At 43.6% G+C, this 115,313-nt stretch overlaps 3 protein-coding genes across 9 annotated transcripts; 2 read left to right on the top strand and 1 right to left on the bottom strand.

Annotated features, from left to right (window-relative positions):
* Window positions 1-3,660: 3,660 nt before the first annotated feature.
* ALS2CL (ALS2 C-terminal like) lies at window positions 3,661-100,412 on the top strand. Of its 6 annotated transcripts, none has more exons than XR_008839756.1 (27): window positions 7,835-10,303; window positions 14,090-14,198; window positions 15,276-15,468; window positions 16,653-16,718; window positions 17,422-17,587; window positions 18,651-18,779; window positions 19,673-19,792; window positions 21,392-21,468; window positions 22,024-22,090; window positions 22,553-22,749; window positions 28,016-28,081; window positions 29,317-29,415; window positions 30,401-30,559; window positions 30,796-30,907; window positions 31,233-31,310; window positions 34,006-34,130; window positions 35,906-36,079; window positions 36,608-36,701; window positions 37,530-37,687; window positions 39,145-39,207; window positions 40,398-40,571; window positions 41,901-41,943; window positions 42,164-42,225; window positions 43,472-43,621; window positions 44,849-44,945; window positions 45,193-46,036; window positions 100,397-100,412. XR_008839756.1 is itself a non-coding variant. In XM_056483757.1 (26 exons), exons 2-26 carry the CDS (start codon window positions 14,093-14,095, stop codon window positions 45,253-45,255), a joined length of 2,838 nt encoding a protein of 945 aa, XP_056339732.1. In that variant the 5' UTR covers window positions 3,661-3,911; window positions 14,090-14,092; the 3' UTR covers window positions 45,256-46,871. The 6 variants fall into 6 exon arrangements, 4 of the variants coding, with proteins under 4 accessions (XP_056339732.1, XP_056339731.1, XP_056339730.1 ...); XR_008839755.1 differs by lacking the exon at window positions 100,397-100,412 and adding an exon at window positions 46,704-46,871 and having other exon boundaries at window positions 45,193-46,331; XM_056483757.1 differs by lacking the exons at window positions 7,835-10,303; window positions 100,397-100,412 and adding an exon at window positions 3,661-3,911 and having other exon boundaries at window positions 45,193-46,871.
* JMJD4 (jumonji domain containing 4) lies at window positions 46,631-57,064 on the bottom strand. The gene is made up of 7 exons (XM_056483760.1): window positions 56,949-57,064; window positions 55,312-55,853; window positions 53,846-54,011; window positions 52,593-52,718; window positions 50,731-50,998; window positions 49,292-49,438; window positions 46,631-48,520 (listed from the first exon to the last, which is right to left on the bottom strand). The coding sequence occupies exons 2-7, from the start codon at window positions 55,568-55,570 to the stop codon at window positions 48,209-48,211; spliced, it is 1,278 nt and encodes a 425-aa protein (XP_056339735.1). The 5' UTR covers window positions 55,571-55,853; window positions 56,949-57,064; the 3' UTR covers window positions 46,631-48,208.
* On the top strand, window positions 57,206-74,284 carry SNAP47 (synaptosome associated protein 47). Of its 2 annotated transcripts, none has more exons than XM_056483759.1 (6): window positions 57,206-57,250; window positions 62,712-63,264; window positions 65,461-65,945; window positions 69,463-69,584; window positions 71,631-72,090; window positions 72,436-74,284. In XM_056483759.1, exons 2-5 carry the CDS (start codon window positions 62,771-62,773, stop codon window positions 71,775-71,777), a joined length of 1,248 nt encoding a protein of 415 aa, XP_056339734.1. In that variant the 5' UTR covers window positions 57,206-57,250; window positions 62,712-62,770; the 3' UTR covers window positions 71,778-72,090; window positions 72,436-74,284. The 2 variants fall into 2 exon arrangements, with proteins under 2 accessions (XP_056339734.1, XP_056339733.1); XM_056483758.1 differs by lacking the exon at window positions 57,206-57,250 and adding an exon at window positions 60,701-60,799.
* Window positions 100,413-115,313: the final 14,901 nt, after the last annotated feature.

Below are 115,313 nucleotides of genomic sequence, written 5' to 3'. Positions count from 1 at the left end.
ATTTTTCCTTAAAAAAAAAAAGGGATTCAGGCCAAGCTGGAAGGGGATGTTTAGAATTTCAGGATTTTGATCCCACGTGGATTTTAGGGATGTGTTCCTCCACCTGGATTTTCATGGAATTGTGGAATTCCTGAATTCTTTGGCTTTAAAGCTCATCCCATTCCAATATCCCACTGGATATTCCAGGGATCCACAGCTTTTCTGGGAATTTCATCCCGAAATCCCACAAAACTTTCTCCCCTGATTCCTGAATTTCTGGGATTTTGGGATTCTGGCTGGGGGGAATCCTGGGATTTCAGGCAGGAAAACCCGAGATCCAGGAGGATTCCAGCATTTTTTTGGGAATCCAACAGAATTCCAGGATAAAAACATTCCCAAGGGGAAGGAATATCCCACCAGCTCCAGCTCCATGGATCAGCCTGGGAATATTCCAGGAATTTGGAATGATCCCAATGTGGATTTGGAGGAATTCCAAAGGGCTGGGAACAGATTTTCCGGGAGAAAATCCTTGAGAATAATTTGGGATGTAGGAAGAGCCACACGGTGGCAGCAGCGAGACAGGGAATTCCCGCTTCCCAAATTTCCTCTGGAATTCCAAGATCTTCCCCGAGCTGCTTTTCCAGCGATTTTTTTTTTCTTTTTTTTTTTGGGAATGAGGCTCCTGGATCCAAGATTTTCCTTGTCCCTCTCCCTCCTTCTCTATTTCCCGTTTCCCAGATTTCCCAAATTTGCCGGTTTCCAAAAAATCGGGAGAAAATTCCGGGAGATCTCAAGGAATTCCTGGGATTTTCGTTTTGGGATTAAAAAATTCCCTCTGGAAGCGAGAGGCATAAAATCCGGGATAAATCCTGGATTCCACAGGATCTGGGAATGCTGGGCCCATCCTATCCATGGGAATTCTGGAATTCTTCCCTTTTGGAAAATTCTGTGGGAATCCTGGGATGAGACTCAGAGAATTTTTTTGGGAATGCATTCCATAGGCCCAGAGTATAAATTCTGGGAAGTCTGGGATGGGAATTTTGGATCATTCCCACCATGAGCTGGGAATTCCAGCTCCATCCTTTTATTCCCAGAGATCTGGGAATGGGAACTCCGGAATCTGTCTCAGGATTTTCTGGGAATGCATTCCAGGTGCTCAGAGTATAAACTCCAGGAATTCTGGGTGGGAATTCCAGGTTATTCCCAGTGTCTCATTGGGAATTCCAGCTTCCATCTTTTTATTCCCAGGGTTTTTGGGAATTAAATTTTTTCCTTTCAGAAAATTCTGTGGGAATCTGGGATCTGGTTCTGAGGATTTTTTGGGAATGCATTCCAGGTGCTCAGAGTATAAACTCTGGGAATTCTGGGATGGGAATTCCAGGTGATTCCCAGTGCCTTGCCTATGAATTGGGAATTCCAGCTTCCTTTTTTTTATTCCCAGAACTTTGGGAGTTGAAAGTTGGAAAATTCTGTGGAAATCCCGGGATGAGGTTCAGAGGATTTTCTGGGAATGCATTCCAGGAACTTGGAGTATAAACTTCAGGAATTCTGGGTGGGAATTCCAGGTTATTCCCAGTGTCTCATCCATGAGTTGGGAATTCCAGCTCCATCCTTTTATTCCCAGGGTTTTGGGAATGGAATTCTTTCCTTTCGGAAAATTCTGTGGGAATCCCAGGATGAGGTTCAGAGGATTTTCTGGGAATGCATTCTGTGGGTTTGGAATATAAACTTCAGGAATTCTGGGATTGGAATTCCAGGTTATTCCCAGTGTCTCATTGGGAATTCCAGCTTCCATCTTTCTATTCCCAGGGTTTTTTGGGAATTAAATTTTTTCCTTTCAGAAAATTCTGTGGGAATCTGGGATCTGGTTCTGAGGATTTTCTGGGAATGCATTCCAGGTGCTCAGAGTACAAACTCTGGGAATTCTGGGATGGAAATTCCAGGTGATTCCCAGTGCCTTGCCTATGAATTGGGAATTCCAGCTTCCTTTTTTTTATTCCCAGAACTTTGGGAGTTGAAAGTTGGAAAATTCTGTGGAAATCCCGGGATGAGGTTCAGAGGATTTTCTGGGAATGCATTCCAGGAACTTGGAGTAAAAACTTCAGGAATTCTGGGTGGGAATTCCAGGTTATTCCCAGTGTCTCATCCATGAATTGGGAATTCCAGCTTCCATCTTTTTATTCCCAGGGTTTTTTGGGAATTAAATTTTTTCCTTTCAGAAAATTCTGTGGGAATCTGGGATCTGGTTCTGAGGATTTTCTGGGAATGCATTCCAGGTGCTCAGAGTATAAACTCTGGGAATTCTGGGATGGGAATTCCAGGTCCGTCCTTTTATTCCCAAAGCTTTTATTTTAATTTTTTTTTATTATTATTTTTATTTGTTCTATTTATTAATTTTTTTCTCGCATTTTAAGATTTTCTTTTGCATTTGTTTTATGCATTTAAAGTTTTATTTAAATTTATTTTATTTCATTTGCTTTTTCTTTCTATTTAATTTTTGTTTTTACTTTTATTTTAATTCTTCACTTTTATTTTACTTTTTATTATATTTTAATTCACTTGATTTTATTTTTTATTTCAGCAAGAAAGAAAAACAAAAATTAATTTATTTTAATTTGATTTATTTTACTGTTAAAATTTTTATTCTATCTTACTTTTGTTTTATTTTTATTGTTTACTTTTATATTTTAAAAGATTTTGGTTTTATTTCATTTTTATTTTATTATTTAATTTTAATTTTATTTTATTTCAATTTTCTAATTTTAATTTATTATTTTTTTACTTTATAATTTTTAATTTTACTTATTTTATTTTATTATTTAATTTAGCCTTTATTTTAATTTATTTCATTTTTCTTTTATTTTTCTATCAATTTTATTTTTAAATGTTAATTTATTTTATTTCTAGAGGAATGAAGCTTTGCCATTCCCACATTCCCAAGGGGGAATTTGGGATTTCAGGGCTCTTTTCCTGTGGAATGTGGGATTATCTCCATCCCTCCCTTCCCAAATTTCCAGGAATCACATCCAGGTTTTCTCCACTTTCCTTGGTTTTCCCCCCGAGCAGCAAATCCAAGATCCAAGTAATTCCCTGTTTTTATGGATATTCGGAGATTTCCAGGATCCCAGTTTGTCCCAACTGGGAGAGAACCAGGAAAATCTGGGAAAATCCACAGAAATCTGGGGAAATCCAGGAAAATAATCTGGGAAAATCCAGGAAAATAATCTGGGAAAATCCAGGAAAATTTGGGAAAATCCAGGAAAATAATTCAGGAGAATTTGAGAGGAGCCCAGTTCATCCCAACCAGGAGGGAACTGGGGCTGGGCACTGGGAAAATCTGGGAAAATCCAGGGAAAATCTGGGAAAATCCAGAGAAATCTGGATAAATTTGGGAAAACCCAGGAAAATCTGAGAGGATCCCAGTTCATACCCAGCCAGGGACTGGGTGCTGGGAAAATCCAAGAAAATCTGGGAAAATCCAGGAAAATAATCCAGGAAAATCTGGGAAAAACAAGGAAAATAATCCAGGAAAATAATCCAGGCAAATCCCTTTGGCTGCAGGGAAATCTCTGGAAAAGGAGGAAATTTTTCCCTTCACCTTTCACATTTGAAATTCTCCCTGCGGATTGTGGCCGGGAATTCTCAGTGGGAAAAATCCAGAAGCTTCATCATTCCAGGAGGAAAAATCGGGAATATTGGGGAATTTTGTGGCGTTTCCCTTTAAATCCTCTCCAGGCTCGGATTCCAGCCGCTGGAATTTTCCGCCTGCCAGAGGTTTCCATGCCGACCAGGAATGTTGTGGTGCACCTTGGGAGAAAGGAGAATTCCCAGAATTTCCCTTCCCTCCCTTTGGATTTGAGTCCGGAGAGGAGTTGGAGCCCGGAATTTTCCTCTTCCCATTCCCATGGATCTGGAGTCCGGCTGATCCCGAGGTAAGAGGGAATTTTGTTGGGAGATTCCTCTGGAATTGTCCAGGAATGGATCCTGTGGGATTTGATCCGGTTGGATTTGTGCTGTTGTGGAGATCGGGAGGTTCCGGCTCAGGAATTTTGGGATTTGGGAATTTCTGTGCCGATGTTTTGGAGGGTTCAGAAGGGATCCAAAGGCACGGGGGAATGTGGGAAGCTGGGAATTCCGGAAAATCCTGTTCCGTGGGAATGTGCCTCGTTTCTGAGAGATATTCCCAAAATCGCTGTGTTGGATGGAAAATCAGGAATGGGATGGAACGGTGGGATAGATATTCCCAAATCCATGAGTTCCCCATGGAATGTTGGGAATGGGATAGAAAGGAGGGATAAATATTCCCAAATCCCAGTGTTGAATAGAATTTTGGGAATGAGATATAAGAGTGGGATAAATATTTCCAAATCCCAGAATCCTTGATGGAATGTTGGGAATGGGATAGAACAGTGGGATAAATATTCCCAAATCCCAGAATCCTTGATGGAATGTTGGGAATGGGATAGAACAGTGGGATAAATATTCCCAAATCCCTGAGCTGGATGGAAAATCAGGAATGGGATAGAACAGTGGGATAAATATTTGCAAATGCCAGAGTCCCTGATGGAATGTTGGGAATGGGATAGAAAGGAGGGATAAATATTCCTAAATCCCAGTGTTGGATGGAATGTCGGGAATGGGCCAGAACAGTGGGATAAATATTCCCAAATCCTGGTTCCAATGGAATGTTGGGATTCCCTGGGATGAGGGGATTTGGTCTCTCCGGGTGGTGTCAGAGCTCAAGGAATATTTGGGATATATTTTGGGATGTCCTGGGCAGGAGCAGGGGCTGGATGATCCTGGAGGATCCCGTTTTTTATGGATCATTCCGGAGCTGATGTTCCTCACCTTTGGAAGTGGCTTCCAGCCCAGTGGGACAGATCCAGATTGTCCCAATGGATCTGGGAAAGGTTGGATACAGATCTGGGAAAGGTTGGGTGGGGATGGAAAAGATTGGATGGGGATGGGACAAGTTGGATCCAGATGGGAAAGGTCGGATATGGATCTGGGAAAGGTTGGATTCAGATGGGAAAAGTTGGATACAGATCTGGGAAAGGTTGGATACAGATAGGAAAGGTTGGATATGGATGGGAAAAGTCGGGTAAGGATCTAAGAAAAGTTGGATATGGACAGGAAAGGTTGGATAGGGATGGGAAAGGGTTGGAAACAGATGGGGAAGTTTGGATAGGGATGGGGAAAATTTGGACAAGGATTGGAAAGGCTGGATAGAGATGGGAAAGGTCGGATAAGGATCTGGGAAAGGTCAGATATGGATTGGAAAGGTTGGATTCAGATGGAAAAAGTTGGATACAGATCTGGGAAAGGTTGGATATGGATGGGAAAAGTCAGATAAGGATGGGAAAGGTTGGATAAGGATTGGAAAGACTGGATAAGAATTGGATAGATGGGATACAGGTGGGAAAGGTTGGATAGGGATGGGAAATGTTGGATAAGGATTGGAAAGGTTGGATAAGGATCTGGGAAAGGTTGGATAGGGATGGGAAAGGTTGGATAAAGACAGGAAAGATTGGATAAGGATCTGGGAAAGGTTGGATAAGGATCTGGGAAAGGTTGGATACGGATCTGGGAAAGGTTGGATAAGGATCTGGGAAAGGTTGGATAAGGATCTGGGAAAGGTTGGATACGGATCTGGGAAAGGTTGGATAAGGATCTGGGAAAGGTTGGATAGGGATGGGAAAGGTTGGATAAGGATTGGAAAGATTTGATATAGACAGGAAAGGTTGGATAAGGATCTGGGAAAGGTTGGATACGGATGCAAAGGTCACTCCAAGGCCACCAACTCCATGAGGCCACAGGAAAAATCATCCATGGAATGTTTGGACAACGCCCTCGGAAAAGCTGGAAAAGGCTGAATCCCAACTGGGTCCTGCTGGCCTCCAAAAGGGAAGGGACAAATCCTTGATTCCCATCCAAGGGAATAAAATATTCCTGGTGCCTGTGGGTCGAGCTGGACCAGTTCTGTAACTTCCCAGGGGAATTCCGGCGGCAGCCACGTGGTGGAAGTGCCCCGGGAGCTGCAGCTGAATTCCCACGGAATTCCGGCCTCTCCTGGCACATTCCGGCTTTTCCAGGTCCGTTCCCACCCTTCCCAAAAATCCTCCTGCTCATCCCAAGTGAGTCTGGAGAATGCCTGACATGGAATTTTCTGGAATTAAACACGGAATTCCATCTTGCTTGCCAGTTGAATTTTCTGGATTTAAACATGGAATTCCATCCTGCTTTCCAATTGAATTTTATGGGATTAAACATGGAATTCCCTCCTGGTTTCCAATTGAATTTTCTGGAATTAAACATGGAATTCCATCCTGCTTTCCAACACAATTTCCTGGAATTAAACGTGAATTTCCATCCTGGTTTCCAGCTGAATTTTCTGGAATTAAGCATGAAATTCCATCCTGGTTTCCAAAGGAATTTCCTGGAATAAAACACAGAATTCCATCCTGCTTGCCAGTTGAATTTTCTGGATTTAAACATGGAATTCCATCCTGCTTTCCAACTGAATTTTATGGAATTAAACATGGAATTCCATCCTGGTTTCCCAGAAAATTAAAATCCCGGGATTCTGAGCTTGCAAGGCACAGAATTCCACACTTGGAGCAGATTCCTCCATTTTAGGAATCTCCTGGATAAGTGAATCCCATTTTTTTTACAGCATCAGATCTTAAAAGCAGAGCAGATCCATGGAAATTCCAGGAAATTCTGAGCTCTATGTTCTTTTCCAAAACCTTGGATTGTCCTGGAGCAAAAGGGTGGAAATCCTGTTGGAATTAGCCGGGATTCTGGATCCAGTGATTCCAGAAATTGGGATTTTTTTTTTTTGATTTTTTTTTTCCCCAAATCCCATCTCTGTGCTCTCGATGTGCATCAGAAACTCTTGGAATGTTTAGAGGGAAAAATGCTGCAGGAATTTCAAATGAAAATCCTTATGGAGGAGAGGATTTGGGAATTTTGGGATTGGATTTAGGATTTTTTAGGAGGAGGGGAAATTATTAAAGGTGGCTGAAGTGCAGCAAAAAACTCTGGGACGCCCTGAGAGAAGGATTCGGGAATTTTTGGAGTTGGATTTAGGATTTTTTTAGGAAGAGAGGAGAGAATTCCTGGGGCTGAGATGTTTGGGATCTCCTGACCGATGGGTTTGGGAATTTTGGGGTCGGGTTTAGGGTTTTTTAGAAGGAAAGGAAAGAGTTAAATGTGGCTGAGCTGCACAGAGAACTCCGGGAGCTCCTGACCGAGGGATTTGTGGGTTTGGGGCTGGTTTTAGGATTTTTTTTAAGAGAAGGGGAAGAGTTAAAAGCTGTGGTGCAGCAGAGAACTCTGGGAGCTCCTGAGGGACGGATTTGGGAATTTTCGGGCTGGATTTAGGATTTTTTAGGAGGAAGGGAAAGAATTCCTGGGGCTGAGGTGTCTGGGATCTCCTCAGAGGATTTAGGAATTTTGGGGCCGGGTTTAGGATTTTTTAGGAGGAAGAGAAATGCTTAAATGTGGCTGGGGTGTCTGGGATCTCCTCGCCAAAGGATTTGGGAATTTTGAGGTTGGATTTAGGATTTTTTAGAAGGGGAAAGAGTTAAAGGTGGCTGAGCTGCACAGAGAACTCTGGGAGATGCTGACCGAGGATTTTGGGAATTCTGGGGTCGCGTTTAGGGTTTTTAAGAGGAGGGAAAAAATTCCTGGTGACTGAGGTGCAGCAAAGAACTCTAGGACTTGTTGAGAAAAGGATTTGGGAATTTTTGGGGTTGGATTTAAGATTTTTTTAGAAGAAAAGGAAAGAGTTAAAGGTGGCTGAGCTGCACAGAGAACTCCGGGAGCTCCTGGCCGAGGGATTTGCTGTTTTGGGGTTGGATTTAGGATTTTTTAGGAGGAAAGGAAATGGTTAAAGGTGGCTGAAGCGTCTGGGATCTCCTGACAGATGGATTTGGGAATTTTGGGGTCGGGTTTAGGATCTTTAGGAGGAGCAGAAAGAGTTAAAGGTGGCTGAGGTGTCTGGGATCTCCTGAGGGATTATTTGGGATTTTAAAGGGTTGGATTTAGGATTTTTTTTAGAAGGAAAGGAAAGAGTTAAAGGTTGAAATAGAGCAGAGAATTCTGGGATCTCCTGACCGATGGATTTGGGAATTTTGGGGTCGTTTTTAGGGTTTTTTGTGAGGAAGGGAAATGATTTTAAAGGTGGCTGAGGTGTCTGGAATATCCTGACTGATGGATCTGAGAATTTTAGGTTTGGATTTAGGATTTTTTAGGAGGAAGGGAAAGAGTTAAAGGTGGCTGAGCTGCAGAGAAATCCGGGACCCCCGAGAGAAGGATTTGGGAATTTTGGGGTTATTTTTAGGGTTTTTTAGGAGGAGCAGAAAGAGTTAAAGGTGGCTGAAGCATCTGGGATCTCCTGACTGCTGGATTTGGGAATTTTAGGGCTGGATTTAGGATTTTTTAGGAGGAAAGAAAATAATTCCTGGTGGCTGAAGTGCAGCAAAGAACTCCGGGAGCCGCTGAGAAAAGGATTTGGGATTTTTCAGGGTTGGATTTAGGATTTTTTAGGAGGAAGGGAAAGAGTTAAAAGTGGCTGAGCTTCACAGAGAACTCCGGGACCTCCCGACCGATGGATTTGGGAATTTTGGGGTCGGGTTTAGGTTTTTTAGGAGCAGGGAAAATAATTCCTGGTGGCGGATTTGCAGCAGAGAAATTTGGGACCCGGAGAGAAAAGGATTTGGGAATTTTTGAGGATGTATTTAGGATTTTTTTAAGAAGAGGGTAGACAGTTTCTGGGGCAGAGATGTCGGGGATCTCCTGACTGATGGATTCAGGAATTTTGGGGTTTGATTTAGGATTTTTAGGAGGAGGGGGAAGAGTTAAAGGGGGCTGAGCTGCCAGAAAATTTGGGGAGATTCCGACCGCTGGATTTGGGAATTTTGGGGCTGTTTTTAGGATTTTTTTAGAAGGAAGGGAAAGAGTTAAAGGCTGAGGATCAGCAGAGAACTCTGGGAGCTCCTTAGAGACGGATTTGGGAATTTTGGGGTTGAATTTAGGGGTTTTTTTTAGGAAGAGAATTCCCGGGGATGAGGTATCTAGGATCTCCTGGCCGAGGGATTTGGGAATTTTGGGGTCGGATTTAGGATTTTTTAGGAGAGGGGAAAGAATTTCTGATGGCTGAGCTGCACAGAACTCCGGAATCTCCTGACCGAGGGATTTGTGAATTTTGGGGTCAGGTTTGGGATTTTTTAGGAGGGAGGGAAAGAGTTGAAGGTGGCTGAGCTGCACAGAGAACTTTGGGATCTCCTGACTGAGGGATTTGCCAATTTTGAGGTTTTTTTTAGGATCTTTTAGGAGGGGCAGAAAGAGTTAAAGGTGGCAGAAAACTCCGGGATCTCCTGAGGGACGGATTTGGGAATTTTGGGGTTGGATTTAGGATTTTTTAGGAGAAGAAGAGAGAGTTCCTGGGGCTGAGATGTCTGCGATCTCCTGAGGGGCGGATTTGGGAATTTTGGGGTCGATTTTAGGATTTTTTTTTTAAGAGGAAGGGAAAGAGTTAAAGGCGACTAAAATGCACAGAGAACTTGGGGAGCTCCCGAGGGACGGATTTGGGAATTCTGGGGATGGATTTAGGATTTTTTTAGGAGGGATGGAAACGGTTAAAGTTGGCTGAGGTGCAGCAGGGAGCTCTGGGGCCCCCTGAGAGAAGGATTCGGGAAGTTTGGGGTTTTTTTTGGGGTTTTAGGAGGAAGTGAAACAGCTTGTGCTTCATCACGTGCCGTCCATCCCTCCCTGCCGGCAGGGAAAAAAAAAAACAAAAAAACTTTTCCAAGGATTTCCTGGAATCTTCAGCAAGTGGGAGGGAGCCAGCCAGGAGGAGGGGGAGGAAAAAAAAATTCCAAATTTATTTATTTTTTTTTTTGTGGGAACAGAGAGGGGCTGGAAAAGCGCCGGGAGCTGCGAAACTGCTCCCCAAAAAAAACTCCTCCTTGACCTTTTTCCCTTTCACTTCCCGAAATTTTCAACTTCCCCAAAATCCGGCGTGACAAAATCCGGGATGACAAAATCCGGGATTATTAAAAAAAAAAAAAAAAAAAAAAAAAAAGAAAAACAAAGAAAAGGGGAAGGGGAAGAGGAGGAGCAGGAATTTGGGAAGCCCAAGTTTTGGGATTTTGTAATCCCGGCTCCCGTGGGTGGTTGGGATTTGGGGCTCTGCCTCCAAATGTGGGAGGGAGAGATGGGAGGGAAAAGTTCCAGCCTTGAGAACACCGAGAATTCCCGGATTTCTGCGTTTCCCGAAGTTTTTTCCAGCCAGGAATTTTCCTGCGCTGCCTCATGCCAGGTAGGTCGCTCCATAATCCATCAAAATTTGGGATTTCCTGGTTGGTTTTGGGGGATCAGAACTTGATTTGCTCTGCAGGAAATTTGGGAATGCTTTCCCCAGGTAGAAGGGGAAATTCCGGAACGGATTTTCCCACAAAACCTCCGCTTTCCCCTAAGGAATTTCCATTTGTTTTTTAGGAATTTCACTCCGGGCAAAATTCAAACCCTGTCCTTGCTCCCACCGCGGCTTTTCCAGGAATATTCCCGGTGCTGCTGCAGCAGGGAGGGATTTTCCAGCCTCCCCTGGAATTCCAGGGCGGATGAAACAAAGCTGGAAAAGCCGCGGGGGTGCCAAGAGATCCAGAGTTAAAGCCGGGCTGATAAACTCGGTTTAGCAGGTTTCTGTCCGGTGAGAGGTGATCCCAAAAAAACCAAACCAAAAACCTTCCAGGAGCTTTGGAATTCCGGGAAAAGTTTGGATTCAAGGCTCGGTTTGGAGGGAAAAGTGGCGTTTTGGAGGAGTTTTAAAAATAATGAAGAGTTCAAGGCAGAGGAGGGGCTGGGTTTAAACTGGGGTTTAATTTGGGTTTAGTTTGGGGCTGGGTTTAAACTGGGGTTTGATTTGGGTTTAGTTTGGGGCTGGGTTTAAACTGGGGTTTAATTTGGGTTTTATTTGGGGCTGGGTTTAAACTTGGGTTTGGTTTGGGTTTAGTTTGGGGCTGGGTTTGAACTTGAATTTGATTTGGGTTTAAACGTGGGTTTAGTTTGGGGCTGGGTTTAAACTGGGGTTTGATTTGGGTTTAGTTTGGGGCTGGGTTTGAACAGAGGTTTGATTTGGGTTTAGTTTGGGGCTGGGTTTGAACTTGAATTTGATTTGGGTTTAAACGTGGGTTTGGTTTGAGGCTGGGTTAAAACTGCGGCTTAATTTGGGTTTAATTTGAGTTTAATTTAGGATTAAACTTGGGTTTAGTTTGGGTTTGGTTTGGGCTGGGTTTTAACTTTGGTTTAATTTGGGGCTGGGTTTGAAATTTGGTTTAAACTTTGGTTTAGTTTGAGGCTGGGTTTAAATTGGGTTTATTTAGGCCTGGCCTAAAGCTGAGGCTGTTTAAGGAAAATACTTTTGGCCCTGGAATTCCTGGAATGTGCAGCTGTTTCCTGGCAGCTTTATTCCCAAAGGGCAGAAAAATTTTTGGGAATGTGGGCAGGATTGTCACAAAAATCCGGCCCTGAGTGGATTTTGGAGGCCAAAAAATCTGCAAATTCCAGAGAAATTCGGGAAGAAGAGGAAATAAAGTTGGGAATTTGGAGATTCCTGATCCCAGAGTTGGGGTTTTTTGGGAGTAAGAGTGGAATAAACCTTGGGAAGCTCCTGGGTTTAGGTTTGGTTGCTAAAACCAGCTCTGGTTAATTCCAGCCTAGCTGAGCCACAGGCCCGACCTGTTTGGGAATGTTGACATTCCATTGGCGTTGGAAAAGCACCTTGGGCTTCCCGAGCTGGAATTTCCTTGGGAAAGGCTTTGGGCAGGAAAGTGCTGGGGAATTTCTTCTGGGAATTGGGGGAATTTCTTCTGGGAATGGGGGGAATTTCCTTTGGGAATTGTGGGAATTATCTGTGGGAATTGTGGGAATTATCTGTGGGAATTGTTGGAATTTCCACTAGGAATTGGCAGAATTTTTTTCCAGGAATTGTGGCAATATCCTCTGGGAATTAGGGAAATATCCTCTGGAAGATGTGGGAATTCCCTCTGGGAATTGTGGGGATTTCCTTTGGGAATTGTGGTAATTTTCTTGGGAATTGGGAGAATTTTTTGTGCTAGTTGTGGGAATTTCCTCTGGGAATTGGGGATATTTCCTTCGGGGATTGTGGGAATTTTCTCTGGGAATTTGGGGGAATTTCCTCCAGGAACTGGGGGAATTTTCTTTGGGAAATGGGGGAAATTTCCTCTGGGAATTCTGCTCCTTGGAATGCTGAGCAGGAGTTGGAAGTGCTGGACATTCCTGGTTTTTGTCCTGCCTTCAGATTTGTTTTCCCAGAGCATCCAAAGGGTTGGATGGGACAGGAGGAGCTTCCTGGTTCTCCCAGATTTTTGGGAAAGACCTTGGGAAAAAAATTGGTGGAAAAAAATTTGCAGTTCTTGATCTTGGATTGGAACTGGAAATGATTCCAGGGAAAATTCCAGAATTTTTCCAAGTGCCCACAGGGGCTCTAGGAGAGCTGGAGAAGGATTTGGAATGAGGGATGGAATGCCAGGAAAACAGGGAATGCATCCCACTCTCAGAGTGGGATATTTGGGATATTGGGATGGAATTCCTGGCTGGGATGGAATTCCCAGAGAATTCCATGACTGCTGCATCCCTGGAAATATCCAAGACCAGATTGGAGCAAACTTTTCCTCACATTCCCGATTTTTCTCCCACCGGAATTAGGTTCAATTTCTCCAAGTGCTCCATGATTCCCTCCCCATTCCTTGAATTCCCAATTTTGCTTCCCAGCACTGCAGGAATCTTGGAATTTTGTGGTTTTCCCGCTTCCTGTGCTCTCAGCTGATTCTTCACAGGGAATTTTCCATTCCTGGTGTTTTTCCGTGCTCTGAGCTCGTTTCCTGCTCGCTGATTTTTCCAGAGAACCATGGGAATGAGGAAGTTCCAGAACTGCTGGGAAAGGAGCGATCCCAAAGTGCTGCTCCTGGGAAAAGGGGATTTTTGGGATTGGAATCCCAGGAAGAGCAGCTGGGCCTGAATTCCAGTGAGAGGGATGGGAATGAGAGTGGTGGGAAGAGATTTCTCCTTCATCCTTTGGATTTCAGGGATTTAATTCCCTCTGGAATTAATTTGGATTACCACAAGGAATTCCAGATTTTTCCAGACGTTTTTGGCCCTGAGACCATCAGGAATTTGGGAATGAATTGTATGGGAAGGGATGAGAGAGGAGAGATTTCTCGTTCATCCTTTGGATTTCAGGGATTTAATTCCCTCTGGAATTAATCTGGATTACCATGAGGAATTCCAGATTTTCCAGATGTTTTACAGCACCGAGATCATTGGGAATTTGGGAATGTGCGGGATGGGAGTGAGAGGGGTGGGAAGAAATTTCTCCTTCATCCTTTGGAATTCTGGGATTTGCTCCTGGGAGAACCCCTCTGAAATAAATTAGGATTATCCCGAGGAATTTCATGTGTTTCCAGATGTTTTCAGCCCTGAGATTATTGGGAATTCGGGAAAAAAGGGCTGGAAATGAGTGGGATGGGAATGAGAGGGGCGGGAATGGATTTCTCCTTCATCCCTTGGAATTCTGGGATTTACTCCTGGGAGAACCCCTCTGGAATAAATTAGGATTACTATGAGGAATTCCAGGCTTTTCCAGATGTTTTACGGTGCCGAGATCATCGGGAATTTGGGAATGAGCAGGATGGGATTGAGAGGATGGGATGAGATATTGCCTTCATCCTTTGGATTTCCAGGATTTTCTCCTGGGAAAACTCTGGAATGAATCAGGATTACCACAAGGAATTCCAGGCCTTGCCAGACATTTTGTGTCGGGACTTTGGGAAAATTTGGGAAAATTTGGCTTGGTTGTCTCCACCTGAGCTGTTTCCTTTCTGTTCCTTTCCCAACTTTCTCCAGGGATTTTCGGGATTTACCCCACCTGGGAATGCTGCCAAGGGCAGGGAACCTTTGCTGAAACCTCAGGAGAGAAATCCAAAGAAAAGCTTTGGAGATGGAATCCGATGGCTGCTCTGTTTTCCAGGGATTTGATTCATTCCTGGTGTTTTCCAGGGATTTGATTTATTCTGCTGTTTTCCAGGCCATGTCCACAGCTGGAATTTTGGGATCGCTGCTCCAAGTGGAGGAAAACTTCTCCTCCTGCCTGGCCCGGATTGACGCCCTCATCCTCAAACCTCTGCTCCAGGCAGGTAAATCCCGGGAATTTTTCTCTGGAATTCCCATCTGGAGTCAATCAAAGAAGGAATTCCTGCTGGGAAGAGTTTCCTTGGAGGAAATGTTTTGTAGGAATGTGTTACCTAAAATAAGGGACAGGGAACAAGCCCAGGGTTGTGTTCTGGAGGTTTTTAGGGATGAATCCATGTTTTCTGCTGGATCAGCATTCCCAATCCCACGTTTCCAGCATGGAAATGGAAAATTAATCCCACAAATCCCAAAAATTTGGCCCTGCTCCCATTCCAGGCTCATCCCAGCAGGAAAAATTTGTGGGAACAGGTTTGGAGCTCCAGGGAAATGCCAAATCCAGGGAAATCCCTGACTTGGCCACGTGGGGCCTTTCCTTTTGGGAAATTCCTTTTGGGATGACTCTAAGGAAAATGGGAATGGTTCCCTGGGAAAAGGGTGGGAATTTTCTCTCTGGAGCACGGGGATGAGCATCCAGAGAGTTTGGGATGGAGTTTATCCCATTCCAGCAAAATAATCTCCCTGAACTCCGAAATTCTTGGAATTTCCCCTTTTTCAGTTTCATTTTTCCCTTTTTTTGTTCTCTCTGTATTTCCCCAAATTACTTATTTATTCCAGCAAATCCAGCTCCATGGACTCCAAAAAGTCCTGGAATTTCCCCTTTTTCAGATCCATTTTTCCCTTTCTTTTTCTCTCTATTTTCCCAAATTATTTGGTTTATCCCATTCCAGAAAAAATGGCTACTTGGACTCAGAGAATTCCTTGGAATTTCCCCATTTTCCCATCAATTTTTCCAATATTTTTTCTCTCTATTTTCCCAGAGAATTTATTCCAGCCAAAACAGCTCCATGAACACTGAAATTCCTGGAATTTCCCCTTTTTCTGATGCATTTTTCCTATTTTTTTTCCTTCCCGCTTTCCCCAATTTTTAAATTCCTTTATTCCAAAACAACTCCACGTACTCAGAAAATTCCTGGAATTTCCACTTTTTCCCTTTTGAGGATTTATCAGACACAGACAACACATTCCACAAAATTCTTTGGGAATCCCAAACTTTCCCATTTTTCCCGATTTTCCCCTGCCAGAGCCCCACGATCCCAAGGAAAAGGAGAACTTCCAGCTCTTGGTGCTCCTCAACGATCGTTTCCAAGCCCTCTGGAATTTCACAGAAGAGAATTCCCGGAACCTGAGGGGAAAACGCGGCAGCTCCGACTCCGGCTGCATCCAGGATTTTTACATCCTCTGGAAAGGAGATCTTTTCCTGAGCCTCTACATCCAGTGAGTGCTGGAATATTTGGGATTGGAGCGATCCCATTGGGATAATTCCGAAGAGGGGAGTGGGAATATCGGGGGAAAGTGGGATGAGAGGCCACAGAGGGGAAATGTCCTTGGAAAAGTGCATTGGATGTGGATTTTCCATGATTTTGTGCTTTTGGGTTGGGATCTGAGATCCCAGTGGGAATAAAAGTTTATGGAGAACTGAAGATCCAAAATAATCTTCAATTCCTGGTTTTTTATTCTCCGTAAAAGTGGGCAAAGCTTTTCCAGTTTGGATTTTCCTGTTCGGGTGTTCCACTTTGGATTTTCCACTTTGGATTTTCCATCTGGGATTTTCCATCTGGGATTTTCCAGTTTGGATTTTCCACTTTGGGTTTTCCACTTTGGGTTTTCCAGTTTGGATTTTCCAGTTTGGATTTTCTATCTGGGATTTTCCAGTTTGGGTTTTCCAGTTTGGGTTTTCCAGTTTGGGTTTTCCAGTTTGGGTTTTCCAACTGGGATTGTTCCAGAGGATTTTATCCTGAGATTTTATTCCAACTTTTAATGTTTAATGTAGTTTAATGTGGGATTTGCATGGAAATTGCGGGATTTGCATGGAAATTGTGGGGGTTGCATGGGGAATGTGGGATTTGCATGGGGAATGTGGGATTTGCATGGGAAATTGGGATTTGCTGGGAAAATTTGCTGGGAGAAAATGTAGGATTTGCTTGGAATTTTTGGTCCTGGAAAATGCAGCTCTTGGAAGAAAATCTTGGCAAATATGAAATGGAAAAAGAAAATTATGAGTTTTCCTTGGAAAAATAAAGCTCAGAGCTGGAGTGTGACAGCTCCACCGTTTATATCCCAGAATTCCCAAATTTTCTCAATTCTGATGGGAATTCTGTGGTGAGGAGTCCGTGAATGAACAGCTCTGAAATTGCAGGGAGGAATTTCATTCCATAGAATCTGATGGAAATGGATCCTGGTCTTACCAAGTCTGCCTTGTCCAAGTCTGGAATTGAGACTGGGAAGGAATTCCAAGATCCAGTCCAACCTTTGATCCCAACCCATCAAATATCCCGACCTGCATTTTTCCAGAGGTGCTTTTGTGGATTAAAGGAACTTCCCAACAATTTGGGATCTGTAAACTCATCCCAAATTTCTCTCTCAAGCTCCTCTCGTGTATCCTTGGAATTTTTTTCCAGGTATTTCGTCACCTTCGCCAACTTTGTCGTGGTCCAGGGCTTCGAGCAGGCCACCAAGAGCAAGAGGTCAGCAGCTGGAAAATCCTTGGGAATCTTGGGAATCCTTGGGATATGGGGACATCGAGCAGCTCCGAGCACCAAAGAATCCCAGAATTCTGGAATGGTTTGGAAAAAACCCTCCAAAAATCCTCTCATTCCATACTGGGACAGCTCCCAGGTTGCTCCAAGCCTTGGCCAACCTTGGACAATTCCAGGATTGGATTTTCCTGGTTCCAAACTCTTTCTGGAGTTGGAAACTTGGGATTTGGGGACCTAGGGAAAAGATGGAATTGGAGAGAGGAATCTGGCTGGGAATTGCCACTTCTCCCAGATTTTTATGGAGGCAGGGAATGAAAACATGGATTTATAAGGAGCACATTCCCAAGCACGTTATTCCCTGGTTTTCCATGGCTCCCGCTATCCCAGGCTGCTCCAAACCCTGGCCAACCTTGGACAATTCCAGGGATTCCCTCTTTCCATCCACAGGCAGCTCCTTCTGGAGTTGGAAACTTGGGATTTAGGGGTTTAGGGAAGGGGTTGGTATCTGGAAATTCCCACTAATCCCAGATTTTTATGGAAGCAACAACTGAAAATTTGAATTTATAAGGAGCACATTCCTTGATTTTTTTCATGGATTTTTCCATCCCCATTACACAGAAAGTTTGGAAAACAGAGGAGTGGGAATTCTGGGATTGTTAATGGCATTTTCTCATAATTCCCAATTTTCCAGTGAGGCCTGGAAGCTCCACAAGGTGGTGCTGAAGGAATTCCTGCGGGATTTCACCTCGGAGAGCTCCCTGGCGCCCGCCCTGCACGCCGCCCTCCACAAACCCTTCCGGGATCACATCCAGAGCTACCTCCAGCTCCTGTCCCAGCTCCAGGGGCAGCTCCAGGAGGTGGGAATTCCCCTGGAGTGGCTCTTTTTGGTCGGTTTTGTGGGAAGAAATATTCCCTAAAATCCCATCTGGATATCACCAAGCTCAGGATGGACGCGTCGCTAAATATTCCCTAAAATACAACCTGGATCTCCTATGCTGAATATTCCCAAAAATCCAGCCTGGACATTGATAAATACTCCCTAAAGTTCAATCTGGATCTCCTTTGCTAAATATTCCCTGAAAATCCAGCCTGGACATTGATAAATATTCCCTAAAGTCCTGCCTGGAACTCGTTCAGGCCAGGATGGACATGTTGCTAAATATTCATGAAAATCCAGTCTGGACATTGATACATATTCCCTAAAATCTAACCTGGACATTGATAAATATTCCCAAAAATCCAGCCTGGATCTCTCTTATGGACATGTTACTAAATATTCCTGAAAATCCAGCCTGGACATTGATTAATGTTCCCTAAAATCCAGCCTGGACCTCCATTGCTAAATATTCCCTAAAATCCAGCCTGGACATTGATAAATACTCCTGAAAATCCAGCCTGGAACTCCTTTGTTCCAGAATAGACACATTGCTAAATATTTCCTAAAATCCATCCTGGATCTCTTTTGTTAAATATTCCCCAAAATCCAACCTGGACATTGATAAATATTCCCTAAAATCCACCCTGGATCTTCCTCATTCCAGGAGGGACACGATGCTAAATATTCCTGAAAATCCAGCCTGGACATTGATTAATGTTCCCTAAAATCCAGCCTGGAGCTCCTTTGCTAAATATTCCCTAAAATCCAACCTGGACATTGATAAATATTCCTGAAAATCCAGCCTGGAACTCCTTTGTTCCAGAATAGACACACTGCTAAATATTTCCTAAAATCCATCCTGGATCTCTTTTGTTAAATATTCCCCAAAATCCAACCTGGACATTGATAAATATTCCCTAAAATCCACCCTGGATCTTCCTCATTCCAGGAGGGACATGATGCTAAATATTCCTGAAAATCCAGCCTGGACCTCTCTTGACCCAAATGTGAAGCGTTCCTGAAGCTTTTCTGTCTTTTTCCAGGGATCTGAGCAGGATGTGGTGGCTGCTGTCATCCGGGAATTCGGGAAGCTGGAATCTTTCATCAGCCAGGTCCTGGATGAAGCCTGCTTTACCAAGGAGCTCTGGAAATCCTTGGGCTACAAATTCACCGTGAGTCCAGAGGGAACTGGGGATGGATCAGGAATTTGGGATGAATCGGGAATTTGGGATGGATTGGGAATTTGATAAGGATTAGGAATTTGATATGGATTGAGAATTTGATGAGGGTAAGGAATTTGGTACGGGTTGGGAATTTGCTGTGGATGAGGAATTTGATAAGGATAAGAAACCTGAAGTGGGTCAGGAATTTGATATTTTGGGGGCTCAAAGAGGAATTTGTGTCTCAAGTGTGTCACTGTCACTGGAACCCCGAGTGAAAGGGAATTTGATTTGGATTGGGAATTTGAGGTTGGAATTCAACAGAGCAGGGTTGAGTGGAAAAAGTGGAAAAGTTGGAGAAACTCCCTGGGGGTTTAAAGAAGAATTTGTTTCCCAAGCCTGTCACTGTCACTGGAATCCTGAGCTAGAGGGAATTTGATATGGATTGTGAGTTTGATATGGATCAGGAATTTTATACGGATTTGATATGGATTAAGGATTTGAGGCTGGAATTCCATGGAGCAGAGCTGGGTGGAAGAATTGGAGAAAATCCTTGGGGGTTTTAATGTTGTGTCCCAAGTGTGTCACTGTCACTGGAACCCCAAGTCAGAGGGAATTTGATTTTGATTGGGAATATGAAGTGGATGGGGAATTTGATATGGATGGGGAATTCGGCATGGATCTGGAATTTGATGTGTAATTGATACGGATTAAGGATTTGAGGCTGGAATTCAACAGAGCAGAGCTGGGTGGAGAAAGTGGAAAAGTTGGAGAAACTCCCTGGAGGCTCAAGGAGGAATTTGTGTCCCAAATGCGTCACTGTCACTGGAACCAGAAGTCAGCTGCTCCCTGCAGGGATTCCTGCCTGGAATTCCATGTGCTCTCCCAATCCTGGCTTTTTCCAGGACGTGCTGTGTGTCCCTGAGAGGAGGCTCCTGGAGGACAGCAGGAACCTGCCCATCTCCTCTGGCAGCGCCCGCTCCGAGCGGCTCCTGCTCTTCGACGACGTCCTGGTGCTCATCCAGGTCAGTCCGGGATCCTCCGGAGGAAATGGGGAGGGAACACGGATAAACAACACTGAAACTCCAGGGGAATGGCAGAAATGACAGGAATTCCCAGAGGAATGGCAGGAAAATTCCCATTTTTTTGTTGTTGAAAATGCGACAGAGTTTGGTTGTTGGGAAGAGTTGGGAAAACTTTATCTCGGATCCATCCGTGTGTGGAAAATAAAGGAAAATCTGGGAAGGAGTAGAGGAGATCCACAGAAGATTTTCCCAGGAAATGTGGTTTATCCAACCACCACAGGCACCTTTTGAGTGATCCAAACCCTTTTCTACAGGGAATTGTAGCCCTTGGTTATTCCAAGGGATCTGATGGATCAATGATGAGATTCCATGGGCTCCCACACATTGATTTTATTGGGATAAACAAGGTTTTGTTGGGATAAACAAGGTTTTGTTGGGATAAACAGTATTTTCCATGTTTGTGGCACAGCTGTAGATGTTGGAGGAGGTTTTGGGGCTATTTTGGGAATTTTGGCGTTTGGGGATGTGTTCCCATGAGAGAATTGCAGCTTGGATTGCTCCAGCTGATCTGCCTTGGGAATGGTGAGGATCCAGCCTTGGGAATGGGGTGGAGATTCCCTGCTCCACCTGGACACTTTGGAATTCTCATCCTGCTGATAGAATTCCCTAAAAACTCTGGGAAGAGCCACCTGTGCCATGGAATGTGGTTTATCTGCCCTGTTTTGGATGAGTTGGATCACGGCCTCACACCGGTGGCTGGGATGGGAACACGGGATCAGAAAATCCATGGAATTATCTCCATGTTCAATCCATGATTCCCATCTGTGTCTCACCTGCTGCTGCTGAACTTTATGGAGGTTTGGGAATTCCAACTGGATTGGGATTGACCTGGTTGGGAATCTTGATATCCATTCTTTGTCTGGTTTCCCAAATCTGGGAAAACACTGGGGAGTTCCTTGGAAAACTCCATCCTGCCAGGCAGCAGCTCCATGTGAAAACCTGGATGTGAGGCAGGGAAAGGAGGTGGAAAATTTCAGGTTTCCTTTTATTCCAACCATTGGAATTTGTTCTGTTTGGGTGCTGCTGATCCCAAAAGTGACTCTTTAAATTTGGGATTTCTGGGATATTTTTGGTGGTGCCACCTGAAGTCCAAATCCTAAATAAATTCAGGAATGGATTTGGTGGAAAGGGAACTTAAATATGATCCATTCCCACCCCATTCCATGGTTCCCACCATCCCAGGTTGCTCCAAGCCCTGTCCAACCTTTCCTTGGATACTTCCAGGGATGGGGCAGCCACAAAACTCTGGGAATATTGGCTGGAATGATTTGGGAATGTTGCCGTGGGATAGGGAAGGAATTCCTGTGGGGATCAAGGTCACGTGGAAGGTTCTACTCCTGGATGTGGCCATGGAATTTTGGAAGAGCTTTAGGAGTGTTCAGACAAGAACTTCCCAACTTCTCCTGTAGTTTTTCCATCTCCAACGTCTCTCATCCCAATGTAGGATGGATGGACGAAAAAATTGGGAATTTGTGCTGCCAGTCCAGCTCTGCCATTCCATGGATGTTTCCAGCAATAACAGAACCATTTTTTTTCCAGGGAAACAGCTTCCAGAGTTTTGATCTCAAGCTGGTGTGGGTGGATGAAAACTGTGGAGAGAAATCAGCTCCAGGATTGTGAGTAAGAATTTCCCACTGGGAGCTAAAAAAAAAAACGTAAAAAAAACATAAAAAGAAAAGAATAAAAACGTTCAGGTTGATGGGAAAATGATCCAAAGCTTTTGATCCATCTCCTTTCTGAGCAGTGGGATTGGGTTATGGATAATGGGGTCTCAAAAGCTTGGAATTTGCTGCCGGATTGAAATCCCAGAATTTTTGAGGTTCTCTGGGATCATCAAATCCAACCTGTGTCCCATCCCCACCTTGCTCCCAGCCCAGAATTCCTCAGACACCTCCAGGGATGGAGACTCCAAATCTCTGTGGGCAATTCCAATGCTTTCCATGTTTTCCATGAAAAAATTCCTGCTGAAGTCCAACCTGACCCTCCCTTGGCACAACTTGAGGCCATTCCCTCTCATCCCATTCATTGCCAATGAATCCCAAAATTATTTAATCCAGCCCTGGCAAACTTGAGATCTCTCCAGAAAAACCACCTGGAAAAGCACCAGAAGGGGGATGGGAAGATCTGATGGATTGGGAATTGTGTTTTCCATTCTTTTTTTGTCCTCCCAGGTACAACCTGCGCATCACAACCCCGGAAGAGACGTTCGTCCTCTCCGCCAAGGACCCCCAGATGAAGGTCAGGATTTTCCCACCTCTTTATTATTTAAAGCAGGATAGCAATCCAGGCTGGGGTTGGGTTGGTATTTTTCACTCCTTTTCTAAGAAAATCCTGGATTTTTGACCCCTTTTCAAAAAAAAAATCCTGGCCAGAGGTGGCTCAGAGTTGATGGCGGGTGAGGAATGTTGGTGGGAACCATCCGTTTCTTCCTGCTTTTCCTGAAGTTTCTCTTTTTCAAATCAACTTGAATTTATTTTTTTTTTTAAATATCCAAGCAGAAATTTTTCCAGCTTTTTAACACCCAAGTGGGAATTCCTCCCTCACATCTGCTGTGTCTTAGTCCAACATCCACCCTCCAGGAGAGCTGAAGCTGCAGATGGGCTCTGATGGGAACCCAGCGGCTCCTCGCTGCTCTCCTGGGGCTGTCTCCAGTTGATTTCCCCGGGCTGGGGGCTGATTCCCGGTTTTCCGTGCCCGCAGGCCGTGTGGAGGTGGAAGCTGGAGCAGGCTGTGCGCCAGGCCCTGAACGGGAAGCGGGATTTTCCTCTCTGGGGCCGCAGCGGGGAGGGCAGCGAGGCGCCGAGCCGCCGCTTCTTCACCTACGTGTTCCGCACCGAGGGGCGGCTCCGGGGGGCCACCTACGAGGGAGAGTGGCTCTGGGGGAAGCCCCATGGCAAGTAAGGAACTTCTGGGCCCCTTTTCCAAGTGGGAATGAGGTTGGAAGTGCTGCTTTGGTGTTTTCGTAAAGATGGGGAAAGATGTCCAAGGTCAACCCAAACTTCTCCAGGTCACTAAACCAAATCATGAACAAGTGACTCTGGAGGAAGCCCCATGGCAAGTAAGGAACTTTTTGGGCCCCTTTTCCAAGTAGGAATGAGGTTGGAAGTGCCTTTTGGATCCCTTTTCCAAGTGGGTATAAGGTTGGAAGTGCTGGTTTGGTGTTTCCATGAGGGTTGGGAAAGATCTCCAAGGTCAACCCAAACTTCTCCAGGTCACTCAACCACATAATGAACAGTGGCACTGGTGGAAACCTCATGGCAAGTAAGGAACTTTTTGGGCCACTTTTCCAAGTAAGAATAAGGTTGGAAGTGCCTTTTGGGCCCCTTTTCCAAGCGGGAATGAGGTTGGAAGTGCTGGCTTGGAATTTCCGTAAAGGTTGGGAAAGATCTCCAAGGTCAACCCAAACTTCTCCAGGTCACTCAACCACATAATGAACAGTGGCACTGGTGGAAGCCTCATGGCAAATAAGGAACTTTTTGGGCCCCTTTTCCAAGTGGGAATAAGGTTGGAGATGCTGGCTTGGAATTTCTGTGAAGGTTGGGAAAAATCTCCAAGGTCAACCCAAACTTCTCCAGGTCACTCAACCAAATCATGAACAAGTGACTCTGGAGGAAGCCCCATGGCAAGTAAGGAACTTTTTGGGCCCCTTTTCCAAGTAGGAATGAGGTTGGAAGTGCCTTTTGAATCCCTTTTCCAAGTGGGTATAAGGTTGGAAGTGCTGGTTTGGTGTTTCCATGAGGGTTGGGAAAGATCTCCAAGGTCAAGCCAAACTTCTCCAGGTCACTCAACCACATAATGAACAGTGGCACTGGTGGAAGTCCCATGACAAGTAAAGAACCTTTTGTGCCCCTTTTCCAAGTGGGAATAAGGCTGGAAGTCCTGGTTTGGCGTTTCTGTAAAGATGGGGAAAGATCTCCCAAGGTCAAGCCAAACTTCTCCAGGTCACTAAACTAAATCATGAACAAGTGGTTCTGTGGGAAGCCCCATGGCAAGTAAGGAACCCTTTGGGCCCCTTTTCCAATTGGGAATAAGGTTGGAGATGCTGGCTTGGAATTTTCGTGAAGGTTGGGAAAGGTCTCCAAGATCAACCCAAACTTCTCCAGGTCACTCAGCCAAATCTTGAATGAGTGGTACTGGAGGAAGCCCCATGGCAAGTTAGAAACCTTCTGACCCACTTTTCAAGTAGCAGTGAGGTTGGAAGGGCCTTTTGTGCCCCTTTTCCAAGTAGGAATGAGGTTGGAAGTCCTGGTTTGGCGTTTCCGTAAAGATGCGGAAAGATCTCCAAGTTCAACCCAAACTTCTTCGGGTCACTAAACCAAATCATGAACAAGTGGCTCTGGGGGAAACCCCATGGCAAGTAAGGAACCCTTTGGGCCCCTTTTCCAAGTAGGAATGAGGTTGGAGGTGCTGGCTTGGAATTTCCGTGAAGGTTGGGAAAGATCTCCAAGATCAACCCAAACTTCTCCAGGTCACTCAACCACATAATGAACAGTGGCAATGTGGGAAGCCTCATGGCAAATAAGGAGCATTCTGGGCCCCTTTTCCAAGTGGGAATGAGGTTGGAAATGCTGGTTTGGTGTTTCCATGAAAGTTGGGAAAGATCTCCAAGGTCAACCCAAACTTCTCCAGGTCACTCATCCCCATCATGACTGAGTGGCTCTGTGGGAAGCCCCATGGCAAGTAAGGAACTTTTTGGGCCACTTTTCCAAGTAGGAATAAGGTTGGAAGTGCTGGCTTGGAATTTCCCTGAAGGTTGGGAAAGATCTCCAAGATCAACCCAAACTTCTGGTCACTCAACCACATAATGAACAGTGGCAATGTGGGAAGCCTCATGGCAAATAAGGAACTTTTTGGGCGCCTTTTCCAAGTAGGAATAAGGCTGGAAGTGCTGGTTTGGTGTTTCCATGAAGGTTGGGAAAGATCTCCAAGGTCAACCCAAACTTCTCCAGGTCACTCATGAAGGGGCTGCTCCTTTTCTGGTCAGGCTCTGAGGGCCACCTGTGAGGGCTCTGGAAGAAGCCCCATGGCAAGTAGGAAACCATTTAGGCCACTTTTCCAAGTGGGAATGAAGTTGGAAGTGCTGGTTTGGAATTTCCATGAAGGTTGGGAAAGATCTCCAAGGTCACTGAACCACCTCTGCTCCTTTTTTGGGCACTTCCAGGGTAGGGCTAATGCCAGAATTTGATTCTTCATGAGGTTGTGGAGGTGAATCCAGGCTCTGGTGCTCTAATTCGTGCCTCACTCATTCCCAGAGGGAATTCTGGCCTTGAGGGCAAGTTTAGCAAAGCCTGAGTCCTAAAATTTGGGATTTATTGTGGATATCTCATCCATGGTTTATGGATTAAATCCTAAAGGCTGCCCTAAAAATGTGGTGTTGATCACGCTGAGCCTCTACTTTGGATTTAGGCTTGGCCTAAAATCAAGATCTCAGCCTTGAGGTATGAAAATCTCACCCTCATGAGGCAGAAAATCCCCACTAAAAACCTTTTGTGGAGAACAATTTTATTCTCTGCTATCAAAACCTCTTTGGACTTTATCCAAACTTGAATCATCCAAACTTTTATTCCAGGAATTAAGGAAAGCTTAAATACAACAGGAGCTCAAATGAGAACATGGGAGCTGTTCAGTAAATCTGAGTTTAAGTGAGGGAATGTCTGTAAATCAAAGATCCCAACCAGAATTTTTTGGATATGGGATAAAGAAGAGTCTGGGGTTTTTTTGGGAAGAGGCCTGAAATATGACCAAGGTCCTCAGGCACCAAAACATTTGGAAATTTTCTTATCCATGAGTTTGACACAGTTAGGTCTGAAAGCAAAAATGATGGAGAGAGCCTTAGAATAGTGAAAGAATCCAGAACAGAAATGGCTTGGAAGGGATTTGAACCCAGTTCCAGCCCCAAATCCAAAACTGAATCCTGAATATTCCATGGAGGAGTTAAAGGAGCATTTAGGGCAGGAGACCTTTGGATCATTCCCACCTTCACTCCATCAAAACCATCTCCTGGTTTTTGTCCTCTCCTACCTTAGGACTGGAAAATCTGGATTAATCCAAACCTCTCCTACCTCCCATGGAGTGACTTGGGTCAGGCATGCCAGGAAATTTGTGGCAGAATTAAGGGACTTCACATGTTCAATTCCTTGGATTTGAGTTCCCTTCCCACTCCTGGAATTCCTGTTGCTGGGATTTTGTTGCTGAGAGGTTCCAGAGCAGCATCCTGGCCTCGGTGGCAGCTCTGGGATTTCTGAGGGAGGAGAGCTGTGGGAGTGGGAATTTGGGTTCTCTGGTGTTGTCCACTGGCTCTCCTGGAATTCCAGGTGACCTGGGGTGGGGGAAGGCCAGACTCCCACTCAGATGTGCCTTAAACATCCCCGTGCCTGGAGCAGACGTGGCATTATGGGATATCCTGAGTGGGAAGGGCTCACAGGGATCAGGTCCAACTCCAAGCCCTGCACAGACATCCCAACAACCCCACCCTGGAGCAGCCTTGGGAATGTGCCCATTCCCTGGGGAATATCCAGTGCCCAGCACCCTCTGGGGGAAGAACTTTTCCCTAAAATCCAACCTAAGCCTGACCCAGCTCCAGCTGTTCCCTCATCCCCTTTGGCTGCTCCCTTTTTCCATTCCCCTGCACAAAGCCAAAGGAAATTCATTAAAAAAATTGAAATTTCCAACAGTTCCAGAGCAATCCTCTGGAAAACCTGGAAAAGAGCCACTCTCGTGGAGGTGTTTGAAACAACAGCCTTGGTGAAAGTCAAACAACCCCGTCATGGTTTTGGTGTTGCACCATCTCCTGTCAGACAGACCCAGAGGATGTTTGGATGAAACATTGGGATGCAATTCCTGGCTGGGAGGGTGGGGAGGGGCTGGGATGGAATTCCCAGAGGAGCTGTGGCTGCCCCTGGATCCCTGGAGGTATTTGAGGCCAAGCTGGACATTCAGAACAGCCTGGGACAGTGGGAGGTGTCCCTGGCATGGGGTTGGAACTGGATGTTCTTTAGGATCCCATCCAACCCCCAAAAATTCCAGGATTCCATGATTTTGAATGGTTCCAGTTGGGGTTTTGAGGCAAAGCAGATAAACTCAGCATCAGCCCACAGGAAAAATATTCCAACATTCCCACAGGGATTCCAAAGCTTTGGGCCTCCACCTCCAAAAAGAGCTCAGAATTCCTCAAATCCCCAATATTCCAGGCTGCTGTCATTCCCTCAACCTAATTCCCAGCTTTTCTTCCAGGTTCAAGATCCTTTTAAACTCAGTGTGGGAAGGAATTCCTGGCTGGGAGGGTGGGCAGGGGCTGGGATGGAATTCCCAGAGATTTCTGGCTGCCCCTGGATCCAGGACACTTGGAGCAGCCTGGGACAGCGGGAGGTGTCCCTGCCATGGGATGAGATGATCCTTTAGGCCCTTCCCACCCAAACCATTCCAGGATTGTGGAATTCCGTTGTGTCGGGCTGGGGAATGTGCAGGGATCCGATTGTCCGGGGTGAGGATGGAATCCAGGCTGTCCCTGGTGCGGGAGGATGGGGCAGGGGAGGGATGGAGGGAAATGGCTGCGGGCCTTGGCACGGCCAGGCAGGAATTTCTCCATCATGGACCATTCCCGGCTCTCCTGGCTCTGCTGGCACCTCCTGGAATCGCTTTTCCAGCCCCCACAAACCGTGGAATCCACGATCCCTCGGGCTGATGCTCCTCTGTGTTTTCCCAGCGCCTGACCCGCTGGAATTGCAGCTGTGGTGTCGCCGTGTCCACGGGGCCGTGCCAGGCTGGAACTCCCGTTGGATTAATCCCTGTAATTAACTCTGGATCACGGGAAAGCTCCTAAAGGCACGAGCCAGCACCTCCACAAAATACTTTTGGGATTAGGGGATGGAATGGGCTCTTCCCACTCATTGCAGAGCAGGAAAACACGATGGGATTAAATCCTCCTGCTGAAAACCGAGGCCTGGAGGTGCCTTTTGTGTCTTTGTCCTCCGAGGAATTTTTGGGATCTTTGCCATCAAATCTGGGGATGGTTTGGGTTGGGAAGAACTTTGGGGAAGATCCAATTCCAGCCCTTTACCACGGGCAGCTTGCCCTGGGCTCAAAGCTCCATCTAAGCTGGCCTAAATATTGAGGAATATTGGATCTGGGAATGTTGTGATGAGAGAATTCCTTGGATTGCAGGGGGACGCTGAAGTGGCGCGATGGACGCAACCACGTCGGGGATTTCCAGGAGGGCCTGGAGCACGGGTAAGCCTTGGAAAACGGGATATTCCCTGCTCTTAAAATCAGCTGGAATGGTTCCTTCCAGAGGTTGGAACCTGGAGAGAAGGCATTGACAGTGACTGCCCCCAGGGGCTGGAATCTGATCCCAGATCCCTAAACCCGTGGGATTTATTCCTAGGAAGTGTCTTACAGTTATTTTTAGATCCTTTTATAAATATCACTAAAATTAGGAGTTTTTACAGAAAAAGCACGATCCCACGAAATTCAAATTGGTTTTTAAACTTCATCCACTACAAAGGAGTCGCCATTTGCCATTCTGAATTTTTCCATGCAGACATTTCCATCCAGCTAGAATCTAATCCCAGATCCCCAAAATCCATGGGAATTTACTCCTAAAAGTTATTTTTAGATCCCTTGAAAACCTCACTTAAATGAGGAGTTTTTACAATAAAATCCCGATCCCACAAAATTCAAATTGGTTTTTAAACTTCATCCACTACAATGGAGCCACCATTTTCCATGCTGGATTTTTCCATGCTGGATTTTTTTCCATGCTGGATTTTTCCATGCTGACCTTTTCTGTGCTGGATTTTTCCATGCTAGATTTTTCCATGCTGACCTCTTCTGTGCTGTCCTTTTCCATTCTGGATTTTTCCATACTGAATTTTTCCATACTGGCCTTTTCCATGCTGGATTTTTTCCATGCTGAATTTTTCCATACTGGCCTTTTCCATGCTGGATTTTTCCATGCTGACCTTGTCCATGCTGACCTTCTCCATTCTGGATTTTTCCATACTGGCCTTTTCCATGCTGGATTTTCCATGCTCAGTTTTTCCATGCTGGATTTTTTCATGCTGGAATTTTTCATGCTGGAATTTTTCATGCTGACCTTTTCCATTCTGGCCTTTTCCATGCTGGATTTTTCCATGCTGACCTTTTCCGTGCTGGATTTTTTTATCATGCTGGATTTTTCCATGCTGGTCTTTTCCATACTGACCTTTTCCGTGCTGGATTTTCCATGCTCAGTTTTTCCATGCTGGATTTTTTCGTGCTGGATTTTTCCATGCTGACCTTTTCCATACTGGATTTTTCCATGCTGACCTTTTTCCATGCTGATCTTTTCCACGCTGACCTTTTCCACACTGGATTTTTCTACGCTGGATTTTTCCACGCTGACCTTTTCCATACTGGATTTTTCCACGCTGACCTTTTCCATGCTGGATTTTTCCGTGCTGACCTTCTCCCTGTGTCCCTGGCAGGTTTGGGATCTGCCTGGTCCCGCGGCGCTCCGAGGACCGCTACGACTGCTACAAGTGCCACTGGCACCAGGGCAAGATGCAGGGCTATGGAATCTGTGAGTAAGTAAAGTCCAGGGTGGATTCCAGGGAAAAGGGGGTGGTTCCAGGGATTTAAAGATGGAAATGCTCCCTGAAATCTTTGGAACCTGGTCTGGAAATGCTTTGTGGGCATTTAGAATTCCAGAATTGTTTTGGAGCTTAAGGATGATCCCACTCCCATCCATTCCGTGGAAGACTTCCCACTATCCCAGGGTGTTCCAAGCCCCAATGTCCAACCTGGCCTTGGACATTCCAGGGATCCAGGAACAGCCACAACTTCTCTGGGAATTCCATCCTAGCCAGGAATTCCCAATTCCCAATATCCCATCCATCCCTGCCCTCTGGCAGTGAAGCCATTCCCTGTGTCCTGTCCCTCCACATCTTTCCCCAGCCCCTCTCCAGATCTCCTGGAGCCCCTTCAGGCCCTGCAAGGGACTCCAAGGTTTCCCTGGAATTTTCTTTTCTGAGGTCACCCCAAATGCTTTGGTCCCTGGGAACACTGGGCTGCCCCTGGTTCCTGCTCATCCCTATCCCTGATTTCTCCATGCCAAGAGGGACAGACCCAACATTCCAACTGGGATCAGCCTGCCTCCAGCCTGGATCTTCTGCTCTGTATTTAAACCTGGAGCTTCTCTTCCCAGAGGGGCCAGTCCAGGGAAGGGCTGGTGGCCACCACAACCAGCTGGATCCAAGCCTGGACTCCTCCCTGTGGATCCAATTTTCCAGCCTGGATTCACCAGAGCTCCCTGTGCCCAGGCTGGTGAGAGGTCAAGGCCTCTCCCAGGACAATTCCAAGCCCATGTGTTGAGTCCTTGGGTAATTTGGGAAGCTCTGGAATGTCCAGTTTGGGTGGTGCACATTCCCAACAGCAAACAAGGATCAATATTTGGAATATTTTGAGATGGATGAGCCTGATCTACTTGCTTCCCTGATTTTCTACTCCAGTAGAAATATTCCAAATCAAATCAAATATTCCCAGGCTGGAATTCCATCCCTCTTCCTGCAGGTATGGGAGTGACCTGGTCTACAAGGGCTACTTCAAGGACAACGTGCGCCAAGGGTTCGGGATCCTGGAGAACTTCTCAGCAGAGCATCCCTTCAAATACACAGGACAGTGGGAAAACGACAAAAAAAATGGATATGGAGTCTGGGAAGACAAGGAGAGGTAAAGACAGGGTGGATCAGAGGTGGGGGACAGCTTTGGGTTTGATGGGATAAATCCTGGAGATGTGGGATGGAAGGCTTGAATTCCTTGGAAAACATTCCTGGAGCTCAGTTTGTGTGGGACATCCAGGCTGGGGAGTTGTGTCAGGAAAAAACGCCCTCAGCAGGACAAATCCAATGGATTGAGAGCTGGGAAAACAGGGAAAATCCAAGCTTTGGCTTTCCCTTGCCTTGCAGAGGGGAGAGGTACATCGGGATGTGGCTGGATGACCAGAGGCACGGAGAGGGCGTCGTGGTGGCGCAGTCAGGGCTCTGCTACCAGAGGACATTCCATGCGGATAAAATGGTGGTGAGTCCAAGATTTCCGTGGAATCTGGAGATCCCTGGCATGGGGAGTTCACCACCGAGGGTGAGGTTGAGGTTTCATTCCCTAATTCATCCTGGAGTGTTCTATTTTCTTTATTATTATTATTTTTTTTGTTGTTGCTCCAAGTTTCCTCACCTCCTTCTCCGTGGGTTTTTCCTGGAGCTTCTCCCAAACCTTGAAAGGAAATGTTGGGCTTCAAAAAATAAAAAATTTGCGGAATCTGCATCCCATCAATTTTTCTGGGATGAATTGGAGCATTGGTGGGAAGTTCATGCCAGGAATTCCCGACTTTTCTTTTCATCCCAAGGGTTCAGGAATTCTGCTCCTGGAAGACGACTCCGTCTACGAAGGGAACTTCACAGAAGATCTGGTATTTGTTGGAAAGGTGGGAATTTCCTCTCCCTCCTCCAGGAATTTCCAATGGATTCATCTCCTTCCTGCTTCGCTTCCCCCAACTTCCTTAAAAAAAACCCCCATTTGCCGAATTTTTGGGATTTTTCTCCCAGAAGTAAAGCTGCACCTGGGAGATGCTGGAAATTCTGGGAAGAATTTGGGATTTTAATGGTTTTCATTTACTTCAGGTTTTGGTTTGTTTGAGGTTTTTTTGGTTGAGGTTTTGGGGGTTTTTATTGGGTTTTATGAGACATTTTTGGTTTTTTTGGGGGGTCGGGAGGTTTTATTGGGTTTTAAGTGACATTTTTTTTTTGGTTGAGTTTTTAAGGTTTTTTATTGGGTTTTATGAGACATTTCTGATTGGGTTTTTTGGCTTTTTTTCCTCAATTTTTATGAGTTTTATTGGATTTTATGGGATATTTTTGGTTGAGTTTTGGGGGTTTTGGGTTTTTTTGCTGGGGTTTTATGGGACACTTTTGGTTGAATCTTTGGGATTTTTATATTGGGCTTTATGGGACATTTCTGATTGAGTTCTTGGAGTTTTATTGGGTTTTACAGGACACTTTTGGTTGAGTTTTTTTGGGGGATTTTTTTTTTCTTCATTTTTATGTTTTTATTGGCTTTTTCTGGGGGCGGGGTTTGGCTGTGCTTTGCAGCTGCACCCAAAATCCTTTTTTATTTTTTAAACCAGGAACATTTCAGCCTTTGGGGCCACAGGAAATGTTGCAAAACCCCCGGAGCTGCTGTAACAAACAGCAGAAATTTGGGATTTCGCAATCCAGGCCCTGCCCTGACACGTCCAAGGTTTTGTGGTTGGATTTGCACAGAAATTTCTGCTCCAAAGTGTTGAGAAAATCCTCAGGGCGGGGAAAACGAGTTTTCCAGCACGTCCCAGAAATCTGGGATGAGCCCAGCAGGAATTCTGGGATACTGCATAATTAACGCTCGTTAATTAATGCAAATGAGATTTGGCAGTGGAGGAAGAATTTGTCATCATCTTCCTCCTCCAGAGGCCATTCCATGAAGATAAAACTGGGGGGAATCCAAGATTTCCGTGGGATCTGGAAATCCCTGGGATGTGGAAAATCTGGAAATCCTTGGGAAACTCCAGGAGGGATTAATTCCAGTGCTGGGATATTTTTCCCAAATTTTGGACAATTTTCCCAAATTGTCCAAAATTCTGATTTAGATTTAGTGGTGGGTCCAGAAAATTCCGGAATGTGCTTCCTGCTTTTCTGGCTGGAATTCCACAAGCCAGACTCGGGATATTAATTTGGATTGAATTTTGGGGGTATTAATAATTAATAGAGAATTGAATTATAAATAGGGAATTGAATAATACAATTTAATAATAGAGCATTTAATAATAATTCTAGAATTTAATACTAGAAAATGTAATAAGAAATTTAATAGTAAATCAATAATAGGGAATTGATACAAGAGAAAATTTAATAACAGAGAATTTATATAATAAAGAGAGAATTTATTTATGGAGAATTTGATAATATATAGAAAATGTAATAATAGAGAATTTAATGATGGAGAATGTAATAATATATAGAAAATTTAATAACATAATATATATCATAAATAGACAACTTAATAATTGAAAATTGATATAATAGAAAATTTGATAACAAAGAGAAAATTTAATAAGAGAATTTAATACTAAATAGAGAAATTAATGGTAGATAATTTAACAATAGAGAATTTAATAATAAATAGAGAATTTAAGAAGAGAGAATTTAACAATGGATAATTTAATACTAAATAAAAAATTTAAGAATAGAGAATTTAACAATAGATTATTTAATCACAGATAATTTAATACTAAATAGAAAATATAGAAAATTTAATAATAGAGAATTTAACAACAGATAATTTAATAACAGAGACTTTAATACTAGAGAAATAGAAAATGTCAAAATAGAAAATTTAATAATAGAAAATTTAAGAATAGAGAATTTAAGAATAGAAAATTTAAGAATATAGATTTAAAAAGTAGAGAATTTAATACTAAATAGAGAATTTAATACTGAATAGAGAATTTAGAATAGAGAATTTAAGGACTGAAAATTTAAGAACAGGGAATTTCATAGAGAGCCGATGCAGAGAAATGCCAGGAGGGAATTCCTGAGATGCCAGGAGGGAATTCCTCAGATGCCAGGAGGGAATTCCCGAAATGCCAGGAGGGAATTCCCGAAATGCCAGGTGGGAATTCCTGAAATGCCAGGAGGGAGTTCCCGAGATGCCAGGAGGGAATTCCCGAAATGCCAGGAGGGAATTCCCAAAATGCCAGGAGGGAATTCCCGAGATGCCGGGAGGGAATTCCTGAAATGCCAGGAGGGAATTCCCGAAATGCCAGGAGGGAATTCCCGAAATGCCGGGAGGGAATTCCTCAGATGCCAGGAGGGAATTCCTCAGATGCCAGGAGGGAATTCCCGAAATGCCGGGAGGGAATTCCCGAGATGCCGGGAGGGAATTACCAAAATGCCAGGAGGGAATTCCCGAAATGCCAGGTGGGAATTCCTGAAATGCCAGGAGGGAATTCCCGAGATGCCAGGAGGGAATTCCCGAGATGCCAGGAAGGAATTCCTGAAATGCCAGGAGGGAATTCCCGAGATGCCAGGAGGGAATTCCCGAAATGCCGGGAGGGAATTCCCGAATCCCGGATTTGCTCTCCGCAGGGGAAGCTCTCCTTGGCCAACGGCTTCGTGCTGGAGGGGACGTTCAGCGCGCGCGGCGGCCGCGGGCTGCGCACCCAGGGCGTGCTCAACACAACCCCTGAGCCCGAGGAGCCGCGCCCCGCAGCGTGAGTGTCCTGGTCTGGGGTCTGCCAGGAAAGGCAAAGCTTCTCTTGGAAATGGGGAATGTGAACACCCTCCCTCCTAATTATTGTAATTTTGAAATTAAGGGGCTCTCAGGTAAAGATGTGGGAATTAGGAATAACAGTTCTTTACTAGGAAAATTAAAATAGAAATGCAGTATTACACAGAACAATCCCAGCCCTGCCAGAGTCAGAATCCAAGCTGACACCCGTCAGTCAGTCAGGGTGTTGGCACAGTCCCATTCAATGGTGGCTGCATCCTCCTGCAGGGGCAGATGTGGTTCAGCTGGAGCAGTGCTCCTGGAGAAGGTGCAGTTTCCTCTGAAGCTCCAGGGATGATGTGGAAAGGTCTGGCTTTCCTCTGGAATCCAGTGGAAAGAAGGTTCCTTGGTGTCCCAATCTCAGTTTTTATCTGGGTAGGAAAGGCTTGGCTCCTCCCCTGGCTGGAGCATCTCCCATGGGATGATGGAATTTTATCAGTCATGCCCTGGGACTCACTGGCCATGAACAGGAGATATCTCCTGGAGGGAGGATGGGCTGTGGGAAGATAAAGATGATTGCCCAGCTGGTTTAAAGATGGCCCATGAGCAGATAATGTGTGCCAGGAGATCAGGGTCACTGCCCCAGCTGGGTTAACAGATGGGACAGAATTCACATTTCTGGTCACATCCTGCACTGCAGCCCAGGACGCTGAGCTGTGGGATCCGCCCGAATTCCGCATCCCACGGCAGCTCCGGAGCCATCCCGGCTTCGGTTCCTGCCTGGGAATTCATCCAGGCTGGATTGATGGGAAATGGGGCCCGTGGGGTTCATTCTGTGTGGGAGTGAGGGATGGGGATTCCTGGAAAATCCTGGGATTTTCATGGAGTTCATTCCATGTGGGGATGAGGGATGGATGTTTCCCAGAAATCATAGGGTTAATTCCATGTAGGAATGAAGGAATGGATGTTTTAGTGCCATCCTGGGATTTTCATGGAGTTAATTCCATAGGGAAGCAGGAATGGATGTTTTTCTGAATTTTGTGGGACTGTCAAGGAGTTAATTCCATGTGGGAATGAGGGAACGGATAGTTCCCTGAAATCCTGGTGTTAAATCCATGTGGCAAGTGGGAATGGATGTTTTCCTGAAATCCTGGGATTTTCATGGAATTAATTCCATGTAGGAATGAGGGAAAGGACATTTTGATGCCATCCAGCCCAAATTCCCCCCAAATTCCAGGTCTCTTCACAAATCCCAGTCCAATTCCATCTTTTTTCCCCTCTAGAACATTCCCAGGCCCTCAGAGCATCCATGGGACAGAAATTCCATTTTCCAGAGCAGGAAAGCTCCTGGGAATGGTGCTCAATTCTTATCCAGCTTTTCTCCAGGAATTCTGAGCAGATAATCTGTAATTAGGAATATCGAGGAATACCCAGGAGTGCATGGAGCAGGAAGACCAGGATTAATTAAAAAATTCCAGATTAATTCTGTCCCTGGGAATTCCATCCCAGCCAGGAATTCCTTTCCAAAATTCCATTTAAATCTCAATTTTTCCAATAGGAAACCATTCCCTGTTTTCCTGTCCCTCCATCCCTTATCCCAAGTCCCTCTCCAGCTCTCCTGGAGCCCCTCTAGTCCCTGGAATTTTCCCTTTTCCAGGAAAGCATTCCCACTTTCCCAGCTTGTTTCTATCAAATCCCAGAGAATTTTCCCATTTTTGAGGGAGAAATCCACAAGAATTTGGGAAGAACGTGGAAAAATCCCAATCTTGTGTTTTCCAGCCAGCTGGGCCTCAAGGAATTCCCAGTGGAGATGAGATGGACGGGAATCTTCGAGCAATTCCTGGAATTCCTCCAGTCCGGATGCAAGGAGGAAATGGAGGAATCTTTCACAGGATTCCACATCCAATCCAGCAAGGAGCTGAGGAAATCCCAGGAATATCTGTTCTGCCAAAGGTATGGAGGGAATCCCAGGAATTCCTGAGGAAATCCAGAGAATTCCTGTTGTGCCAGAGGTATGGAGGGAATCCCAGGAATTCCTGAGAAAATCCAGAGAATTTCTGTTCTGTCAATGAGGAAATTGCAGGAATCCCTGAGAAAATCTTAGGAATTCCTGTTCTGCCAAAGGTAAAGAGGGAATCCTAGAAATCCCAGAGGAAAACCTGGGAATTCTAGTTTCTGCCAAAGAAGAAATCCTGGGAATCCCTGAGGAAATCCTGGGAATCCCTGAGGAAATCCTGGGAATCCCTGAGGAAATCCTGGGAATTCCTGTTCTGCCAGAGCTACTGCAGACCCTCATTCCCACTCAGCAATGTGATGCAATTCCAAGAATTTTCCCATTTCACACCTCAGGTGAAATTTTTGCTGCTGAGGTTCATCCACACCCATGAAAATTCTGTTTGAATTATTTTAATGTCCCTTTGGAATCTGCCAGTCTGGATTTATCCATAGCTGGTTTTCCTTCCTCACTTCCCATTTTTCCAGAGGCACTGAGGAGATCTCCTGGAAAACTGAGGATATCCTGGAAGAGCTCATCCAGCATCAGGATCTCCAGTCACTCCAGAGTTACTTGGAGAAGGTAAAGATAGAAATTTTTTATTAAAGTTATCAATATCCAAATTTAATGATAAATAATTTAATAACAAATAATTTAATAGTCAAGAATTTAAGAATCCATAATTTAATAGTACATAATTTATGGAATAAATAATGTAATAATAGATAGTTAATAAAGGATTTAATGATAGACAATTGAATAATAAAAAATAAAATAATAGAGAATAGATATAATAAAGAATTTAATAATAGACAATTAATAGAGAATTTAATAATAAAAATATAGTAATAGGGAATCGAATAATAAAAAATTGAACAATAAATAGAGAATTTAATAATGGAGAATAATAATAAATAGAGAATTTGATAAAAAATAGATAATTTATTAATAGAGAATTTATACAATAAATAGAAATGTAATGATCGAGAATTAATGATAGAGAATTTAATAATAAATAATTTAATAATTAATAGAGAACATAATAGAAAATTTAATAATAAAGTGTTGGTATAAGGAATAGAGAATTTAATAATAGAGAATTTATTAGTAAATAGAGAATTTTATAATAACGATAAAAATATAATTTAATAATAAAGAATTTAATAAGAAATAGAGAATTTATATTAAAAACAGAGAATTTATAGAAGAGAAATTTTAGTAATAAAGAATTTTTATAATAAATAGGAAGGTTGTTTTTCCCTCCTCCACTTTTCCCAGCGAATCCCATCCTGAAAAAGGGAGCAGGAAACATCCAAAATATCCCAAATTCCTGCTGGGAATTCCAGGAGAAATCCAGATGCCCTTTTGGAATTTCCCTCTCCTCCTGATCCATAAAATGGGATTTTCCAGGCACTGAAATCCTCCCTGCATCCCTTGGGAAAGCTGCTGCGGGCTCTGAGCGTGGCGTTCCAGGCCACGTATTCCGGGATCGGAGCCAACCGGCACCTGCTGGGAATGGCACAGGAGGAGGTCAAGTTCTACTCCAAGAAAATTTGGGAATTCTACCAGTGAGTCCAGCATGGAGCTTTTCCATGGGGTGGGAGCATGGGGTGGATCTTTGGGATCGTGGGATTAGGGGCCGTGCCTCTGTATTCCTTTTTTCTTGGGAGTTCTCTGGAATTCTTGGGAGTTCTTGGGAGTTCTTTGGAATTCTTGGGAGTTCCTGGGAGTTCTTGGGAGTTCTTTGGGATTCTTGAGAGTTCTTTGGAATTCTTGGGAGTTCTTTGGGATTCCTGGGAATTACTGGGGATTCTTGAGAGATCTTTGAATTTCTTGGGATTTCTTGAGAATTCTTAGGAATTCTTTAAAATTCTTTGGAATTCTTGGGAGTTCTTGGGAGTTCTTGAGAATTCTTTGGAATTCTTGGGAGTTCTTTGGAGTTCTTGGGAGTTCTTTGGAATTCTTGGGAGTTCTTGGGAATTCTTGAGAGATCTTTGAATTTCTTGGGAGTTCTTGAGAATTCATAGGAATTCTTTAAAATTCTTTGGAATTCTTGGGAGTTACCGGGAATTCCTGGGAGTTCTTGGGAATTCTTTAAAATTCTTTGGAATTCTTGGGAGTTACTGGGAATTCCTGGGAGTTCTTTGGAATTCTTGGGAGTTCTTTGAAATTCTTGGGACTTCTTGGGAGTTCTTTGGAGATCGTTGGAATTCTTGAGACTTCTTTGGAATTCTTGGGAGTTCTTGGAAATTCTTGAGAATTCTTTGGAATTCATGGGAGTTCTTGAGAATTCATAGGAATGCTTTGGAATTCTTGGGAGTTCTTGGGAGTTCTTCAGAATTCATAGGAATTCTTTAAAATTCTTTGGAATTCTTGGGAGTTCTTGGGAGTTCTTTGGCGTTCTTTGGAATTCTTGGGAATTCTTGAGAGATCTTTGAAATTCTTGGGAGTTCTTGAGAATTCTTAGGAATTCTTGAGAGTTCTTGGGAATTCTTGGGAGAGTTGCTTCCTCGAGGTGACAGTTGATGAGAGCACAAATCCATGGGGTTGGAAATCTGGGATCATGGAATGGTTTGGGTTGGAAATCTCATCCACTTCCAACCCCTTCCCACCATCCCAGCTGCTGCAAGCCCCATCCAGCCTCTCCTTGGGCACTTCCAGGGATCCAGGGGCAGCCACAGATTTTCTGGGAATTCTATCCCAGCCAGGAATTCCTTCCCAATATCCAACTGAAACCATTCCAGGATTCTCTGGAAAATCAGGACAAATCCCAGCTGCTTTTCCAGAGTGGGATCATCCTTCAGTGCTCATGGATGGATCAAGGAATTGGGACCACTCTGCTCCTTGGAATCCATGGAAATTCTGGAATTCTCAGCCATTCCTGGTGCTTGTGCTGCTCAGGGAGAAACCCCTCCAACACTGGAACAGCTCTGCCAGAATTCCAGGGATTTTCACTGGATCTCCCAAAAATTATCCTTAAAAATCCCCCAGGGAATGAACTAATCCCTGTTTTTTGCTTTTCCAGGGGTTTGCTCAGGCTGGCCCTGGAGCAGAAGGGCCAAGTGCCCTCGGAGGAAGTGGATCCCAGGTTGGTGGCACCTCCAGAGGTTCCGTGTTCAGCTTTCGGGATTTATGAGGGATCTCTGAAATTCAGGAAGTTCTGAGCGTGTGTTTGTGTCCTTGAGCCAGGCTCAGTGCTCAGACTTGTCTGCTTGAGCCAGGCTTAGTGCCCAGATTTTGTGTTTGTCTGAGCCTGGACTGGGCTCAGAGTGCCGAGTTTTCCATAGTTTTCCATGGAGCATGGAACCAGCTCCTTCTCCTCATGTTCTGGAGGAGAAAACGGTGCCAGAGGAGGTGGAAAATATGGAATAAAAACTGGGAATAATTGCAGGAAACCAGATTTAGGATTTTGGGATAGAGAAGCCAAATTTTGGTTCCACTGGCTCTGCTTGCTCCGGGTTTTCCCGCTAATTTTTCCTCAGCCACTCCCACAAAACCAGGAGAGGAAAAAGGCTTGAAGTTAATTTATTTGGTCTTGGTGGTCAAGTTATTCCATGGGAATATTTTGGAAAAACCAGCTGGGAATTGGGCTCTGGTGCTCCAGGTTTTTCCCAGTGACTCTGAAGATGTCCTGCAGCTCCAGGTTTTTTTTTCCCAGTGAATCTTCTGGAGTTCTCCTGGTGCTCCAGGATTTTTTTCCCATTGACTCTGGATATCTCCTGGAGCTCCAGGTTTTTATTCCCAGTGAATTTTCTGGGGTTCTCCTGGTGCTCCAGGATTTTTTTCCCAGTGACTCTGGATATCTCCTGGAGCTCCAGGTTTTTTTCCCCAGTGAATTTCCTGGAGTTCTCCTGGTGCTCCAGGATTTTTTTCCTAGTGACTCTGGCTATCTCGTGGAGCTCCAGGTTTTTTTTTTTTTTCCCAGTGAATTTCCTGGAGATCTCCTGATTCTCCAGGATATTTTTCTGAGTGACTCTGGAGTTCTTCTGGAGCTCCAGGTATTTTTTTCCCAATGAATTTCCTGGAGTTCTCCTGGTGCTCCAGGATTTTTTTTCCCAGTGACTCTGGATATCTCCTGGAGCTCCAGGTTTTTCCCAGTGAATTTCCTGGAGATCTCTTGCATCATCTTGTGGCCACCACAACCCAACCGTGCCAAGCTCAGAAGAGCAAAAAACAAGAACACCTCAGAAGCGCCTCTTCCACGGGATGCTGGGTGGGTTTGGGAATATCCACATGGATTCCCCTGGAAAATCCCATTTTTTTTTCCCTCTTTTCCAGTCTCCAGAAGGGCTCCAGCCTGGTCCTGCCGCTGATCCTGCCCACCTTCTATCCCGAGCTCTCCATGCTCTACATGCTCCAGCACCAGCGTGAGGACGAGCTCTACTGCCAGGGAATCGTGGAGCTCAGCCTCTTCTCGGATATCCAGCTCCTGGAATTCCTGGATGTGCAGAAGTAAGCGGGAATTTTCCGTCCCCAGTGAAAATTCCGGAAATGTTGAGTCGCCGTTGGATTCGTCATTGGTTTTTCCCCAGTTTTTCACTGGAGTTTCTCCCCAGTTTTTCACTGGAGTTTCTCCCCAGGTTGCTGGAGGAATTCCTGCTCTGGAATGTTTGGTTGGAAGGAGAATTTTTAATTTTTTTTTTTTTTAATTTTTAATTGAAATCTGTTTTAGTTGAAAGCAGCTTAATGCAAAGGTGCTGTTATTCCTACTTATCCTCATTTTTGGTGGGAAATTCCCAAATTCTTTGCTCCAAATCATCCTGATTTTACAAATATCTATAAACTTACAAATTTGGAAGATTTCCAAATCCTTTGCTGCAAATCATCCCAAATTTAGAAATGTCTATAGATATATAAATGTGGAAAGTTCCCAACTTCTTTGCTCCAAATCATCTGGAATTTAGAAATTGCTTGGAAAAGGAATGTTTGTTCCCTGTTAAAATGTGGGAATAATGATGGAAAAGATGGGAGAAGTGGAGGCAGATGTTTCCCTCATCCATTCCTGCTCCTGGATCCACTTCTAGAAAGCAGATTGGGAATTTTCCTCTGGGATTTCAGGAGAACAGCAGATCCAGAGTCTCAGTTGGATTCCATCCAAAAGAAATGAGAGGAATTGGATGGAAAAGTGCCAAAGTTTCTCATGGATTATCCCAGGATCATCCCTGAGGAATGCAAACTCTGATGGGAGCTCTCAGTGAAGTGGATCCATGGGATGGAGCTTAGGGAAGTGAATCCATGGGATTGGAGATCCCAGGGAAGTGGATCCTTGGGATTGGAGATCCCAGGGAAGTGGATCCATGGGATTGCAGATCCCAGGGAAGTGGATCCATGGGATTGCAGATCCCAGGGAAGTGGATCCTTGGGATTGGAGATCCCAGGGAAGTGAATCCATGGGATTTGAGATCCCAGGGAAGTGGATCCTTGGGATTTGAGATCCCAGGGAAGTGGATCCATGGGATTGGAGATCCCAGGAAAGTGGATCCTTGGGATTGCAGATCCCAGGGAAGTGGATCCATGGGATGGAGCTTAGGGAAGTGAATCCATGGGATTTGAGATCCCAGGGAAGTGGATCCTTGGGATTGGAGATCCCAGGGAAGTGGATCCTTGGGATTTGAGATCCCAGGGAAGTGGATCCATGGGATTGGAGATCCCAGGGAAGTGGATCCATGGGATTGGAGATCCCAGGGAAGTGGATCCATGGGATGGAGCTCCCATGAGGAGATGGAAGAACCACTGCATTCCAGATGTAATCCATCCTAAATCCCAATTTTCCCTTTCCAGGCACCTGTGGCCTCTCAAAGATCTCACCCTGACCTCCAACCAGGTGAGGAAAACCCTCGGAGCCAGCTGGGAATGGGGCATGGAATTGTGCTTGGATGAGGGTGGAGCTTCTCCGAATCAATCCCAGGAATCCAAGCTCCATGATCCGTTCCAATCCAGAGTTGCTGCCTGTGGATTTCCTCGGATTTCCTTCCCAGTTTTTGTGGGATGGCTCTGGAATTTCTGTCACTGGAATTCCAAAGGTATCCCTGTCTCTTTTCCAGAGGCGCTCCCTGGTCAAGGATAAATGTTTCCTGTCTGCCACCGAGTGTCTGCAGAAGCTCATGTGAGTGCCTGCCCGCCTCTTCCCAGGGATTTTTTTGGGAAATGCCAGGAATTTTTACCTGTTTCAAAAGCACTCCAGCGCCATTCCAATAATTTCTTAAGGAAAAGTTGTTTGGGATGTTCTTTCTGTTTCCAAGTGAATTCCATGGAATTTTTTCCTCCGTAACTCCCATGAAGACAGCGATGATTAAATCCGGCAATTCCCTGCTCAGCACCTTCCACTTCCCAAAGATATTCCTTAGGAAGGAATTCCTGGCTGGGAATGTGGGGAGGGGCTGGGATGGAATTCCCAAAGACTTCAGGCTGCCCCTGGATCCCTGGAAGTGTCCAAGGCCAGGCAGGATCACCCTGGGATAGTGGGAAGTGTCCTTGGCCATGGAATGGGATGATCCTTAAATCCCTCCCCACCCAAACCATTCCATGTTTTCTCCCTATGGAAAATGGGACTGGAACACCTCCTCCAGTCAAACCTAAATTGGGATTGGAATTAGGATTATTCCATTGATATGTTGGATTTGGGATCCTTTCGTATCCACTGGCTTTTGTGGGAACATTCCCACTCCTTCAAGTTTCCTTCGCCCAGCTCTGCCTTGGAGACCCCAGGAATGTCCCATTCCATGTTGGAGATCCCAGGAATGTCCCATTCCATACTGGAGAACCCAGGAGTGTCCCATTCCATGTTGGAGATCCCAGGAATGTCCCATTCCATACTGGGGATCCCAGGAATGTCCCATTCCATACTGGAGAACCCAGGAATGTCCCATTCCATGTTGGAGACCCAAGGAATGTCCCATTCCATGTTGGACACACCAGGAAATTCCCATTCCATGTTGGAGATCCCAGGAGTGTCCCATTCCATGTTGGACACACCAGGAATGTCCCATTCCATGTTGGAGACACCAGGAGTGTCTCATTCCATGTTGGAGACACCAGGAATTTCCCATTCCATGTTGGAGATCCTAGGAATGTCCCATTCCATACTGGGGATCCCAGGAATGTCCCATTCCATGTTGGAGACACCAGGAGTGTCTCAATCCATGTTGGAGATCCCAGGAATTTCCCATTCCATGTTGGAGATCCCAGGAATTTCCCATTCCACCCTGGAATACCTCCTGGCCCAACCTCGCTGCCTCCTCGTTCCTCCACCCTTTGGAGCCAATCCATGAACTCCAAATCTCCTGAAATCCCTAAATTTTTTATTTTTTTTTTTTAAATCCCACTTTCCCATGGCTCTTTTATCCCAACAGCACCACGGTGGATCCCAGGGAAAAGCTGGAAATCCTCCGGAAAACCTACGAGGAGCTGGAGCACACGGTGTCCCGGCTGCTGGAGAAGGAATTCCGGCTGCCCATGGACGATCTCCTGCCCCTCCTCATGTTCGTCGTGTCCCGAGCCAAGTGAGTGGAATTTTTTTCCCTCTGGAATATTTCCAGGTGGGAAAATTCCAATGAAAACCTTTGGCATTTGGGGTTGGATGTGGTATTTTTATCCAGAGGTGTGGTTGGGTTTTTGGGATATGAAGCGCCGATGGAATTCCGGAGTGTGCGTGTCTTATCCTAAAGGATATTTCATGGAAAATGGGATTCCTTTTATCCTGGAATTCCAGAGTGTCTGTGTCTTATCCCAGAGGATATTTTATGGAAAATGGGATTCCTTTTATCCCAGAATTCCAGAGTGTCTGTGTCTTATCCCAGAGGATATTTTATGGAAAACGGGGTTCCTTTTATCCCAGAATTCCAGAGTGTCTGTGTCTTATCCTAAAGGATATTTCATGGAAAATGGTTTCCTTTTATCCCAGAATTCCAGAGTGTTTATGTCTTATCCCAGAGGATATTTCATGGAAAATGGTTTCCTTTTATCCCAGAATTCCAGAGTGTTTATGTCTTATCCCAGAGGATATGACAGGGTTTTCATGGAAATGAGATTATTTTTGTTCCAGAATTCCAGAGTGTCCATCTCTTATCCCATAAGGAGGTTCCAGGGTTTTCATGGAAATGAGATTCCTTTTATCCTGGAGTTCCAGAGTGTCCGTGCCTTATCCCAAAGGATATTTCATGGAAAGTCAGATTCCTTTTATCCCAGAATTCTGGCGTGCCCAGCTCTTATCCCAGAGAAAATTGGGATAGTGGGAGGTCCCTGCCCATGGATCATCTTGAAGGACCTTTCCAACCCCAAATACTCTGGAATTCCGGGATTCTGGAATTCCAGGATTCCTACAGGAATTTCCCATTCTCAGCAGGGACTGGGATTCAGCTGGGAGATGAGAAATCCAAAATTCCATCCAGCAATTGGAATTTCCTGTGGATGGATCCGGAATTTCCTTGGGATGGAGCATTTGAAGTTGTGGCTGCTCCATTCCTGGAAGTGTTCCCAGTTGGAAGCACTTGGAAAATTTGGGATAATGGGAGATCCCTGCTCATGGATCATCCTGAAGGAGCTTTCCAGCCTCAAACCCTCTGGAATTCTGGGATTCTGGAATTCTGAGATCCCAGGTTCACCTCCAGCAGATCAGGATGTACCAGGAATCAGCTCTGGAATTCCAGAGTTTCCCTCCTCTCCAAAATTCCAACCCCCCCCACATGCCCAGAGATTTTTCCCAGATTTTGGGATTGTTTTTTCCCTAGGATCCAACACCTGGGAGCTGAAATCCATCTGATCCGGGATTTGATGGATCCCACCAACCAGGGCGGAATGTTGGACTTCCTGCTGACGGCCCTGGAGGTAAGGGAATCTTTTCCAGGAATTCCAGCACAGCCTGAGCAGCAAAATTCCAGCTTTTCCAGAGTGGAATTTTTGGGAATTTATTCCCTTGCCAGGCTGGGAAAAAATCTTTATCTTTAATTTCAGACAGATTAAATTCTGTTGGAATTATCCTCGGGATCAGCAGGGATTCTCTGGCTGCAGGAGTTTGGGATTGATCCCAGAATTCCCAATTTTTTCCCTAATTTTTGCTCTGTTTCCTCCCCAGTCGTGCTATGAACACATCCAGAGGATCCGGCTGCATCCAAAGGAAGGTTCCCACAGCTCCTGATCCATAGGGAAAATCCTCCTTTTCCCAAACTTTCTGGACCAAATCCAACTGGAAAAAGTGGGAATTGCATCCCTGGCTGCCTTTAAAGGGAAGAATTCCTCCCCAGCCGAGGTTTTCCTGATCCCAAACACACTGGAAAGGCTGGAATTTCCATCTCCAATCTTTGGGAATTTTTTTTCCAAGCAGAGAAGGTTTTTTAAATTTTTTTTTAGAGTTTTATCTCCTTTTCCCACAAAAATTCCCAGGAAAAGAAAAAAAAAATCTCCTTTTCCTTTTCTGAGTGAGTTTTTTTTTTTTTTTTTTTTGCACTGGAGAATTCCCAGAAAAAGAAAGAATTTTTTTGGGAAACACCAATTTTGGATGGGATTTCTTGGAATGGGACAGAGAGCTCATCCCAAAGCTCCTCAGAATTCCTGGAATGAGAGGAGATTTTTCCCACCACTCCTTTTCCTACTTTTCCCAACTCAGGACTTTTCCCATTGCATTTGGAAGCTGCTATTCCCGAATTTCCTGATTTTTCCCATGCTCCAATGTTTTTATTTCTCCTTGGGAGAACTCAGGGGTGATCCCACACTGCTTTGGAATTCCAGGGGCTTGGAAAAAGCTCAGATTTATCCTGGATTTTGGGAAATTCTGGGAAAACAAACAGAAAACATGGAATAGAAACTCCAATCCCAGCTGGATTTGTGCCCTGAGCTGGAATTTCCCTTTGGAATAAGAATCTTTGGGATATTCCCAATGGATATTTGGGATGCTGTTCCCAGCATTCCAAAATTTTTTAGTAATAGGCCCAAAAAAAATCTCATTTTTGACAGGTTTTTATCCCATTTTTAAAATTTTTCTTGGGATTTTTTTTCCCCTATCCAGGAAAACAAAACTTCTCAGGCTTTTTTCCTGCTGCTTTTTCCAAGTTTTCCTAGTTTTTTAAATTAAGGGAAGTGAATCCTTGATATTTTTGGGGATGAAAAACTGGAAGTCCAAGGCTTTCAAAGAATGGGATTTTTATCTTTTTTCCCTTGGGATTTTTAAATTTTTCTCAGGAATTGTTTTTCCCAAGAATTTTTTTCCTTATCCAGGTGACTCCCAGAAAACCCTCCAGGTTTTCTCCTCTCATTTTCCCCAAATTTTATCCTTTAATATATAACAGATTAATTACAATAATTAATATATTAACTAGAGAATCCCACGGGAAGTTTGCCAAGAATTTTTATTTAAATAAAACTCTTGGAATTTTGAAGAAATTCCAGGCTCCACGTGCTCCTTATTCCAATGTTTTTGTTTTCAGAAATTTGGGAATTTTCTAAATGAAGAAAAAATAGATCCATGATATTTTTGGGAATGAAAAATTTGAAGTCCAAATCTTTCAAAAAATGGGATTTTATTTCCCTTGGGATTTTTTCATTTTTCTCAGGAATTGTTTTTCCCAATAATTTTTTTTCCTTATCCAGGTGACTCCCAGAAAACAAAACCCCCCAGGCTTTTTCCCCCCATATTTCCCAAATTTTATCCTTTAATAAATAACAGATTAATTACAATAATTAATATATTAACGAGAGAATTCCATGGGAAGTTTGCCAGGAATTTTTATTTAAATAAAACTCTTGTAATTTTGAAGATTCCAGGCTCCATGCACTCTTTATTCCAATCTTTGCTGTCTTCAGGAATCTGGGAATTTTCTAAATACAGGAAAAGCAGCTCCTTGATATTTTTTAGGAATGAAGAAAAAAATGCAAATTTCCTCTAGGAAAAGGACATGCAAAGTGCAGGGGGGGTAAAAATTCCAAGGAATTCTCTGGAAAACGAGGCGGATTTTCAGCTGGACTTCATAAAATTTCCCAAAATTCCAAGTTTTTCTTGGCTTTTATTTCAGGAAGAATTCAAGTGAGGCCTGAAGGTAACAGTGTGCAGCCATTTGTGCTTCCAGTTTTTGGTTTTTTTTTCCAAGGAAAAGCAGGAGGGGGATGTTCCAGTGGGAATATTCGGTGGCATTCCGGGTGGGAATTGTGCTGTGGAACCATGCAGGGAATGCTGGATCCCATTTTTCCTGGAGGGAATGCTGGGCCTTGGGATGGAGCATGGAATTGTGGGAGCACATTCCCGTTCCTGCTTTTTATTGGGATGAGTCAAGGCTCAAAGTTTAATTAATGAAATTTATCCTGAGCTTCTCAGCTTTGGAAATCCTGCTTTGGAAGACATGGAATCAACATTCCCAAATCCAGTCTCCAGCTCCAGGAATTCCATGGAATTCACCAACTGGAATTCTGGCACTAAAGTGGAATTCCAAACTGGAATTTAAGCACAGGGAACTTGCTTCATTCCACTTGCAGACTTGATTTATAGGGAATTTTTTCCCTGAGTAATGCTCAGAATCCTAAGGAAGTTTGGGATTTTCCTTTGGCTGGGATTTTTTCTCTAATTCCTTCAAACCGCACAGAACTTGGGAATGTTCTCCCTCCTTCCCAAATGTTCTCCCTCTCCTGCTGGAGTAAAGCTCTTCTCCAAGTCAGTTTCCTCCAAACCCTTTGGAAAAAAGCTTGGAACAGCAGGAATTCAGAGCAGGGCCGTGTCAATGGCTGATTCCAGGTGCTGGCTCCAGCTCAGGCTTCCATGGAAGCGTCACCAGCTGGAATTCCCTAAAAAGAGGATGGAGAAGCTGAGCTGCACCTGGAAGAGGAGAGGTTTAACAAAGCTGAGCTTAAGCACAGGGAACTTGCTTCATTCCACTTCCAGACTTGATCCATAGGGAATTTTTTCCCTGAGTAATGCTCAGAATCCTAAGGAAGTTTGGGATTTTCCTTTGGCTGGAATTTTTTCTCTAATTCCTTCAAACCGCACAGAACTTGGGAATGTTCTCCCTCCTTCCCAAATGTTCTCCCTCCTCCTCCTGATGTAAAGCTCTTATCCAGGTCCATTTCCTCCAACCCTTTGGAAAAAAGCTTGGAAAAGCAGGAATTCAGAGCAGGGCCGTGTCAATGGCTGATTCCAGGTGCTGGAGCAGAGCCTCTGGAGAAGGAGAGAGGGAGCTCAGGTCCAGCTTGCGGAAATCCTCGTTAGCGCTTAACGAGCTCAGCACCTTCACCGTCCTCTTGAGGTCGAAGACGGCGTGCAGCATTCCCAGGGTGGAAATGGCAGCTTTGGAATTGTTCTGGGATGAGGATTCCTCATCCAGGCCCTTCTCCAAGATGGAGATCCGGTTTTCCGCGATGACTTTGAGGAAGTTGTAGAATTCCTTGTAGTCGATGCCCGTGCAGGATTTCATGATCAGCTAAAGGGGGAAAATGGAATTTGAATGGGAATGACAGCAGGAAAAATCCCCCAAATTGATTTTATGAAGTTATGAATTCTCTGGGATCATAAATAATTCTGTTTAATTTTGTTTTTTTTACTCAGAATTGCCTCTGGATCCAAAGGCCTAAGGTTGTTTTTCCCGAATATTGTGGAAATTTTGCCAAATATTAATTAATTTTTGGAAGGAAATCAACCCAAGGAGAGGGAACAGCTTCCAGAAATAAACTTGGAATTTATCTCATCTAGAAGATTCTGGAAGGAATCCCACCCATTCTTTTCCTCATGGAATTTTGGTTGGATTATGGAGTTTTGGGTTCTTTCCCAGCTCCAGGGACAGGGCAGCCACAGATTGTCTGGGAATTCCATCCCAGCCAGGAATTCCTTCCCAAATTAAGTGGGAAGCCATTCCCTGTGTCCTGTCATTCCCTGCCTTATCTCAAATCCCTCTCCAGCTTTTCTGGAGATTCTTTAGGCTCTGAAAGTGGCTCTGAGGTCTCTTCCCTGGAATTTTCCCTTCTCCAGGTGAACATCCCCAGATCTCTTGATCCTGAAGTTTTCCAGCTTTCCAACCAACATTCCATCCTGGACACAGCCAACAAACCGAAGCGATTCCCAAACTTTTATCGGGAATATTTCCCAACAAAACAAACCTGTCCCCAACTCCTTCTTCCTTACAAACCACAGCAATTCCACCATGAAAATCTCCAACAATCCCAGAATTCCTGGATAATCTGGGATTGGGGTGTACCTGGCATTGGAGGTGCCAGTCATCCATGGGTTCTTTCCACTGGCTGATTTCCCGCTGGACGGCCGCCAGCTCATCCTGCAGGAAGCACCACATGACGGCCACGTTGCAGCCGTTGACCCAGTTGTGGTTGATGGAAATGGTGTCTTCCTGAGGGAAAAAATTTGGGATAGCCCATGGATAATTAATGATTAGCCACTAATTAATTTTTAGGAATAGTATTACGGAATCTGCTGTTCTAAAATTCCCATTCCTGAGAAGGGAAATGCTTCCCTGGCATCAAAATCCTGGAAAGTTCCGTCTTTAGAAGCCCAAAATGTCCCAAATTCCCAAAATGCTGTTGATCCAGTTGTGGTTGATGGAAATGGTGTCTTCCTGAGGGAAAAAATTTGGGATAACCCATGGATAATTAATGATTAGCCACTAATTAATTTTTAGGAGTAATAGTACGGAATCTGCTGTTCCAAAATTCCCATTCCTGAGAAGGGAAATGCTTCCCTGGCATCAAAATCCTGGAAATTTCTGTCTTTAGAAGCCCAAAATGTCCCAAATTCCCAAAATGCTGTTGACCCAGTTGTGGTTGATGGAAATGGTGTCTTCCTGAAGGAAAAATTTGGGATAACCCACGGATAATTAATGATTACTCACTAATTAATTTTTTAGGAATAATATTATGGAATTTGCTGTTCCAAAATTCTCATTCCTGAGAATGGAAAGATTTCCCAGGTATCAAAATCAGGGAAAATTTATTTTTCCATGTCTGAACAACCCAAAATACCCCTCATTCCTGAAATCCAGAAGGCAGGAATTTTGGAATGGAATCCTATGGAATCATTTGTTGATTGGCCGTGATTCAATTCAAATTCCCAGGATTAACAATCCCACCCTAGGTCTGGCTCATCCAGGATCCCATTCCTGACAAAAGAGCAGGAAAAGAGGATGCAGGCAATTTTTTCCATGGAATACTCTGAAATTCCAGTGCCCCAAGGAGCTTTTGATGGTTTTAGCATCCCAGAATTCCAGAATGGTTTGGGGTGGAAGGGATCTTAGGGATCATCCCGTTCTATGGGCAGGGACACTTCCCACTATCCCAGGGTGCTCCAGGCTGGAATTCCTCCTTCCTGGGAAGGACTTCCATCCTTTCCTCTTTCTTTCTCCTGGGATCTTCCTCCTCTTCACCCTAATTCTATGCCATGGAATTCCTAGAAAGGACTTTAAGGATCATCCCATTCCCACTATCCCAGGCTGCTCCAAGCCTCATCCTTGGACACTTCCAGGGTCTCTACAAAGACCATTCCAAGACCTCCATTCCTTCCCAACATTTCCCAGGAGAATGAATCAAATCCCAATCCCGAAATCCCCATTTCCATCCCAACAAAACCTTTGGGATCCCCCCCTGGTGACGCCCCAAGAGCGATTCCCAGCGGGATCCACTCCCTCACCAGGTTATAAACCTGGTGGTGCCATCCGCTGGGAATGAAGACGATCTCTCCGGCTTCCTGGATAATTTCCAGAGGGGGTTGGCTCTGGCTGTAGCGCGGATAAACCCTCTTATCCCGAAGATCCGGAGCTGTCACATCAAAAGGGAGATTCCCGTGGCAATCCTTGAGGAATTCCTCCTGTCCTGCGGGATACAGGAGCCATTTCTTCCTGCCGCACACGTTGGCCGACCAGCTGTAAGAGCGGAAGACGTCGGCGTGGAACGGAGTCCTGGCAAAAATCAGGGATGGGCGGGAATCAATCCCCAAAAATTCCAACAGGGATTCGAGTTGTTGAAGAGCCGAGGTGCTGATCCCAGAATTTCCCATGGAATTTCGGTTGGATGATGGAGTTTTGGCTTTCTAAAGCCACCGTATCCGTGCTGATCCTGAAATTCCTCATGGAATTTCGGTTGGATTATGAGGTTTTGGCTATTAACTGGATACTGCTCCCAAATTTTTCATGGAATTTTGGCTGGATTAAAGACTTTTGGCAATTAAAGGGCCATTAAATGGATACTGATCCCAAAATTCCTCAAGGAATTTAAGTTGGATTATGAAGTTTCAGCTATTAATTGCATACTGCTCCCAAAATTCCTCATGGAATTTAGGTTGGATTATGAAGTTTTAGCTATTAACTGGATACTGCTCCCAAAATTTCTCATGGAATTTTGGTTGGATGATAGAATTTTGGCTATTAAAAAGGCATTAAAGGGATATTGATCCCAGAATTCCTCATGGAATTTTGGTTGGATTATGAAGTTTTGGCTGTTAACTGGATACTGCTCCCAAAATTTCTCATGGAATTTTGGCTATTAAAAAGGCATTAAAGGGATACTGATCCCAGAATTCCTCATGGAATTTAGGTTGGATTATGAAGTTTTGGCTGTTAACTGGATACATGGAATTTTGGCTGGATTATCGACTTTTGGCTGTTAAAAAGCCATTATATGATATCAATCCCAAAATTCCTCATGGAATTTAGGTTGGATTATGAAGTTTTGGCTGTTAACTGGATACATGGAATTTTGGCTGGATTATCGACTTTTGGCTGTTAAAAAGCCATTATATGATACCAATCCCAAAATTCCTCATGGAATTTTGGATGGATGATGGAATTTTGGCTATTAAAAAGCCATTATATGATACCAGTCAGTCCCAAAATTCCTCATGGAATTTTGGTTGGATTATTAACTTTTGACTATTAAAAGGCCTCTGTATCCATACCAATCCCAAAATTCCTCATGGAATTTTGACTGGATGATGGAGTTTTGGAGATTAAAAGGCCATTATATGGATACTGATCCCAAAATTCCTCATGGGATTTTGGTTGGCTTATGGAAGTTTATCTGCTAAAAAGCCAGGATATCCATCCTGATCCCACCCATCCTTTTCCTCATGGAATTTTGATTGGATTATGGAGTTTGAGTCATTAAAGAGCCACTGTATCCCAAAATTCCTCATGGAATTCTGACTGGATAATGAAGAGTTTTATATTCTCTGTGCTTCTCCTCTAATTTATTCAAACAAATTCCTTGAAATTCTGATAAAAATATCCCAAATCCAACTTTAGAACCAACACTGGGCTGGAATTTTCCCCTGGAACACTCTGGAGTTATCCCTGCCATTCCAGGCTCCTGCACATTCCCAAGGGAATTTCTCCTCTCATCTCCCAGATAAATTTTTTTTTTGTGTTTGGGCTCCCTCCCATCCGGAGCCAACCAGGACACCGGGGAGACTTGCCTGGTTATCCTGAGGGATAACAGGATCATTTCCTGTGATATTCAGCTGGAAAAAGAAGGAATTCTGGGGGATGAGAGCCTTACCAGGATCCCTTGGGTCCCATGTAGACAAACCGAAAATCATCCACGGCCACGGCATCCCAATATTCATTGAGCCAATCCGAGGAAAAATACACGGGAGTGGTGTAAACATCCTGCTCTGGGAAAGCTCTGGAAAATAAAAACACTTGGAAAAGCAGCTTGGGAAAATGGGGTGCACCCCCAAATCCAGTGGGAAGAGCAAGATGGATCCTTTAGGATGGAATTCCAGTGGTTTGGGAACAGCTCATCCCAACTTTTTGCCATCCCAGGTTGTTCCAAGATGGGCTTGGACACCTCCAAGGATTCAGGGCAGCCACGGCTTCTCTGGGAATTCCATCCCAGCCCCTCCCCATTCCCACAAGGAAAATTCCTTCCCAAGGTTCTTTTCCTGCTGGAGAAGGAAGGGCAGAGCTGGAAAAGATCCCAAATCCAACATATCAATGGAATAATCCTAATTCCAATCCCAATTTAGGTTTGACTGGAGGAGGTGTTCCAGTCCCATTTTCCATAGGGAGAAAACATGGAATGGTTTGGGTGGGGAGGGATTTAAGGATCATCCCATTCCATGGCCAAGGACACTTCCCACTATCCCAGGGTGATCCTGCCTGGCCTTGGACACTTCCAGGGATCCAGGGGCAGCCAGAAATCTCTGGGAATTCCATCCCAGCCCCTCCCCACATTCCCAGCCAGGAATTCCTTCCCACATTGAGTTTAAATGGATCTTGAGCCTGGAATAAAAGCTGGGAATTAGGTTGAGGGAATGACAGCAGCTTGGAATATTGGGGATTTGAGGAATTCTGAGCTCTTTTTGGAGCTGGAGGCCAAAGCTTTGGAATCCCTCCAGGATCCCTCCTGGAATGTTGGAATATTTTTCCTGTGGGCCAATGCTGAACTCGTCTGCTTTGCCTCAAAACCCCAATTGGAACCATTCAAAATCATGGAATCTTGGAATTTTTAGGGCTGGATGGGATCCTAAAGAACATCCAGTTCTAAACCCGTGCCAAGGACACCTCCCACTATCCCAGGCTGCTCCAAGCTGGCACTGGGCACTTCCAGGGATGGAGCAGCTTCTCTGGAATTCCATCCCAGCCAGGAATTCCTTTAATTAAGCACAAAGCCATTCCCTGTGTCCTGTCATTCCAAATCCCTCTCCAGCTCTCCCTTGAGGCCCTGGAAGGGGCTCTGAGGATTCCTTGGATCCTTCCCTTCTCCAGGGGAACATTCCCAGTGCTGGAGCTTTGGGAATGAGCCCTGACCTGCTCAGGTGCCAGTCCTTGAGGTAGAGGCAGCCGCGGGAGGAGCGATAGCCGTTCCTGATGTATTCCCGCCAATATTCCACAAATTCCTTGAAGGGCAGCTGCTCCTTGGGGTTGGAATTGTATTCCTTGACATCACAGTTGGCAACGGGCACCACGGCTTCTCCTGGAATCACAAATCCCTCAGGAATTCTCCTCAGGAATGGGGAGGACTCATGGAATCATCTCCCCCTTAATCTCATCCCCGCTGAATTCCAGATTTCAAATATTCCAAAGGAACCATCCCAATCTCAAAACCGTAATTCCAGCGAAACACAATCCAGGAATTTCAAATTCCTCAGGAATTTCTCCTCAGGAATGAGGACTCATCAAATCAACTCCCTCAAGCTCATCCCTGCAGAATTCTGGGTTTCAAATATTCCAAAGGAACCATCCCAATCCCAAAATATTGTTGCAGGGAAACACAATCCAGGAATTTCAAATTCCTTGGGAATTCTCCTCAGGAATGAGGAGGACTCATGGAATCACCTCCCCCTCAAGCTCATCCCCACAGAATTGGAATTTTGGTATTTTTTGTGTTTTTATCCTGAAAATTCAATCCTGCACCCTTTAGGATTTGGAAGAATTAAATTATCCAACATTTTTAATTGAATTATAAATATTATTTATTTAATAATAATATAATACTTATTAATTTAATAATATTTAGTTGAAATATAAATAAGAAATAAAATTTGGGAATAAATTTTAGCTTGGAATCTGCAAACCAGACCGTGAATAAGTGAGAAAAATTCCATGTATTATTTTAGGCAAAAATCTTGGAATTTCAGTTTTTTTAGTGACTTTATCCTGAAAATTCAGTCCTAAAAAAGCTGCATCCTTTAGGATTTGGAATAATTAAATTATCCAACATCTTTAATTGACCTATAAATAATATTTCTTTAATAATAATAATACTTACTAATTTAATAATATTTAGTTGATTCAGGATTCCAAATATTTAGGATTTGGAATAATAAAATTTTCTAAGATTTTTAATTGATTTAAATATAAATAAGAAATAAAATTTGGGAATACATTTCAGCTTGGAATCTGCAAAAAAGACTGTGAATAAATGAGGAAAATTCTATGTCTTAATTTAGGCAAAAAGCTTGGAATTTCAGTTTTTTTAGTGCTTTTATCCTGAAAATTCAATCATAAAAAACTGCATCTTTAGGATTTGGAATAATCAAATTATCCAAGATATTTAAGTGATTTAAATATAAATAAGAAATAAAATTTGGGAATAAATTTCAGCTTGGAATCTGCAAACCAGACCGTGAATAAATGAGAAAAATTCCATGTATTAATTCAGGCAAAAATCTTGGAATTTCAGTTTTTTTAGTGATTTTATCCCAAAAATTCAATGCTAAAAAGCTGCATCCTTTAGGATTTGGAATCAGGCAGGAGAAAATTCCAGGACTTACCAAACTTCTGCAGGAGATGCTCAAAATTGGGTTTCCCATCCCGTGTCACCCAGGTTTTCCTGCTGCCCCAATCCTCGGTGAACTTGGCTGAGAAAATGCAGGGATGGTTGGGAATGAGATAATCCCGAAAAAAATCCGAATAAGTGAAGGAATCAGCTTTGTCAATAAAATCCACGTGGCCCCCGGGAAGAGCACCTGGAGCAGAATTCCCAAAATCCCGGAAAAAAGCCGTGGAACAGGCAAAGGTTGCTCTGTCCATGCAGGCTGGAAAAAAAATTCCTGGCTGAGCCAAGAAAGTTTGGAGCAGGTGTTATCCCAAAAAAAAAAAAAAAAAAACCCAAAAAAGCAAACCTACTAAAAAATGGGATTTGAGGCTTTAAAGGTGTGGAAAATCATGGGAAAATTGAGGGGAAATCACAGGAAAATTGAGGGAAAAGGAGGAGTGGTGCAGGAATGTTGGGATAATTGGGATTTTCCATGGTTTTTAAAGCTGGGAAATCACCCTCTGGATGCTTTTCTGTCTTGCCAGAGCTGGTTCTGTCCTAAAAGAGCAGGAAAAGAAAATTTCAGTGGGATATTCCCAAAAAAATTAATTAATTGCAGGCGTGGAAGGAAAGAAATTAATGGGATCATCCCTTTGTTCCGAGGTCTGGCACCTCCCACATTCCCGCAGAGCTTTTCCCAAGGATTTGGAGCAATCACAGGATGAAAATAGGACAAAAAAAAAAAAAAAAAAAAAAAAAAGGAGGTAAAGGAAAGACTGAGCAGAGAGGAAATAAAGCAAAGAGGCTGCAGGGATGGGATGTGGGAGACACTGAGGGAAAAGGGGATTTAGGGAATTCCAGGAGGGAATTCCCCCCTCACGGAGCTTAAAGGGAATACTGGAATTATGGGATATCCTTGAGGGAATTCCTTCCTTAGAAATCTCCAAGGGAACAGCAGGATTATGGGATTTTCATTAAAAAATTATGAAAATTATGGAGCTTCCTCAAGGAGCTCCAAGGAAATATTATAATTAAGGGATTTCAATGAGGAAATTCCTCCCTCAGAGATCTCCAAGGGAATATTGGAATTAAGGGACATCCATGAGGGAATTCCTCCCTCAGAGATATCCAAAGGAATACTGGAATTAAGGGATTTCCATGAGGGAGTTCCTCCCTCAGATATATCCAAGGAAATATTGTAATTAAAGAATTTCCATGAGGGAATTTCTCCCTTAGAGATCTCCAAGGGAATATTGGAATTAAGGGATTTCCATGAGGGAATTCCTTCCTTAGAAATCTCCAACTGAATATTATAATTAAGGGAAATCCATGAAGGAATTCCTCTCTCAGAGATCTTCAAGGGAATACTGGAATTAAGGGATTTCCATGAGGGAATTCCTCTCTCAGAGATCTCCAAGGGAATACTGGAATTAAGGGATTTCCATGAGGGAATTCCTCTCTCAGAGATATCCAAGGGAATATTGGAATTAAGGGAAATCCATGAGGGAATTCCCGTCAGGGAGGTCCCCGGTGGGTGGGGGGGGGGAGGACCCGGACCCCACAGCGCGTCGCACACGCCATCCCCCACTCGCTCTCCCGTCCCACCCGCGCTTCCCGCAGGAACCGGGAGCATCCCGAGAGAGCCACACTCACCCCCGTGCCCTGCGGGGCAGCCCCTGCTGCGAATGGCGGCGGTGGCGGCGACAGTGAGGGGCTATGGCGGGCGGCACCGGAACCTCTGCATCGGGCGGGTGGGGGCCGGGGGGAGCGAAAAGCGGAGCGCAGCGGCGCGGGGCTCAGCCAATGGGAACGTTCAGCTGCGCGGGGCTCAGCCAATGGGAAAGCGCAGCCGCGCGGGGCTCAGCCAATGGGAACGCGCAGCCGCGCGGGGCTCAGCCAATAGGAACGCGCGGAGGGCGCAGGCGCGGAGCGGGGCCGGTGCCGCACTGAGGGAGGTGCGTGAGGGGCTGGGGGGGCTCGGACGGACCCGGGGGGGGCTGGAAATGGGGCTGAGGGGTCACAAATTGGGGCTTGGCGGGGCTTTGGGCAGGGAATGGAGGGGCTCTGATCCATGGCTGCGGTGGTCTCGGAGCGGGATCGGTGGGGTTTGAACCGGGGTCTGGTGGGGGGGATGGGATCTGACCAGGGGTGGAATGGGCTCGAACCGGGGCTGGGGTGGGTTCGGTGTTGGGGCCTGGGCTGGGCTCGGCTCGATCCGGGGCTGGGGTGGGTTTGGTGTTGGGGCCTGGGATGGGGGGGAACCGGGGCTGGGGTGGTTCCGAACCGGGCACCGACGTCGGGTCCGGGCCAGGGCTTCGAACCGGCCCTTGGGAGGACTTGGACCCCCGAGAACGGGGGGCTCCGATCCATGGCCGCGGTGATCTCGGACCGGGGCCGGGAGAGCTCCGAGCCGCGGTCCCGAGCGGGGTCTGGGGAGGTTCCGAACCGGCTCCGAGCTGGGCCCGGCCGGGGTTTGGCAGGACTTGGGGCTGAGCTCCGGGAATGAGGTTTGGGGGGCTCGGAAATGGAGCCCAAGGGGGAGAATTCAGTCCTGGGCTGAGTTGGCTCCGCAGCGAACCCGAGTCAAGGCTCGACCCGGGGGCTGGGTGGGAAGCGGAGCAGGGAATTTATGGATAGGGAAGGGATGGTGTGGGTGAAGGGATTTTGGGGATCTCCAATAAATTCCTGGATAACAGCGAGCTGTGTGGAAGTGTGGCCATGGAGGGGTTGGAGAATTCCTGGGGGAGCTGGGAATGTTCATCCCTGAGCAAAGGGGGATCAGGAGGGACCTTGTGGCTCTGCACAGCTCCCTGACAGGAGAGAGCTGGGAATTTGGGATCTGCTCCCAGGGAACAGGCACAGGGTTAGGTTGGATTTTGGGAAAATTCCTTCTTGGAAATGCATCAAAAAGAGCTGTCCAGGGAGGTTTGGAGTGCCCATCCCTGGATGTCCAAGGAATTCCTGGATGTGGCACTCAGGGATCAGGCACAGCTTGAACTCGATGATCCTGGAGATCTTTCCCATCCTCAGGGATTTTAGGATTCCCTGGATGCAAAATCTGCTTTTCCCAGCTCCATCCCTCCTGCACAGCCTCCAGCCCCTCCCTCAGCCCTGCCCAAACTCTCCAGCTGAATTTAGAAACTCCAGAAGAGGATTTTCCTGGTTTAGTTCCAAACTCCTCAGGATTTTTGGGAATTAATTAACTCCCAGTTCCAGCACATCTGAAGAAGGCTCAGATTGGACACCAGCAGGAATTTCCTCATGGAAAGGGTGGTGAGGCCTTGGAATTTCCCAGGGAGGTTTGGAGTGTCCATCCTGGAGGTGCCCAAGGAATTCCTGCATGTGGCACTCAGGGATCAGGCACAGCTTGGATTTGATGGCTTTGGAGAGCTTTTCCAAGCTTAGTGCTTCTGGAATTCCTTGGTTCTGGAATTCTGAAGTTCTGGAGGAGCCTGGTTGTGCAGTGAAAGGGGTTTGGGTGTTTTCCTGTGGCTTTCCCAAGTGGGATTGGGAAAAATGGGGAATTTTCTGGGATTAGGGAAAGATCCTTCCAGTGCCTGAAGGGAGAGGGATTTGGGGCAGGACACAGGGTATGGTTTCCTGCTGAGAAAGAGGAGATTTGGGTCGGATATTGGGAAGGAATTCCTGGCTGGGATGGAATTCCCAGAGAAGCTGGGGCTGCCCTGGATCCCTGGAAATGTCCCTGGGAGAGGGAGGTGTCACTGCCCATGGAATGGGATGATCCTTAAGGTCCTTCCCAACCCAAAAAATTCTCTGGAATTTACTGGGGTGAGAAGGAGAAAAACTGGGAAAAAGGAAGAAAAAAGGATGGAAATCCTTGGCAGGAGGGAGGAATTTCAGCTTGTGAGGAAACAGAGGTGAGGCTTGGGAATGATGTTGGGAAAGAAAGAAATGAGGTCAGGCCTGGATATTTAATGTTCTGGAGAATCCTAAATTTAGAATTTGTGGATTTAATAATCCTGGCATTGAGTCTTAATTAAAAAAGAGGGAGAGTGACAGGATTAGATTTATAAACTCATTTATTGAAGGTTGGTGGCTCCCAGGAGTTGGAAGCATTTCCCAGATTTCTTTCTGGGAATAAACCAGCCTGTGGAATTCTCAGCTGTGCAGGAGGAGAGATTAAAAAAAAACAAGAAAAAGTGCAGGAATGTTCTGGCCATCATTCCCAAGGGCAGGTGGGAAAAACTTGGGAATTCAGTGGTGATGGGAGCATCACCCAGGGCTGCTGCCAGCTCCTCATCCCTAATTAATGAATTAGTAACGCTCCCAGTTAATTGGGTGAGCTCACCAAAGGTGAATCAGCTCCTTTTTATGGAAGCAGCCACTGGATGATGCAAGGAAAGAATTCCTGCAAAATCCCCATGATGCTGCTGGATGGAATTCCAGGATTTTGGAGCAGATGTGGCCAAAAAATCTGATTATTTCCTTAAAAAATAGTGTGTATAATGGGAGAGTCCAGATTGATCTGGGAACAAATTGAGGGAACAATTTGGGAAGAAATAAAAGGAATTTCTTGTGGAATCATTGCAGGATTGTGGCATTCCCAATTTTCCAAACCTATTCCTGGATTTCCAAAGAAGCAATTTGGGGTTTTTTGTTTTATTTTGCTGCCACTCCTGATTTTTCTCTGGATGTCAAATCCACATCTCCCTGTTCCTAATCCAGGACTTGCTGTGGATGGAATTCCAGGATTTTGGGGCAGATGTGGCCAAAATTCCAATTATTTTCTGAAAAAAAAAAGTGGATAATGAGAGAATCCAGATCTGATCTGGGAACAAATTGTGAGGGAACATTTTGGGAAGAAATGGAAGGAATTTCTTGTGGAATATTTGGGATAGTGGAAGTTGTCCCTGCCCATGGCAGCTGGAACTGGATGATCCTTAAAAATCCCTTCCCAAACCATTCCCTGATTTTATCCCAAAATCCAGGATAGTTCTGGATTCCAATTTCCAATTGAAAATTCCAATTTCCAGAATCCAGGATATTTCTGACAATTGGTTTTCCAAGAATTCTGACCATTCCCTTTCTTTAATGTTGAGAAAAATCCTTTTCTCTTTAAATTGGAAATTGAAATTTCTTCTCTGAGAGTGAAGAATTCTCCAGATCTGTTGCTAATTAAAATACTGTATTAAAAAAAAAGACTGGAATTCATTCCCAACTGAATTTTTCCATGGAAAATTTGCCCTCAGGCACAGCAAGGAGCTGAGTAAAGGCTCAGGTGAGTCAGGAATCACAAGACCAGAGGCACATCCAGGTATAAAAACCCTGGGAAGTGACAGCTCTGCTTGGATTTCTTCCTTATGGAATAAAAATCCTGGATTTTTGAAAGGAATTTTCACTTTGGGAATAGCCTCCATTGTATTTTTCTTCAAGTTTTTTTTTTTTTTAACTAACTTGGAAGAGAAAAAAAAAAAACCCAGAGAAAAAAATTCCACCCTGAGGGGGAAAAATGCTTGCTGAGAATTCCATGGATGCAAATCCAGGTAAGAAACTTGGGATAAGGCTCAGGAATTTATTTTAATTTATAATTAGATAAAAAACCTTGATTTTTTAAAGGAATTTTTATTTTAAGAACAACCTCAGTTGTATTTTCCTTTGGAATTTTTTCTTTGGTGAAAACTTGGTATAAAAATCCTGAGGGAAAATTTTTTCTCTAAATATTCCATGGATTCAAAATCAGGTAAGAAACTTGGGATAAGGCTCAGGAAGGGCTGGTTTTAATTTATTATTAATGAGTATTATTTATTATTTACTATTATTTATTTATTGCTATTAAGTATAGATTCTTGATTTTTAAAGGAATTTTAATTTTGGTTGTATTTTCCTTTAGAATTTTTTTCTTTGGGATAAAAACACAGGGAAAAAAATTCTTCCCTGAGTATTCTGTAGATAAAGATCAGGAAGAGTTTATTTTAATTTATAATTAGATGTCAATCCTTGATTTTTAAGAATTTTTATTTTGGGAGCAGCCTCAGTTGTATTTTCCTTTGGAATTTTTTTCTTGCTGAAAACTTGGCTCCTTTAAATCTGATTTTTGTGGGATTTTCTCCAGGGTTGTGAATTTATTGGATAAAAAGAGGTGAAGAATTTTCACTTGAAATTCCAATTTTTTGTTAATTTATGGCTGATTTTTTTCCCCATTTCATCTCTGAAATAATAATGAGAAAAAGTTACTAAAAATCCATGGAAATAAGGGATAAATAAATATAATAAATATTGGGATATATCATCAACTAATTCTTAATTATATTGGAATTTTGAGTGTATTTAATTAAAATAAATAATTAAAATTATTTATCTCAAAATTATTTATTAAAATAATTAATAATGGAAAAAATCCCTGAAATTGGACTTTTTAAGGAATTAATGAAGCAGCAACCTGGGAGATCTCAGTGTGGGATCAGGAATTCAGAATTCCTGAAGAAGGATTTTTTTTGTTTTCATGGGAATTTCTCAACTAATCCATGAAATCCCAAAACCTTGGAGATGATGATGGAGCAATGAAATCCCAGTGATGTCATCAGCATTCCCAAAAAATTTGGGATGTAACCAGGAAACTGCAGCAGTGAGGGAAATATTCCAGGAAAATTCCAACCCTTGGCTCCAAAAAAACTGGAATTTTGGAGAGAAGCCATTCCAGGGGTGGAATTGCCCATCCCAAAATCTGATTTGAGGGGTTTTATTTTGGGATTTTTCCACCAGAATTCCAGGTTCTGCTTGGACTTGTAATTTTTGGGATCATGTAGGAAAGTCTCTCTGGAAACCTGGAGGAGAGGTCTGAGGGTGTGATAATTCCTGGGGAATACTGGCAATTTTTGGGGAATACTGGCAATTTTTGGGGAATACTGGGATTTCCTAGGAATATTGGGATTTCCTGGGAAATATTGACAATTCCTGGAGAAATCCTGAAATGTGCTTAGCATGCCTTGGTATTGATTTGCCAGAGGGGAAGGGGATGGAGCAGGGATTTATTAAGAAGGATGAACTGGAATTTTGGGATATCCTGGAATTTCCTTAGTACTTGCTGACTTATGTGAAGCTGAGATGAGCTGGGAATGGCAATATTCCAATATATGAATGGAATTATTGGGAAAATACATGGCCAGTGATGTTGACAGTCCTTTCCAGAGGAAATCTTGAATTCTGGGATATCCTGAAATTTCCTTAGAACTTGTTGATCTATGTGAAGCTGAGATGAGCTGGGATTGGAAATATTCCAATAAATGAGTGGAATTATTAAGGAAATACATGACCAGTGATGCTGATGGGCTTTTCCATAGCCCAAATATTCCTGTGGTTCAAAATTCCAGAAAAATTTTGAGAAGAGCTGGGATCCATCCATGGCTGGCATGAATTCCTGTGTGTTCATTAAGAATTCCTGTTTTTTTTTTTTAGTGTCTCCCACTGGTTTGGAGAGGGATTCCCTGGGAGAGGAGTTTGGGAAGAGCGAGCTGATGAACGAGGACATCAGGATACATTCCTGGCCCTGCTCCTACTACCTGGACAGCAGCAAGCAATGGATCCCTGGGAAGCTCTCCCTGACTCCCCTTTCCATCCAGTTCAGAGCTGACAAAACAGGAGAGCTGCTGGTGGATTTCCATCTTTCTGGGATCAGCGAGATCAAGAAGGAATCTTCCCATTTAATCTTCAGCTCCCTCACCATCCTGGAGAAGGGCACCAAGCACTGGTTCAGCTCCCTGCAGCCCAACAGGAATGTGGTGTTCAACATCCTGGAGCATTTCTGGAGGGAGCAGCTGGTGTCCAGGCAGGAGGCTGGAGCAGGAGCAGCCTTGGAATCCAGCAAGGGCAAGGAATTAACAGGGATGTTGGAGGGGTCCCAGAAGCGCCTGGAGGACACGGCCAAGGTGCTGCATTCCCAGGGGGAGCAGTTTGATAACATCATGAGGGGGCTGCACAAGATCGAGGGGGACATGGATGTGGCTGACAGGTATGGCATGGGAACGTTCCCAGGGCTGGGAATGGTCTGCTGGGCTTGGAATTTTTGTGGGAATTTTATCTGAGCAGCTCTGTGAGGAAAGGATGAGGCAGTTGGGAATGTTCAGCATGGAGAAGATCCCCTTGCAGGGGCTCCAGGAGAGCTGGAGAGGGACTGGGGACAAGGGATGGAGGGACAGGACACAGGGAATGGCTTCACTGCTTAGATGGGATTTTTGGAAGGGATTCCTGGCTGGGATGGAATTCCCAGAGCAGCTGTGGCTGCCCCTGGATCCCTGGAATGTCCAAGGGCAGGTTGGAGCAGCCTGGGGCAGTGGGAGATCCCTGCCCAAGGAATGGGATCCTCCTTAGGATCCCTTCCATCCAAGCCTTTGGTTCCCATGGGCTCAGAAAATTTGGGAATTCAGCTCTGGGAATTCAGGAGTGCCACAACCTCCTTCCTCCCATCCATGCCCTGCTCCAGGGGAGTAAAAATTGGGATAAATGGGGCTGAGCAGTGTTTGTGTCCATCCTGGGAAATCCAGAGCTCTGCCTGCTCCTTTCCCACCTTTTTTCTTTCCCACCCTTTTTTCCCCCCACTTTTTTCTCCACTATTTTTGTTTCCTTCTGTTCTTTCCCTTCCCTTTTTTTCCTTTCCCACCCTTTTCTCCCCCCAACTTCCTGGAAAACCTTTGCCTTGATTTTCTAGCAATATCCCCAAGCCTTTAAAAAACTTTGGATTTAATAGGAAAGAAGCTGAAATTGGGAATTTTGGATAAACTCATGATGGGATTGGAATATGCCAGTATTCCAGCAGCTGGGAAAATCAGGAATTGTCAGGACTGGGAACAGCCAGGGGCTCCTTGGGAATATTTTTGCCAAGTGTTTCTTTATCTTTGACCTCTGTGGATAAAATTCCAGCAGCTATGAGGGGAATGCAGGCTCTGGAGTGTAAGGAGAGGAAAGGAATGGGAAAGGACTTGGAGTGTGGGAAGGGACTTGGAATTCCATGGATTCAAGGGCAGCCAGCCCTTACCCAGCTCAGAGCTCCAGCAGAAAATTCCAGAGGGCTCTTCCCAGTTTTTATTGAATTTAAGGAGCAGGGAATTCTTGGGAGTTTTAATGGACTTTAAAACAGGGAATTAAAACAGAATTAAATTGGGATTTTAAGGATGAGTAGTGTTGGTTCTCTATTGGGAAATAAAACAGGAATATTTTCCTTGTCCTTGGAGCAGGAGCTGAACTTGAAATTCCAGCCCCTGGTTCCCTTCCCTGTTTGCTGGGAATGTTTTCCTTAGGGACCTGCAGCAACACTGATGGGAAGGTGGAGCTTGGACATTTCTGGGAAGTTTCTGCTGGATTTTGGAGCCTCAACCTGGAATTTTTAGTGTTTTATCTGGGAATTTGGGTGTGGAGCAAAAGAAAAAGTGAGGGGGTGAAGGAAAAGGAGCAAGAAAAGGCCTTGGAAGTGGTGATGGATGGGCAGGAGTGGGAATATTGAGGAGCAGACATGTGGGAATGGACCTGGAAAAATCCACTTCAGTTCCTTCTCTCCCAGCTGGAATTCTGGGAGTTTCCCCAATGGATTCTGAGAGGGTGGAGTTTGAACTGGTTGGATCCTGAGAGTTTTCCCAGTGGATTCTGAGGAGAAAGTAGGATTGTAACTGGTTGGATTCTGGGAGTTTTCTCAATGGATTCCAAGGAGAAGGTGGAGTTTGAACTGGTTGGATCTGGGAGTTTTCCCCATGGATTCCAAGGAGAAGGTGGAGTTTGAACTGGTTAAATCCTGGGAATTTTCCCAGTGGATTCTGAGGAAAAGGTGGAGTTTGAGCTGATTAGATCCTGAGAGTTTTCCCAATGGATTCTGAAGAGGAGGTGAGATTTGAACTGTCTGAGTACTGGGAGATTTCCCAATGGATTCTGAGGAGAAGATGGAGTTTGAACTGGTTGGATCCTGGGAATTTTCCCAATGGATTCTGAGGAGAAGGTGGAGTTTGAACTGGTTGAATCCTGGGAATTTTCCCAATGGATTCTGAGGAGAAGGTGGAGTTTGAACTGGCTGGATCCTGGGAAACTGAGGATGGGTTTGAGGAGGAAATAACAGGCTGGATTTGGGATTAAGGAATTTCCATATCTGTGAGAATTTTCTTGGAGCTGCTGGAATACTCAGAGCTTTTCCCTCTCCCAAACCCTCCCTTCCCTCTTCCAGGCTGTTGACAGAGCTGGAATCTCCCTCCTGGTGGCCCTTCAGCACCAAACTCTGGAAAACCCCTCTGGAATGGAAACCGAAGGAAACCGCGGCAGCGCCGGATCCCAAGAACCAGGAGGAAATCCTGGAGGAAATCCCCGTGCTCATCACCCAGAGGGCGGATTCCAGCTGCAAGCCGGGCAGGCTGACTCTGCTGCCCTCAGGGCTGGAGATCAGGGACTGCAGCTCGCAGCTGCTGCAGCGCTTCGGGAGGCGGGAGGTGGACGAGATCCGGGTGCACAGCCCCTACGAGATCAGCGTGCGGCAGAGGTTCATCGGCAAACCCGACACCTCCTTCCGCCTGCTGGCGGCGCGCATGCCCCGGGCCCTGCCCCTGCTGCAGCTGCACTTCAGCGCCAAAATCCAGTTCCTGGAGGGTGCTCTTGGCTTTGCTGGAGGCAGGAAATCTCCCCAGGAGGATTTGGGAGCGTCCATCTGGCAGGCAGGTGGGTGGCAGGGAATTCCAGAGGTTTCCAGGTGTTTTTCCAGGGAGTATTTCAGATGCAGATTGTCCCTGGTGAGGAGAAATCCAAGGAATCAGCTCCAGGTGGCTTCAGAGCCTTTGGCACTGCTGGTTTTCCTGGAGTTAATTCCCAGCTGGAAAGGAATTTGCAATATTTAATAGCCAATACCCTATAATTAATATCCAACCTCCAGATTTAATATCCAGTATTTAATATCCAATATCCTATATCCAGTATTTAATATCCCATATCCAACATCCAATATTCAGTATCCAATATCACATATTCAGTGTCTAATCCTATCCTATGTCAGTATCCTATATCCTATATCAGTGTCCTCTCCAATCCTATATCAAATATCCCATATTTAATAAATAGCCCATATCTGATATCCCTTATCCAATATTTAATAATCAATATCCCATATCTGATATCACATATCTAATAATTATTATCCAGTAACCCATATTTAATATCCCACATCCACTATCCCATATTTAATAGATATCCCATATCCAGTGTCCCATATCCAATATTTAATAATCAATATCCTATATCCTATGTCCTATATCCAGTAATTAATATCCAGTATCCCATCATCAACATTTAATAAGCAAATCAAGTATCTCATATCCAATATTTAATATCCCACATCCAATATCCCATATCCAGTATCATATATTTAATAAATATCCCATATCCAGTGTCCCATATCCAGTTTCCTATATCCAATATTTAATAAATATCCCATATTTAATATTCAGTATCCCATATCCAATAATTAATAATCAATATCCCATATTTAATAGCCCATATCCAGTAATTGATAACCAACATCCAGTATCCCATATCCAGTATCCCATAGTTAATATCCAATATCCCACATCCCATATTAAATTTCCAATATCCAATATTTAATAATCAATATCCCATATTTAATATTCCATATCCAATAATTAATAGTCAATATCCCATATTTAATATCCTATATCCCCAACATCCAATATCCTATATCCAATATCCCATATGCCATATTTATATTAAACCTTTAATTCCCTCAAATCCTGAAAATTTACCCCAAATAACCCAGGAAATCTTTAATCAAAACATGGGATAAAAACCTGATTTTTTCCAGATTAAAAAACCAGGATTTTGATATTAGACAAATCCAGGTGTTGAAATTTCAGAGATTTTGGAATCATTTGAAGAAAACTTTTAGAAATTGAAAATTCCCAACAAGAAAATTGACATTCCATACTATAAATCCTAAAATTCCAGCATGGGTTGGTTTTTTTAACCCAGCCTTGGGAATTTTGGAATTTATTCCTCCCAACATCCCTGAATCCTTTTTTTTTTTTTTTTTTTTTTTTCCTGATTTTTAATCCCAAAGGAGCAAACCAAAGATGGATTCAGTGCCAGAAAAACAACTTGGAAAATTGGAATAAATTAATAAATCCACCCACTACCCTGCTGGAATTCCATATCCTGTTATTGAGGAATATTCCAGCTTGGAAAAGCTGCTTTATTTTTTTTAGGAAGTGAATTTTGGCCTCTGGAATTCCAGCACAACAACTCCGAGGAAAAACAACCTGCTGGCTTCCTGTTATTCCACCAAATTCCAAATCCTGATGGAATTCCAGAAAATAATTGGATTTTGCTGGATTTTGCTCTCCTTCCCTGTTGAATTTGGAAAAGCTTGGGAAGCAGAGGGGAGGTGATGGAAATCCTGACTTTTCCAGGTTTTTTTTTGTTTGTGTTTTCCTTGGATTTGTTGCTGTTCCCATTCTGCCACAAGGTGGCACTCACAGACTGTGTCAGATCCTTTGGGATTTTTCCATGGAAAACTGATTTTTTTCCATTTTTCTCAAATCAGGAGGTAAAAAATCTTTTTTTTTTTTTTTTTTTTTTTTTTTTTTTCTCTGTTCCTGTTTCTCTGTTTTCCAATAAGGAATTGATCCAGGGATTTTTAGGATAAATATCCCTGCAGGGCATGGGAATCTCTCAGAAAATTCTGAATTTTCCCTCAAAATTGTCACAATCCCACCTGGATTCTTTGTTTACACCAATTCTGCCCTCAGTTTATGCATAAATTTATCAAATTAAATTCCAAAAAAAGTCAATTTTGGCTCCATTCCACGTAGAAAAGGAATTTAGGGATTATCTGCAATTATTTTTAGCAGCTTTGCACTTTTTCCTGACTTTTTTTTTTTAATTTATTTATTTTTTTTTAAATAAATGTTGAAATTTTGGAACAACCTTTATCCAATTTTATCCCAAAAATAGCTGAGAATTTCCCAGGATGAAAAACCTGGATTCAAATCCTGAATTCTACCTGCAGAGGAATCATTTAGGGCAATTTAATCCTGGTATTCCCAGATTTTTATCCCTGGAGAGGATGAATTTTCCTTTCTTATCCCTGTGAACAAATTCCCTGATTATTTTGATTTCCTAGGAATTCCTGGGAAAAGTGGATGGTTTTTTTGTCTTTGATTTAAATAATCCCAAATATTCCTGACTTAGTTCTATCCCTAAAAAATTTCTGGGAATTCCAGCTCTCCTTCCTCATCCCTTTTTTTTTTTTTTGTTTGCTGGCTCTTTGACATTCCCATATTTTCTTCCTTATTCCAGGAATTATTCCTGTCCTGTGGGATGAATGGGGTGGGAAGGATGATTAATTGATTTTCATGGAATAATTAACAGCTGGATGTTGATGACCATTGGGAAATTTGTCATTCCCACTTTTCCTGAGGAAAATTGGGATTTTTTCCAATTTCCAATTCTGAATTCCCAATAAACAGTGCCTGGTTTGTCCCCTTTGGAAAACAAGAATAAGGAATAACTTCCTTGTTTTCAACTTGGATGGAAGCAGAATCCAGGGATGCTCAGATCATTGGATAATCCCAAGGATTCAGAATTTTTAGGAATTCTTGAGAGGGATTTAGGGTTTGGTGCTTCTGGGGCAGCTTTTCCCAGGGAAGGGTGGTTGGGATATTGGGAAGGAATTCCTGGCTGGGCTGGAATTCCCAGAGAAGCTGATCCAAGGAGAGTTTGGAGCAGCCTGGGATAGTGGGAGGTGTGGAATGGGATCATCCTTAAGGTGCATCCCAACCCAAATCCTGGGATAATCCTGAATTTTTTGGGAATGTGCTGCTCTGATGAATCCCCACATTCCAAATATTCCCATTTCCCTGGAATAAAAAAATCCTCTCCTGGCAACTTGGCCACATCCAGGAGAGAAATTGTAAGGAATACACTTCGAATATTCCCAGAAAAACAGAATTTAATGAGAAAAATTGGATTTTGAGCCCTCCCAACTTCCTTTGACCCCAAAATTCCACAAGAATTCCATGAGCGCCAATTCTCCAACTGACCTTGAACATTTCCAAGGATCCAGAAGCTTCTCTGGGAATGCTGAAGCCTCCCCTCCTTTCCAGGCAGGAATTTTTCCTTAATATCCAAGCAGGGGCAAAGCTGGCTGAGCATGGAATTTCTCTGGCAGCCAGTGGATTCCTGGGAGCGACGGCAAATCCCGAAATTCCGGCGGGAAGCGGCGAAGGGGCGGACGAGGAACAGGCACAGCTGCAAAAAATTTCCCAGGAAGAAGCCAAGGAGCTCAGACAGGTAAAAATCAAAATAAAATTTCTGGATAAACAATCATTGAATTCATTAAATTCCTGATTTTATTCGTTGTTTTCATCAAATATTCCTCCGAATTAATTTCCGTGGGAATATTTGAAATATTCCTCAACCCAGGGGTGAAAATTCTCAGAGGATTTTTAATTTGGGTTTTAATTTTTTTTTTTTTAATCCAAATCAAGGATGGATTGATTGATTGGAATGTGACCTCTGGAAAATGCTGATTTGAACAATTTGAAAGTTTTCCAGCTTTTTTTTGGATTTTTTCTCTGGTGTCTTATTCCAGAAAAATCCACAAAATATTCCCTAAACACACAGAGGGAATTTTGAGTTAGGAATAAATGTGGAATTCAGGAAAGGAATGAATTTTCCCTGAGAATTCACTGGAAAAAATCAATATTTCAAGGAATCAGGTCAGGTAATTTTCCTAAAATGGCTTTTTAAGGAATTTCTCTCACAGAACTTTAAGGGAAAAATTCCTCTTTTGATTTTTTTTTTTCCCTCTGACATCTTATTTTTTCTGAATTCTTTGCTAATTCAGTTGCCTGCAGTTTTCCAGCTGTTTTATTGTATTATATGGTATTTTATTTTAATTTTATTTTGTTTCCATTTTTAAAATTAATTTTTTAAAATTTATTTTATTTCATTATTATTTTGTTATTTTATCTTAATTTCTATTTATTTTTATTTTTTATGTTATTTATGTTATTGTATTGTATGGTATTTTATTTTTATTTAATTTTTAAATTTGTTTTTTATTATTATTTTTTATTTGATTTGATTTTTGTTTTACCTTATTTTGATTTTATTTTTGATGTTATTTTATTTTAAAATAGTTTTTAATTTTTAATTTTCTTTCCTTTCAAAATTTAAAAAAATTATTTTACTTGCTTTTTAAATTTTAGTTTATTTTATTTTAACTCATTTTTTTATCTTTATTTTGTTACTTTATGTTTATTTATATTTTATTTGTATTTTAATTTTTTATGTTATTTATATTTTATTATTTACGTTATCTTATTTTTGAAATTTAATTTTTATTTTTAAAGTATTTCTCTTCACATTTTTATTTTATGTTATGTTATTTTATGTTTATTTTTATTTATTTTTGTTTTATTTTTTATTTTTATTTTATTTATTTTATTTTTAATTTAATTTAATTGTATTTTTTATTTTTATTTATTTTATTTTATTTTATTTTTATTTCTATTTATTTATTTTATTTATTTGATTTTAATTTATTTTATTTTATTTTTTTTTTATTTTTTATTTTTATTTTATTTTAATTTTCATTTTTATTTTATTTTTAATTTAATTTTATTTTTAATTTAATTTAATTTTATTTTTTATTTTTATTTTATTTTTTATTTTATTTTATTTTTTATTTAATTTTATTTTATTTTTTATTTTTATTTATTTTATTTTATTTTATTTTTATTTCTATTTATTTATTTTATTTTATTTATTTGATTTTAATTTATTTTATTTTATTTTTATTTTATTTTTTATTTTTTATTTTTATTTTATTTTAATTTTCATTTTTATTTTATTTTATTTTTAATTTAATTTTATTTTTAATTTAATTTAATTTTATTTTTTATTTTTATTTTATTTTTTATTTTATTTTATTTTAATTTTCATTTTTATTTTATTTTATTTTTAATTTAATTTTATTTTATTTTTTATTTTTATTTATTTTATTTTATTTTTATTTCTATTTATTTATTTTATTTTATTTATTTGATTTTAATTTATTTTATTTTATTTTATTTTATTTTTTGATAATGGGCAGGTTATCCTGCCAGAGGACAGGGCTGGATGGGATATTGGGCAGGAATTCCTGGCTGGGCTGGAATTCCCAGAGCAGCTGTGGCTGCCCCTGATCCCTGGGATGTCCCAGGCCAGGCTGGGTGGAGCAGCCTGGGACGGTGGGAGGTGTCCCTGCCATGGGCTGGGACCATCCCTGGGGTCCTTCCAGCCCCAGTTCAGGAGTGTGGGACATAAACCCCTGAGCCATCCCCTGCCCCACAGATCCTGCAGAAGCTGAAGGGGCTGGCGCTGGAGACGGAGGCGGAGCTGGAGCGGCAGGACGAGGCCCTGGAGTCCATCGGCAGCTCCGCGGATCGCGCCACGCTCACCATCGAGCGGCACAACCGGCGCATGCGGCGCCTGACGTAACGCCGGGCTGGCCCAGAGACACCGGGAGGGATGGGAGGAGGCGTGGAAATGGCAGCGCTGGGGGCAGCTCCCGTGAGGGCTGGAGGGGTTCCAGGACTTGGATTGATGGTTGGATTCATGGTTGGATGGTTGGATCATGGTTGGATCATGGTTGGATCTTAGGTGGTTGGATCATAGTTGGATGGTTAGATTGATGGTTGGACCTTGGATTGATGGTTGGACCTTGGATTGATGGTTGGACCTTGGATGAGGTTTGGATCTTGGATGGGGTTTGGATCTTGGATGGTTGGATCATGGTTGGATCTTGGATGAGGTTTGGATCTTTGATGGGGGTTGGATCATGGTTGGATCTTGGATGAGGTTTGGATCATGGTTGGATCTTGGATGGGGTTTGGATCTTGGATGGGGTTTGGATCTTGGATGGTTGGATCATGGTTGGATCTTGGATGAGGTTTGGATCATGGTTGGATCTTGGATGGGGTTTGGATCTTGGATGAGGTTTGGATCTTGGATGGTTGGATCAGGTTGGATCTTGGATGAGGTGGTGGATCTTTGGATCTTGGATGAGGTTTGGATCTTGGATGAGGTTTGGATCTTGGATGAGGTTTGGATCTTGGATGGGGTTTGGATCTTGGATGAGGTTTGGATCTTGGATGAGGTTTGGATCTTGGTCATGGTTGGGTCTTGGATGGTTGAATCTTGGATAGTTGGATCTCGGCTCATGCTTGGATCTTGGTTCATGCTTGGATCTTGGTTCATGCTTGGATTTTGGATGAAGTTTGGATCTTGGATGGTTGGAGCTTGAATCATAATTGGATCTTGGATGAGATTTGGATCACAGTTGGACCTTGAACGATGGTTGGACTTTGGAAGAGGTTTGGCTCTTGGATGGTTGGATCTTGGAACGTGGTTGGACCTTGAATGAGGTTTGGACCTTGATTGATGGTTGGATCTTGGATCATAATTGGATCTACGATGAGGTTTGGATGCAGTTGTACCTTGGATCATGGTTGGACCTTGAATGATGGTTGAACCTTGGATGAGGTTTGGATCTTGGTTCATGGTTGGATCTTGGAACGTGGTTGGATCTTGGATGGTTTGATCTTGGTTCACGCTTGGATTTTGGATGAATTTTGGATCTTGGATGGTTGGATATTGGAATGTGGTAGGATCTTGGATGGTTGGATCTTGGTGGTTGGATCTTGGTTCATGGTTGGATTTTGGATGGTTGAATTTTGGATGAGCTTTGGATCTTGGATAATGTTTGGATCTTAGATCATGGCTGGACCTTGGATGAGCTTTGGAACCTTTTTTTGATGGAAAGATCCAAATTTCCAATCAGGATGAAACAGAACTGGTGGATTCTCCACTGCAAAACCCTGTAAATAGGAAGGGATGTGACAAAACCTGACTTAATTTAATTAATTCATTAATTCATTAATTCATTAATTAATGTGCTTTTTCATGTTGCTGCTTTCCAGCCCATGAATTCCCTCTCCAGTTCTTTCCCTAAAATCCTTTGGAGCTGATCCTGGTTTTTTTATTTATTTGCACTTTGTGGTGATGAAACATTTCAAGGCTTTTCCAGAATTCCTAAAAAAAAAGGGAATATTTCAATTAAAGTCTGAAGTTTACACTTGGCTCTGTTGAGAGCAGATTCCCCTTCCTAAATTATTGATATTCCATAGGAAAAATTCCCATTTCATCAATCCCAACCTTTTCCAGCTGTTTTACCTCCAAGGAGCTGTTATAAAATATATTTTTTTTTATTTTTTTTTTTTTTCAATTTTAATTTAAATACTTTTAGTGTTGTTTTCAAATCTGACACTACCAGTGCAATATTTTTCAACAGTGAACCTTCAAATCCTTGGATTCAGTGGGAATTTTTCCCATTTTTTTGGAATCCAGCTGAATTTTGGGAGAAAAAGACACCAAACCACGTCGAGGGTGTTGCCTGCAAGGTTTGTATTCCTTCATCTTAGTTAGGACTGGAATAAAAATTATTCCAGGTTTTTCCTGGCATGCACTTTATTGGAAAATCCAGTGATAATTTCATATCCATCAGTTTTTTTCCTGGGAATAAAATCCTCTTGGAGCTTCTCCTGTTGTTTCCCAGCCCCAAATCGCTGCTGCTTTACTCAGAGGGGAAAAGAAACTTCCCACACCTCATTTTTCCATGGATTTCCAAGTGGATTTTGCACCAAATCCGTGTTTGTTGAGGCTGGGATGGGATCTGGGAGTGGGATGAGCCCACCCCAGAATTCCCAAAAGGAAATCTTTTGGATTGGAGCATTTTTTTGGGTGTTCTTTGTGCCATATTTTTTTATTGTCGTGGGGTTTTAGCACTGACTCATTATTTTGTGGGTTGTGTTGAGTCCAACATATCCCAAAAAACTTGGAATATTCCTTGGAAAACCCATCCTGGAGCTGTACATTGGCTGAATTCCATGTGCCAGAAGGATTTTTCCACCTGTAATTCCTTCTTATTAAATCTCTTGGAATTGTGATTTTCCTCTCCTGTCTTCACTTGGCTGGGAATTTGTGGGAAAAATGAAAAATCCATCCCTGTTTTCCTGTGGAATGGGATTTCATGGATCCTCTGGAGGGTTGGGTTTTAGGATGGGTTTATTTGGGATTAAAAATATGGAAAATATTCCCTGCTGGAGGGTGGCCCTGGATGAGCTTTAAGCTTCCAAGCCAAACCATTCCAGAATTCCATGATCTTTGGTGAGGCTGGGAAGAGTGGCTGATATTCCAGAGGGGCCTGAAAATCCTGGAAAAATGGGATCCTCATGGATTTAACAAGAAGAAATCCTGCCCTGGGGAGGAGCAATCCTGGGAATTGGGAACACCCAGCTGGAAAACAGGAGGTGCTGCTGGTTGGAATTCCCAAATGGGTTGGGTTGGAAGGGATTTTTTAGGATCACCCAAGGACACTTCCCAAAATCCCTGTTTGCTCCAAGCCCTTTTTTCCATGAGAGGGGGATTGGAATGGGATGATCCTTAAAATCCCTTCCATCCCAAACCATTCTGGGATTTTCTGGGATTCTTTGTGCTGTATCCTGATTCCTTTTGTTGGCTGGAAAACCCAAACTCTGTTGGAATCCCACACCTGTGGATACAGGTGTAGAAATTCCACAGGGGAATCCCAAAATTCCCATGTGCTGAGAGATTCCAAGTGGGAATTCAGTGTCCCAAGTGACAAACGTGGCAGCAGAACCCAAAATTGAGATTCCAGACACCTCAGGGATGGCTCCCTCTGGAAGAACCTGGATCATCAAAGGAACCTGGAGATTCCTGGATTTGGGAATTCTTCCTTATCCAATCCTCTCCAGAGCCTTTCCAGCTCCTGGAGTTGAGTCAAGCTTGGAAAACTCATCCCAAAAAAGAGAGGAAACATCTTGGGAGTGCTGCTGTTGTATCCCAGAGAGTGAAATTCCACAGTCCCAGTGCCAGCCATGCTCTGTGTCCTTGGGGCTCCTGCTTCCACACTTTTTATGGATTGCTGCTTCCAAGCACAGCAAATTCCCAGAGTGAGAAAAATCCTGTTCCAGGTTGGGTTTGGCTCCTCCAGGGCCCTTTGGCCTCGTTTTTCTGCTTTATTACAGCAAATGCCCACGGGATGTTTTTTGGGAGAGCCATTAGGGAAAGGAGGGATGAAGAGGGGGCAGGAAAAAAAAAAGGGAAAAACTCCTGAAATGCATCCCACCTTTCCTTAAAAAAAAAAAAAAAAAAAAAAAAAGTTGGGAAAACTTAAGCTCATAAACACCCCTGGAGAATGGGGTGAGGTTTTTCCCCCTCTCTCCTTGGCTGTAACCACAGTTGGGGATTTTTTTTTTTTTTTTTTTTTTAATCCTGGAAATAATGGGGAAAAAAAATCCAGTTCCAATTTACAAGGAAATACCTTGGGCCAAATTCCTTAAAAAAAAAAATCAAGAAGGAAAGGGAAGGAAGGCTGGTGGGGGGAATATGGATATGGCTGGATCAGCTGGATGGGGAATGGGAGTGTGGATTTGGAATTCAGATTCTGCTGTTCATCCTGTTTGTGGGAGAGCAGAATTCCAGGATGGATTGGGTGGGAAGGGACCTTAAGGATGATCCCATTCCATGGGCAGGGACCTCCCACTATCCCAGAGTGCTCCAAGTGTCCAGCCTGGCCTTGGACATTCCAGGGATCCAGGGGCAGCCACAGCTGCTCTGGGAATTCCCAATATCCATCCATCCCTGCCCTCTGGCACTGGGAGCCATTCCCTGTGTCCTGTCCCTCCATCCCTTGTCCAAAGTCTCTCTCCATCTTTCCTGCAGCTCCTCCAGGTCCTGGAAGGTCACACTGAGGTCACCCCAGAGCTTCTCCTCTCCAGCTGAACATTCCCAGCTCTCCCAGCCTTTCCTGCTCCATCCCTGGGATCATCCTGGAGCCTCCTCTGGATCTCTCCAGCAGCTCCAGCTCCTCCCTGTGCTGGATCCAGGCTGGATCAGGCCTCACCTGAGCAGGAGCAGAATTCCCCCTTCCCTGGATCTCCCAGCCACATTTCTTTTGGATCCTCATTTTTCCAACAAAACTTGCCTCAAACCCTCCTAGGATAGCGTTTAATATTAAGTTTGATTTTTTTTTTTTTTAATTTCTCTCTGGTTTAGGACTTTTAGACTTTGTGCTTTCTGATGTTTCTCCATGGAGAGCATCATGGGCACCTCTAATTTTTTCCACCAGGATCTGGGGTCCACATCTTCGTGGGATTTCAGGAATTCCATCCCTGTAGCACTGAGATCCTCCAGTCCCTTCAGGCTCATCCCATCTTGCAATCAGCCAGATCAAGTTTTATCACTCTCTGAGCACAGGACCGTGTTCCAGGTGCTGCCTGAACTCCCCCCACACTTTTTGGGCTCCCAGGAAAGTGCATATCCCAACAGAAAACAGGAGGAAAACTCAGCCAATTCCCAGCTCCTCCAGTGCCAAGGAGTTTGGCACTAAGCAGCTTTTTGCTGCCTGGTGTCTGGCAGTGCTGGGTCTTATTTTCAACAAACCCTGTTAAAGGATTACAAGGGCCTTGTTAAAATAATGCCCTTGGAGCTTATTCCTTATTGGAAGGAAAACAAGGATAAACAGAAAGGCTTCTCTCATCCCCAGGGTTATTGCTTGGAGTGCTTTGAAAGGAGAAAAAAGGAGGAAAACTGGCAGGAATTAGGGAATATATAAACACACACACACTTGTCTGGGAATATAAAGTGAGTTTTGTTTCATTTCTGCTTTACAGCCCTCGAAAAAAAAAATAATTAACAGCTCCCCCCGCTACTTAATCTAATTAATGCTGATGTTTGGCCATTGCATGAAAAGTTTTACCTCAGAGAAATAATCAATTAAAAGGGAAAAGGGAAAGGAAGCCATTCCAAAGGGGAGTTGCTATATTTGCCTTTTTAATGGAGTTTAATAAATGGGAATTAGAAATCCAGGGAGTTCTGCATGGGCCGGAACAACGACAGCAAAATGGGAAATTTTAAACAGAGTTTGCCACAAAGTGCTCACGTTTTCCAAATAAAAGGTGGAAAGGCTGGAAGGCCCCATGGGGAGCTCTGGGGGTCCTTCAGCTGCATCCAGAGGGGGCAAACAGGGAAGATCCCAATTGTGCTGATCCCTGAAATTTCCTGTGCTTGCAGGGGATCAGATCCCCCCCGTCCTGCTGCAGGGGAGGAATTTGGGAGCTGAGCAGGGATCTCTGGGATGTCACCCCAACACAGCAGCTCAGATTGGATGGCTGAGTGGGAAATGTCATTCCTGGTGGGATGGGGAATATCCCAGAATTCCAGGTTTGTGTTGGAAGAGCCCTCAGGGATCATCCTGCTCCAAGCAGGGACACCTCCCACTGTCCCAGGTACTCCAAGCCCTGTCCAGCCTGGCCTTGGACACTCCAGGGATCCAGGGGCAGCCACAGCTGCTCTGGGAATTCCATCCCAACATCCCATCCATCCCGGCCCTCTGGCAGTGGGAACCATTCCCTGTGTCCTGTCCCTCCACAATCCTCTCCCAGTCATCTTTGGGATCATTGTTTTATCCCAATCCCTCTCCAGCCTTGGGAGCACCCAGGAGGAGTCACTGGAATTCCATTTCCCAGGCCAGTCCCTGGCGTGGATTTCTCTCCCAAATCCATCTCTGACCATGGAATTTCCACACTGGGCCAGCCCCAAGTCCCTCCTTGTGTCCCTGCTGGTTTCTGGAAGCAGGACTGGAACGGGGCAGTGTCCATTGCACTTTTCCCAAATAATCCATGTCCAGAGCTGGGAGAGCTGGAGATGGATCTGATTCTGGAATCCTGCTGGTTTCAGGCATCCATGGATTCTCTGGCAGGGAATTTGTGCTGGATACTCCAGTTTCTGATTCCATTTGAGCCTCTCTGCCTCTTCCACTGAAACCAGGAATTGTCTTTTCCCTGGATTTGATAACCCTCCATCATCTCCCCTCAATCCATCCTCAATACTTCCATTGTTAATGATTCCTCCCATCCTTTTTTTTTTTTTTTTTTTTTTTTTTGGGTTGTTTTTGTTTTTTGCCTTTATCCCAAAGGATTTTTCCACCTTTATTGTGGTTTTCAGGCCTTGTTTGGCTTTGGGAGCTGCTGTGACCAGAACTGTTTGGCAGCAATATCCTGACAGGAAAGGGGATGTTTTCCTCATCCCATTCCAATGTCGGCACCACACGCTCACACCTGCACTGGCCCCTATTCCCAAAATTCCAGCCTGCTTTAATCAGATTAATGGAGCAGGCAGAAAGCCTCAACCTTTAATTAAATTTAATTAAATGAAAATGTTACACCCCTACCCAGTCCCTTGTTTTCTTTGCTTGTACACAAGCCTGAATCCCCTGCAGGCAGCAGCAACAAATTCCCAAAGATTTTCCAGGAATGCTTTGTGGAGGTGGTTGTTGACCAGGAGGAGGGCAGTGCCATGGATTGTTCTCACAGTTTACTGGGATTGAGCTGGGGCTGGGTGTCTGGGAACATTCCTTGGCACAAACAATTTGCTAAAATTGGTGCAGCCATCCAGGCTGAGGGTGGAAAAGATCCGGCTGCTCCTCGGATCCATCGTTTGGTGAGTGAGAGCAGCACAACTGTTCTTTCCTTCAGATTCCCTAGGGATGCCTCAGGGAGCCTTTGGTGAGGGGGAAAAGGCTGATTATGTCCCAGATCACCAATATTTGAGATTTCATCTGATTGTAAAGTCTGGGGCAGCCAGAGGAGACTTTAATCTGCCCAGGGAATCCTGGAATGGTTTGGGTTGGAAGAGACCTTAAATCCCATCCATTCCCACCTCCTGCCTGGGCTGAGACACCTCCCACTATCCCAGGGGATCCAGCCTGGCCTTGGACACTGCCAGGGATCCAGGGACAGCCCCAGCTGCTCTGGGAATTCCATCCCAGCCAGGAATTCCTTCCCAAAATCCCATCCATCCCTGCTCTCCTTCAGAGTGGAGCCATTCCCCAGCAGAAGATCTGAACTGGGAATCTGGGACTCATGGACAGAGCAACACCAGCTGTTCCCAGGATTTACAGGAATTCCCATCCAAACATTCTCTTTTTCATTTTGAAGCCATTCCCTGTGTCCTGTCCCTCCATCCCCTGTTCCCAGTCCCTCTCCAGCTCTCCTGGAGCCCTTCAGGCCCTGCCAGGGGCTCTGAGCTCTCCCAGGTGAACATTCCCAGCTTCCTCAGGAATTCTCCAGGCCTTTCCCAACTCTATTCCCTTCCCTGGACACTCTGGTGGAAACTGGAGCTTCTGCTCCTTCCCATCTCTCCCATTCCTTCTCCTCAAGGAGAAGAACCACGCTGTGTTTGCTGAAAATCTCCAGTTCCACCTCTCCATGTCCTGGGATTCCGTTTGGTTTATCCTTTAAACTCTTCAGATTGTCTGAAAACCATCAGAATTTTTAGCAACAAAATTCCAAGATTTTGGACTTTGGTGGCAACATTCCCAAAACTTCCATGGTGGTTGCACCAGCTGGGAATACATTTCTGACTCCCAAAGAAATCTGAGGTTTTCCTCAGATTCTGAGAGCTGGAATTTTATTTTCCCAGGAAAGGAACGAAGTGAAACATAAATATTCCAAAACTTTTTTTTTTTTTTTGGTAGCCTTTGCTTATCTGGGAAGATGTGGTGCCAGGGATTTCTGTGGGAATGCTGATGCTCTCACACGTGCTTGGAAAGGCTTTGTGGAACAAAGATAAAGGGAAAATCAAATAAATCGAGGATAGATTCCTTCTGAGGAGGATTTCAGAACCTTCCACCCCGTGCCACCCACGTGTCCCATGAAACGAGAACTTTTAGTCTAATTTTCCACTTTTTTGTCTCATCTTCCTCTGCCAAAATTGAAGGAAATTTTCTTTCTGCTTTTGCCCTATTTTTGCTAATTTTTTGCTTTTTTATTTTTTAAAATTTCTATAAATCAGGTTAAACTTCAAGAGTTTTTATGGATGACTTCAGGAATGTCCTTCCCAATTTTTTGTTCTAAGGCAGCTGAAGCAAAACGTGCTGGGGAAGGGTTTGGGTTAGATTCAGTCCCTGGTGACTGGGGGAGAGTGGTCAGGAACTGGAAGGGGGCACATTCCCAAGGCTGCTGGAGCTCTGGGAATGTTTGGACAAGGCTCTCAGGGTGGGATTTTTGGGATGTCTGTGCAGGGCCAGCACTGGGACTGGATGATCCCTGTGGGTCCCTCCATCTCAGGATATTCCATGCTCCCATAATTCCACGACAATCACGTTCCCATTCCGTTTCCAAATCCCAATTCCTGGCACAGCCACGCTGGGATTCCTCTGAGGGCAGCCAGGTTGAGCTCTGCTCCAAAGGGGTTTTTTTTAGGGAATATTCTCATGGAAAGGGTTGTCCAGCCCTGCACAGCTGCCCAGGGCAGTGGTGGGATCCCCATTCCTGGCAGGATTGAGGATCCATGTGGATGTGGCACTTGGGGACTTGGTGGTGGCCTGGCCAGTGCTGGATGATTGGACCCAAAAAAGGTTTTTCCAACCTCAACTTTTCCATGTTTTGGCTTGGTTCCATCAGCCATTCTCATGGCTTTGTAACATTTTTAGGGAAACTCGCCAATCTTCTGGGATGAATGCGAAAGAACATCCAGGAAATTTTATTCCAGAAGAAAGGATGGAATGCCCAAACCCTCCTTGTTAAGGCAGAATATAACAAGGTTTGAACAAGGTTTGTGTGGAATTGGGAATGAAGGGGTGGATTCAGGATTGCCAAAGAATGGGGAGGTTAAAAAAAAAACAAACTAAAGGAGAGAAAAGATTTTGAACTTGGAATTTTTTTGTTGCCGCATTGCAAGAAACGGAATTTTAGTGGAATTTATCCACTCACAAATCTCATCCTTGCAGTACCTGATGCTCCTGTCTCCAAATCCCAAATCCTGGCTGCTTTCTCAGCAGGAAAGATTCCAGTGTTGGCACTGGCAGTGTCCAAAAAGGGAAAGCGTGGCTTGTTCTCCAAGGAGGAAATAATGGTGCAACTCCTGGAATGTGAAAACATCCAAAACTTTATAAAAGAGGATTAAAACTCTGAGAGAAAAAGCCTTGAGCTTTGCAGGAAGCAAAACAATTCCAATGGGAGCCAGGAAGGAGCATGAAAAAAAAAATTATCTATTTATCCTGCAAACAGAGGGAGCTTGGAAATCATCAAAACTTCACAAAAGCATTCCTGTCCATGGGAATATTCTGGGAATATTAAAAAAAAACCAAAAAACAAACAAAAACAAAAACAAAAAAAAACCAGAGCAAAAAAGAGGGTTTATTACTCCTTGAAAAAAATGTAGAAATTTAAAGTTTATCAAGACTGACCCTCTGTGTCTGGGGTTTTCATGGAAAATAATTCACTCTGTTTGGTAGGGAATATGGATAAAGTGGAAAAGGCAAATGGAAATCCCAGTGTCCAACCCAGTGGATAGATTGGAAAACTCATCTTTAAGCTGCTCCTAAGTGAGCCAAGCTTAGCTGCATAAATTAACCCAATTAATTTGATCTGAAATTAGCTTTTAAAAGAGGGATTTTCAAGAATTAAAATAGATTTAAGCCCAAATAGCTTGGGGAGAGTGGGATGTCTCCGTGAACAATTCCCAACTCCTGGTTGCTTCCTAGTTTTCATCCCTGAGCAGTTTAATTTAACATTAGGAAAATATTAATTAATATTAGGGGGAAAAAAAGCATATTTTAATTAATTTTCATGATCCATCCTCTCCCAGAGAAGATGAGCAGCCCTAATTTGAAGTCAGGGAGGTTGAGGCTGGATCACCAAGACCTGGGATGGGAATCATTGCACATGGAGATCATTCCAGACTTGGATTTCCTACCTGGATCACCACAGACCTGGAATTTGAATCATTGCCCATGAAAATCATTCCAGGCATGGATGACCAACATCTGGAAAGGGAATCATTGCACATGGAGACCAAAGTCCCAGCCAAGGATTTCCTACCTGGATCACCAAGACCTGGAATGGGATCACTTCATGGAGAAGTCATTCCAGACTTGGATTTCCTGCCTGGATGACCAAGACCTGGAATCATTGCACATGGAGACTGTCCCAGCCAAGGATTTGACACCTGGATCACCACACACCTGGAAGGAGATCACTGTATATGGAGAAGTCATTCCAACCTTTGTATTTCACACCTGGGTCACCACAGACCTGGAACAGGAATCATTGCACATGGAGACCATCCCAACCAAGGATTTCCTGCCTGGATGACCAAGATCTGGAAAGGAAATTTTGCACACAAAGGTCATTCCAGACATGGATTTCACACCTGGGTCACCACAGACCTGGAAGGGAATCACTGCACATGAAAGTTATTCCAGCCTTGGATTTCCTGCCTGGATGACCAAGACCTGGAATGGGAATCATTGCACATGGAGGTCATTCCAAACATGGGTTTGATACCTGGATCAGACCTGGAACAGGAATCATTGCACATGGAGACCACCCCAACCAAGGATTTCCTGCCTGGATGACCAAGATCTGGAAAGGGAATCATTGCACATGGAGGTCATTCCAGACATGGATTTGACACCTGGATCACCACAAACCTGGAATGGGAATCATTGCACATGGAGGTCATTCCAAGCATGGGTTTGACACCTGGATCTTCACATACCTGGAAGGAGATCACTGCATGGAGAGGTCATTCCAGACTTGGATTTCACACCTGGGTCACCACAGACCAGGAAAGGGAATCATTGCACATGGAGGTCATTCCAAGCATGGGTTTGATACCTGGATCAGACATGGAACAGGAATCACTGTATATGGAGACTGTCCCAGCCAAGGATTTCACACCTGGATGACCAAGATCTGGAAAGGGAATGCACACAAAGGTCATTCCAGACATGGATTTGACACCTGGATCACCACAAACCTGGAATGGGAATCATTACATAGAGAAGTCATTCCAGCCTTGGATTTCACACCTGGATCTTCACAGACCTGGAAGAGGATCACTGCATGGAGAGTTCAATCCAGACTTGGATTTCCTACCTGGATGACCAAGACTTGGAATGGGAATCATTGCACACAAAGGTCATTCCAGACATGGGTTTCACACCTGGATCATCACATACCTGGAATGGGAATCATTGCATGGAGAGGTCAATCCAAACTTGGATTTCACACCTGGGTCACCACAGACCAGGAAAAGGAATCATTGCACATGAAAGTTATTCCAGCCTTGGATTTCCTGCCTGGATGACCAAGATCTGGAAAAGGAATCATTACACATGGAGGTCATTCCAGACATGGATTTCACACTTGGATCACCACAAACCTGGAATGGGAATCATTGCACATGGAGGTCATTCCAAACCTGGATCTTCACATACCTGGAAGGGAATCACTGCATGGAGAGGTCATTCCAGACATGGATTTCCTACCTGGATCACCCCAGGCCAGCCCAGTACTGTGGTTCCTTATGAACATCCCATCTCCTCTCTGGAACACTTGGAATATCCAGGAAGGAAAGGAAACAGCTGTGGGCACGTTCAGGGATTGGAGATACAAAACTCCAGGCTCTGCTCTGGGAGGTGCAAATCCCTGGAATTCTGTGCTGTTCCTCAAGGTTCCCACCAACACTCTTCAGACAGGAATCTGAATTTTCTGCCCTCATATTCCTGCACATAATTCCCATTTCATGAGGCTCAGGTCTTCCAGGGTGGATGAATCCCCCTCTTCCCAGGCTGCTGGCTGGATCCCCCTGGCATTCCCAGGAATGCTGAGATTTACAGCTCCCATTACCTTCCAGAGGAGTTAAAGGCCGTGCACATCATCAGAACCTGCTCCCAGTTTGTGGCTGTGGCCCTGCAGCCCCACTAATGATCCCAGAAAATCTCTGGGAATGTTCCCATTCACCTGGACTCGCTGCTCTCCCTGGGAGTTTGGGGAATAAAAATCCTTTCTTGCATCTGGCTTTAATTACCTTTAATTTTAATTAACTTCTGGGAGTTTCATATCAATAATGTGGAAAAATCAGCTTTTCATGGAGGTTTTTTTTCCATACAGGGAAAAACTGCATTCCATTTATCCCATCCCATCACCTGCAACCTCTGAGGGGCTTTGCCCAATGCCACTGGAATTCCCTGTGCTCCTGGAGGGATCATGGAGATGATCCTGGGCTGTTCCAAATCCTCTTGGATCAACTGCAAAGTCCTCCCTGTCTCTGATTTTTGATTCCAGTTCCTCATTCAGCCAAAAATCCCAGTTGGATTTAAGGATCTCGATGGATTGCAGAGCTGGAGGGAACAGATGGAATTAGGAATCTCCAGGGAGATCTGTGCCTGTAAAAAAAGAGGGAGAGGAATTTTTTACACAGGCAGGTGGTGACAGGAAAAATGGGGATGGTTTTAAATTAAAAGAAGGAAGATTTAGGTGGGAAGTTAGGAGGAAATTCCTCCCTGTGAGGCCCTGGAGAAGCTGTGGCTGCTCTGGATCCCTGGAAGTGTCCAAGGCTGGGTTGGAGCAGCCTGGGACAGTGGAAGGTGTCAGGGCTGGAATGAGATGATCCTTCCAACCCAAACCATCCTGGGATTTGGTAATTCTGGGATAAGGAGTGAAATCCCTGAGTCAGGGAATATTCTGGAACCACCACTCGCACTTGACGCCACAAATAAAATGGGGAAATGAAAAAGGAAAAGCTTTGAGTTTGTGTCCAAAAAGGGACAATGAAACATCAAATTTGGGATCTTAAAACCCTTGAAGTGAGAAAATCATCCAAGTCATGCCTGGAAATTTACACAGCACTTGGAATTTTCTCCTCATTATATTAGAGAGAAAAAAATCTGGTGGTTCTGGAGGGTCAGGGACACTTGGATTCCCAAATATCCTTCAGGCACTTGGGAATGTTGAATTGAGGATTTGAAGGATCTTTTCCAAACTAAATTATCCTAAAATTCCATGATTTTGGTGGTTGATCCTGAAAAAGGCAAATCCATATAGAAGCTGAGTCTCTCCTAAAATCCCTGCTTAGGGATCCTCTGCAGGACAACTAATATTCCTAAATATCTGCCCAGTAATCCAGGAGATGGATCTAAACTGCAAATGCTGCTCCTGCTCAGCCTGATCCATGGGAATGTCCCCAGAGTTTGGAAAGGACAATTCCCAATCATTGGGGTGGTCAATGATCCCACACAAATCCCACAGCACTATCCCAGATCTGGCTGTCCTGGAGACTGGAACTGGGGAAAATCCTATGGGATATGTGGGATTATTGCCCAAAACCACCAGGAAAAAGGCTGGAATATTAGGGAAGAACAGGAAGGAGGAGCTGGAGGATGATGCAGAACTGGATAATTTAAGGGAGCGTCACTGAACTTAAAAATCCAGGAGTGTGAGGCAGACTATGAAATTAACTGGTGGAAGAAAATAGGAAAAAACAATCTTAGGAAAACATCTCCAGAAAATTCCTTGGAAAGGTTTCATGGCCAGTGCTGAGGGTTTGCTGCCCAGAATTTATTTTTTTTTCCAGATTCAGCTGCTGGTGCTGATTCCCAGAAGGGGTCAGTGTTTCCCAAGGATTTGTGTGGAATTACCCCAGCTCCTCCAAAGGCCAGTGCAATGCCTGGATGGATAAAAGTTGGGAATAGCAGGAGCAGCCTCAGGTGACATCGAGCTCATTGCAAGTGGGAACTCACCTGGAGCATTTCACAAATAATTGATCTCATATTCCTGGATGTGGGAATTAATCTTGGAACGAGAGGGGGATGAGATGGGAATTGTGCTTGGAAATCCCAGAATGTGGGAATTAGCCTTGGAGCAAGTGGGGGGGGTGAAATGGGAATATTGTGCTCAGGAATTCCAGGATTTGGGAATTAGCTCTGCCTTGGAGCAAGAGGGGAATGAGATGGGGATATTGTGTTCAGGAATTCCAAAATGTGGGAATTAGCTCTGCCTTGGAGTGAGAAGGTGAGATGAGATGGGAATATTGTGCTCAGAAAATATAAAATTGGGAATTAGCTCTGCCTTGGAGCAAGCAGGGGATGAGATGGGAATATTGTGCTCAGGAAGCATAAAATGTGGGAATTAGAACTGCCTTGGAGTGAGAATGTGGGATGAGATGGGAATATCATGCTCAGGAATTCCAAAATGTTGGAATTAGCTCTGCTTTGGAGCAGGCAGGGGATGGGATGGGATGGGATGGGATGGGATGGGATGGGAATACTGTGCTCAGGAATTCCAAAGTGTTTGAATTAGCTTTGCCTTGGAGTGAGAAGTGGGGGATGAGATGGGAATATCATGCTCAAGAATTCCAAAAAGTGAGAATTAGCACTCCCTTGGAGTGAGAAGGGGGGGTGAGATGGGAATATTATCCTCAGAAAAGTGCTCAACATTCCCACTTTCTTTCCCTAAATATCCTCTCAGGAGGAGATTTCCTGTAGCAGGAAAACCCTTTTCTTTGCTTTGAAGTTCTGGAAAAGTCCAACTCTGGCAGCAAAGGTGGATCTCAGGAGAGTCTCGTGGGCCCTCCAGAGCAGCTGTGGAATTATTGAATCTGAGTGATGCCTCAAGGCCAGGGAAAGTGGGAGCATCCTGCTTCTCCAGCTGTGAAAACACCAGCACCTTCCACCGGCACCAGCAGCACTTTTCCCTATCCCATTCCTGAATTTCTCTCCCAAATCCCATAGGGATCCATCCCTCTGGATTTATATTTTTACAGCCTATTATGTAAATATATAAGATTATATTTATATAAATTTATAATATAAAATTTCTTCATATAAATATATAAATATAAAACCAAAATATTTTTATTTTTTCATACTGGGATCAACTTTAAAAATTCCTGTCTTGATTCCTGAAATTTGGGGAGACCCTGAAACCTTCTCCCTGTAATTCCATCCCTCCTCATTTCCACTGGTGTCTTATCCAAACTTGAGCTTGAAATCCCTGGAAAACTCTGGTGGAGGAAAGGCACTGGTGATTCTGGTGGATGGAATGATTGGAAAATGCATGAAATCCATATGGAAATCCTTGGATTGCTACAGTGAGGGGAAGATCCTAAAAAGAAGAACCTAAAAAGAAGATCCAAGGTAAGAAACAAAGAAGGGAAAGGAGGAAAATGGGGACACAGGTGACATCCCAGGAATATTTTAGTTGCTCACAACGAGGATAAACTTTTTCCTGGTGAAATGAACTATAAATAATTGGATAAATAACAATTAAAAAGCCATTTTAAAAATGATATTTCCTGTTTAAACCCTGAGATTAAATATTTCACCTCATAAAAAACCAATGCTTCCTCCTGCATCTCCAGAATCCGTTGACTCTGGACTTGGTGCAGGACACAGCCCAGAATTCCAGCTGGAGGCATTCCCAGAGCAGGATCCCACCTAATTACTTCTATGGATTGGTATCCCTGGAAAACCCAACCCAAAATTGTTCAGAATCCTTCAAACCAGGGCAAAATGTTCCCTTGGGACATTTACAAAAAGCCAGGAGGGAAAGATTTCCTTTCATTTAAATGCTGTTCCCTATTCTCTGTCCATCAAGGAAAAAAAAAAAACCTTTCAAATTCTGTTGGTTCTTCCTCGTTATCCAGGCAGATTTCAGTCACAAGGACAATTCCTTGGATTTAAAAAAAAAAAAATTTAGGAGTTTCTGGGAATTCCATGAGGAAATCTCAATGATTTTTGGCTCTGGTTTGGCCATTTTCTTGTTCCATTTCTCTGTGTGTATCAGAGGACAGAAATAAATATTTTTCAGAATATTCCTATGGATATTTTTCCATACTATTCCTAAATATATTTTCCATAATACTCCTAAGTATATTTTCCATTATATTCCAAAATGTATTTTCTCTATGTGCAACTGTCAGGATCAGAATTCCAGCAGGGAATTGATTGGATTAAATAAAGACATTTACATTTTCCTAATAATCTGGTTTTTTCCATGTCAGTGGAGCCTCAGGATGAGTGGAATCCATGGATACAACCCATCCATCCTAAAATCCAATCCTAAGGTTGGAAAAGCTCCAAGATCATCCAAGTCTTTTCTTGTCCATCAAATCCAGGAGAAAGGGATTGGGTGGATTTTTGGAGTTTTTCTCAAACAGTTGTTTTTAATAAGGGTTTGGTTTTGTGGTCAAGTTAAACCATGGGGGGGTTTGTTCCCCTTCCAGAACCTTCTCCATGTCCCCACTGTTCCCAGGTTTTGGGATAAGGAGCAGGAGTTGGAAGGAACTTCAAGCTCATCCCATTCCACCCCTGCCATGACACCTCCCACCATCCCAGGCTGCTCCAAGTTCCTTCCAGCCTGGCCTTGGACATTCCAGGGATCCAGGGGCAGCCACAGCTGCTCTGGGAATTCCCAATTCCCAATATCCCATCCATCCCTCTGGCAGTGGGAGCCATTCCCTGTGTCCTGTCCCTCCATCCCTTGTCCCCAGTCCCTCTCCAGCTCTCCTGGATCCCTTCAGGCCCTGCAAGGGGCTCTGAGCTCTCCCTGGAGTCTTTTCCAGTTTGGACAATCCCAAATTTCCCAGCCTTTCACACGTGTTCCCATTCCTTTTCCATTCTTCTTCCCAGGGTTTGTGCTCTACCCCTCCCACAGGAGCTGGTGTCTCTCTCCCCTTTGGATGCCCCTTGAAAAGAGGATTTTTAGCTCCTTTTCTCCTTTTTCCCCCTCACCCCCAATTTGCAATTTTCACTTCCCAACACCAAGATCAAGTCACTCTTTCCTTCTCCTCCTTCCTGAAGAAATTAATTAATTAATAATTAATTAATTTAAACACCATCAGCTTCCCCTTTTCCCCTTCCCCCATCCCGCTCTCCCTTTCCCCCCACCCCAACTCCTGGAATATAAATCACTGGCTGTGGTCTGCAGCTCAGCTGGAAAAACCAACAACCCGGGTCTATAATGTCACCAGCATCTCATTTAGGGGATTTATGGGGTCTGGCCTTGAGCACTTGCTGCTTTACAGCCTGTGAGTTCACTCCTGCAGGAATTCCCTGGGGATTCCAGCTCCTGATCCTTGACTCTGGCTGTCCGACTGATCTCAGGAGCTTTTCCAAAGATACATCCCCATCCCTTGGGAAATGGGATCTTGGTTTTGTTTCCATCTCTGATTGGTCCTAAAGAGGATCACAGCACATTCCTGCAGTTGGGAAGGGCTTGGAATTGGGATGTGCTGGATGCAGGAGGCAAATGGAATCGTTATCCAAGGCAGACTTGTTCACACACTGAGTGGGAAGAACGTGGCTGCCTCTTCCTCTGGGCTCCCTCTGAGTTTTCTGATTTTCCTTCAGTTTTCTTCTTTTCCTTTGAGTCTTTCCCAGTGCCTGGAATTGCCAAGGAGAAGGGAATCACCAGGTTGTCACTCCCTGCACAGTTTTCCCTGGACAAAGGAAGGATGAGAGGAATTTCCTTCTCCAGGTGGTGGCAAACATCCCTCAGCTGAACCCTGCTGGCCCCAGTGGCCTGGTGACAAAATTCCAGGAGCCACTTGTCCCTGGAAGAGCCAACCCTGGGGAGCAGCAGCTCCAACCATCCATTACCAGCCTGGAGGAACAGGATCCAAACTCCTTGGAGACAATCCGTGCATCCCAGCCAGAATCCAGGTCCCACATTTTGTTACAAACTGTGCTGGATTTAGGTTGGGTTTTTGGGAAAGGCTCTTCCCCCAGTGGGTGCTGGGCACTGCCCAGGCTCCCCAGGGAAAGGGGACATTCCCAAGGCTGCTCCAGGAGCGTTTGGATAATGGTCCCAGGGATGCCCAGGGTGGAATTTTTGGGATGATCCTTCTGGGTCCCTTCCCACTCAAGATATTCCATGATTCTCTGACAGGCCTCAAACACATGGGAATGAGGCCACTGACAGGAATTTTCAGGCTTTTCCCAAAGACAACAGGTATTTCCCTTTAGCTCCAGATTTTGGGAAAGGTTCTTTCCCCAGAGGGTGCTGGGCACTGCCCAGGCTCCCCAGGAATGGGCACAGCCCCAAGGCTCCTCCAAGAGTGTTTGGATAACACTCCCAGGGATGCCCAGGGTGGGATTTTTGGGGTGTTCTGGATGATCTTGTGGGTCCCTTCCCACTCAGGATATTCCATGACAGACCTCAAGCACATGGGAATGAGATCACTGGCAGGAATTCCATGTTTATCTTTCCCAAAGACAGCAGACACTTCCCTTTATCTCCAGGTAGATCCACACCCAGCTGGGACCTGGCCAAAATCCTGGGATAGCACCTTCCCAATCCAGTGAAGAGCAGCAGGGATCCCAGAGTGACTTTTCCTGCAGCCAGTGTCCAAATTCCTCTGACATTTGGAGCAGGGACACCTGGGTGGCTTTGGAGGGGCTCACTCAAACTGGCAGTGCTGGGAATCAAATTTCCTGGTTGGAAACTGATCCTGTCTGGGGGAATGTTCTGGAAAGGCATCTCCATGATCTTGGAATGTGGGAGTGACACCAAGATTGGGTTTGGTAGCACAAGAACAAGTTTTTCCATGTTCTCAGCCACCTTCTCCATGTTCTCAGCCATCCTTGGTCACAGGTTGGGCTCCATGATCCTGGAAGTCTTTTCCAGCTGCAATGATCCCATGATCCATGATTCTGTGATCTCCTCCATGTTCTCATCCATCTTCTCCAGGTTCTCATCCACCTTTTCCATGTTCTCATCCACCTTCTCCATGTTCTCAGCCATCTTTATCACAGGCTGAACTCGATGATCCTGAAGGTCTTTTCCAACCAAAATGATCCTGTGATTTCCTCAAACTCCTCATTCACCTTCTCCACGTTCTCATCCATCTTCAGTCACAGGTTGGATTCCATGATCCTGGAAGTCTTTTCCAGCTGAAATGATCCCATAATCCATGATTCTGTGATCTCCATGTTCTCATCCATCTTTTCCATGTTCTCATCCACCTTCTCCATGTTCTCATCCATCCTTGGTCACAGGTTGGACTCCATGATCCTGGAAGTCTTTTCCAGCTGAAATGATCCCATGATCCATGATTCTGTGATCTGCTCCATGTTCTCATCCACCTTCTCCATGTTCTCAGCCATCTTTATCACAGGCTGAACTCGATGATCCTGAAGGTCTTTTCCAACCAAAATGATCCTGTGATTTCCTCAAATTCCTCATTCAACTTCTCCATGTTCTCATCCATCTTCAGTCACAGGTTGGATTCCATCATCCTGGAAGACTTTTCCAGCTGAAATGATCCCATAATCCATGATTCTGTGATCTCCATGTTCTCATCCATCTTCAGTCACAGGTTGGATTCCATCAACCTGGAAGTATTTTCCACCTGAAATGATCCTGTGAATCTGCTTTTTTTTCATGAGGATTTTAAAATTTTCCTTTGTCTTGTTCCTGTTTTGGGGAGGGGGGTTATCAACGAATCATGGAATCATGGAATCATGGAATCATGGAATGGGTTGGGTTGGGTTGGAAGGGATTTAAGGATCATTTAGTTCCTGGAATCGCTGGAAGTGTCCAAGGCCAGGTTGGAACAATTTGGGATAGGGAAATCCCTGTTCATGGAATGGGAAAAGATGATCCTTAAGGTCTCTTCCAACCCCAACCATTCTGGAATTCTGGGATTCTACAATAAATTGTTGATCCTTCCTTGTGCTTAATAGAGAGACCTCCAGGAGATGAATATTCCCAAATCCACCTCAGAAGATCACGGGATCGTGGGATGAACCAGCTGTCACTATCAGACCTTACAGCATTCCTGGGATTGATTTTCTTAAGGAAAATTGCTTTCCTCCATGGAACTCTGGGATTGTGTCCATCCCCTGGATCGTCCTGGGAGCTCACTGGGAATACTCACCCCTGCTCTGGGATAGGAAACCCCTTTCTAGTGACCTCTTCTGGGATTTCTGCCCAGAATTTTGGGATTCTGGTTCTCATCCGCTGCACATCCCAAATCAGATCCCACATCGTTGGCTTCCTTTTAAAAACATCCCCGAAATTTGGAGCTTAATTACGCAGCTGTAAATTACACTCTGAGAGTTCTGCTCCTGAAAAACAGAGCAATTCCATCTCCCAACACCACCACCCCCACTCTTGGAATGAATCCTGTGGAATATAAACAGCAGGAAGCCAAGGAATCAGGGGGATGTGAAACAGTGGGATTTTTGTTGTGTGACACTGAGGTGTGAGGAGGACGAATCAGGAGCTGATCCAGCTCCACTTCCAGCCCCTTCCTTCATCTCATTCCCTTCAGATGTTTCCCCTGCACACAATCCAGCAAGGGAAGAATTCCACTCTTTGGGATTTTCCATGGGAAAAGGGAAATCAAAGAAATTAACAACCTGGAGGGTGGGTTTTAATTAAAACTGGTTTTAGCAGAATGTGTCTCTGCCTATGGAATGGGATGATCCTAAAGTTTTTCCAGCCCAAATCATCCTGGAATTCTGTTCACACTTATTCATTTCTAAGCTTAATTTAAAATTAATTAAAAATTAGGCTTAGTTTAATTTAAAATTAAGCAAAAATGAGCTTTTTGTGCACAGAAAATGCTTCAGCTCACTTCCAGCTGGGCATCCTGAGCTTCACTTCCAATGGCATGGAAAAGCAACTGGAATATCAGGTAGAACTCCTGGATCTTTGTCTTCATAAATCCTGGGGGTGATTCAGCTACAAAAAGTTCACCAAGTTGTTGAAAATATTAATTGCAAGATTCATATTCCCAATTTCTTCCACTAAAATGTCCATGTTTGGAAGAACCTTTATTTTTAACCTCCTTTCCTATTTTTAAAGCAATCTGCAGATCCTGATTTGTCCCACCAGTGATGATTTATAAAAAAAAATAATTGAAGCATTTTGAAGCATTTTTGTTGTTTGGTTTTTGTTTTGTTTTCTTTTTTCTTTTTGTTTTGTTAGGGTTTTTTTGGTTTTTTGTTTGTTTGTTTTTGGGAGTGTTTTTTGGTCCTTTTTTACATTTTTTGTGGTTTGGAATATAACTGGAAAAGAAGAATGAGGATCAGAGAGGAAGAAGAAAAAGCAAAAAAAACAGGAAGGGATATTTCCAATGGATTTTGCCTTGGTAAAATATTAAGTGATTAAACAGAAACTTAATAATTTAAAACAACTGAACATAAGGAATGGAGATTCATCCTGATGTCTCCCAAGTTTCCTTTACAACTGATAAACACCAGAGCTAAAGGAATATGGATGTGCTGGCTGGAATTTTTCCTGGGAAATCTCTAATCCAACCTTCCACTCAGAGCAGGGAGAGGTAGAGGAATGTTGGAATTTTCACTGGGTCAGTCAAGATCCAGAACAAAAGCCAAGTTGGATGAGGCTTGGAGCAACCTGGGATAGAGGAAGGTTCCTTTCCATGGAATTAGATGATTTGAAGATCCCTTCCACCCCAAAGCATTCCATGGTCCTATAAAAACATTCCCATTATGTATTTCTCTTATTTGTTAAAAAATAGATTTTTTAAATTATTACTTTCCCTCTCACAGGAAGAGATGCATTCCCAACTCAAAACCTCAGAATCCCAATCCCCAATTTCCCACTGGGAGCCAGTTGTGATGGAACATTCCCCCAAAACTCCAGGGCAGAATGGAATTTGTTAACCAAGAAATAAATAACAAATATGAGAAAAACTGGCTGGCAGCAGCCAAAGAGAGGCAACATCCACACATCCCTGATTCCCTGCTCCCAAATTATGTATTTCTCTTAATTAAAAAATAGATATTTTTAATTATTATTTTTTCTGTCACAGGAAGAGGTGCATTCCCAACTCAAAACCCCAGAATCCCAATCCCCAATTTCCCATTGGGAGCCAGTTGTGATGGAACATTCCCCCAAAACTCCAGGCCAGGATGGAATTTGTTAAGAAATAAATAACAAAGATGAGCAAAACTGACGGGCAGCAGCCAAAAAGAGGCAACATCCACACATCCCTGATTCCCTGCTCCCAAATTCCTGTGCCCGCCTTTCCCAGGCTTTTTCTCTTCCCCTTTCATGCGGCTGGGAAGGGCAGGGCGGGATTAGGGATCCCTCAGTCTGTGTCTGATGCCTCGCTGGAGGCTGATAACATTCCCTGCTGACAGCAGAGGGATGATTGGCACGGATATAAAGGAGGGAAGTGTCCGGGAAGGAATTTTTTCCATGCCTTGGTCACCGGCGGCCTCAAAGCCTCCATTGTTGCCGGTAGCCAGGTGAACAATTCGTGCCTCTGAAGGAGGGAGATAGGGATCTGCCATCCCTCTGGAGAGCCATCCCCGCCTCCGGGACCCCTCCAACCTGCTGGAATGGCTTCAGAGGCCGTCGGATGTCAGCAGGGATGTGGAGCCTCCCGGAATTTCCTCAGCTCCGGCTCCGCGCCGCGTTCGGCTGCGCAGGTGTTGGATAAAGACACCGATATTCCCAAAAATCCCTCCAGGTAGAAGTTTCTCTGGGGAATTCCTCATTGTGAGGATTTTTTTTTTCTTTATCCATCCATGCCAGGTGAAGAGTTTTAGGGATGCAATTCCCTGGATAATTATCCAGGTTTGTCCTGACTCAGGCAGAATGAATCCAAGGCCAAACTGGAAAACCAGAATAATCCTTGTGGTGCTCCAGAAAAATTCCCACCTTGGACAGGTTCCACTTTCCATCAGGATGAAAAATCTCCTTGGGGGTCTTACAAGCTTGGAATGATTTAATAAAATACTCCCTCAAATTTATGGAGCTGTGTCAGGGAAGGTTTAGGTTGGATTTAGGAATAGATGGCACTGCCCAGGCTCCCCAGGGAACCGGCACATTCCCAAGGCTGCCAGAGCTCAGGAATGTTTGGACATCACTCCCAGGATGCCCAAGGTGGGATTTTGGGGTGTCTGTGCAGGATCAGGAGCTGCACTGGATGATCCTTGTGGGTCACTCAGGATATTCCATAATTCCTTATTTTTTTTCTAATGCAGAACATGAGATTCAAGTAAAATTCCCACTCTTGGTTCCAGCTGTGTTCCCGTCCTGGGGATTGGAACGAGCTGATCTTTGAGATCCCTTCCAACCAAACCATTCCAGGACTCCATAATTCTCTTCCCAAATCCCTCAGGAGCTGGGAGATGCTGCTCCCTGTGTGTTTGGAGGCTTTGGGAACACAGCTCAGCAGAGCTTCTGCTGGGCTCAGTTTATTTTCACCCACTGAGATCTGATCCTTGATATTTTTCAAAGGAATAAATGGGATTTTGGGACTCCAGGAGTGGCACCTTCATGGGATTTTGGGGGAGTTGCCATCTCCCTCCCAAGGCAAGCAACTTCAAAAAAAAAAGGGGGAAAAAAAAAAGTGGGAGAAAAGGAAAAAGAACCCATTAAAGTGAGTTTTGAACCCTTTAAGTGAGTTTTAAACCCAGAACAAACATTTGAATGTCAGACTTCATCCCACTTCAAAAAGTGGAGGAGGATGTAGTTTGCCTTTGCTTTATCCATCTGTAGCTTTATCCCAGCATGGAAAAGCAGGATATTCATCCCAGTGGGAGATCAGAGAGGGATCAGCAAACCCTTCTGCTGCTGTGTGGAGCTCCCTGAGTCGTGGGAGTTGTTTTTTCCCCCGGTGAGGATTTATGGCCGGTGATTCACGGAGCGAGGCCGTGTTTGTTTTCCTTTTCCGACGATATTCCAGGAAACATGACATAGCTGTTATTGCAAGGATTCCTTGTTGTTTTTTTTTTTTTTTTTTTTTTTTTTTTTTTTTTTTTTTTTTTTTTTTTCCAGGTTTGCAAATCCAACCAGGAGATAACAAGGAATTTCCACTTGGGGAAAGGAATTTGGGGGTGTGTGTGTTGTCCCCTCTGGAATGGTTTAGCACATTCCCAGTGTTTGCATGCTGCAGGATCCAGAAGGATTTGCATCCATTTATAGCCATGTGCTCCATCCTCAGGAGGGAAAAATGGGAAAATCCTGCCTGGGTGGGGGGGGTCCAGCTCCAAGGTCATGGAATCATGGAATGAGTTGGGATAGAAGAGATTTTAATCATCCCATTCCATGGGCAGGAACAGCTTCCACTATCCCAGGTTGCTCCGTGGACTATTCCAGGATGGGGCAGCCACAGCTTCTCTGGGAATTCCATCACCCTCCCAGCCAGGAATTCCTTCCCAAAATCCCATCCAAACCTCCTCTTTGACAGTTTGAATCCATTCCCTTGTGTCCTGTCCCTCCATCTTTTGGAAATATTCTCTTTCCATCTTTCCTGTCTCCTCCATCAATAAAAAACACAGTGAGGTCACCCCAAAGCTTCTCTTCTCCAGGCTGGAAGAAATCCACAGGAAGTCCAAGTTTTCCAACATTGCTGCCCAGAATCCAATGGTTTTAGGGAAAACTCTGCCTGAGGAGGGGAATTATAATCCTTGCACTCGGAATGACCAATTTTCCAACGGATAATGGGGTGGAATTGTATTTGTGGGTTGGTAGGACAGCACTGGGAAGAAGTTGGATGGGCTTGGAGCAACCTGATCTCCATGGAGATGTCCCTGCCCTGTGACCCTTCAGGTCTGTTCTGATCCAAACCATTCCAGGATTCCACAAAGATCAAAAGCTGGGTTATGACATCATAGTTCCACCAAAATTCTGAGGATGAAAACCATGGAAATTGCTGGAATATTGAACATGAACCACGACCAAAGACAGGCAGTGGGAACCAGGATCATTCCACGTTCCAACAGGCATGGAGGATGTTTTCCCAAGGTTTTTTCCCCCTTCCCAGTTCTCATCCAAACCCTGGCATTTTCTGGAGACCAGGAATTCGTGGAGCACTCTCTGATTTTGCTGGTTTTGGCCAGCATTGAGCTGCCCCCGTCGGGTCTATCAGCATCTCAAGGAAATTGTAAGTGCTTAACAAAGAAAATCTGAATTGTTCCAAATGTGGGATATTTTGGGCAGCCTTTGAATCCCAAAAATCTAATTCCAACTCTTTTATTCCTTCATTTTAGGGAACAAACCCTTGTAACAAAGTTTTCTTGGAAACACCACCAAAACTGATGCTTTTAATTAAAAAAAAATAATAACAAAAACAAATTAAAAGACCAATTGCAATTGAGAGGGTTTTTTTTTTTTGGGTTCAATTTTCCTACTGGAAAGTTGGAAAAGGTTATGGAAATAAACATTTCTTTTTGCCTGTGCCTAAGCATTTTTATTCCAAGGAATAAATGTATTCCCTGGATTAGGAAAACAAAAATATGAGGGCAAAGCAGCTTTGCTTTCAAAGGTGGAATTAGAAGTTGGTTCAAGCAGATCCACCTGGATCCCTGGAATATTTGGAGGAAGGTTCTGGATCTTGGAGTGGGAGTTCTGCCTTTAAATAGGAAATATTTTGTGTCCCACCAGGCAGAGATTTATTCCCATGGCTTTTAAATCCTCTCAGAGGTGAGGACTCCATCACTGCCCTGGGATGGAAAATCCTTTCCATGAAGGAATCATTCCCAATATCCAACCTAAATCTCCTCTGGAAAAACTTGAGGCTGTTTCCTCTCATTCTGTTCCTTTTTCCTTGGGAAAAGATCCCAATTCCCACCTGGATCCACTCTCCTGTCTGGGAATTTTGGAGAGTGAGAAGGTCCCCCCTGATCCATTGCTGCAATTGAAACTCCTACACTGATCAGGATTGCTGGAGATAAAATTCCTGCCAGCTCAGGTGGGAAAAACTGGGATTTAAGGAAAAAAATCCCCCTCTCATGGATGAGAAAATGAAGCCAGAAAGGAAATCCTAAATCCCTGTGCTCTCCTCTTCAGGAATATTTTTCTTATATAAGATTTTTCTTATTCCCTTCAAATATTTCTTATCATAAATTCCTTTTAGTAAATTAGTTATCCACTTCCAACCTGACCCATCCTGGGTCTCTCTGTATGAGATGGGAATCCAAATTTCTGCCCAAATTAAGTGAAAATGGGGATTGACACAAGTTTTCTGCAATTTATGGAATATTTTAAGCCTGGATTATCCAACTGGCAGAGTTCCTGCTACTTGATCAATTGCTGCAACTGAAAGTCTTGTCTTGACCAGGATTGCTGGAGATGAAATTCCTGCCAGCTCCAGTGGGAAAAACTGGGATTTAAGGAAAAAAATCCCCCTCTCATGGATAAGAAAATGAAGCCACAAAGTAAATCCTAAATCTCTGTGCTCTCCTCTTCAGGGATATTTTTCTGCTTCCCAGACATTTCTTATTCCCTTCAAATATTTATTATCATAAATTCCTTATCATGAATTCCAACCTGATCCATGTTGGGTCACTCTGTGTGGGAATCCAAATTTCTGCCCAAATCAAGCAAAAATGGGGATTAAACCCAAGTTTTCTGTAGTTTATGGAATATTTTAAACCTGTTTTTAAACCAGTTTGATCATCTAACTGGCAATGTCAGAGCTCCTGCTAGTGCTGCTCTGGGAGAAATTCAGAGTTAATTGCAATTAAAAGATGAGATTGTGCTAAATTTGTGCATCCTGCATTTCCTCACTGCTCCATTCCAGATGGAATTCCCTTCCTGGAAAAGGAATCCTTGGTGTAAAAGCCTCAAAATCCTTCAGTTTCCAGGAGATTTCCAGCCTTGGAAAGTCTCAAAATCCTTCAGTTTCCAGGAGATTTCCAGCCTTGGAAAGTCTCAAAATCCTTCAGTTTCCAGGAGATTTCCAGCCTTGGAAAGTCTCAAAATCCTTCAGTTTCCAGGAGATTTCCAGCCTTGGAGCATGGATTGACAGCTGGGATCACATTCCTCACATTCCCAGTGTTTCATTAATTATTCATTAATTAATGAATATTAATTATTCATTAATTAATGGTTCAGGCTGGACTTCCAAAGGCTCCACAGCACAGCAGATTTACCATTCCAGCATGGAGCAATCCTGCTGGACGGCTGGAATTCCTTCCAGGAGCTGTAAAGCTCCACGTGTGGGTTATTTTAATGAGGATTCCCCTCAGGGCTGTCCAGACAGCAAATCCCATCAGCCATGGAAATTCAACTCCTGACCTGAGGCTCCAAATCCATTCCCAGCCTTATAAAATCCACCTGGATGAGGTGGGAATGGCTGGAAATTGTGGAATGCACAGGTAGAAAAGTCCCTTTTTTATTTCCCAGCTCTGATTTCTCTCTGATTTCTCCTCACGAGTCCCAGGGTGGAGTTAAACCCACTCTCATTCCCTGAGCCAATAAATTTCCAGACAAACCACTCATTTTTCCCCCTTTTTTTTTTTTTTTTTTTTTGGTGGTTCCTTCAGTTCTCTTGGAGTCGCTGCAGGGCAGATGTGGGGTTGGTGAATAAATAAAAATTCACTGGGGATATGGGAAAGCCTAAAAATCTGGGGATAAGCAAATAAATCCCAATTGATTTGGAGGGCAGGTGATTTCTGAGCCAGAATCCCAGGATGGATTGGGCTGGGAGGGATTTAGGGATCAGCAAATTCCATCCCTGCCATGGGCTGGGACATGTCCCACCATCCCAGGGTGATCCAACCTGGTCTTGGACATTTCCAGGGATCAGGGGCAGCCACAGCTGCTCTGGGAATTCCATCCCAGCCAGGAATTCCTTCCCAAAATCCCATCTATTCCTACCCTCAGGCATTTCCAAGCCATGACAAATTCTTCTGCTCTTGTTTATCCCCCCCACACCCTCAAAGACATGAAGATGATTCCAGTGGTTCCTGATTTTTTTTTGTGGGATAAGGAATGAGGAAGTGGCTGGATCCAGTGAATATCTTTCAATCAGATTTCCATAAAATCCACGTGCAGAGAAAATAATCCTAATATTAGAACAGAGCTGGTGGTGAAACTTCCTTTTGGTTAGGGAGAACTTCTGGTTTTATAAATTTCCCTCTCAGAACTTGACCATTTTTTAGCAACCCAGGAATCTGTGGGAAATTCAGGATGGGAGACTGATTTGGGGCTTTAAGGTCTCTAAAAATCCAAGAAAAATCAAGGAATATGAATGTTAAAGGAAGAGGTGGTTAAAGTTTAATTAAAATCTTTAATTAAAGCTGTTTTGCCTTTTCTGTAGGGCAGGAGGAATAGGAATGTTAAAGGAAGAGGCATTTAAATTTCAATTAACATCTTTAATTAAAGATATTTTGCCTTTTCTGCAGGCAGGAGTCGGGATTTAGCCTGGAATTTGGCAAAACCTGGGAGCTGCTGGGATGAGGGAAGCTGGAATCTCGCTGTCAGGTTCCCTCATTTTTGTTATCCCAAGGTTTCCCCAGGGGCTGTGGAAGGAATTCCTTCTGTCAGGAAGTGCTGGAGCTGCAAAGGAAACTCCTAATCCAGGAGTTCAAAGCCTGCAGGAGGAAATCCAATCCTTCCTGCAGGGAATTTCCAGGGAAGAGTGGTTGACCACAAGAAAATAAAAGCTCTGATGGGAAGCTGAGTGAGGAGGAGCCTTGGGATGATGAAATTCCAGCAGTTTTTGGGACATTCTCCAGCCATGGGAATTCTGCAGGGAAGGGAAGGGGAGAGGGATAATCTGAGGATTTGGGGAATTCAAAGACAAAAAACTTTGATTTTTCTCACTCTTCTTGCACTTTAGGGACAAAAATCTCGTAGGAATGAATTAAAAAATTAGGGAAATTTGTTTATCCTTGGATAATATCAATTTCTGGGAATCTGAATTTCCTCTGGATTTTCCCACATGAGTGGGAAGTCAGATGGCTTCAAACCTGCAGCTCATCCCATCAGGAGAATTTCAGGATTCACTGACAATTCCAAGAGATTCTGATGGATTTCCTCTAAGCATTTCCCAGCACAGACAGAGCTCAGCTCTGGGAATTCAAATGGATCAGAATTTCCTTAAAACCAAATTATTTGAACTCTCCTGGATGTGTTTTCCTTGATTTTCCACCTCCCAGGATTGGACCAACCTCCACATGGATTCTCTCAGGCTTGTTGTGCTGTATTGAGGTTTAAAAAAAAAAAACTTAAAAAATTAAAAAAAATCTTAAAAAATTATTTGGGAAAGAGGAGGGAATTCCTTTAATGTTCAATCCATGTTGAGTTTAAGGAAAAGCTAAGGAAAGCTAAACCAGAGGAAAGTGAAAAACAACCCAGAATTGACCAAAAAATGCAACAGGGCAAAGAAAATCTCGAGCCAAGTCACAAGAAGTTGAATTTTGAGGAATTCTCCTGGATTTGTCCAAGGAAGGGCCTGGACAGGGATGGAAAATTCTTGTACTTCCAGTGTGCTCAGAAACTCAGCTGGAAAATCCTGTGAGGAAAAGCTCCATCAGGATCTCCACATTCCCAAGAAAATGTTCAACACATCCGATTCTCCCAAAATAACGAAGCCAAAAAATTCCTAAACAATATTCCCAAATTCTCCAGCAGCCAAGGGCTGAGTTCATCCACCCAAAGTTTTGAGGATCCTTCTATGAACAGAATAATAATAATAATAATAATAATAATAATAATAATAATAATAATAATAATAATAGTCACCACCATTATAATAATTATATTTAGCATTTTCTCCTTACTCTAACAAACAATAAATATTAAAATATCCACAAAACCTTAAAGATAAAAAGCTCTGGGAATGAAAACCTGGAAAGGAGGAAGTGATGTCCCAGTTTCAGGATCTGGATAATCAAGGAAATTATCCTTGGGAATATTTGTGTCTTTAGTTGTCAGGACACCTCCAGCTCTGGTAATTCCTGATTCTTTGCCCTTGTTGTGCTGCTTTTTCAATCAATCAATCAATCAATCAATCAATTAGAATTGTTAATTATAGCCACATAATTACTTGTAGATTTATATATATGTATGTGGATATAATTAATTATATATATATATATAAATATATATTATATAATTATATATTATATAATATATATAATATATATAATATATATAATATATATAATATATAATATATATAATATATAATATATATAATATATTATATATTTTTATATATATATATACACACACACACACACACACACATATATATATATATATATATATATATATGGATATAATTAAATAAACTTATTAATTGTGCTAATTCTCTCCCCCTATAATTGAAGGGGAAGGTGGCCCTGCCCAAACAGAGCTTTGTATCCTTGAGGAATATTCCTTAAAATCCCTCCCAGCCCAGACCATCCCTGGATTCTATAATTCTATAGGTTTAATCTCAATTTTATCTGTATAAAGACATCCAAGTCTTGATATCTGACGTGAATTTTTAAACCTTACATAAATTCTTTCTTTTCCAACTTTGTATTTCCACGATGCTAAATTGTTGCTTGAAGTCCCCAGGAGAAATAACCAGGATGAAATTTCCTATTTAAATCACATTCCCCCACTCCATATTTTGAATTTAATGGGTTTTTTTTGTAGCTTCTTCGAGCCACCCCCACCCCAGTATAAACCACTTGAACTGGGGTGGAATTCCAGCCCAGCCCAGCAAAATTTTTAGCACCCTCCCCTTCCCAATGAATTTTAATCCCAGTTATCCACACGGGGAAAATCAAAGCTGTTGTTTCATACCTCCCCCGAATTTTTATCCCAAGAGGGTGGGAAATGCAGGATTTTATCCCAGCCCTGAGCAAACCAGACCCACAGAGCCCAGAGTATTTAATCCTGCCAAATTAAATCCCACTTTACTTAATTAGGTGCTGCTCCAGGTGTTTGGTGACCAGGTTTTTTTTTTTAAGGTTACCCCTCCAAGCTGAGAAAAAAAATTAAAAAAATAAAAATAGAGAGACTCCTCCCCTGCCTTATCCCATCTCCAGGTTTATGAGCTCCACTCCACCAGGAGATGAATGAGCTCCCAGTCCCCTTGGCATCCTAAATTTTATGGGGTAAAACATGACCTAATTCCCTGAACTTGTCGTGCTTTGCTCCCCTCAGAGGAAAACTCGGTGGTTTTAAGAGCAAATAATTGGGGGAGGTTTGGGAGAAATAACTGAGGCTGAAGGGAAAGTTGGTCAGGAAGAGCTGAGAAATTGGAGAAGACCTGCCTGGGTGTGATGGGGGAAAGGAGCAGATTTATCTGATGGTTTTATCTTATTATCTAATTATTCTATTTATTTTCTTAGTTCCCCAATCAGATCAATTATTTGCTCTTGATAAATATTCTTGATAAATTTGTGTGGCTGTGTTCATATCCTGCCATTGCTGTGGGGTTGGAATGAGATGATCTTTCCTACAACAAACCCCACTTTGATTCTGCATTTTTTAAAAAAAATTCTTTATTATTTCATACAATTTTGGACCTTCTGCTTGAGGAATTTGGTGTAAATTTATTTTGGGGAGTTATACCAAATCATGGCACTTTTTCAAATGTCTTCTTCTGGTGTCATTTTGGTTCACAGTCAGAAATATCAAGGAAAAGTCTGGATGGAAGTTTTGTCTTCTTGATCCAGAAAATGGGAATGCTCAAAGCTGGAATGTGTTTTTCTGGGTTTGGAGACAGGGATTGAGCTCCCCAGAGGATTCTGCCATTCTCATTTTTCCCATATTTTCAAGGAATTTTGGCTTTTCCAGGCGTGCTGGGTGGCTCGTGGAAAATGAAGGAAGGGACAAGGACATGGAATGAAAACCCATTTCAGGGAGCTTGGATTGTGGAGGTGAAGCAGGTGATTATTATCTGCAATTATCAGGTTTGGATTATCCTGATTTTTGGGCAAAACTGAGCGATTTGGGGGAGAATCATCCAAACCAGCATCAGCAGAGCTTTCCTTGGAATTGAATTTATTTTGGGGCTTAGGAGGAGTTTTGCTGCTGGTTTTGGAGTGGTTGAGCCACGGGATCGTCCCTGCTGGAGGAAGTTTCCAAGCTGGGACACAAACCAGAGCAGGAATGCGAAGGAGCTGCTGTTTTCCCTCATTTTTATTTTTCTTTTTTTTTTTATTTTTCTTTTTCTTTTTCTATTTCCCCTTTTATTTTTCTGCAGTCAATCAACTCCTGCCTTAATTACACCTGAGAGAGCCCACGGCCACCAGGATTTGCCGGGCTGATTCCCAGGAGAATTCCCCAAGCTGCCTTGCTTTGAAAGGGGCTGGATTGTGTCTCCTGTTAAATAAATGCTCAAAATCCTCTTTTTTCAGCAGCCTCGCCTCACACCTCGCCCTGGCACGGGAATAACGGCTGGGAAAACAACTCGAGGGCCACCTCCTCAATCCTCAAAGGAATGGGAAAAACGGGGTGAAGTGCTGGAACCCTGAAGCCTGGGAGTTTTGAACTTTCTGTGCTTTCTGCTGCTGAACCCCAAAACTCACTTCTTTTGACCTGAGGCCGTGGAGAAGGCTTCCAAAATTGTTAGAGTCACTGGTGTGTAGTTAGAATAAGTGATAACAAAGGCAGAAATTCATATTTCCCCGTGCATCCCAGCTGGAGCTGGATACTTAAATCCTAAATTATCATCTGGAAAAATCCTGGATTTGAAGCCTTTTCTATGTTCAAGAAAGAATCCAAAAATAATTCCCTCTTACCCTCACCTGGGTGCAGCCAAAGGGTTAAACCCTTTCCCACCGGGACCAACTTTTCCAATTGCATCCGGAATTCAGGGACAGCTTTATCAATCACACCTGGAGCAAACAAAAACCGAGCTCCAAACCTTTCCTTATCTCCCAGTGTTTGCCTTGGGCTGTTTGGTTTCCAAAGGTCATGGTGGAAGCAGAAGGAACTGTCCAAGGGGGATGTTTCCTTTGGAATTGGGTGACAAATTTGCTGGGAGGGCACTGGAAAATGATTGGAAAAAGGGAGGGGGGGGTGGTGAAGAGAAGAGGCCAGAAAAAAAAGGTTTAAAAAAAAAAATTTAAAGGAAATTTTTAAAAGAAATTTAAAGGGGAAAACTAAAAAGAAGAGGGATGTGTCTGCACAGCCTTAAACAGGCAGCTGTTGAGGGACAGATGAGAAATTAGGATTTCATCCAGCTCCTATCTTTATTTATTTATTATTTATTTATTTATTAATTATAGGGAATTACTTCTTTCTTTCTGGTCCTTTTGCTTGCCATGCTGCAGGTGCCACTTTCACCAGGTTTAAATGCTCACTGGGCACCTGGTGAAAATGCCAAATTTCCTCCTGGAATCATTGAACTTCCAGCCTGGAAAAAATGTCAGAACTGTGAGAGGAGCTACTGCAGCCATTGCAGCTGTTAATGAGAAAATAAGAGAATTTGGAGCAGAATATTTCCCTCCATATCCACAAAAACCTCCAAAAAACCCTCTCTGGGCTGAGTTATCATTTTGGAAAGGCATTGGAAGATGGAGAAATTATTTTAGAGACCAAGACCCCTGGATTGAAAAAAATCAGGGATTTAATTAAAGCTGAATATGGAAAATTTTAATTCTGTGCCATTGGATTTTGGTGTTTCTCCTCCTGGTGAACTGCAGGGTCTGCCTGTAGTGGCCAATATGAACACAGGGGAAAATCTCAGAAAGCTTATTTTGTCTGAAAGAAAATGATGATATTTAAAATTTTTAGCAGGGATTTGTAAAAAAAAAAAAAAAAAAAAAACACCAAAATTATTCCATTTAAAAAAATTTAAATCTGTGGTAAATCAGTGAAAATTGGATTTTCTCCTGGTGCAAACCAACTCCTGTCTGGATCTTACAACACAAACTCAGGGAGCTCTTCAGTGATCTGCAGAAAATGCTTAATACAGAATTATTTGAAATATTTTAAGGTCCATCCTTTCTGTGACAAAGTTCCTTTTCCATATTTAATGTACAACCACAATTCATTTACTGGAGATTCCCTGAAAATTCCTGGTGGTGAAGGAATCAACTGAGCACAGGGAGGACCAAAAATCTCCAACTGTGCATCCCAAAATTACTTCCCTGAGAAAATTTGAGCCAATTCTCCATCTCAGGAGCTCAAAGCACTTTGGAAGTATAAAGGAATTAAACCATGTCTGGTCTGAAGAAAGGAATTGTTTCTATCCCAGTTTTTTTGGCTGGGAAAACTCAGGCAGGGAGATCTTCAGTGACTTGTTCCAGGTCACAGCCGGATGGGGAATGGGAAAAGTCATCCTGGAATTGTGGTTAAGCCCATTTGCTCTCCCTAAACCCCCCAAAATTCCATTGAAAGGAGATTGGGAGTGTGGGGAGAAGGAATCAAGGTGAGGTCAAAGAGGAACTCAAGGACAAGCTGGCACGGCTGGAGCTGGATAAAAGGATTAAGGAGCTGGCTGGCTCTGGGAACAGGAAACTCTGTCTCCTTCTGGAGGGGCTGGAAGGAGTTCAAAGTGCCCTGCATGGGATGGGAAATGAGGGGAATGGGCAGGGCAGAATCCTGGGATGTGACCTCAGGACAGGACGGATCCACAGCCCAGGCCAAGAGCTGAAATTCCTTCCTCACCTCTTTGGGTGACCTGAGCAAAGAATGGACGATGAGAATCTTCTGGGACGAGCTGGAAACCCAGGCTGGGCAGGAATCAGCTGCCAAAGTCACTGGAGAGTTCCCAGGGAACACATCCAGAGCTCTCCATGGAGGCACTTGGGCACCTGGATGGTTTTCCCAAATGCAGATCCGAGTCCCCAGGGGGGTCAGAGCTGTCCATGGACTCTCTTGAGGTGTCCTGGGTTCCATCTGGTCACAGAACATTTTCCTGTCCCCTCCATGTCCACCTGGGACAATTTCCCCACACTTGTTCCCTCTATCTAGAAATGGAATTAAACCCCTCATTACTACAGCAAATGCATCCCAAATAATTGTCCAGTTCATCCCAAATCCCTAAATTCTCTCTATCCATACAATGGAATTAAACCCCTAATTAGTACAGCCAGTGTATCCCAAATAATTGTCCAGGTCATCCCAAATCCCTAAATTCCCTCTATCCATACAATGGAATTAAATCCCTAATTAGTACAGCCAAGGTATCCCAAATAATTGTCCAAGTCACCCCAAATCCTTAAATTCCTTCTATCCATACAATGGAATTAAAGCTCTCATTAGTACAGCCAGTGTATCCCAAATAATTGTCCAAGTCACCCCAAATCCCTAAATTTGATCTATCCATACAATGGAATTAAACCCTTAATTAGTACAGCCAATGTATCCCAAATAATTGTCCAGGTCATCCCAAATCCCTAAATTCTCTCTATCCATACAATGGAATTAAACCCCTCATTACTACAGCCAATGCATCCCAAATAATTGTCCAGTTCATCCCAAATCCCTAAATTCCCTCTATCCATACAATGGAATTAAATCCCTAATTAGTACAGCCAGTGTATCCCAAATAATTGTCCAAGTCACCCCAAATCCCTAAATTTGATCTATTTTTGGAATAATTTGCTCTTTTCCTGACTCTTCACCAGAGGGATTCACATTTATCTGTGCAAATTTACAAATTAATTAGCACAGAGGAAATTAAGGGAGTTCAATCCCACATTTACAATTTCCAGTGCTCCATTCCCAAACTTTGGAAAGGGCTTGGAACAACTACAGCAAAAACCAGAGGAGATTTTCTTCCTGAGCCCCTGGGAAGCTGCATTTCATTCAGGAAGGTGGATTAATTTGGGATTTTTGTCTGGATTTGGGAAGGGATTAAAGATAGGATGGCAATTGATGGATATCCCTGATTTTTCTAGAAATCAGCCCACATTTTTCCTTATATAACTTATAGAAAACATCTTTGGTTTCTCTCTTCCTGGCCAATTCCTGCAGTAGCATCCCCTGGATTTTGTGGTCTGGAAATTCCAAGTTTTATATCAAAAGCTGTGTTTTTATATTGGTATTTTTTATCACTTTTTGAGATGTATTGGCAAAGAATTTCCTTTTATATATATATATAAATAATTGTAAAATAGAAATAAATATAATTGAAAATATATAATTTATATAAAATAGAAATAACTATTTTTGTAAGTTTATCTAGAACCTCCAGGTAATATTTGGGTGCACATTTTGATGTGGGAAAGGGAAAAATCTGAAATAATTTCTGTGATGTTTTAGACCTCGAACATTCAAAGGTTTTGCTTTAATTACTATTTTAACACCTAATTAAAACCAAAATCTCTCCAGCTGCCTTCCTTTGGAAATAAAACCTCTTCCTGAGTTTAGACTGAACCTCAGTTTTATTTCTGAGATTAGTGGTGATATTGAAACCAAACTGAGATTTTTGAGATAAGGAAATCTGGTATGGAGGGAAATGGGTGCCTGGAAATCCTCTGAGCAATCCTTTGGATAATCAAGAATATCTTGGATGTCCCTGGATCCCTGGAATTGTCCCAGCCCAGGCTGGACAGGGCTTGGAGCAGCCTGGGACAGTGGGAGGTGTCCCTGCCATGGCAGGGGTGGCTCTGGGTGGATTTAAAAGTTTTTTCCAACCCAATCCATCCTGCAGCTTTAGAAAAATGTGATATTTCAAATATTTCTCTAACTCCTCCTTTCTATTTCTCTATCTTAGCCAGACATAATTCCCCCAGAAATTCCCAGATGTCCCTTCAGCTGGGATTTGTAATCCCTCTTTGGATAGAGAATATTCCTGCTGAATTTCCAGCAGTTGCCTCTACCCACAGGAATATTCCTGAGGAAACCACCTGAGAAGTTCCAGAGATGATAATTCCATAATTACATGATATCAAATACTGAAATTTCCACTCAGGGGATTTTTATGGAATTTTAATCCCTAATAACAAAGGCTCCAAACTTTTTTCCAAAGTGACAAATCCATCCATAGTGTTACAGGTGCCACTGGAAAATTCTCCCAGAGATAATATTCCTGTCACATCCCTGGAAATTTCTCTTTAAACCCCTGAGTTTGTTCACCCTGGGCACTCTTTGCAGGACATCAAGGGATTTCAAAAGTAAGATTCCCTGGATTCATCCCAAATTTCTGTGTCTGGATAATTTTCTCCCTCCTTGACTCCATTTCTGTATCTTCAGCAGCACAAAGAAATCCTGCCCCAGTTATTTTGGCATTTCCTTGGAAAAAAATTTCCATGTGCACACTGCCTTTGCAAAAATCTCTCACGTATTTAAGACATTTCTTTAATTTTCCTTCCATATTTTTGCTTCCAGAACAATTTTTCTTTCCTTCTGCCCATGATCCTGTCATTTTTCCAAGCAGTTTTGCTACACCCCATTCCTAACTGATCCCAAAAGAAGGAAAGAATGAGAAAAAGAAAAGAAAAATAGAAATAGAAGAAAAAATAGTGATAAAAAATGTGGGGCAGAGTGAAAATAAAGGGGCATAAAATGTAAAGAAAAGGCCAAAAAATGGTGAATTTTGTGGATTTGATGGAATATTTCCTGCTGGGCTCTTCCATAGGAGCCCCCTTGTGCTAGGAGAGATTTTCCCTTCCTCACAAACCCCTTTAACTTTTGGCTTTTCCACAGGGGCTGCCAAGGAGCAGCTCAAAAGAGCAGGAATGGTTTGGCCAGCCAAGAATCCACCTGGGAAGTGCCACCAGCTCATCCCTCAATCCCAGACCCCGCTGGACCCGAATTTCTGATGCTGTTGGGTCATTCCCACCTGGGAATAGCTGACCCAGGAGGGTGGATGGGACTGAAATCTTGATTTTGGGTTGTTTCAGCCTGATCCTCCCCGTTGGGATCCCTAATTGAATTATTCACTCCGTGGGGGGCAGTAATTAGGGAAGAGCTCCCATTCCCTGGATTTTGGCTGAGCTGGAGCAAACAGGATTAGAATTCTTCCCCCCAGCTCGGCAGTGCAAATTAAATGTTTATTCTTTCATGGAGGGGAAATGTCAGCTGCTTCAAATTACCTGGGAAAGATCCCAAAGGATTGGGGAGTTTGGGAGATACAGGCCTGAATTCTGGAGGAAAATGTTCTGTAGGTTTGGATTTTTTTTCCACTTTTTTAAAATCTCATTGGGTTGAGATCAACCTGTGAACTGATACTGAATTTATGTTTTTTTTTTTCCCTCCTTTTCCTTCATTTTTAAATTTATTTGTTGAAGTCAGGAAGGTGCTGGAGTCAGAACTGGTCGCTTTTGCTTTTATATCCTGTAAAATTCCAGGCTTACAGGGATCCTGTCAAGTCAAATTTGACTCCAAATTAAATTTTGGGCTGGGAATCAAGAGACTTGGATGCTAATCCCAGTGACCTGCTGTGTGACCTCTCTGGACCTCGGAATTCCTCTGGATAAAATAGGGATCCAAATCTCCTTTCTCCCTGACCTTTATCTCCCAGGATGATCCCGCAATTCCAGACATCAAAGAACAATTTTTCCTCCTTACAGAATGGGGAAAAACGGGGGAAAAAAGATAATTTAGTAGTGAAAGAAACAGTTTTGGAGTCACTTGAGGATTTCCAGGGTCCAAATTGTCCCTTTTGCTGCTGAGCAGGGTCCAGTGTGTACATTGCACTTCCTGCTGAAACGCCGCCAGCTGGAAAACTCATCCCAGAGAAAACCAATCCCAGAGCTCCACCTGCTCCAGCAAATCCTCTCACATCCTTCTCAGCGCTCAGCCCTGCTCTGACCTCACACCATTTTGGAGCTGGAGTGGCTGCAAGGAGGAAGGACCTTCCTGAACATTGCAAAATTCAATTTATTTTTCCAAACCGTCCCACGCCCTGACTTGCTCTCAATTCCAGAAGGGGAACATGGAGAACATTGGATTTTATTTTGGGAATTCAGCTCTGTGAATCTGCATCCTCCTGGAAGCGCAGGTTGGAGGGATTTAAAATCCAGGAGTGGTGGATTTGAGCAGTTGGACCCCATGGTTTTTCCAACCTAAAGGATTCTGGGATGTGATGATCCCATGATGGTTTTGTCTCTGAGACCAATTTGGTTTTTTTAGGGCTCTGCCAAAGCACAATTTTCTCCTGTTGCCATTCCGTAAATGCAACTTTTCTTCTGCTCTGTAAGTCCCACCTGGTGCCTGCCTATATGAAGGAAAATTTGTCACAAACTGATTATTCCCTCACACTGGAATTTGGCTTTCCAAGACTCCCTGGCCTGGCCAGGAATGGGGAGTGGTGCCTTTGGTAGAAGGATGGGAAAAGAACAAGGGCTGGAATGGCCACAGCTCCAGGAATTTCTGCTTCCTCAAGGATAAAAATACCAACCCAGTGCCTGCCTGAAGTGAAGGGAATTTGGCACAAACCAGGGATGACCTCACATTGGAATTTGGCTTTCCAAGACCCCCAGGCTGGCCAGGGATGGTTGGGGGTGGCTCTGGTGGAGGGATGGGAGAAGGGAGAAAAGGATCTGTGCCCCTCTCGAGCTCTGGCAGCTCAGGGGATCATGGAATCATGGAATGCTGGAAGGGTTTGGGTTGGAAGGGACCCTTGGGGATCACTGAGCTCCATCCCATGGGCAGGGACACCTCCCACTGTCCCAGGTGCTCCAACCCCAATGTCCAACCTGGCCTTGGGCATTCCAGGGATCCAGGGGCAGCCACAGCAAGTCTGGGAATTCCATCCCAGCCAGGAATTCCCAATTCCCAATATCCCATCTAACCAGCTGGAGCCATTCCCTGTGTCCTGTCCCTCCATCCCTTGTCCCCAGTCCAGCTCTCCTGGAGCCCCTTTAGGCACTTAAAGGACTCTGAGATTCTCCTGGAATTTTCTCCTCTCCAGCCTGGGCACCCCCAAATCCCTTCCAACACAGCTCAAGCTGTTTAACCCCTGCAATTCCTCAACCCAAAGAATCCTGAGGGGTAAATCCACCCCAAATCCCTGCTCCTGCTGAGCCAAGCTCAGCATCCCAAAATTCCAAACCCCCTGGCAGGGGTGGCTCAGAGCCAAGGCAAGGCTTGCTTGGGGGTTGTTTTATGAGCCCTTCCATCTGGGGCTCTTTTCCTGCCCCCTTTCCTGGGAATTACGGGGGGACAGCCATAAATTTGTGCCACATCATCGCTCCCATTCCGGGCTGAATCCAATATTCCCTGGGTGAGGCTTCATTAGGAGGAAATTCATGCCTTAAACACCTTGCAGGCTGGGCTTTTGACAAGTCATCACATTTTTGTGTGCCCTGCTTTATTTTAAAGCCCCTCTCTAATGACATTCCTGAGCTGGGGCTGCCTGGACGCCTCTGGAGGGGGAGAAGGAAAAATGGGGTGTGGAATATTTATTACAATGCAGGGGGGACAATCTCTCAGGTAATTCCAGCTCCTCAGACTGTCCCTGTTCGGCTCAGGACAATGTTAAATCAGGAAATAATCAGGAAAATAGGGAAATAATCAGGCATGAGCAGGAGCTGTTGAAATGTGGATTAAAGCACATGGAAAAATGGGAAAATTGTTTCAAACTTCCCATTCCACCCTGATTTTTCATTGGAATGCTGTCCCCACCCACCCAATTTTCGTCCTAGGTACCCCAGGTGAATCCCTCTGGTCTGGAATTCTTCAGGATAACCTGGGAGAGCTTTCCATGACTGGTTTTTTATTTTATTTTATTTTATTTTATTTTATTTTATTTTATTTTATTTTATTTTATTTTATTTTATTTTATTTTATTTTATTTTATTTTATTTTATTTTATTTTATTTTATTTTATTTTATTTTATTTTATTTTATTTTATTATCTTTCTTTTCCTTTTCCTTTTCCTTTTCCTTTTCCTTTTCCTTTTCCTTTTCCTTTTCCTTTTCCTTTTCCTTTTCCTTTTCCTTTTCCTTTTCCTTTTCCTTTTCCTTTTCCTTTTCCTTTTCCTTTTCCTTTCCTTATTTCATTTTAAATAATTTCATTTTCCCAGCTTGGATGACTAAGGAGAGCTGCCCAGTTCCATGAAATGATCCTTCTGGAAATCCTGAGGCTTTTCCCTGACCACTGGCTTGATAAGAGATAAAAAATTATTTTAATTTGGGTTTTACCTCTTTTAAAATCTCACACCAATAAAAATGAAATAAAGACAAGTCCTAACTCCTAAATATCCATTATCCCCTAAAAATGTTTTTATCCAAGATTCCAGGGAGAAAAATCTCCTCTAACAACTTGAATTTTCCTGCATTTCTATAAGTAGAGAAATCTTCCATGTCCTGAAGGTTTAGAGGAGCTGTGGAGCCACTTTCAGTGATTTAATTGATCCTTTCCATCCAATTAATTTTGGCCAAAATCTCTTACAGTGAGAACCTGATGGGTTTTGTGAGTGTAAATTCCAAGAAATTTGATTAAACTGGTTTTACTTGGAATTTCAACTAAATCCTATGAATTTTGGACTGAAAAAAAAAAAACCCCAAACGTGCTGATATCCCAACAAAATAAATAAAATTATATATCTGTGCAATGGACAGAGTTGGTGAGTTGGGATTGGGAACTTCTGGGATGATCCAGCTCCCCTTTTCCTGCCAAATTCCTTCTGAAAAAATCATTAAATGACAGGAAAAATGTGAAATCTCCCTAGTTTGGGAGAATCTTCAGCTGCAGCCAATCCTGGGGCAGTGGACAGGACACCAGGAGACATCCCAGGATTATTTCTGGGAATTCCAGGAAGGTCTCAGAGGGTCCCTGAGTTGTTGTGCACTGAATCTCCTGCAAAAGGATCTTTAAAATTAATTAATTATGGAATTAACAGAGTTCCTAGAGAATAAAAGAGTGAGGTTGTTGTGCTCCATGGGGGGATATTTAATCCCAAAGCCCAACTGAGCTGAAAAATGAGACTGGAACTGAACTTAGAGATTCTCTCCTTGACCAAAGAAAATAAATTTATTGTCATTCTTTATCAATTTATATCTCTGCTTTATGCCTGGATCTCCAATTTATATCTGTATTTTATTTTTCCTATCAAAATAATTTCAAAATAATCAATGCCCTAAGTTTCAAATTCCATCTTTCTCTGCTGGTTTCTCATCCATTTGATGAATAAAAAATTGGGTTGAAATTTTATGGTTGTGCAAGGAAAATTTCACTCTGGAAATTCCCCTTCAAGGTGAAATCCTTCAGGATTTGATTTTGCAGCCGGAGAAAGTTCAGGATAAAAAAAAAAACATTTTCTGAGATGATTTTCCTTTGATATGTGATCACTGAAATGAGGGAATCTGGAATAAAAAGCTGCTGGTTGGAAGTGCAGGGAGTTCACTGGGGCTGCCTGTGGAATATCTGCAGGATCCTTTATTTTTTGGGAGCCTGAACAAGGGTAGAAATAATGAAAAATAAAAACAACTTTATTTAGGTTTCCTGTGAGCTAAAAGAGGGGAACTATTGCTTTGTCTAACTTCAGGAAGTTCACAGGGATCTCTCCAGGAATAATTGAACACCAGGAGCTCCTGGAGGCCAGGAGGAGTCAGAAATTTAAATTTATTTTAAAATTAGGCTGAGAACTGTCCTGTGCCAATGCTTTACAAAATCCAGTGGTTTCCAGGAGACTTCTTATTAATTATGGATAAAAAGGAAGAAATCAGAATTTGGAACGGGAGTATCTTGAAACTGTAGCTTAAAAGCACAAAGAAAGAGGAAATAAATGCACCTGAAATTCCAACATCTTCACTTTGGGTCCCTTCCTTTCCATGGAAAAGGTCTCTGCAAGTGGCTGGGCAGGAGCAGAAGGTGACAAAAGCCACCTCTGTACCTCTTGTCACCTCCAGCTGTGCCCACACTGCAAACCACCTCTCTTCCAATCTTCCTTCACTCTTCCCTGTTTGGGGCAAATCCTTAAGGTTGCCTGGAATGTTTTATTTTCCCTTTGAAGGCATTTTCCTGCTTGCTTTCCTTCCACCCTGTGATTTCTCTCTTTTCTGTCCCCTCAGTCCAGAGGATGGAATAAATTAACAGCTCTGCTGTAGTTACACCTAAATACAACTAAGCCTATTAACTTTATTCCTGGACCTGTCCTGGGCTCTCACCCCCAATAATTTTCCTTTCAGGAGATTTCATTCCCTTTGTTCTGACTTCATTTCCAGGGGCTCCAGAAGCCAGTCACAAGCTGGCTGCTAATTAGCTGGCACTAACAGCCTCTGGTTCTTTTGGGGAATGTTTGCTGGGAGTCACATGGGACAGTTTTAGTAACAGCCATTCCTGCTTTTCCCTGCATCCTCCTCGGGCTGTCCAGGCTGGATCCATCAGGGGTGTTTTTGGAACAGGTGGAAAAGGAGGAGAAGCTCTTTGGTGCTGTTTTTTTTTCCCTGGAGGTTGTGGGATCAGGTGAGATGTGGATGTCCCCCCATATGGGATGTCCCCCTCATCCTGTTCCTGCCACCACATGTCCCTCAGGTAGATCCTTAATTTGGGGAT

Source organism: Oenanthe melanoleuca, chromosome 2 (genome assembly GCF_029582105.1).
Source record: "Oenanthe melanoleuca isolate GR-GAL-2019-014 chromosome 2, OMel1.0, whole genome shotgun sequence".
Lineage (NCBI taxonomy): Eukaryota > Metazoa > Chordata > Aves > Passeriformes > Muscicapidae > Oenanthe > Oenanthe melanoleuca.
This window is presented reverse-complemented; position numbering and strand designations above follow the sequence as displayed.

Bases quoted from the DNA above. Each gene is read 5' to 3' on its own strand.
- ALS2CL (XM_056483754.1), top strand. From the start codon at position 10,019: ATGACAAAATCCGGGATTATTAAAAAAAAAAAAAAAAAAAAAAAAAAA. The intron at 15,469-16,652 runs GTGAGTGCTGGA...ATTTTTTTCCAG, and splicing joins TTCCTGAGCCTCTACATCCA to GTATTTCGTCACCTTCGCCA. The intron at 18,780-19,672 runs GTGAGTCCAGAG...GGCTTTTTCCAG, and splicing joins CCTTGGGCTACAAATTCACC to GACGTGCTGTGTGTCCCTGA.
- SNAP47 (XM_056483758.1), top strand. From the start codon at position 60,766: ATGCTTGCTGAGAATTCCATGGATGCAAATCCAG. The intron at 63,265-65,460 runs GTATGGCATGGG...TCCCTCTTCCAG, and splicing joins GACATGGATGTGGCTGACAG to GCTGTTGACAGAGCTGGAAT. The intron at 69,585-71,630 runs GTAAAAATCAAA...CCTGCCCCACAG, and splicing joins AAGCCAAGGAGCTCAGACAG to ATCCTGCAGAAGCTGAAGGG.
- JMJD4 (XM_056483760.1), bottom strand. From the start codon at position 55,570: ATGGACAGAGCAACCTTTGCCTGTTCCACGGCTTTTTTCCGGGATTTT. The intron at 54,012-55,311 runs GTAAGTCCTGGA...TTGTGATTCCAG, and splicing joins GCATCTCCTGCAGAAGTTTG to GAGAAGCCGTGGTGCCCGTT. The intron at 50,999-52,592 runs GTAAGGCTCTCA...GATTTTTGCCAG, and splicing joins ATGGGACCCAAGGGATCCTG to GACTCCGTTCCACGCCGACG.